Source organism: Mercenaria mercenaria, chromosome 6 (genome assembly GCF_021730395.1).
Source record: "Mercenaria mercenaria strain notata chromosome 6, MADL_Memer_1, whole genome shotgun sequence".
Classification (NCBI taxonomy): Eukaryota; Metazoa; Mollusca; class Bivalvia; order Venerida; family Veneridae; genus Mercenaria; species Mercenaria mercenaria.
This window is the reverse complement of record NC_069366.1, coordinates 3,340,662-3,484,840: the sequence shown is the minus strand read 5'-3', so window position 1 is coordinate 3,484,840 and position 144,179 is coordinate 3,340,662. Positions and strand designations below refer to the sequence as shown.

At 33.9% G+C, this 144,179-nt stretch overlaps 2 protein-coding genes across 2 annotated transcripts; one reads left to right on the top strand and one right to left on the bottom strand.

Annotated features, from left to right (window-relative positions):
* Positions 1-53,109: 53,109 nt before the first annotated feature.
* On the top strand, positions 53,110-66,204 carry LOC123549859 (GDP-D-glycero-alpha-D-manno-heptose dehydrogenase-like). The gene is made up of 2 exons (XM_045338298.2): positions 53,110-53,215; positions 63,799-66,204. Exons 1-2 carry the CDS (start codon positions 53,177-53,179, stop codon positions 64,744-64,746), a joined length of 987 nt encoding a protein of 328 aa, XP_045194233.1. The 5' UTR covers positions 53,110-53,176; the 3' UTR covers positions 64,747-66,204.
* Positions 66,205-102,167: 35,963 nt separating this feature from the next.
* LOC123549850 (carbohydrate sulfotransferase 14-like) lies at positions 102,168-142,127 on the bottom strand. The gene is made up of 3 exons (XM_045338290.2): positions 141,961-142,127; positions 117,997-118,058; positions 102,168-103,431 (listed from the first exon to the last, which is right to left on the bottom strand). The coding sequence occupies exons 1-3, from the start codon at positions 142,019-142,021 to the stop codon at positions 102,307-102,309; spliced, it is 1,248 nt and encodes a 415-aa protein (XP_045194225.2). The 5' UTR covers positions 142,022-142,127; the 3' UTR covers positions 102,168-102,306.
* Between the last annotated feature and the right edge of the window lie 2,052 nt (positions 142,128-144,179).

The following is a 144,179-nucleotide window of genomic DNA, read 5'->3' as shown; positions in this document are numbered from 1 at the left end:
AGTTCACGCAAGTTTTTCTGTAACGTTGACTAAAGCATAAAATATATGGAGCATCTCTGCAATATGGAATATTGGGACAATGTGACGGGTGCACGATGGAAGATAAATTATCGCTTGTTTAATATCAGTAGTACACATTGACTGAACTGCGGGTTAAAGGTATCAAATATGCGATTGAAATGGGTTAGTATATTTTCCCGTTCATGACCATGGTTCTTATAGAATACCTAGGGGTAGGGTATAATATGTACAGAGGCATTTTCTTTCTGATCTGGCAGCAGTGGTTTCAGCATAACAAATCTTGCATGTGATAAAAGTTCTTTCTATAGAGCCTTTCATTTCATTATTTTATTCAAATTGTGTAATTAAGGGTGCTATAGTTACCTGAATACATGTTTTACACTTAAAATGACATTAACCAATACTTGTCGCAGTGATTTAGACTGAACGCCGAACATCATGTCTTTATTGTAGGTATTGGTTCGAATATATACGTACGAACTGAGATATAATTGCTTATACTCTAAAAATCATCATGGGTTCGAACCCACACGTTATGCACAGTGCAGTGTTAACAGATTTTCTAAAGTGAATCATCAGCCAAGATGTTCCGACTACCAGATCAATCTTAGTATATGAACTCGCCCAAAAGGTCATTTTTGAAGGTGAAAATGTATTATACCCCAGTAGAAAATCTTTAAGCGTCAACGATTTGTTTTATTTAGCGAGCCTAAAAAAGGATTAAATTTATAACACTTCCGCTTTTAGACACAATGTCTTTAATCAAATCGTCGTGGAGAAGATGGAATGTATTCCAATGGGAAACGCTTCCCTTGGGAACAGTTTCCTACAGGAAAGTATTCCCATGGGAAACTTTTCCCAAGGGAACAATTTCCTATGGGATTCCCGAAGGAATTCTTTCCCGTGGGAAAACTAAATTATCTTTTATTTAAACAAAAAAACTAGCCAGTGCCATAAAGTATTTTTATAAAACAGCTATTATGTTTTTCTAATAGTTTATATGAAAATAAAAAATAAGGTTTTCCCATGGGAAATTCTGATGGGAAAGATTTCCCAAATGTTTCCCATGGGAAAACACCGTCCCATGGGAAAGCAATTTTCCCATGGGAAATGACCGTTTCCCATAGGAATTCGGTCATTTCCCATGGGAAATAGAATATTATAATAGCAATATTTATTAAAATAATAAGATTAGAATGATTAAAGTTGTTGGCTGCTAAAAGGTAGATATGGGCTATCATTCAGTACGATTTTTAAGTTCAAAGCCTTTGTAGAAGTACTTGACGTTTTTGTCAATTATTGTCCGTGGAAATTAAAATTGGCGGCCATTTATAAACAAAATAACAAAACTACTGGACGTCTCTTAAATAGATTTAATTTTCAAAGTTTGTTTGGATTTGTTCATTTTAACTTGGAATTCAAAAAGGAAGGAGTGACAGAAGATCCTAAGCATATTACATTACACTTACGTTTAAATACACTTCCCACTGCAAGATATCGTTTTTATGCAATTGTATTGTATGAAGAAACAGTTAAAATAAATACTATTGGAAGTGAACTTGTTATTGTGTAAATAAAATATAAACTTAATATATAATGACATCAAATTATATTGAATATAAAGTTAACCTAACAGATGGACAAAAGAAAAATTTAGCACAAGCTTATAATAATAAAATTTCACATACTTTTAGATTAAAATATGAACAATTACGCGGAAACTTTCCTTTACTTTTAACAAAAACACAAATTAATCAAATTGAAAATCTATTAGAAATAATAAGGGATTAGAAATTACAATTTAAAAAAAAACAAATGTCCAGTCATGGTCAAAATGGTGGATTTTTAGGAGCTTTGGCTGGTTTGTTAGGTCGGACAGTACTTCCGATATCTGCAAAAATAGCTCCAAAATTATTAGGACCGTTAGGGGTTGGAGCCCTTTCTGGTCTTGCCAGTACTGGTGTTAGTAAAATACTTGGAAATGGTATGATTTCGGTAGCTAATGATATGAGAAATATAATATCACCATATCTTACACCTAATCAAAGAAAGCAACTAGTAGGATCTGGAGTGATTAAATTAACACAAAAACAAAAACAAGACGGTGGGAACCTGGGTATGTTGGCTGCTAGTCTAGGGATACCTTTGATTACATCTTTGTTAAGTGGTAAGGGACATGGTCAGGGTATACAGATTGATTCTCAGAGGAGACCTTACAGACGAATTCCTATAGTAAAAAAAAGAAAATACAAACAAACCAATTTCTAACTTTGAAATTGAACATTGAACAATGGGTTAAACAACTCGGAATAACAAACTTTAGGGGTGTATTGAGTAGAAATGTACTTTGACCCGTTCGGACTTCCTCCACCAAAAGAAGTAATTAAATATATACCGGGAGTCAAGTATAATAATATACAATATCAAGACAAAACAAGTACGCTCTGTGGATATTATTGTTTATTTTTCATTAAAATGTTACAAGACAAAGTACCGTTGTATGATTTACTGTATAAAATACTAAAAGTTAATAATGTAAAACAAAACGAACAAACAATTATATATTATTTTTCAGTATAAGTTTAAAGACCAGAGGTTTTGCACCTTTACATTTTATCAATAAAAATAATCTGCCAAAAGTTTGTCAAGTTGGCAGAAACGTTTAATTATATTTTACTAAATGTTTTAACAATAATTTGTTAAAATCTGTTTTTTTTAATTGGTCAAACTGAAGGTTTTCGCAGTACCTACTGCGTCGGCTTTGGATTTTTTAAAAGAGGGCGGCTAAATAAAATTGAAAAAAACTGTCCCAATACACTCATTTCTTATACTACTAGTACAATCTCTTAAAAAGCATTATAAAATATTTTACCTTCATCTTATGGTGTCTCTCTTGCATACACTGTTCTATTGTCTGGCTGTCCCCAGTTTGCCGCCCACCCCTTCCAGCTGACCTTGACCTAGATCTTGATGTCCTACTTCGGGACCGTCCTCTTCCTCTATCGGAACCAACAGTTATTGTCCTTGAACCACGTCCCCTGTGGCTGGAACTGGAGCGTACCCGCTGTCCCCTTCGGCCAGAAGCAGATTGACCCTTACATCCACGTGACTGCCCTCTCCCTCTTGGTGTACCGGATGGGCTGTCTAAAAACAGGCTGGCTTCACTTGTCTCAGACTGCAATGAATAAATTTCAAAAAAATGCAATGAATAAATATCACAAAATTTCTATTGATACTGATGAAAAGTATTTCTGGAGGACAAAACCAATAGCTTGTAATTGGATCTAACACACTCTTGATTTGTTTCCAATATAGGGTTTACTGGTCTATTAAACATGAACGTTAGCATAAAGTAAACATGGAGAAGAAAAGTCCATTCCAGGGAATCCAGGGTCTTACAGCCAGACCTCTTTATACGTATATATGCGGTCATTCGACCACCTCTCTAAACACTGCTAAATGGTTACCAAACATGACTATTTCTCTTCTCTCCCTCACTCATACTTACGCTCTATGATAAATACCACAGCTCCTATTTTTTCTAGCATTTCATCGGAACTGTAAAGCCCTTTACAGACGGTAGGTTTTTTTTTACAACACTAATTATTTCAAAGATGAACAATTTTGAAATTGTACATTTTTCACATACAGACAGTATTCAATTTCGATATAAATCACAGAGATTTACGTAGTAAACATAGTGCATCAGGTACTGAAAAGAATGTAAATATTAATAATAAAAATAATATTCACCTTTTTATGTCCCATGAATTTGATTACGCATGACACAAATGAGCCACGCCATGAGAAAACCAACACAGTGGCTTTGCGACCAGCATGGATGCAGACCAGACTGTGTATCCGCGCAGACTGGTCAGGATCAATGATGTTTGCTTTCAAAGTCTATTGCAATTAGAGAAAACCGTTAGCGAATAGCATGGACCAGACTGCGCGGATGCTGGTCGGAAACGCTCTATGTTGGTTCTCCCATGGCACGGCTCAAATCATTTAACTTTTAAGTGTTATCCTTTTTCCATTATGCATTTGACACCATTTTTATATTCAGATTTGTGTATATTTTGGGGGCAGTTTTATTTCTGGAATTTTATTCACTTGCCTCTTATCAACTAATTATTTACCAATTTGTTGCTTATCAACGTGGGTGGCACGTAAGGCAAAACTTACGAAATAGAACATGTCCTAATCTGTAAGTCAAGACTTAAGATTTACGAAATCAAGGAATAGCATATTACACACGATAATATTTGGCTGTACATCTTGAATTTAATTGGTGTTGTACAACAAAAACCTACCGTCTGTAGAGGGCTTTAATGCATAAAATGCTTGTCTGCAATTGGGATGTGAAACAATAATTTATCCTCAAATCTATCATTTACGCAGTCTGTTGCGTTTCAAGTAAAGCATATATTAATTTACCGAAGACATTGTTTTCCTCCTTTTTGCAGTGCCGCTAAAATCTGTAGAAAATTACCGAATACACAAAATAGTATAGTTTGTTTACATACGGGCTTTTGCACATGGACTAGCCTCGTTTTCAACTCACGAAAATACTCGATGATTTCCGGTGGTAATCGTGATCATTCAGATCGGGCCACTTTCGATTTGAAAGCGGAAAACAATACAAAGAACTAGACGCATGTATATTGTAAAGTTCTTTCATTCCTGGTCCATTTGGAAGACAAACGATATATTCTAGGGTTCTATGTCATTAAAAACGTGAAACTAATTTTACAACGATATAGCCATTGGGTCTTAGAAATGGACCTTTAAGTCACCGTTTAAGACTTCGATCTATTAACCATTGCGCTTCCCCTACCCCCTTAAAAATAATGATACCTTAAGATTTTTGTAAAATTTGGGCCAGATCTTCACTGTTCGATATTCACTCAGTAAATGCAACTCTATTAACTTGTCCATTACGATAACTTATTACTGTTAATTCTATGACTGGGTAACAGTTTATACTAATTCCTCCGTCTGTCATAAGATTGATGACATGAGTGTAATAATCATAAACTCTAAATCCCCGAGAGAAAGAAAAAAGACGATATAAAGACAGAAGAAGGAAAGTGATATGTATATTACAACGCAAAAACCATAAAACCATAAAAGTACCTATCACTTGTAGTAAGTGGGGTAACATATTTTTATGACCCAGCTTGAAACAACATTGACCGGATGTTTCTTATCCCCGGGCAATATTGAAATACACAATGAAATATAAAGCGTGATTAAACATTTGACACAATTAAATTATTTCATTTTTAATGTAACTATATCGTCTGTTGAAAACCAGAGGGTGGTATCTACTAAATTTTCTGAAATTTGGGTTTTCACATTTTCAGTTTTTGACATCTGAAATACATACTGTGTCAAAATTTGAGCGCTAGATCTTTATTATTTTTTAAGTTATTGATCAAAGATCAAATGTCTTATCTCAAAATATAGTTCTTTTCTTCGGCCAGAACCAAGCAGATATAGATACTCTGAATTTTCTCAGTTTATGTGGCAAAATATCATGCCAGACTGGCTTTCATTAACATCTAAGTATATGGTATAGACATTTAAATCAGAACATAGCATTTGGTAGTAATATCCTATGGCATTCACATTAAAGGATAATATTTATTTTCTCAATATGCCAGAACCTAGCATCTGGAAATGCAAAATGTTTACTAGTAAAATATTGCCACGTTTCATCTGCCAAACTGTGATATCTAGGGTTAATTGTTTTTGGTTTTGTGAGATAAAGGACAATATCTGCAATTTTTAAATACCAGATTGTCTCAATTGCCAATGATACATTTTAAAAGCTGTCTTTTGAACTCAGAAGGTGCAAATTGGTGTTGATAACATGGTATGTCAACTTTTAGGGGTGTGTGTTTTGTTTTCAAAAATGATATTATCTGGTCATTTTGTGGTTAATAAGGGTGCAAAATGTTGTAAAATATACCAGGGAAAAGAAAAGGTATGTTTTATTTTTCATAAATTTATATTACAAATATACAAGTACATACATATTGTAGATGAAATACTAAAATAAATGAAATCCATTTAAATAAATAGCACAATTTGTAGACGAAGAGATGTTAATTTTATTTACAAAAATGTACTATACAATTAGATTTTAAAAGACATCCACTTAATGCATTTACCGCTCTGTAAATGAGTTGTTTTTGTAATACTTTGACAGTTATTAATAAAAAAATAACCTTAAAATATCATATAATATATAAAAAATTCTAAAATGTTTTATGCTTTATATTATCTGATGTGGACAGACGATGATAATGAATTCCTAAGTTATGCAACACAACTTGAAGTATTAATACAAGAAAATGTCTGTAGCAGTGAAACGCTAGATATTCTAAGCAGGTGGCAATCATAGAAAATGTAACAGAGAACAACATTTTGAAAGTGAAACACAAGATATTTGAAGTGAATATATAGTTATGGATTTTAACAAAGAAACCTGAACACACAGCATGAGTATTTCATGTGTAATGACAATAAGGCAAACATGAATTGAAACTATTAAGGAAATGGCCATTAGGAAACGAAATAATCGAAGCATAAACTAACCAGAAAAAGTTTATAACAAGTTCTGACAAAAGATAATATGTAAGGGCAGACTTCTCGGAAGCACAGGGTATTAAAAACACAGCCCCACAGACATGAATTTGCAAAGTAGGCCCACAACAAAAAGAAACTGTAATGGAAAAATATTTCAGACGGGTTGCTTCAAACATCCAACAAGTACATATTAATTTATGCTAAATTTAGAAGGAGGGGAAGGAAATGGTAAGGGGCAAATTTCTGGGGTTGGTAGGGGAAAGGAACACGAAGGTGATAGTCGAACAAGGGCGCATAATCACAGGAAAATCAAGTTCCTTAATAACAGTCAATACTACAACGTAAAACCACAATAGCACAAACACTCATGTACTAAAGATAAACACACAACCACACCAAACTAAATAACATGTAAAAAAGAACAAGCAACACAAAGAAAACAGTAGGGTACCGTTTTAGACACACAAGCACACAAACGCACCCACACAAGAAGGAAAAAACAGATCGTGTACCATCTTAGGATTCCGGCAGCAAAAACAAAGGGAAGCCACGAAAACACTATACTAAGTATATGTATGCGGGCAGATACTTTCAACACGATAACAGTGACAGAGACAAGACTTATATGTCGAAACCGAAAGATTTAAATTCTAAAGACACAGAATATTATTTCCAGCTGTCAGTTTCAATAAAAAGCGTTCTAAAAAGAAAAGCTGGTGAAGAACACATGAAGGACACTGTGAAGAAATTATTTAATTAACGTCGAAGAAATTGGCACATACAACCAGGAAACAGCGCAAAGAAGTATCAAGTATTCAACATCATTGTTACAGAGAGGCAGACGTATTGCACTTGAAAACGTTGAGCTATAATAAAGAAATAATGATACAAACGTTAATAGCTGCAAACGAAGGATGTTTAGGCCGATTCTTAAATGATGAAGGACTTAAATGGGATAATGCGTCCATAGATTTTTTTTTCCAAACAGCATGCTGTTCAAACCTTATATCAGAATCAGCTAAGAAAATAACTGTGTACCCACTTGGAAGACAATACAGTGGAATATATGGCGTTTCTTATAGACAAGTATGGTTCTGAAAAAAGAAGAAAATATTGTTGCTGAATATTTGTTTGAAGTTGAAAATAATACGAATGATGGATACTCGCCAATCAAAGTAGCGGATCTTGCCATTGGTACTTGCGAACTATGCTAACTGTTCATATATGATATACACCAGCAAACCAGATCAACAAAAGATTATTGTTGAGCCAACTTTAAAGGTAAATGATAATGAAAAAGAATTATCATATATTTCAGTCATCCCAAATATGCTGGACCATTATGATGCATGTATTAGTGTTGTATCGGGGCAGTTTGCAGTTTGTAACCTCACCGTTGCCAACTGCAAGCACTGGCGTACATGATTTCAGTGTTTGCAGTTTTTCTGTCCATTAAACTCGATGACTATCAGCAAGGAAAAAAGCAATTTCCAAGACTGAATGTGACGTAAAGCCAAGATAGAAACAAATGAAGTATATGCGTTTTGTAAAGTCTAAGACAGAGATGTGCTATTTTAAGTGCAATTGTGATGAGGCAGAAAATTTTTAGAAAGTAAAGATTCTTAGAAGGAAGCGTCCAAATGAGCATATTCAACCTTTATACGAAGGGAAGCGCCCAGTATCAAGTTCAAAGAAAAAGAAGGACTAAGCAAGGTGTACTTCCTACTGAATTTTATGATTATTACAAAAGATTATCGGCTAGACAGACTGTTATGGAACGTCTGCCTGAACCAGATACTAAGGAAACGGATGAGAGTACTGACGTGGATTAAGAATAGCGTATGTTTATACATTTGAACTGTGGCACAAAGTGTAATTTGCTTTGAAAGTGTACAAGTATCTTAATACTAACATTATATTTCATGTCGTAACAATAAACTTAAAATATTTACAAACCATGAAAATGCTTGTATTTTACATTATTACCTAGTTCTATCAACAGCTCCAATCTCTTTTTATAACAGTAATATTTTTTTTTGAAAACTGTTACAGAAATAGTTTTGTTGTAACAGAGCCGTGGTTTTTGAAATAAACAAGGTTGCAACTTACCTTGAAAAGTCAGGGAAAATGATTTTTTCAAGATCTGTGAATTGCCAGGGAAATCTTGATAATGGTTAGTGAAAAATTAGATTTTAGAAAAATCAGAGGGAAAGATCGATTTTTAAAATGTTCAGTGACCATGGCAGTCTTCAAGCAGGCAGTATGTATAGGTATTTCCAAACACGTTTTGTGATATTGTGTTTAAACAGAGTTTAAATGTGTTTGAATCAATTTTGTTAAAGAAAGTTTGTTATATCTGAGACAAAATAAATTCTAAATGGTAGATTGAACAGCTGTAGGGGAGGAGACCAAACAATATGATGGTACTGGTTAGTGGAAGTATAGTTTAGTCAGTGGAGTCAGGAAAAGGTCAGGGAATTTCATTTCTCAACTAAGTGGCAACCGTGATAGAACTTAATGAACTCGGAAAAGAAAGCAAGTATGACTTTTTGACTAGATCTACATGTTACGATTTATAACAGCTGGTAATGCCAATAGTATGATAAGATATAGTTCTGTGTAATGATTATGGAGTGCAAGTAGTATGAAATAATAGAAAATTATAATGACTACTGACTGCATAATGTTTGAATTCAATAGTTTCTTTTAAATGACTAATTGCTACGTAAATACTATAAGATCTTCAATAGGTACCATTGTCGTACAATGCTATTGTAACTTGTACAAAAAATGTTTTACCTTTTGACAAGATCTACATGGTAACAGTTTATAATTATTAGTGAAGGCACCAAGTATCATAAAAATATTTCTTTGTAATGACTAAGGAATGCAAGAAGTATGATTTAAATGAAATTTATAATGACAACTGGCTGCAACATTTATACACAATGTCACTATAATAAAATTTACTTATTACTTAATTACTTACTTATATCAATGCAATAGCACATTTTTATGACTATTTGTGTGAATATCATAAGATCTGCATTGGATACCATTGGCGTAAATTACTATAACTGTGTTTCACTTTAAGTAAGATATAAGTTCTCTGACACGTAATGTAATGACACATGCCTATTTACTTATGACAATTTCAAATACAAAATTTAGAAATCTGTTATGAAATGTTTTTAAACTTGTTTGAAGGATTTCGACCAGTATACAGCGAAAATAATATTTTTGTTTCAAGATAAGATGTTTTAGATCAAATTGTTTAAAGTTTAAATTAATATTTATTACAACCAAAAACACTTTACGCCAAGTTACTCTGTTCTGTCCGAAATTCTATGAATTTTTGAAAACAAACTGCAGTGCCAAATCACTGTATGCATAAATACTATTATATAGCACAATGGAAATAATTGTTATGTCATCGTTTCATTAAAACCAAATAATGGCTTTGGTAAATGTAATAGTTTGGCCCGCTCTTTGCAAACAATTTTGCATAAAAATGTAAAACTATAGTATGTTATGACCATATACCAGGTTCTGGCATATTATTCCTTGTGTGATTTTCAAATATCACGAATGCCAAAAACATGCATCATTAACTGCAGTGTTCTGCCTGGAGTGAAACGAAAAAAAAGTTATATCTGCTAAAAGCCAAAACATATTATCTGAAAATGAGATGTTATTCCTATTAGAAAATGCTGATAAATCTCCAAAGTTATAATGCCAAAACAAAATTGTCCAAATTTGCCCTAAGTTTTAAGAGCAAATGAGTAGAGACAGTTACTAATTAATAAAGAATGTAATTGGTCATCAAAGTACTAGAAATGGTACGTAAATAAACATTTTTAAACGTTTGAGAAAGTTTTCTCGAGTTCCTGAAAAATTTCAAAAATATGAGATACCAGGGTCTGGTTTTTAACAGACGATATACAATCTTAGGGCTAAATAAATTTAAAAAATAACGCAATTTTTAAACGAATACTGGCCTCCAGAGCGTCCGACAAGAACAAAAATATATAATATTATATTTTTTTAGATATATGGAAATTAATGGTGTATATACTACGTATACTGACAGACTATAATGTTGCGGAAACACATGAGAATTAGATGTTTTAACTAGTTTTACGATGAAATTTGTATATTTAACGCACATTCTACGATAAACAAAGGTTGACGCACGGACCGGTAAGAGAGCATTATGACGTCAATTTTGACGTCATGTAGCTGCCTGATGTCCGATACTTTACTCCTCACGTAAATGAAATGAAATATTTCAGCGTGCATGTCAGAATGAAAACAATCAATGCCTTCTTGTGATTTATCGTCTAATTTACCACGGTTCATTGTTCATTGTTCAGATGTTTCAGTATTTAACCCCTCGGGCTAACGCCCTCGTGGTTAAATTCTTACGCATCTGAACACTAAACCGTGGTAAATTAGACGCGAACAACGCGAAGGCCTTGATTATTTGTTAATTAAACACTAAACTCTCCATTGCGTTATTGGTAACGACAGCGGAAAACTTCTTTATTGTCGCGGCGGTCAGGTTTCGATTCCTGGTGCGACCGTCTTTTTTTTCTATATACGACATTTTTAAATAGTTTATAGAAACGAAAATTCCTATTTTAAGTTTCATAATGTGACAACTTTAGCTTGAAAGATATCCTTGTTGAACTAATAATTCTGCTTTTTAATCGAGCCTTTTCAATATCTTATTCCGTATTCATAAATAACAGATGTCATTTGTTGAATTTTATCGTCAAGTATATACTGTGCATTTAAGGAATATTAATTAAGGAATATTAAATCCGGTGTGCCTAGGGTCTATATATTTCGATAAACAAAAAACTGTGAGAACAATAAACATCTCGCGGGAAGGTCTATCTTTGCATGTCTACCGTTTTACTGTTGCTCTAGCAAGGCCTGTTCACGTGCAAGTATAGACATGCTCTCGTGCAAAACCAATCATTCTGAAAACATTGTGATCATTTGTTAGAAATGATATCGAGTATGTCTGTAAATTCGATCTTCAAACATTCAATCAAAGTAGTACCATTTCTTTCATTTTACCACAAATTAGTCATGTATACACAGTTACATAATTATAATCGAATATTCGGCAACTCTAATATGAAATAATGTAAATTATATTGATACTCTGATATTATTCATTTTATTTCAATTAGGTTAATCTATGAGATTTGGATAATTTTAAATCCAGATTTACAGTTAGTTTTCTATTTTTATACTTTAATACAGGACTGCTAAATTTAAAACCGAGATACATTATATTTATTTTAACATGAAGAGATGAGACATTTATGATGAATATTTTACTTGTCTAAGAATATTATACTGGAAACTCTTCAGATTGTTTAACTAAAAAATTAAAACATTTAGTGGCAAATTCATCGTTCAGAACTTATTCAGTCACAAAGTTTAAAGAGATGTTTGAAATTAGATTTTAAAAAAAAGGTTAACAACGCGACTGTTATGTCACTCTCATTTATTTTATCAAAACTGTACATCAGAATTATTGTGCATTTTGAATAAGTTCTAACACGGAGGATTGCGTGATGGCGGACAGTTTAAAGAACACTAATTTAGCATAGTTTACGTTAACGCTAGCTTCGGTTTAAATTATACTGTGGATGTAGTTTTGACATTTTGATAAGAATAAAATGGCGAAGTGTGATTTAGATCCCATTCACTTTATGTGCTTTTGAAGTTTTGTGAAAGGTAAAGTTTCTCTTGAAAAAAGTCTCTCCCGTTCTTATGTCATTACTGTATATCAGTTTGAAGACAATCCTTCAAATGAGGTGAGGATTGGCCGGACAAGGTGTGACGGTACTATGAACACCATGCATTTTATATTAAATATAATTTAGGAGATAGATTTTAACGTAATATAACCATTAAATGCAAATAAAACACTGTAGATAACTTGTATTAAATATCAACAGGCACATTTAATGATATCTAATTTCTTTTCGCGGCGAAATGAGAATGGTGCGGTCTGACACTTAAATGATGTCGTCATCCCTGCCCACATGTCATTTTATTCCTCATAATTTTCACATCATCTAATAGATATAATTATCAGTATCTATGAATTGCAAAAATCCATTTTATTACTTTTAAAGCGTCCATTATTTATTCCAGGTTGACACAAGAGTTGTTTATTGGAACCAGAAAAAGGGACGACTACTTATTTGAGAAGTTTCTACTAGTTTGATCAACAGATGCAGGCAGACAGCCCGGTTTGAGCCATTCGTTTTCAGTGACATTCGTAACAACAGATAAATCAGGAAACTGAATATTTCCATGAGGTGCATCATTTGTAACTTGCTTACATATCGAGTTCCAGCACAGAACCAACATGCGTGTTTTTAAAGAGCTCGTGTGAAGATGAATACATCTTCGGACATTAGATGGGGTGTACTGCTCTTCATTGCAGATGGAAAATCGAAAAGCCTATAGCGGTAATCAACATTCATGGGAATAACGAAAACATGTACAGACAGTAGTAAAAAAGTGATACTCAACTGATTTGTTGAGTCAACGGCGCAGAATTAAATGTGCTAATTGCTAGTTTTTTTTTTTTTAATTAGAAATGAACATTAGAAATGCTTGATGTTATTGATTACTGACATTTTCTGCTTATTTCATTTGGACAAGAAATGAAAATGAGTCATAATCGTTCGAAAAACTGTTTTAAAAAGTATTTAAATTGAACAAAATGTTAATTTAATCTGACATGTCTCCAATTAATAACAATAAGACATTTTTTCTCATACACTGTCTTTGTCTTGCTTTTTTTCTAACATACCGTATTCTGCTGTAGGTATGATTGACCTTCATTTTATGTCATCTTTCAGTGTGTGCCTATATACGAAATCAGTTCACATAAAAGAAAAATACGGGATTCGTATACTTCACATAGTGCATATACGGGAACAGTCTGGTAAACGTATCTTTTAGAAATACTGTCCGTGAATTCCCCGAATACGAAAACCAAATTCAGTTTGAATGTGACACAAATATGGGATTTGTATACTACGCATATCTTGCATAAACGGAATAAAACCTGGCCCGTATATCAAAAACTACAGGTCCGTATATCCACGTATATCAGATGCAAATACATTCCGTATATGACACAAGTACGGGATCTGTATGTTGCGTATACCATGCATATACGGGACTAGTCCGTAGCCCTTATATCAAAAAAATGCAGTTTCGTATATTCCCCGTATATGACAAAAGTACGGGATCCGTATACTGCGTATACCATACATATACGGAACTAGTCCGTAGCCCGTATATAAAATAAATACAGTTTTGTATATGCCTCGTATATGACAAAAGTTCGGGATCCGTATACTAAGTATATCATGCGTATACGGAAAAAATCCGAAGCCCGTATATTAGAAAATACAGGTTCCTATATGTCCCGTATATTAGATGCAATCACAGTCCGTATATGACAAAAATACTGGATCCGTATACTACGTATATCCAGAATATACAGGCTCGTATACGTTTTCCGTATATTCTAAAATACGGAAAGTATATGGGAAAAAAAGTCTCAAGACCCTTCGAATACATGAAAATGAAACTTATGTTAAAGCAGGACACGAATAAACACCATTTCTATGGATTTTGTTTTAAAGTTCGAATATTTCATATATACGGGAAATACACATTTATGTATATTTATGTATATTCGGCGTATACGGGATCCCGTATATGCATGACAAATATACGGACTTCCCGTATACTAGATGTTACGAATACGGGATCGTATATTAGGTCCATATATTTGTAATATACATCCCGTATAATCCCATATTTTCGAAATATATGGGACCGTATACTCCCGTATATTGATCCTTTTGTTGCAGTGTATGATTACACAAACATTATTAATTAAAGTAATTTGATCTCCATCACCATAATTATTACTATTACATTATTTCCCAAGACGTATTAAAGCTGTATCTAACTAAATAGGAGTTTGTTCGGATCTGTCACAATACTGTTTAGATATGAACGCGTATATTTTTTTTTTTTATAAATTAACCTATTTTTACGCGTTCTAGAAACTAACAATAATTTATATATTCTTATATCAATATCTTAATTACTTTTATCATTATTCATTTATTTTATAATTCCTTAAGTTAGCAATTAAATTACCAACAGCTTTTTTTTGTGGAACAAAATGTTTTTTGGGGAAGGGTTTTAAATACATTGGTAATTTTACGGGCAGCTTAATTTCAACTTCTTTTCCAATTTTTTGTTCCACTTTCAAGAGCGATTTTTCTTGCAGTTTCCAGGCTTTTTTTCCAATACAAGACGAAACCAATTTATGAAAGTGTCGAAGATGCCAGCGCCAACAGCTTTGTCCACGACCCGAACCGTTTTGAGCATAAATCTCATAGGGAACTTGCGTTCCTGTCCAATCGTCAACATAGATAAATATTCCTTTATTTTTGTAATAAACTTCTTTTGTAGATTTCTTTTTAAATTAATGTAAAACCTGTTTCAACTCCATTGAAATTCAGTATTCTACAAAAACATCTGTAATATGTATTCTAATTGAATTGATAACATTTTTATTAATTTCAGAATATCAAACTATGTTAGGCTCTTTCGTAAATTGATAACCCTTGTTAAATCTGCAAAACTTAAAGTATACAAAACATCACTTAAATTACCATCAACAAGTGAATTATCAATAAGATCACAATAAAAGAAAATGGTATCCTCTGAGTTATTTTTTTTCTCAAAATCGAGCAATGTATGACAATTTGACATTCTCAAATCCAACAAAAATATGGAAAATGCCTAAATCGAATTCCAAACTTACAGTGGCAATGTCTGTTTCATCAAATTCAAAATCATTATTGCCTATTAATGTTTCTTTTATATAATCATTAATGTCTTTATATCCACACTATGTACCCGGATAATCCTAACTGTTCAGCGACCCTAAGTCAGTGCCAACACGGCTGACAGAAAGACAATGTATGTAGTTAATTTCCTTGCCGCTTTTTCATGTTTTGATGTTAGTATGCAATGTTAGCGTAAAACGTTTGATAGCCATAATATCCTGTATTGATTACATGTTTTGTGTACTAAATATTTAATCGACAATGCTCATTATGTGGCTGGATTTCATTAAAATGTACTCAATGAAGTCTTCAAAATCACGGGTACTAAACTGTGACCGCGGCACCGCCTGTCCCGATGAGGAATGAAGGCACTTCGCTTCCGGTACCGCAGGCATTTCGCCAATGTTGACAAATTAAGCGAGATCGGTGAGTGATTTTTTTCGTTCTTGTCATTTTGTTACCGCTTGTAGCATTTTTCAAAAATCGGGGAATGTAGCGGGATGTAGAAGTACCTCATGAACAAGTCCATGCTAATGTCTATGGAAAATAATCAATTTCCTAGAAATGTAAGGACAAATAAGTTGGGAATGAAACGTGTTTTTTCAAATCAGTGACTGTTTAGACTCATTTCTTTCCACTGACCCAAACCATATCGTATCTGCCCTCGTAAAACATATTTATAAATGATATGTGATCTGTAAAACATAATATGTGTCCAGAAAATTCCAAATTTGAACGTTATGCCTATTTAGAAAATGTGCCTCAGGCATTTCGACGGTGCCGCAGCCCCTTTGAGGTGCCGCAGGCACTTTTTAAGGTATCGGGGCATAAATCTGGCCCAAAACTGACCAAATCTCGAATAACTTGCGTTCGTGCGATTATATATAACATATTAATAAACATTTTCAATACATGTGATGAGTTATCAGATCAAATATTTTAGCAATCGGTTTATCTCCACACTCTTTTTATAGATCCGTTTTGATCAGTTTAAACAAACTGTAATTTCCCGAAAACATAGGGAACACTTCTTTGTTGTTTGTGTTTTGCAAACAAGTACACATGTAGCTATAACAGACTAATGCAAATATTGAATTGAAACCTACCACATTTCTCAAGGTTTAACCTTCCACATCTCTCAAGGTTATAGCATAAAATTCCACAGATACCGATTGAAACTTTATAGATATTTTAATATTAAATGTTATATATCTATTCCCGAATTCGAATAGTCGAGGTTTTGCTGTCTTGTGGCTCTTGTTATAAATGTTTTGAAAATAAATTTATGAATAAGATAGCACGCCAAGACAACAGGGGTTATATCTGTCAACTTATTATTGTCTCTTGTTTTTTATAATTTATTTTGAAAAAATAAGTCTGCATTTCTGAAATTCATGTTCATTTTTTCTAATGACAGTCATAAGAAGCATAATGTTTGGGAAATACAGTTTGCTTCAACTAACTAAAGCAATGGTGTAGAGTTTAAGATTACTCTCGAATATAAACCGATTGCTGTTCATATTGTTGTAGGGGCCACATGTGAATAAATCCATATAAACATCGTTTCTGAAGACCCATTCCTTTGCGTTCTCCAAAATTCTTCGTCCGTAGCAATTTCCGTATACATGATGCATTCTTATATTATTATAAATTTATAGTCATCACAATGTCACAACATCATTGATAGCAACTAGCCTTAAATTTTATGGAAAGACGCACCTAGTGTTCATTTAAACGCGTTGATAAAGCACCGTACCCAGCCCTGTTGACGACGCATCCGTATGAAGTGGGAAAGGCTGTGAATAATCGGCATAGGCTAATATAGGAGGATTGGTAAGTTTCTCCTTCAGCTGATCAAATGATGATTGTTGAATGTCTCCCCATTTGAAAGGTGTTCTCTTTGCCGGTTTACGTTTAACAGTTGCTATTTTCTTCTGTTTTCCGGTTGGATGGCCTACCAAAAGATCATTCAACGGTCGAGCAAAGGAGGCAAAGCCTTTGATAAATATCCTGTAATAGCCTATGAACCCTAGGAATTTTCGTGTTTCTTTGACATTTTTCGGAGTTGGCCACTTTTTTTACTGTTTCGATTTTATCTGGATCTGCCTGGATGCCTTCTGATGATACAACATGTCCGAGGTAAATAGTTTTTGTTTTAAAGAATTCGCATTTTGATGGTTTTAGTTTGAGATTGTTCGATGACCAAGGGCTCTTGGATTCCTTTATAGCTCCTATTCGTAGCATTTCTTGTAAGTGTTCTCTAACTTCATTAAAAAGTGCCGGTGGAATACGCCTACAGGGTTCCTTAAAAGGTTCATTGTTTGTAAGATTGATTTTATGCTTTACTTCCGTTGCATGACCTAGATCAGATGTTGACTTAGGAAATATCTTGTCCCACTTCTAAAATAATTCATAAACTTTGCTCTTTTGTTCTGGTGTCAGATCCGAATTGTCAATATCAAGTCCATATTTCTTGTATTTTGTATTATTTTCTTGTGCTTTAATATCTTTGTTTTCTTTTTCAGGTTGTATGGATGCGGAGAAGGCGGTCTTCAGAGGAGCGGTGATGTCGGCTTGGCGAATGACGTTCACTTCCTGCAACTGGCATATGTTTGATTTGGCTCTTATCTTTATAGGTTTTGCAGAGATGTTGCACATTTTGACGGGGATTTTGGCCGTTTTAGTCTGTGATCTTGAAGAGACTACACCTGGACAAATGATTGCGCTTGCGGTAGAGTTGTTATTCTCTATAGGTTCTGTTAAGGCAGCATCAAAGCTCACGGTTTTCCGTAAGAAGCCATTTACTGTTCTTGATTTTCCTGGTTTTAGAAGGATGTCTGTTGTCGCCGTTACTTTGCCTATGTCTGTTGTAACTGACATGAATGCTGACTCCCATTCCTTTGGTATTGAATTGTTTTCATTGGTGCTCTTCTGGATTTCTTTAATAATGTTGGTTCCTATTAAGACCGGTGATTGCGAGTGGAAATCTGTATCTGGTACGACTAGATGTAGAGTCTCCATTGGCTTACTCGATATTTCTGTTTCTACAGTTGCCTCTATATATCTATGTAAGGTATTGATGCTCCATTAGCTCCTTTAATGTCTATATCAAAGTCATCTAGGGTTTTCAACTCGGGCCTTGAGTCTAGACTTTTGTAGAATGTTTCTGACACTGTACTTATCATTGAGCCGCTGTCAATCAAAGCTGTAGCATTGATTCTATTGACTGTTACATTGCCTTTGTTAGAATCGCCAATCAACTTATGAATTATGGCCTTTTTATTAGTGGGGCTACTTTGAAAAGTCATGCTCTGTTCTTGCCCCGTGATCAGAGCGTCCTTTAGTTTAATGACTCCTTAGCATTTGTTTCTTCCTTCTTTGTGTCAGCCTTCGCATTGTCGTATCTTTCGTTATTGTTCTGTATAGGCTTTCTCTCTTGTTGATCTGGTTTTCTCTTTTCTGACCCGCGACTATCGTAGTCTCTGTTTCGTGCAGTATCAAATCTTCTGCTTTCATCTCTGTATCCTCTTCTTCGGTAACCAAATCCTCTTGATCTAAAAGGAGCTCTACCTCTGCCTCTGTATTGGTTCAATGATTCTTGAGTTCCTCTATTAGATGACCTACTTTCAGAACTGGGTCTACTTTGATTTCTCTCTCTTGTTAATTCTTCGAGCTTTGTCTCCATATTTTTCATTTTATCGGTTAACTCCTTCAGTATCATAAGTTGTTCTTTGTAACTTGCTTGCTGACTATTTACTTGTTTTGGAGTATCTGTTACTTTCGCATCTTTCGTCAAACTCATTTCAGACTCTTCTTTCCTGAATTTTCTTTGAACGTCTTCGAAATCTTTGACTGTTTCATATCCAAGTCTAGTCGCTTTCTTGAGATCTTCGTTGTATAAGTATCGCCAAAATCTACTTCTAAGCATTTTATCTTTCTGATTTATGTGTATTTGATTTTTCTCAAGTGCTATCTGTAGCATACTTTCTAATCTAATTCCCCATTCTGCTAGGGTTTCATCTTTTCTTTGTTTGGATTGGTAGAATTCTCCTAAAACTGATTCTCCAGATCTTACATTGCCGCATATAGTTTCTAATTTATCAACAATTTCTCTTGTAGACACATCTGTGCCTAATGTTAGAAGTATTCTTTTTGTATTTCCACTTAAGGAATTTCTAACAGCTAGTCTCAATATATCCTCATGATATAGGCCAGATTTCATCATTACTTCGACCTCTATCTTCCTCTCTTCAAAAGTTTCAACTAACTTCGGCACTGTTGGCTTATATATATGTGATTTAACCTTCTCTCTTTCTGTAATTTGTCTTTCAACCATATCTACTACTTTATCTTCATCGTGAAGTATCGGGCTACGCCACTGATTTCTATGTATAGTTTTCTTGACTGTCGGCTGAATATCTGTGTACTCATAGTCGTTAGTAGTTCTTTCTCAATCACTTTCAAAACGTTTTCCTTTTCAAGCAGACTCCTTTCTAGAGCTCTCTCTTGTTCTTTAAGATCGTTTAATCTCTTTTCTTTAAGACGCCTTTTCTCATGCTTTTCTCTCAGTAACCTTTCAACTTCTATTTCTTTCAGTCTCATCTCTTTTAACACTTATCAAACAGATTAATTCTTCGAGCTTCGTCTCCATATTTTTCATTTTATCGGTTAACTCCTTCGGTATCATATGTTGTTCTTTGTAACTTGCTTGCTGACTATTTACTTGTTTTGGAGTATCTGTTACTTTCGCATCTTTCGTCAAACTTATTTCAGACTCTTCTTTCCTGAATTTTCTTTGAACGTCTTCGAAATCTTTGACTGTTTCATATCCAAGTCCAGTCGCTTTCTTGAGATCTTCGTTGTATAAGTATCGCCAAAATCTACTTCTAAGCATTTTATCTTTCTGATTTATGTGTATTTGATTTTTCTCAAGTGCTATCTGTAGCATACTTTCTAATCTAATTCCCCATTCTGCTAGGGTTTCATCTTTTCTTTGCTTGGATTGGTAGAATTCTCCTAAGACTGATTCTCCAGATCTTACATTGCCGTATATAGTTTCTAATTTATCAACAATTTCTCTTGTAGACACATCTGTGCCTAATGTTAGAAGTATTCTTTTTGTATTTCCACTTTAGGAATTTCTAACAGCTTGTCTCAATATATCCTCATGATATAGGCCAGATTTCATCATTACTTCGACCTCTATCTTCCTCTCTTCAAAAGTTTCAACTAACTTCGGCACTGTTGGCTTATATATATATATGTGATTTAACCTTCTCTCTTTCTGTAATTTGTCTTTCAACCATATCTACTACTTTATCTTCATCGTGAAGTATTGGGCTACGCCACTGATTTCTATGTATAGTTTTCTTGACTGTCGGCTGAATATCTGTGTACTCATAGTCGTAAGTAGTTCTTTCTCAATCACTTTCAAAGCTTTTTTCTTTTCAAGCAGACTCCTTTCTAGAGCTCTCTCTTGTTCTTTTAGATCGTTTAATCTCTTTTCTTTAAGACGCCTTTTCTCATGCTTTTCTCTCAGTAACCTTTCAACTTCTATTTCTTACAGTCTCATCTCTTTTAACACTTATCAAACAGATTAATCAATGAATCGTTGAACACGAATCACAGTTTCTAACCTAACTATAATATATAGGTCAAAAGTGTAGACAGACACAGTTCATATACACATCCAGCGTTGAAAAAAACCCTGATGATGTCTGTAGTTGCGACTTCCTATTATTTTCTAATGGTACAGGGGCCCTGATTAACCAAATGCATGCATTAAAAAGTTCATAACCCGGGTGTCCGTAAACAAGTTCAGCTGAATATAGCTATATGTTTCGTATGTATTGGCCATATGGTACCTTGGATGCTGAGAGTATCTCATACCGATGATTCATCCTGCACGTGCTGTATATCCATCAATCGGTTGAGGCATTGTCAATCACGTTGGGCGCCATTTGTCGCCGGCTGCCAGTTAGGGGTTTGGTCCGGGTTTGGGCTTGACAACAGAAGAGGAACACCTCATAATTGTTCTGACATGTATTGTCTCAAACCAATAGATATCGATCAATCAACCAATCGATCAACCAATCAATCAACTGAAACATATACAAAATACCATAGTAAACAGATAGCTACTGATATAAAATACAAGTACTATATTAGGCAATACATGAAACATATTGATGGTCAAGCAATAACAGGATCGCGATAAATACCGTTTACATAGACAATTGAAATAATGTCAACAATTCATCGGACCATTGCTATAATTACCAATACATCAATCGACAAATAAGTACATATAGTTGTAGATAAAAACTAGCGGTACACGTTTATAATAATTACCTGCAGAAATATGTATATTATCTACAAAATATTGGATTTCTGTTAGCACGGAAAATATGGCGTTATTGATGTTTTGCTAAAATGGCGAGTGCGAATGCTTACTTGTTGTGAATGGTCAGTTTAGGTCATGTGATTTAACTGTCCGAGTAGAGGATCAACAGTACGCATCTGTTTATGGTCAAAGGGAAGCAAGGACTATTTTTACTAAACTATAGTAAAAGCTACTGTTGTAATACTGCTACACTACATTTACGAATCAGAGGTGTTTATTAGATTGCAGTTAAAATGGAAACGAAACAATAGACAATATGTATCATTAATATAGTTTATTTGTTTATTTATTCCCAACCTATGACACATTTACATGAATATGATATATAGTCGCAGGAATGCAAGTAATAGAGATTTGGTCAGTGTTGGGCCAAATTTATGCCCCGATACTTTAAGAAGTGCCTGCGGCACCTCGAATGGGCTGCGGCACTGTCGAAATGCCTGCGGCACATTTTCAAAATAGGCATAGCGTTCAAATTCGGAATTTTCTGGACACATTTTATGTTTTTGCAGATCATATATCATTTATAAATATGTTTTACGAAGACAGAGACGATATGGTTTGGATCAGCGGAAACGAATGAGTCTAAACAGTCGCTGATGTGAAAAAAATCACGTTTCATTCCTAAATTATTTGTCCATACATTTCAAAAAAATTGATTATTTCCCACAAAATTTAGCATGGATATGTTCATGAAGTACTTCTACACCCCGCTACATTCCCCGAATTTTGAAAAAAAAATGCTATATGCAGTAACAAAATGACAAAAACGAAAAAAAATCACTCACAGATCTCGCTTGATCTGTCAATATTGGCGAAATGCCTGCGGTACCGGAGTCGAAATGCCTTCATTTCTCATCGGCACAGGCGGTGCCGCAGACACTGTTTAGTACCCGTGAATTGAACATGTTTTATGTTTCTAACTGTTTTAAAGTACAAGAAATTGCGATAAGACCTTACTTATCGACTGTATTAGTTCAATAAACATCTCTTAGACGGTGCGTAACAGTATCAGAGTTTGAAATTCATTTTTCTAGCTTAAAAACTGTATTGATTATGAGGTGGGTTTAGATTTGTGGATAATTCCTGACTGGTATTGGAAACAGTGCTTGATAAATACGAACTTAGAATGGATAAGCACCTTACCAAACGAAAACATAGCTTCTCGTCTACGCTTTATGTATGAATTATAGATGCTTGAAGTTCTTTGACCCGCCCATCCCTGCAGGGATGTGGGATTCCTATATCCAACTTGTCTTACTCGTGTTTGTTTGCCGGCAGACAAATGCATTTTTCATTCTGTGTGTCCACGGACAGGCAGGATTTTTCAGGTATAAAATGAGAAAGCTAAACATATAATTTAGATTGTGTGTTGCCTCAAGTGTATGAGGGTGATAAAGATAATTAAATGTATGAAATCCGTGGTGTACTTGCTGAGAGTCTCTCGATTGCTGCAGTTTTAGAAAAAAAAAACCATGCATCTGTGTCTTTAAGAATCACTTTCCTTGATCTGATTGGTTCTTTGGCTAGGTCTTGCGCAACACTGTAACTCGGTGACTTTGATAAAAAATCAGAAACGTAAACAACTTAAAAAAGTATTTCGACAAGTTTGTTAGTAGAATTCCTACTACTGAGAGAATAAGTGAATGTCAAAGGAAATATGGGAGCCAGTAGTCAGTCAAATGAAAAGTAAAAGCACACAGACATCGCAAGTATGACTAAAAACAAGTCGAAACGTTTTAACAGTATTTTTTTAAATTCATTTGGCTTTTTACTATTGTGTGGACAGTGTTACGGACATGGCATTAAAAGATCCAGAATCTTGTTTGCGCGATTTCAGGCTTCTATACACTTTAAAAGGCAAAAACGTAAACAGCTTATTTTTTACCACATTTACTGTGATAGGCTTTTCTTTTCATTGTCCTAAATAAAGAAATCTCCAGTCTATTTGCAGTTTCATGAAGTTTAATATTACAAATCCGAGCAAGTGAAATATGACCATGGACAAATGGATTTCTAAGTGTCCTTGGTCAAGTGAAAAATGTATGGATTTCCACACCTCTGCCCACCATGCCCGCCCCCCTCCAAAATACACTCACACTTTTCTTCCCTATTACCGTCTGAAAAATTTCATGTTTAATAATTAATCATAAATGTAATCTCATTTAAACAATATAAAAATATTCCATTAGCACCTGTATAAAATCTCTTACACTATAAGATATACAACAAACGAGAGAGAGAGAGAGAGAGGGAGAGAGTTACAAAACTTCAAACATCGGTGGTAATAAATAATTTCCTATATAATTATATAATAATTTTGACTTTTATATTGAATTATTTTCGAGGGTTTATCCAGATTTTAGCCAACGTTGCTATTTGCATAATATTAAAGTTATGAAATAATATTTGACTGTAGTGGGCATACATATAACATCTTGTAAAGTTAACGACAAAGTTTGAAGACAACATCGCTTATAAAGTAAAGTAATTTGTACAATAATCGGACCATGTACATGTCAGCTCATTCGTTTCTATAGAATACTAGTCAGTTAGGTGTTTATCCTTCCTGCGATTTTGTGTGAGTTAGGTTTTTATCCATTCGTCATGTAAACTGAGTTCGGTTCTTATCAACTCGAAGTTATGTTTTATCCCTTTTCTCGCTGTCAGTACATTTGAACATGTGTTTTGTCAACATGTAGTGGCTTAACAACATAGAGTATATAGGCCTATAAAGCAGTATATTTTTGCTTTCAAACAACAAAATAGTAGAGGCATCAAAAGCATATAAGTATTTTTTTAAGATTCGTTTGTAAAAATTTTCATTGAAAAGTTTGCCTTTTTCATCAGTATTCCAACTAAAAACTCAAGGGTTGATATATTTAACTTGATACATTTTGAAATAAATAGACACTTGATTAATGGAGACAGATATAACAACCGAAACAGTCCTATATACATCGAAATTACACAGAAAACAAAGCTATATCGGCTTTACATCCGCCCTGTTGGCACTGAGTAAGGGTCGCTGAACAGAGTTAAGATTATCCGGGTACATAGTGTAATAACTGTAAGAACGATTTGTAAATCTGATATTTTTCCATTCTTGACCATTATTGTAACGAATTCTTTTATTGTCGTATTCGTCACTAATATTGTGCCAATAGTAGGTCATACTAATTATACTGTCCGAACGAACGGCACAAGTTTCATTTTTTATCTGAAATTAAAGGACGAGTGAATCTGACTTCAATATCACTTGGAGTATTTTTAATATCGTTTTTAACTGTCTCAGAGCTTAACACTATATTCTGTTCCATTTATATTTAAGAAAAATATTTTTTTTTGTATAACATTTTTTGTTGTTCTGGTAACAATTTGTTCATTTTTGCTAATTCGCTAATTATGCTATTACCTTCGATTTTTAGTTTTTTCAATATTATTTCAAGCATTGATTGAACCACAAATTAGTTCAAAGTCATTTAGCAATTTTTCTGGATCGCACGTAAAAAAAAGCCACGAAAACCTTGTCCCCTATTTTTTTTTCAATTTTCATAGATCTTTTATTGATAGGTAATCCTGGTTTTTTCTGTTAACTCTTTAAATAGTTTTCTATAAAATATAAATGTTTTTTTTTATTATTATTGCTGTATCTTTTATTAATCAGATCAATTAAATCATCATCTATCTTTATATATATTACTTCTTTTCCATTGTCTGATCCTTTGCAATCAATGTTTTTTTTTGACCACAAAGTTTATTAAGATCAATAATTAGATTACCATATTGTCCGTTTACCGAACTTTTACATGGATTTCGAGATTTTATTCCCTTTCCCATATACTTTCCTTGCTCAATTATATCATCGAGCACTTTTCTATGTTGTTTTTTTTTAATTACTCGACTTAGCTAAAATTACCTCTCTTCTATTTATATCGTGTTCTATGGGGTTTTCCTTTTACTTATTCCACCAGAATAATTGCCCAATTTTACTATATCCTCTGATACATTTTCTATGATATCCTCTACTTCTTCGCTAGGCATTATTTCATCCTGATTTTCAGATTCGCTGTGTAAAAAACACACACATACATTTCATTTGGAGTGCTATATTGTTTTGTATCTAACAGTTCTAAATCAATTTCTTTTTTTTTTTAAATTGAATTTAAATTGTTTTGGTCTTGGTTGTTTTATCATCATCCTCATATAATGGTAACGGTTTTACATTTATTGCGGTCTTTTCTTTTCCGTTATCTTCTAATCTGTCTTCAGGTATCAATTTATCAGGGTCATTTCCCAAATCTTGTAGTATATATAAAATCGATTCAGCAACTTGTTGTCTTTTGAATTTTCCTGCTTCTTGCCATCCTTCGGTTAATTCAGAAATACCTTGTGTCAAATCTTTTGAAATACGTTTCGGCAGTAACGCAAATTGCTGGTTTGCTTTTAACTGACTTAATAAGTTTTCTTTTTGAAAGTATATTCTTTCTGTAATTGGTTCATAGATTTCTCGGTTGGAAGTATTTTTTTTACTTTTCTCTCATTATTTCATTTCTTGTCCGACTAAGAATTTTCTTTCTCTTACTTTATTGTGTTTTGATTGTTTTTATATAGTAATGTAAGATAATGTAAGATTTTGTGAGATAATGTAAGATATTATAAGATAAATGTTATATTATTATGAAACAGAATTTTCCAATTATGATACAGAAAGTAATAAATTTATTAATATTAAGCAATTTTATCCTTTTATGCCAGTTTATTGTTGACAAATGTTAAAATTTGGATGTTCCGGGTCTGACGAAACAAACAATCTTATGCATATGCTACGAAAACTTCTTATATTATGATAAATAATACCTAGATGCTAACAACTTGGAACAATTTAAATATAGGATTTCATAAACCACTTAAATGAAATTGCAGAAAGAATAGATCCAAATGATATACTTGGATCTTGAAATTATAAAATAATTGATATAAATGATCTTGAAAATGATGCACCAAAAGAAGTTATATTTGATGATTATATATTGAAGAAAAATGTTTCTAAATAAAATAACAAAAACTTTATTCAAGGACGTCAATAAACCTATTCTGATATTTATTTACTTCAGTCTTACTATAAAACACCAAAAGATATCCGGATTAACTTTTTACATTATATTTTATTAATTTTTGAAAGTCCAAGTAAAAGAGAAAAAAACATGATTTGTAATGAACAAAATATAAATCGTGATTCTTTTTAATTACTAATGTTACTAAACAAAAATATGATTTCTTGTGTGAAAACAAACCAAGGAAGTTTTCAAGAAAATACTTTACTGGGATTATATAAAATGGACTGTTTTAATGGTGTAAAACAAATAAGTGAACCAGACAGTATAATAAGGTTAAATTTGATAATAATTGTAAGTGAATATGCCACTATAACACAATTTAAAAAGCTTAAAATGGAAATGGAATCGTTTCTACACAGATACAAAGACTTTCACGATAAAATGAAAAGGAAATGGAATCGTTTCTACACAGATACAAAACAATTAACAATAAAATGTACAAGCCATTAGATATGGTGGTAATGAAGTAATCCATTTAGGAAATTCAGATAAACCTAATGATGCAGCTTCAAGAAGTTTTATTTTTTGGAAAATTCAAAGCGTAATAGCAGACTATATTTTTAAAGACATTATAAGTATTAAACCGACACTCGAAGCAGAAGAGACATATGTAACACAATTAACAAAAGACTTATAAAAGTAACAATTGAGTTACAAGATAAGATTGAAAAAAGAATGAAGATATGTCTGATGAAATGGAAGAACTTGAAAAGATATCTGATTTGACAGTTAAAAGAATTATTTCGAGTCAATTTAATCATATTAAGCTAAGGAATTAAAAGAAAATATGATTAAACATGAAGAACTAAAAGACAAGATTGCTAAAGCCGAGAAAAAGTGACGGATTATGTATTTGTTAGAAATCAAGACAGAAATAAATAAGCTTTAATACTGACATAACAAAAAAAAGAATGTAAATTTGTTAGACACATTTTCAAATAAACTTGCAGAATACAATTCTGAGCTTGAAAAGGTGGCTTCACAAAGAGGTGTTGACCATGACACAACATTAGATAACCATAACAAAGACTTAAATGATAAGTTATAGCTGGGCAGATTAAGTCACTTTTTCGGGAAAATAGTGCATTTTGTGATGCCAGCATGAAATTTGGCATGAGTACTTGTCTGAGCCTTCTTTTTTCAAAAAGCCCGTTAACCACACAAAAATTCAAAATTGCGGCCATTTTTCAAGATGGCCGCCACAGGAAGTTGATATTTGACTTGAACAGACCTATACTGAGTTCTTTTTGTAAATTGTGACGAAAAGATATCTTTTAAGATGTTTTGAGTGTGTAAAACCTATTCTTAATATACAAAAGACTAGTTTCAAAATCCAATATTGCGTAATTTTTTCAAGATGACCGCTGTTTTATGTAAAAAGTACTTATTTGCTGTAAACACTGATTTCCTAGTTAAATTAAAATTATTGTTATTGTCAAATAACATATTTAGAGTGTTGAAGGGCAGTAGTTTTTGTCTCGCCTGCGACATTAGGAACTGACGGCGGATTAAGGCTATTGCTTTTTGTACTTTTAGCATGTATAAATGTTGAGTTCTGCTCAACCCGGGGCTAGAGGGCGTAGACGGTAGAATGCATTTCCACAACCGTCCATGAACAGACTGAATCAAACCGAGCCTGCAACATTTTCGTTTTTGTCGTGTTGAGCGGCCTGTGAAGTTTCAACTTTTCTCTATTTAACCCTGGCTGCGTCAAAGTTAAGTTTATATGTAAAGTGTTTTCTCAGAAACTACTATGTTTATTGGGTTGAAACTTTACATATGCCTTTGTGGTCATTTGTCGCTGTATCAAGCCAAGTTCATTTAATCTGAGATACATTTTAACGAAATTTACCCCCTTTTTAACTAAGAAATTTCAAAGTTAAGTCTTTTGTGTTAAGACTTTTTTTCTCAAAAACTAATTACAAGGTTTATTTGGTTGAAACTTCACACATGCCATTATGGTCATTAGCCACTGTACCAAAATAGAGAAAAGTGGAAACTTCACAGGTCGCTCAAGCCAAGTTACGTAACTCTGACGTGAATTGTAACAAAATTATCCTCCTTTTTAAATCAGAAATTACAACTTAAGGTTTTCATGTATCCACTTGGAATATTGTTAATTATGACCCTTCATGGCCATCACTGCTTGATTGGAACTTGTGGTCAAACTTAATATAAGGCGGAAATTTTAAACATTAACGCAGACATTTCAATTTTGATAAACGAAAGGCCTACTTGTGTCAAAGGTAAACGAATGCAGAGCCACTGTACTGTTTCCTCTGGAAGGCATGTCTTAGTATTTTAGTTGTCACATTTGCCGCTGTATAGATCTGTACACGGGAGTCCAAAATGATAGCATTTATACCTGCCACAACATTCTGTTTTACATGCACATTTGGTTAGTTCGGTTAGTTGAACAGCTGTATGCAGCCTTCCGACAGGGATGGATTCCCATATATTATGTCATTCAATCAACTGACCATGAAAAAACAAAAGGTACTGCTATCTTCCATACGTTTACAGGTTGTGATGTAGTGTCAGGTTTCCGGGGTAAAGGTAAAAATGCTATTTGGTAAACTTGGAATGTTTGTCCGGAGGTGACAGATGTTTTTAATAACCTAGGTGTAGGCCAGTGCTAATAAGGACAAGGGGGTTCTTGAAAAGTTTGTCATCTTTATGTATGACAGGTCAAATCCTATAGCAGATATTTATGGCGTCAGACTGAACATATTTGACCTACATACACTTTAATTTTAAAAATGTCCGCCTTATATAAAGTCTGACCACAAGTTCCAATTACGCACTGATGGTCATAACAATATCCATGTAGAGGCACGAAAACTTAATGTTGAAATTACTAATTTAAAAAGGGAGATATTTTTGTTAAAATGTATGTCAGAGTTATGGAACTTGGTGTGGTAGTGTGCCTAAATACCATATAGACATGTCTGAAGTTTCACCCAATAAACCTAGTAGTTTCTGAGAAAAAGACTTAATACGCAGACTTAATGGTAAAATTTCTATGTTTGAAAGGGGGATAATTTTGTTAACATGTATGTCAGCGTTATGGAACTTGACCTGGTAGAGCGACAAATGACCACAAAGACATGTGTGAAGTTTCAACCCAATAAACGTAGTAGTTTCTGAGAAAAAGACATAACATATAAATTTAACTTTGATGCCACCATCACCGTCGCCATCGCTGCCGCCGCCGGAAAAGCTAAGCCTTAGTCCACCGTCAGTTCCTAAAGTTGCAGGCGAGACAAAAATGTCCCTCAACACTCTAAATATGTTATTTGACTATATCATAATAATTGATTTAACTATGAACGTCAGATTTAATTGCAAATTAGTATTTTTACATGAAGGTTTTAACCAATGACTTTCACCAAACGATTTTTATAATGGACAACATAGTCTTTTTCCTTACAGTTGGAAGTTGGAACCAATGTTTTGACATTGGTTTTTCCTATTTCAATTTTTTTTTCAAGCCATTGATTGGATGTACCGATCTTTTCAGGATCTAAAACTTTAAAGTGACCCATTTAAGAATTCCAGAGGGCAAAGGTTGACATATTGCCAGTCCGTACAGGTTATTGGCGTCGATGTACATAATGTATTTATTGTCTAATTTGGGATTAAAGTTTTTCATATATTTTTGTTTGCCTTGCTGGAACGGTTAGCTATATAACGTATTCCTCCTCTCAGTCTCTTTTCAATAAAAAGATGCATATCAATATTAGATATGATATCCAGATTTACTCAAGTGATTTAAAAAAGCATCCCAAGTTAAACCAGGTCTGCTAAAGTAATGACAAGGGTCAGGTTTATAGTATTCCAAACACAGTTTCCTAACATTTTCGAAAATATCAGCTAAAAGTGAACGTCAGTTTTTAAATACCATGATATTCTCCCATTGTCTTATTTTAAATTTAGTCCAAACATTTTAACATTATCATTGTCACTGATGTAACTTTCATTTAAAATAGAATAAAATTATTCTTTAGTATGTATTATTTTTAACGAGTCCATGTAATCATATGTATAAACACCATTTTTATTAATTTCAATGCTAACGCTATCAAATTCTTGAGAAGTGTGCTTAAATTCTTTTTAAGTTATCCAATGTTGGGGAAATAAATTGAATAAAATCTGTAAAATGATCCTTTGGAAGCAAAGAATGCAACCAAGAGAATAATAGCAGACTCGGTTTGATTAAGTCTGTTCAAGAGAGGTAATGAAATGTGCTATACATCTCAAGCCCCTTAGCACCAGCTTAAACGGAACTCTATTACGCATATGTTGAATGTACTCCATTAATGGACCAGAAAATATAACAACTATGAATCCAAATAAGGGGAAACATTTTACAGCCGCCACACGGCTTAAAGATTGCTGTTGTGATAGTTAATAAAGTCTGTAAAAGGAAACTGTCTATAAAAATCAAATCACCTACTATAAATGACATATATCTTTTCATATTGTTAGGAACAACATCAATTTCTATTTTTAAAAAATTATTCTATTTGTTGCATAATAAAATAACCACCATATTTAAATTATGAAAAATGACAGGAATTTTGTGTGTTAGTCTAAAATTAATATTACATTTTGAATGAGCACTTCCTCTAAATTTTCCTGTTAGATGACAAGGATCTCTCACTGGAATTTTATTTTTATTTTATTCTTTTTACAAGTATGTCAAGATGGTTGTTTCTTTTTAATAAAGCCTCGTCTCTTTCAAATATTTTTAAATCTTTGTTAAATTTCTCATTAAATATTTTCTTACAATATTCCTTTTACTTAAGAATTTTTTTCAATGAATATATAAACTGCTATAGGACCTCTGTAAATTATTGCTGATTTAGTATATTGATCATTATAACAACAAACAACTCTGTAACCTTAACTTCCGAATATGTTTTTGAAAAGAACTTTTAGGAGATGGTAAAGCAGTTAATACGTTCTTAATTATTGAATCAAAATTGGAATGAATTGCAACAGGTGCCATAAGTGTTTGTTGTAAATTTTAAAATATATCTTACTTCCCACTTCTGGTATTTTTACAGCTTGATTACCATTAATAGCTGAACAGTTTGATATATGTTCAATTAATATTATTTATTAAGAAAAGCATTGTAACCATGATTTACAAAAATGTTTCTGAAACTGAAACTGAAACTGGTTTATTTGCTTAAACGCCTATTTCTACATTTAAAACATATTCAATGGCGTTTTACAATACAAGTTGAAATAAAATATTAAATATAAAATATTTTAAATAAGATTAATTAAACTGAATCAAAATAGCAATTATTAATTTAAAGTCAATGATAATACTATATTTTAAAATATTACTAACATACAATTATCACAGACAAACATTAAATTTCTATCACTGTCACCAGCATCATTGTTTAAAACTCAGTCAAAACTTAGAATAATGCAAAGTAGTCTCTGAAGAAATGCGTTTTCAACCTTTTCCTAAAGCAGTCAATTGAAGAACTTTGTCTGATGTTCAACGGCAAATTGTTCCACAACTTTGGCCCTATAGTACTAAAGCTTCTATCACTAAAAGTTTTTCGCTTGTTGAAAGGGACGATGTAACAGTCAACTGATGACTCCGAGGTTTCATTTGCCTTTTATTGTTAAACATTATTCTACTACAGTCTTTTATCCAAACATACCGTGTTATTAATTTTAGCAACAAGTCACATTTATCTTTAATTTGATATTTTGATATGTGCAATGGATAAATATTATTATTTTCATACCTGGATTTATTAAATGAAATATTCTGAATTTCTAATTTAGATTCTTGATTTATTGTAACAGAAAACCTTATCTCAGTATAATCGAGTTTTTGTAAATGCATTTTATATTTTAAAACCCTTTGAGGGCATTTTTCAACAGGACATTTGTAAACTAAATGACATATTCTAAAACAGTTATTATTATTTTTTATTCTTTATATTTGCAATCCTTTCATTGGATGTTGTAATGGATTTGATAATTCCAATTAATTTTTTAGCAGCCTTAATAACGTTTCTTTTTAGTACCTTTTTATATGAATTTTTATCTTCATTTGACATTTCTCCTAAAGTGCAAAATATTTCTGGTACAATCGTTCCATCTACCTTTCTATTAACTATTTATATATTTATGCTTATAGAAGAAAATCTAAAAACAAACACACGTGAAGAAATAAAAATATTTAATACAACTCCGTTAAGTTTAAATTGCTTCGTAAGTACTTCAAGTGGCATTAAACATATTTTTTTCTTTCTGCATTCCTAACAGTATTATGAAAATATCTTCAATAACTTTTGTTTTACCTTTTTTATTTACTTTCCCAATCAGTGCTTTTGATATTAGCTGTTTCATTTTTTGATGAGGATTTTTTAAAATAGTTTTCTTGTCTTCAACATTTAGTCTATTAATAAATACAGTTATTACTATTGGAACAGCGCCAGCAACTGCTACAAATATAGGAATGACAGGAACAAGCGCCAAGGCAGCTGAGCAACCAAAGATACGAGCTGTTAATTGTAATCCGGTATTTACTCTTGCGCAAAACTAATAACTTTTTATCTGTAAGCAGCAGTAAGTTAAGTCAAGTGAATAACGAATTAATCTATTGTTTATTTTCCAGTAGCAGTTACAATTTCACGAAGTTATAAAATATATTTTTCAAAATTAATTAAATTTGTTCAAGGTCACCAAAATATTATATTTTGGAAAGCTTTCATATCGACTAAATTGGCAGACCAAGTATCATTAATATCATTTACTATAACTCAACGTTTGGGAAATTTCGTTTAATTGGTTTATGTAAATCTTCTGCTAATTCATCACTCCATATTATTTTCACTTTTGACTTTTGTCCGAGCCCAAGTTTATATTTCATATTAATTGCTGGTATTACAACTACAGTCTAACCTGTACTAACGGTCACCTCCGGTCAGCGGCCATTTTATGAATCCCCCGACGCATTTTCCTCTATTTTATCACTTAATTCAGCGGCGACCTGCCGTCCGCGGCCAGCGGCCACCGAACTTGCCTCCCGACCGCCGTATTTGACCCCTTTCAGCGGCCATTTTTTTTCCAAAAACAACCATCTTTAGGCAATAATCGCCAAAGATACCCAATTTTTGAGAAGCACGTGATTGCTAAATTTCGCGTGACTTAACCACAAGAACGACAAAATGACATGACCTTCTCAATTAAAACTGATAACCAAAGGTGTAATCCCCTTTTTGTTATGATCAAATGGCAAGTGAGTATCGGCAATTAGCGTGTCACCTCTTGTCAATTTTGTTGTTCACAGTTTGACCTCGGTTAAAGATAATATTCGATAACTAATTAGTAGCACATTTGTGATTTTTTAATACTTCTGTCATCAAAATACTATTAAATTTATAAGAAATTAATTGTGTTTGAAAAAAAACCCACTCTACCTTTAACGGAACGTAACGGCGATCTTAGATTTAGTGTAGACAATAAGCGCGGAGAGTAGCTTCCTTACCAAAAGGAGGAAAATTGTAAACAAAGTTGGAAAATTGTCTGTAAAATCACGCCGGAGTTTTAGATTGCTAAGAAGACCATTCGTATCGCAAAGGCAATTGCACGTCATTGTATCCTAGTAAAATAATAATGGAAAACCCAAAAAGAAATTGGCCTAAAGGTTAAACTGGTCAAAAGTCTGAAAAATACATATACTGGCTGCACCTCCGATCAGGGTCACCTGGCTTAAGCGGCCTAATTATCTGCTTCCCTTGTATGGCTGATTAAGACAGGTTAGACTGTAAGTGTTTGCCATTTCTTCTCCAAATGATTTTTAGTGAGTGATATTTAAATCAAATAACTTTTTTTGTCACATTCACTTTTATTTCATTACTGTCATAGCAATAGTCAAGGCTCATACATGATGCGTCTAGTTAATTACCAGGTAGCCCATTATCAAAAGGATTTCCAGGACCACAACAATTATATCATGCAAGTGTTAACTCTTTCTAAGGTAAAGGTGACAACATAGCTATGTAAATATCTTATTTACCCCCTGTACTTTTAACAAACTTTGATTTCATTCTTCCACAAGTTGAACAAGTAGCCATTATATTTTTTTCACGTTTTCTTTTGCTGTAACATATTGAGAATTTAAGTTATCAGTGAACATTCTTTCTTTCAAACAGTATACTTTATTATGTGAACTCATTTATATAGTATACTTTTTAAAAAAATATATTTAAAGAACACTTTAGCCAAACTTCTGCCAAGTTTCTGCCACGAAGGCAGAACTGTATCCGTATCTGCCACAATTTTTCACTTATTGACCTTTGCTACCAGCCGAGTTCTGTGCATACTTCATTCACTACTAGACTAATGATACAGTTGCTATTTGAAAATGATCACACATTTTAATAAAAAACTTTCGTTACATTTCTTTCATATTTCTCTCATATTTCTGCCACGGAGTCAGAACTGGGTCAGTATCTGCCACAAAGGCTAAACTTGTAAAACTTTAGCAGGTAATCAATAAAGTGTAAACGTATCGGTTTTAAATCACACAATGTAATTTAACTGAGAGCGGTATTGAAAACCGATATGTTTATCTCGATATACACTGTGCGACACAACTTGATAATAGGTTAAAAACTATTATATAGTTAATATAGTTTTTCAGTCCGGGCGTAAAGTTCCCGTTAGGATAAAAAGTTTAAAAGAATAAAGATATTTTTAAATATGTGTTTTTCTTTACTTTGTTGAAAAAGCGGTTTTCACAGTACCAAGAATCAGCAGTGGACACTTTAAGTCAAGGGTTAGGGGTCAAATAATATCAAGTGCGCCTATCCATCATAATATAAATCACTATCAGGACAGCAGAAACGCTTGTTAATTTCATAAACCTGTCAACCTGAGGAAAACATTTTGCTAGGGGCACTTTCATAAGTGAGTGTTGAAATGCATATATATTAGTTCTAACCTCTTCATCAATTTCGAGGATTATGACACAAATGCATATAAACGCAAATGAGACCATCTGGAGGGGACTAAAACGTGTACTCGTGTGAACGGTACTTTTAAAACTTTTTATGACTCCTAGTTCAGTCAGTATTGCATATGGAAATAAGTCCTAGCCGACTGTGAAGATCCCTTTCTTGAATTTCCCGGCCTAGTTAAGTATACTATCCAATTTTTGTGCCTACAAAGGAAGAAATTGAACGTTTTTGTCATGTAAAAAATTTACTAAACCAAGATAGAAGCAGCTAATCCATCCAGGGTGCCTCTTCAACATATACCTATAGCTAATATATCCTTTTTTAAAACTATTTTCATTTGTAATGCTAAGTTATTTAGGATAAATGAGATAGGGGTTATTGCCCCTACACACCGTTTATTTTTAATATAAAAAGGCCGCTTTTATCTCAACAATAGCCCACAATAATGTCTGTATGATACCCCAACAACGGCAGCTTGGGCAATAAAAGCAAAAAAGGCATTCGTTGAAATATAGATATAGTTATCTTAATACATATCTAAAAACGTAACAATACATTTTATTCAATTGTTTCATTTAAAGAAAAAGAACGACAGGAAGCTGAATTAAAATAGCAGCACCTTGCTTGATCGGTTAAATCCGAATGGCTGCTGCCATGTTGTAAGCGACTCGGATCGCAGCAAGGGAAGCGCATGCGCCATTGAGTATTTCCGGGATCTTCCAAAATAATTCTATAAATTGAAAATTGTGTTAACTGTAAAATTGTCATGAACTGTACATGTGAACACAGAAAATCCTTCGTTGTAAGCGGCATGGCCTCTTCTGCTAATAAATATACTCATTTCTTTTTAACTCTATTTACTGTTTTGTTCAACAGTTATCAGTAAGGCTACTTGCATGATTTATCATGGCGATTCTATTACTGGCACAAAAACCTTTACCATCTGAAGAAAGAAAATAACCTACCAGATTTTCTTCTGTTTATTGGTTTCGCAGCAAATTTCGATTCCCTGGGTTAGGCATTGCTATATAAAGTTTTCTTTTGATTTTAGTAAAATTAGTAAAAATTTCACCAACTGGGTAAAGTTGAATTAAAATAAAAACAATCTAAATGGGGATCTTTCATACTAGTTTCGTATTGATTGTGGCTGCAGTTAGGGAGATTCTTTGATTCCTTATATTTCCAAAATATGTTCGAAATTTTTTGCAATTATGATAAAACGAAATCAAAATATTTAATGAAATTAACTTGGATCATACTGAGTTTATGTTGCTACAATATGCGTATGATAAAACAATATTATTAGACAGAACTGAAAGATTTTCAGAAATACCATAACAGCACTAGAGTATTACGCCAAATGCTCAGGACTAAAACAGAAACTGAAAATGAATAATTTGATTAAACGACTATTTCTATTAAATGACATATTCAATGGTGTTGTATTTATAAATAATAATAATAATAATAATAATAATAATAATACCAATATTAATGATAATAACTTTATTTCAACAAACCGTCATTACCGCGCCTTGTGTCCTGAAGCTATTCTAACCTATCGCCGAAAACCAGAGCTCAAAGCATAGCATGGTACACGCAGACCGGTGGCATATAGAAGTATAAACCCCTTGGTTAATGGTGCCATTACTTAAAATTTAAAAGACGAAATACTGCGTACTATCCTACCCGTAAGACCTGTACCAGCAAGTTCTTTCAATTTAGTAAACCTTGTAAATGTTAATGTTTAAATGTTGAAACTATTACAAAAATTAAAAAAAACTACCAAATACTGTTATCACATATAAAACAGTTATCAAACAATTTAAAAGTATGACATTAACTCTCTTAAATACAGTAATTTACCTTTGCGTAGTTCTAACTGCAGTTCATTTCACAGCCTTGGACAAATAGTACAGGAATTTTTATCATTAAATACTTCGCACTTTTTGTATGGAATAACATTACGACATTCCAACTTTTCTGATGGTCTCAAACCTTGTCTACTCTGTAAGCTAATCTGTTAAATACATAGGTGCTCTACCAACGTGACAGCTATTCATGAAAGTAAGTATCTTACCTCAATGTTTGCCTTCACCGGCATCCAACGTAAGTCATACAAAGATTGTTTGGAACTGTCAAGTTTTCACATGTTTTAACACGTTGCATCTGACGCACCTGTGTTAGCTAAACTATACAGTATGATATTGCAGTAATCCAGAATTTAAATAACATTTAAAAAAAAAAAAAATATTTTCAGATATTCCTAATTTGTAGGTCATTCAACATGGCATTACGATATGTGCGATTTACCTGATCTTTGAAGTTCAGAGTTTCGTCAAAAAAAAAACATGCACCAACATATCTAAGTGTGCTTTCAGCAATGTTAATCGAGTTTGTACAACATATGTTTAATTGAGGTCTGCTACCAAACATAATAAACTCAGATTTTGTAGTGTCTATTTTCAGTTTGTTTCTGTGTATCCAGTCATTGATTACAACTGCGCAACGTTCGAGGTCTCAGACCGCTTTTGATCTAAGGAAGCAGATGTGGTACGGAAGATTGTATTTGCTTTATGATCATAAGCGTAACTGTAGACTCATATGGTTTTGGAAATGACATCAAAAAGAAGTCCGGCATATGTGAGATACAGCCACGCATCAAGACAACTGCCTTGGGACAGACAGTTAGATGAATATGCATTGTTGATATTAATCTTACAAGTACGAGGCCATAAGTAGAATTCTATTCATTGAAGAGCTGTTTCACTGACACCACACTGTGCTTTTAGGACATCTAGCAGAATATTGTGGTCGACGGTGTCAAATACCACACTTAAGTCGATTACATGATCGTACTTCCCTTTTCTCCATACCACAAAGGAGACCATTAACCAGCCAAAGCAGCGCAGATTCACAGAAGCGATATTTCCTATATAATTATGCAGACTGGTTCCCGAGGCAAAATACTGTTTTGATTTACATATCTGTTTAATATGTTAATAGTGTCACTTCATTACCTGAAATGCATATTTTGTCAGTTGCACACAGAGCTGTAGCCTACTACAAAATATGATGCACTCGGTTTTGGAAGTGTTCATTTTGAGCTTATTTTCCAGTTCTTGATTGTTATAGCACATCGTTCCAGTTCTTGTATTGCCTGAGATTTCACTATTGAAGATGATAGTTTGAAGCGTTTATTAGCAGTGTGGTCATCAGCAAAGCCGTAAACTGAAATTGATGGCGGAATAACATCAAACAGTGTCCCCGCATATGTCTAATTGAGCCACAGTTCTAAGCAACTGCCTTGTGGAGCGCTACAATGTAATTGGCATGGAAAGGACATGGTCGAATCGACACTTACACGACAACTTCTTGGTCGCAGATAGGAATCAACCCAGCTTATAGCTGTTCCAAAAACGCCATACCGCTTGTTCAACACATCAACGAGAATGTCATAGTCTACAGTATTAAAAGCGGCACTGAGATCGATGTCAATTAGTTCCGTGACTTCTTTCTTTTCCATAGCATCCAGTAAATTATTTACTAGACGTAACAATGCTGATTTGCAAGAATGGCGTTTCCTGTAAGCAGATTCTTTTACATGATCGTTGAGTCAGAACAGAGCTGCCTTTGCAACTAGTTTTGACAAACACGAGAGGTTACTAACAGGCCTGCAATTTACAAATTCAAGTTCGAGTCCAACTTTCTTCGACCAAGGTCTAACAATTGCCTGTTTCCATTTTGATGGAAAGATGCCGTCACGCAATGGCAAATTTACCAATTTTGGAATAACTGGCAATAGTTCATCTAAGTACGATTTTAGCACTTTGTTGGTAGAATATCAAGTTTACATGATTTCGTCTGTAGCTTGTTTATAAGTTTTCTAACTTCTTCCTAACACAGATTTTAAGACTGTCAAAACAAGGAATATCTTTTTCACATGGCTGAAACTTATCGAAATGATTCAACGATTCTCGAATTGTTTCGATTTTGTTCATGAAATGATCTGCAAATTTCTCTGCCAGCATACTGTCATGTCCAGTTGGCATAGGGTTCTCAGACATAGTGCCAGTTGTCTCAGATACAAATTAATAAAAAAAATTCTATGGTCATTTCTCTCAAATCACTTGAAAGTGTGTCCGTATCAATGTCTTTGAAATTTCTAAAAAAGACACCTCACGGGTTATATTTTCCTTCTTTACAGTTAATTGCACAGTGATCTTAACTATGGACCTTGTTCACAACACATTACTTCGACACCATTCACCACTTCCGTAAAGACTAGATCAAGAATGTTACCACCAGTGTGTGTACTAAATTGTACATGCTGTTGCAAACCCATGACGTACAAGGAATTGTTGAATTCTGTTACTGCATTTATGTCATCGTGGATGTGAAGATAAAAGTCGTCACCCATGACCATTACATTTGAATACTGTGGTTGTACTCTCTCCATATATTGGAGGACGGATAGCTCAGTGGTTTGCACACTGGCTTTTTAATCCTGAGGTCGGGGGTTCGATCCCCGGCAGCTACTCGGGAATTTTCAGAAACACTTTTCAGTGTTTCCCACCCAACTAGAGGTGTACTGGACAGGAACCCAGGCAACCCTTGCGTGTATTAGTGCTATACACATTAAAGAACAAGGCTGTCTATTTGCACCGAGCTAGGCTAAGTTAGCCAAGCAAGCCTGTATCTGATTTCTGGTCTCTCTGTCGTGGGGGCTTTTTCTCACTCTGTCCCTCTGGTCAGATCACTTTGTGTCTGTACTAGTAGAGGATGAATTATGCGCTCTGTGTGGCTACATTTGAACTATGTAAAGCTCCTTTGAACGTGTAATTGATCATGAAAAGGGCGCTATATAAATCTGGTATTATAATAATATAATAATGATATTGAAAGAAGCCTGTGACAAACTGGGAACAAGTGGACAAAGATGGAGATCTGTATATCCTAACTACATGCATAGTAATGATCTTGAAAACCAACTGCCAAACACCATATTGAAAACTTTGAGAATTTCCAGCTGATAGTTTGCGCATGTTTACAGCAGATCTACATGTCTGTGCAACACCATCACCCACGCTATTTTGCCTGATTGTAACACCCAGTTTATAGCCATTTTGATTGAGATCAGATGTTTTATACCGATGTTGTTTGTCGTCGGAAAACAAAGTCTCTGTAAGAAGGGCAAAATCTCCCTTTTCGTCACGTAATAATTGACTTTCACTGCCGAGCGACAATTCAGCGTCAGACATGTTAGCTTTCATTTTGACTATTCAATTTATTGCCATTTCTCTAAGGATAAACAAGGTTGCTAAAGTTACTATTGTTCAAGGCTTATACCTCCAGGCGACCAGCTCTTTTTCCTCCGTACTGATTCAATATTATCAAATTTTTTGACCTTGATATCACAATAGGATTAAGTCTACATCTTGTTGATTGTCCAATTTGGTGTAGAAAATTGCTGTCATACATTTCAATATCCATTGTTGAAAATAAAAATGGTGAGCGAAATTCACAAAGTTTTTATCAACAATAAATATATCCAAATTTATTGTATGTGAGGTTGGCATGCCTAAACGCGTTTAAATCCCAATTTTCCTTCATATAGGTTACTGACCATTCCAAGGCGGTGACCCTATTTACAACTGGTTTTCTTTCTGTTTTGTATTGTCTGTTGCGTATGTGGTCTTGTTTGTTGTAAGCTTTATCTCCTCCTCCTAACTCCTCTTATCGCCTCCGCGCTATCCCCTTGCATTTGCGTTCCCTTTTGCATCCAACTCCCCCTTTACTGCTATCTATAACTAGCTGAGTACCTTTTCATTTTATAAAGTTATATACTCTTTATATCTAGGATAGAGTTATATCTATGCATTAAGGTATGAATTGACATCAGTACATAAAACACGCTTGCTAGAGTCGACCTTTTATAAATTACTAACACGTAGTAATCATTTCACATGTATGCAACCTGCCCCTTTAGTTCCTTTTCGCATAAAATTATGATTAAGTTATGCCGACTTTTGTCATTAACATTCACATTTTTCTTCAGAAATAATCATTTAAGGTATTGGACCCGTAATAATGTACCTCCTTTTTGAAGAGTATTCAATTCCTACCATAAACCTACTTTGACTGCAATTACCAGGGGTGTTGGGGGAGTAGGTTTAAGGCCCAATGGAGCCAATTTTTTTTCCATAGTTTCCTATTTTACTAGTAAGTTTTTACTTCTTCTAAGACTTATTATGGATGTATTGTACAAACGTGGAAAACTTTCATTTTATTAGCTATTTCTTGCCTTTCAATGTGAACTTACCTCTGAATCAGGAGTAGTAAAGTTAGAAAATACTGAGTTACGTGCGGTAAAATTATTTTGCCTTCATTCTTTAGATTACATAGTGTGGAAGAAATGCAGGTAGGTTTTACTTCTGCCCCAAGGTTTTTTTTTTCTTCAATGAAGTCAGCAAAATTCAAAACAGACCCACAGTATTCGACCTTAAGTTTTCAATGTTGAGGTTAGAATTCTGTTTTATTAAATCTGTTAACTTCAGGCACCCTAGAAAAAAATGATATTTACAGTTTTGTGTTTTTAAAATTGTTGATGTCTGATGTACCTTTTATCAAAATTAATAATGTAATAAATTATCTTCAAACGTTTTAGATAGTGATCGTCACATTGAAATTTGTCTCTACTTGAGCTTGAGGAAATTCCAAAAATTATACAAAATTTAAAAAGAAAGAAAATGAAAACGGCACGATATAAGTGGCTTAAAATGTGCAACACGGTGCGAAACATGGTCAATTTTAAGAATATACCAAGCAAATGCCATTTTTAAACATTACCATTAGGGTTCCAATACTTTCAATTTTATTTACACAATAATTCAGGCCTCTGGCCCATAACATGTTAAAAAGAAACAATTGAATTATAATGCACCATTTCAGCTAACAACAAAATCTAGACGATTATTTGTTATACAGGAGTACATGTATTAAAACAATATATAACAGCAACATTTTCAATTACGGAACTGTATGTTCATTTGGAGTTCCTTAGGATTTCAGTTATACATAGAAAACATTATTAGACATAAATACATGTTAGATTTCAAACTGCAACCCAGTTTAAATGGTATCAAATATTTTAATACAAACATATCAATAAATATAGCATCCATATCGCTGGTAAAACTTCGGATTTTTTTCTCTATAGCAATTATCAAAGTACGACTATTGGAAAATTACACCTTCAAATATACAGACATACGTTGCCCTAGATTAAATGCCATTCAGTGGCGTGCTACACAACAAAAATTAGCAGAAATATAGTCTACAATTAAACAGCGTCATCTTGGTTGCACTTTAAAACTGTAATGTATGTGATACTTAACTTAACATTTTATTGCTATGACGATTGATGATATTCAAATCTGCTATTAAGCCCTTTAGCTTAAATTTACACAAATAGCAACATGTATATTTATAGTATGATACTGGACTTACCTTAAAAGAAACGAAATTAAAAAGCTAATGCTAAGGCTTGAATAGGCAGACGTGTATTGCATGTTATTATAACAGTGTTAGATATAAATGCATAATTACTTTGAGTTATCATATGAATAAATGTGTTCATAATTGTTGTATTCCCGATTAATAAAAACATAAACAAATTGTACACATTTAACGAGCATTTAACAGATTTAGTAAATAATGCAGTAAATCAAATGTGTATATTTTCTTGTTCTAACAATGACTTTCTTACCGTGAAAGCATAGAATATATAACTGGCAACACTTTTAATCAAATTTTCATTTTTTGTTGCGAGTACAATGTTAACTTTGTGTATGGATGGTCTTTGCCAATATTTAGCAGGTATATATTTAGTTCTGATGCCTTCATACACAGGACATTCCAATAGCCAATGTAGTTCATCTTCAACTGCATTCAAACAGAGTTTACATATCCGTTCTTCTCTCGGCGTGTTGGTATATCTTCCTATTTTTATCTCTAATTCATGTGCGCCAGTTCTAAATTGTGCCAATGAATGACAAAATTTACGTACTGTTATGCAGTCTAGATATGTTTCATGTTCAAAGTATGACTTATAATGCTTGTAGTAAAACAGCTTAGATGAGCTGTTGAGACTTGCTCTCCAGGTTTGCAAATATTGATCTTTCAGTCTGTCCACGAAAGTTCTTATGAACTGGTTTTCATTTGCTACATATTGTTGATCCCAGATGTAACCGAAACCGTTTTCATACAATATATTTTTGACCTTAGATGCCCAATTTACATTACCTATATTATCATATAACGCTGCATCAAATAACACCTTTTAACGTATCTATTTTCGGGCATTTTTAACATTTTTAACCAGTACTTCATAACACGTTTAGTAGATTCTAGTCATAACGGTAAACTTCCGCAAACTCCTAGGACTGCTGCATTACATGAATTTTTATATACGCACATGTAACGTTTGCAAGCATATCTATGCACTAATTCTGTACTTTCTCTAGGTTATAATTCCCATATTTCTGATCCATACATTAAAATTGGTAGTATTTTGGTATCAAAAATTTTACAAAATATGGGTTTTGGCATCTGGCCACCTTTGTATAGTGTTTTTAGTAATGAAATCAGTACTTTTTCCCTTTAGTTGCTAATTCAGATGCCATTTTATTGTAAGAAAGACATCGACTAAACGTTACACCGACATAAGTAAATGAGTTAACACAGCTTAAAGGGTATCCATTGTAGTACCATCTCTCAGAATTTGAAAGTTTTTCTCCTCTTTTAAAAGCCATTATTTTTGTTTTGTTAACATTCACTTTTAAGCAACTACTTAAACAAAATTCGTACAACATGTCTAATTGGCGTTGAAGGCCTATGACCGTGTCCGAAATCAGTGCGACGTCATCAGCAAACATAAGAATAAGGATACTGTAATATCCGGAAATAGTTTTTCTCCTCTTACTTGTTTGTATCATTTCGGCCAGTTCATTGAGGAAAAATGTGAAGAGTATCCGTGAAGCCATACAGCCTTGTTTCAAGCCCAATGGACAGTTGAAGTATTCAGTAAGAGACCCAGAGTTATGTACACATGCTTTCACAGAGTTATACATCCCTATTAAGGACTTAAAAATATTTCTGGAGACTCCAGCTTTCCTCAGTACATGCCATAACTTGTCCCGCCTGACATAATCGATTGCAGTTGTGAAGTCTACAAAGGCTACGTAGAGTTTGCCTTTCTTCTTTGAGAGGTATTTAGTAATAAGTGATTGAAGCATAAATGCATTGTCAATAGAAGAATACGAATTTCTGAAACCAGCTTGTGCTTCATTTATTTTCATATATAAATTTGCATAAAATGTCAGTCTTCAGTTGATAATACTATTATAAATTTTCCCAAAAATATCTAGAAGAGAAATTCCTCTGTCGTTTTCTGGTTTATTGGGGTCGCCTTTCTCCAACAAGGGGACAATTATAGCACTGCTCCATTCTTCTGGAATTCCGCTTTTAAAAACAACCTATTGAGTAGACGATTTAATATGGGCAGAATAATATCTACTGAGTATATAAATATCCCGGGCGATAGTTCATCTGGGTCCGCGGCTTTTTCTTAAATAAGGGCTTTAACACTGTTCAAAACTTCTTCGTCTGTTATTTCAGAATTAAATATAATATTTTGTAACTCGTCTAAATCAGCATCATCATCCATTTCTATGTCATTTTTAATATTTTCATCATTGTCTATGCTAAACAGACTTTCAAAAGTATACGAAAACTCTGGTAAAAACTTCTTTTGGTCGATTAAAAATTCTGGTGAAATCCTGGATAAGTTGAAAATTAATAATTACAAGGTATCTACAGTCAGTACATACGATTTTTCTACTTTGTATACCACTTTACCACATAACTTAATAAATGACAAATTAACTGCCCTAATTCAAAAGACTTTTGCCAGAGAGAATGCTACATTTATTGCTTGCAATTTTGATAAAGCTTTTTTTACTAACAATATTATTAAACATTATACAATGTGGACCTGTGACGAAGTTTGTAAAGCCCTTTCCTTTTTATTGAACAACATTTACATCAGGTTTGGGAATGCAGTTTTTAGACAAGTTGTTGGTATTCCCATGGGAACAAATTGTGCACCCCTTGTCGCAGATTTGTTTTTATATTGTTATGAAAGAGACTTTATGTTGAGCCTCTCTCCAGATACGCAGGCAGATATTATAACGGCATTTAATAATACATCACGCTATCTAGATGATATTCTTAATATGGATAATCCGTTTTATGGTCAGTTGGTGGGTACTATTTATCCTAGGGAGCTTCAGTTAATTAAAACTAACAATTCGGATACTGATGCTTCATTTTTAGATTTACATCTCTCTATTTATGACAATTTTATACATACCAAAATTTATGACAAGAGGGATGATTTTAATTTTAGTATTGTAAATTTTCCCCATTTGGATGGGGATGTACCTCAGGCTACATCTTATGGGGTATATATTTCTCAATTAATTCGGTTTGCCAGAGCGTGTAGACATGTCAAGCATTTCAATGAACGTAATCAATATATTACAGGTAAACTTCTTCAGCAAGGCTACCGTTATTACAAATTGCGTAAATATTTTGCTAAATTTTATTATCGTAAGTCTGATTTAGTTTTAAAATTCAATAGTAATTTAAAGACACTTCTGCGAGAAGGTATTTCTAAACCCGTTTTTTATGGGGATGTGGTTTACAAACTTCGTAAGATCTTGGGTCACGGTAATTTTCCAAATGTATTTGGAAAAATTATCAAACGTTTTATTAAAAGAGGTTACGACCCAACTGTTTTGAGACATACCGCATGTTTAGTGTTCAACCCGTTTACAGTTGGACACTACGCTTCCCTCTTTGATTGTGTCTGACGGAAGAGGGGGAGGACTCTATGATAAGCAGTTTTTAAATCCTACCAGGACTGAACTGTTTTGATATTTGTCTTCTGGCCTGTTTCGTCGGGCCTTTAAGGGTGTTTCTCTTGTTGCTCTGTCTTCTGAAAAGGCATTGAGTACATACGTTTTTGGTTCTTAAGGTTTGTTTTTTATATATTTATACACGAGCATTTTTGTGTTTTACATGCCATGCCTTTTTGTTTCCATTACATGTGTAAGAGATTCACCTGGAGGGGATTACTTTTATTTACACTGTCCCATGTCTTTGGAACAAGGTGGGGGCAAGAGTGAGGTTAGGTGCACCATAAACCGGTTTAAGCTCCCCAGTGGTGTTTTTGCCACTGACCGTTCCAAGGCGGTGCCCCACTGTGTTCCTTTGTTTGTTCGTTTATTCTTATGTGTTGGCTTTGTGTACGTGTGTGTTGTTCGTTTTGTCCTTATGTGTTGGCTTTGGGTGTGTGTGTGTGTGTGTGTGTGTGTGTGTGGTGCACGCGTCTGCGTGCTGGGGGTTTCGTTTTGAGGAGGCTGCGTTTTTGGTGCGTGGCATTCCCTGTTTGATATTTTTCTTTGTTTTTTTCCATTGTTCATTGGGTATATCATTGTTTGTTTGGTGTTTGTTTAAAAAAATGTTTCAGTTTCTTCCAAAATGATTTTTGGTTGTTGATAGATTCTACTAAGTCATTCAGTTTAGTTTTGTAATACGTATTTTTCTTAACTTTGCAAAGAGTTTTAAACGAAGTTCGTGCTGATTTATACTAATTTAAGTTGTCATTAGAACGAATTATTCTGTACTTTCTAAGGTTAGCAAATTTCAATTTTTTTTTTTTTAATTTTTGACACTCTATATCAAACCAAGGTGGCTGTGATGTCGGGTATTCTTTATTCGTTTTAATACAACACTGTGCACTTTGTTTGAAAATGCCTTTTATTTCTGAAAGTATGATACTTGTATCTATACTTTCATTGTCAATTAAACTCAGTATCTCGTGCATTTTATCATTTGACAATTTTTCTTCCAACGTTCTAATAAAATGCTTTTTATTTAAGTCGCTAAAATTATACTTTGTTTTATTTTCCCTTCAATTTATCTTCTTTGTGCTCTGTTTCATTACTCAAGCAAATGTTAAATAAACGTTTGTCTATTCTGAGATCTATACGAAATTTACAACTAGATTGCACTCGCTTAACAAATTTTGATATAGACTTTCTGACAAATACTGAGATACCCGCCATTTGTCTTCCATATTTTTCATACTTAAATGCATCTACAGTAAACCATTGATAATCAGCAAACAATAACTCGATACTGTCCTCTGATTGTGTCCAAGTTTCGAGTAAACCAAATATATCAATACCTTAAATGTATTATCCCTGTCCTATATTGTTTCTCACCCATTTTTATTTTCTCTTTCTATTGCCGTTTTTTATAATTATATAGATTGTATTACTGTTTAATGTACAACGGCTCTTCAAAAATAACGTAGACTTTTCATCTAGCTAAGAAATATACCATCATGATTTGCAGTCTTTCTACTAACTGCACTGCAAATTTGACGTGATTATGATCATGCATTCAGGAGTTTCATTTATTTTATAAATTTTCATGAGAAATGCTTAAGTCAATACTTAAGTTGTTTGGTTAGAATACTAAATATGTATGAATAATTACGGCATGCATCTCAGACAGGGTACTCAACGTGAGTACTTGGTCTTCATCTACGACGTCATACATTGGCGTTAACGCACATTTGCAGTTTTTCCGTTTTCTCCCTAGATCGCCGCTGTTTTAAGCAATTCTAGACCATCTGAGAATCGTTTATACCATTTTAAGGGGTTAGGGTTAGGGTTACAGATGACTGAACATTACTGTTGCGTCTGCGTCATTGAAATATGATTTGCATTTGCAGTTCGCCATAACTAAGAAACATATCCTCCATGTTAGTCGATGACGACATTACATGCATTATAAACAGTAATACTCACTTAGTGCAAACATTGTTTTTTTTCCGTCTCCCACGTAGGAATGACGCCATTCACTAAGTACATGTCGCCCTGGCGTGTTGCTGCACTTTGGCATTTTTTGGGGGCAAAATGTATACTTTTAGCTGCGAGCATTAGCGATCGACAGATCAAAAAGCGTCTGCGCCGGTTATGCGTAGCTATGGTAATAAAAACGTTCGACGCGCTTCGCCTATCAGCAAAAATGTTACAAAAAATATATGACCAAATTCCAGAGAGATTTCGAATTACAACGATATATTTCACATTATTATTTACACAATAAGCAACATTTGACATCAAAAGTCCTCGTATATGTAGAATTTAAACGTTTCGTGTGCCGTTTTAGCGCGTTAGCCAACACGACAAAATTGAACTTACACCACAGCATTACAAAATATAGAACGAGACAAAACGAAGTTGGCGGTCTATTTATAAAGCATTCGTTTAAGTGTGTAAGCGCGATCGCCACAAGGAAATTCAATGTCTTGCTGTTTCGCTTTGCACAAGCACTAGGCTATGAACATGTAAGTGTATGGTGCAGCGAGAAAAAATAAGAGGTCTATTTTTATATCTTCATCCTACCAACTCTTAGTAATACGAAAATGTTGTTATTGATAATTATAGTCAGCATGCTACCACTTACTTAAAGTCTAACTTCTTGCACAACTAAATAAATAACCCTACATTATACAACAAAATACAGCAAGTTGATTTTAATATACAGTTGTCATGTTCGTCCGTACTTTTCCCTTTCGTGTTGATTTTTTTCGCCTTAAAGATTCGTATCTATTAAAGTATGTGGTTTGGATATTTTACACCTCGTTTGTCTGCTTTATTTTGCTTGTGAAGTTTCTACTTTTCTCTATTTTTAAACATAATATGAACATTTATTTTAAATCAAAATACGTTGTCTTTAAGGTGAAGAAGGTGTAATGAGTGGGATTTTCAAAAACAAGTTACATCCTAGATAACATACGTAGATAACAGCAAAAGATGATCTTCACCCGATATACAATTATTGCAAAGATTAAATGCACACTTTTTACGCAAATGAAATTTCACCTTTAAGCCTAGTCGGAAATAGTTGTGACGTTGCCGTTTTCATGGCGATAAATTTAGTCTCGGGGCATTCATTTGATTTTAAAAGTATTTTTTTTTCCATTTTATATAATATGCCAGTCGAAACCTACACGGTGATGTAATTTTCAAAAACATACTCCCGCTTTTCGCTCAAGGAATGCTTATTGTAAGCAAAAATCATGCCGAAATTTTTCTATGAAATTATTGTTTTCGTGCGGAATGACTAAGTAGTGTGCAAAAACTGGTCCATAGAATTTAAAAAAAAACTAATATCTTATAAATTTATTTTACTGTAAAATGAGCAAATAAAAATCAGGGGTCACCGACTTCGGTTTCGCAGTATTGTCATAAATTTTACACTACCCCCATTTTCTCGTGCATTTTTCAAACATAAAAAATCATAAGAAAATCATTTGATAGATGAATGAAATACACTTCTACTAGATAAATGTTAGTCCACAGCGACAATGACTGCATGCGAGTTTGTTAAGTGATAAGTTTGAGGCTGACTCTTTCCGATTAATTAAGTTGTAACCATAAATCTTAGCATGTGTTGTTCCAGAATCTGATCTCTACGGAAATGACGTTTCTTGTATAAATTGGGAACATGCATTTACTGGTCCATAGATTTTTTTTAAAATTTACACAATTATTTTAAAGGCATTTTTCAGCAAAATAACGAGAAAAAAGTCCTTGACAACCGACTTCGTTTTCGAGCTACGAAGTCGCAAAAAATGATAAAGTCTCAAATGGCGCTATGGGCGGCGTTTGACGTTGCGCATTTTCCCGCTTTTTTTCTGACTTTTTTTTGTGTGTCTTATTACTAAAACTGTGTATGCTGTTTGCAAATAGATATTTAGCCATTCCGGTTTAAAAAATCTAATATTTTATAAAACATACTTTTAGTCTTGTATTTCCAAATCATTATATTTCATCGTTGTCTTTATCACGTGAATATATGTGGTAATTATCAAGTTACCTACTTAGATTGTACAATAGCGAGACAAAACACAATTAAGCAAGTGCATATACACGTACATATACAAATATTCGGTCGGAAATAATCTGAATTTTCATTGTATTCTGTGGTGAAAAGAAAGCCGTACATTTTTGTGTCGCATGAAATGTTAGGACATATTTCAAGATGTGTTTTTAAGTATAATATACGGTGCAACTGGTGGTAAATGATTTCTTTGCAAAGAGAATGTAACAATATGAAAAATATCTTTTTATGTGCCGTATCTACGTTATGTTTGGTCGGGGCAATTAGTGTTCCCTTCGCCCGTCCGTCCGTCAGTCCGAAATAGTGTCGGACATATCTAAGAAAGTATTGACCTAGAGTAATCCCACAGAATTGTTATCAGTATTTCCGTTTGAGTATATTATATTTTAATTTGATCTCACACAGTCAGACCGGTGTTATGGCCCTTGACGTAGTCGAAAATATACATAAAATTGTGTCGCATGTATCTTATTAAGTGCTTTAAGATTTTTGTTACATTTATTTTAAAAAATGATAGAGACATGAAACCATGCAGGAAAAATATGCAGCATGTAAAGTTGTAACATATTCGGGACTGAGCGATCGCCAAATACTTGCTTTTGCTATAATTTATCTTTTGGAACTACAGCATCTAAACAAACTAAAGATACCGTTAGGGAGTTCGGAAACAATAAAAGTTAAATTGTCGGTAAATCATTACTACCTACAATACGAAACAAAACACAAACCTCAAAACTTGTTCATAATTTTTCATTTTTATTATGACAGTTCGTTTGATAACTGCTATGGTTGTATGTTGTACAGCAATGATATAAAATGTCTGATTGATAAATAAAATTTATACACATCAGCAGTCTTCAAAATATATATGAATTTTGACGTGCCTTTCATAATTCTCAAGTGTACCCATTATCATATAGAAAAGACCTGCACATTTTTAAGTATGTTTTCCGACTGCTTGCGAACCCGTCGCGCATCTTCGGGTTTTTCTTCCGGAAGAATGCTCCGAAACGAGGCTATAACTTATGAATAGATGCAAACATCAACAATAATGTTTACAAACATAGGGAATTCAAATTTTTTGTAACTCACAAAAACTTCATGAAAATAATTCTTATAATACAGGTAATAAACAGCTATACTTCAAGTTTTTTTTTTTTTTTTTTTTTTGGGGGGGGGGGGGGGGGGGGGGGGGGGGGGGGGGGGGGGGGGGGGGGGGGCAATTATGGCCCTTTCGAAATAAATGTGTTTTCAAAACTTTATACGTAAATGTATTCAGTCAATCTTTTTTCAGCATAGTTTTAAGAATATAGACCTTATATATGACACTGTCAATTTGAAACTAAAAATCTTGTATATCTCATATTTTTCATGCAAGTATAATTACCATCAAGAAAATACAAAAAAAGGTACAGTTATTTTGTGCAAGTGGTGCGTCTTTAAACGGGAAATTCGTTTGAATGAATTTTGAAATCACGTGATCCCGATTACAGAAAAGCGATAAACACGAAAGTAGGACAAAATAACCACCCATGTCAGCCAAGGAAAATACAAAAAAAAAAAAAAAAAGAAAAAAAAAAACATTCGTTTTTCTGCACATGTTTTGACTTCAAACGAATTTTGCACGGCTATTGCAATGTTTAGTAGTATATTTCAAAATGTGTAGTCTTTTTAAAAGATTTTTTATTCGTTTTTATTTGGCGCCTTTAACCACCAGGATTATCCAGCCGAGAATGGAAAAAAACAAAAAAAACAACAAAAAACGTCCGGTGTATCGCCCTCCCGCATCGCTCGGCGCCATTTTGTTTCTTAATAGAACGTAATGACGCGACGTTGCGAAGCGTAACGTTTTGTGGTCCGCCAGACGTCGCTGAATTACACCTTCTTCACCTTAATCACAGCGTAAAAAGGACGGGAAGTATTCATTTCTATCAATTAGTTTACATCATCATACAAAATGGAATAATTGCATATTAAGCAGAGCCTACAATAGTTTTTTTATACTTATTGACGACTCACTGAGAGTTGCTTAAGCATAAAATCGATTCGCTGATAGTGACAGAGAATATATAACAGTTTGCATTAATGTTGTTCCGTCCAGACTTGACTCGGATTTATATACAGGTACTTCAAAATATTTCATAGAATAGAAATTAGTAGTTTTACATATACCTACTTTATCATAAACTATGCCAGTTAAAACGATAATAAGGGTATGGCATCATGTAAGTTATTAATGCATGGCAAAAATAAGTACATGACAAAACTAAAATTGTCATTCGAGTATGCGAACCAAAATCTGAAACAATGATTTTCATAAAAAGATCAAATATTATTTTTAGATCTTAAGTGTATAATATAATTGGTACAAAGAACTTAATAGAACTCCAGATACACATTTGCATTTCTTCGAACGTTTCTTGGATGATCTAAAACTGTAATGGATATTTTTGATATATATACATACATTATACATACTTTTTTTAATAAACATCATTTCTGTTCTCTCACGCACCATCCATGCTGGATAGACCGATCTGACATCCCTGTTGTCATTTGAATGTTTTCTGTTAATGTCAAATAACGATTCATGGATTGATTACATATTTTCTATGTGACATTCTTTATGTGACATTCGATTGAAATCACAGACCTTTGTTGTTGCTCCTTTTTTATTACACTATAGAATAAAATCAAAAGACATCAATTTACAGAATAAACAAAACGAAACGCCGAACTGAAACATTGTTATTGTTGCCTTTGAATGGCCATTGCGTCTTCTCTTTATTGAGAATTTTATAAGCAAGACACCATGAAAAAAGATCGTAATAAAGGGAATATTTCGTATTGTTTTATTGATTCTGTCATAATTATAGTATACAAGAAAAATAATCTAACACAGTCTGTAGATGAATATCCGGCTTTCGGTATATAGCGGTAAACAGTTATCATAGAATCAGATATTCCAATCTTCATCTATAACCAATGACAGATCATCATAAAGCCGTAAAAATGGCTAAAATCATTAAAACGAGAAAAAAGACTAGTTCATTTTTAACTGAAAAGTATAGATTATTAATTCTGATTTAAGCTCATGTTAATAAAACAGAATATATCGGAATATAGATAGATAGATAGATAATGTCTTTATTTGTAATAAGCCATTTATGGCCCATGCACAAAGCATCAATAATCATATCAAATAAAGTCATGTAAATAAGACTAACATTATACAAGTAAGCAAACATGGGAGAGACAAATTTCAAACATACTTGTAAACTAACATATAAGCATAAACAGTAAAAATAATTGTCAGTGTATCGTTAAATAACCGTTGTTAACATATTTTCATTTTCAGCCTTAGAACAACCAAATATTTGAAAATAGTTTTCTTCTTTCAAAAGCCTTAAAACGTATTATCCTTTTACTCGTAAACAACGGTTTCGTGTTGAATAAAATACTAGTGCCTCTAAGAATATATGCGGAAACTTGTAACGGTGTCCGATCTTATAGAAGAAAACACAACATTGAATTAACTTGTTTAAATAATAACTTAAACATATCAGTCATTCAAATATTTGGAGCACCAACAGTGAATGACATCGCTAAGGCAATCCAGAAACATATTTGTAAAGTCAAGAAGAATTTGGATCAGCAAATCATCCTTGAAAATAAGTATCCTCAACTTAGTATTTTTGCATATGAAATGTTTGTGTTTGATTGTGAAAAACAATAAACAAATATACCAAGACGAATATTATACGAATATATAATTTTGATACTCTGCAATATAGCCAACCAACTATTTTCATTATGTTTGTGAGCCTTTAATACGATAGTATGTGTGTACGTCAATGTACATAAATTAATATCATGTAATATTGTGTAATTTTGATAAAAGTTTTCAACGTAACTATACTGTAATAACTTATGATGAAATCATTTAAAGTAGTACACATATTTATATTCAAGGTAGATTTACATCACGAACTTGTGTGTTTAATTGGCCTTTTATTGCTATTGCGATAAAATACAATCTTTTATGTCAATTCCTTATGTATATGTAATATATGTAACAGATCCTAATATGAGAAAACATTCGTTATTCATCATCAATCAAATAAAATTAATTAACATTAAAAAATGACTTGTCATTATCATTCTGCATACAAGTTTATTAATATTAAAAAAAATGCATTTCTTTTCTTAAAGTACATTTCGTTATATTTCCCTCTATTTTACATCCGAAATTAGTACAAACACTTTGCTAATTTCAATCAAATTGAAATATTCCTTGCTTTCAGTACGTAAAGTAATAAAGATGTTTCGGTGGCCATATTGGCGGCCATCTAGAATTAGAATTTTTCACTACAAACGTATTTTATTTTACCTACTTTTATTGATTGTTGGGTTAAGTATCACTGTTTAAGTCATATTTTGGCTTTTTCAGGTTTTGGTGGTAGGTAAAATCCCAGATGCCCCCATTCCTAACATTATTTCATGCATAGGTAGGCATCTCTGTATAACCTTCTGTTGACCAGCGAGACGGCATCCTCACAGGATTAATTTTACCCCCATGTGAGGTTTTGAAACAACATAGGTGAGAAGCAAATGATTTAAAGTCAACGAACTCATCCATTTGGCCACGGATTGCCCTTAAAATAATAATTAGAATTATCACTAAATATGGTTAATTACTGTTTTACATGAACAGCATATCAGAATCGAAATAATTCATAGCTAAACTGTAATCAAACAATATTTATATACTCGGCAGGTAATACGTGGTACAAATAATTTCATGTTATTACGCCATAGGTTAACTGCCCGACGTGCATAAATAGTGTTAGAACACTCTTTTGCTACAGATTATTTCTTAAGTAATGTCAAAGATATTCTTTTAATATCTAAAAAGGTGCAGCAAGTGAGATAACGTAATCATTGTAAAGGGCAGTGTTATGGTTCGGTGCTTTTCAGTCCCTCTTCACAATGAATTATTAAAGACACTTGCCCCCAAATCGTTCGGGAACAATAAAAAAGAGAAAAAATAGGTAAATTAGGAAAATAATGCTATAGTTCTTAAGTATGCCTTAAAGCGTAATTACTGACAGACTATATGTTATGAAATTGAAAAGCAGTTGTAGCGCTTACTCTTGTTAAACTGCCTTTACTATTATCACTATATCATCTATATTTTGTTATTTTAACAGTTAAAAATGGATATAGTTCTGTCCGAACAAGTCAGAGTTATGTGTGGATATGTGAATTAGTATCATGATTTTTCAGCTTCAAGTTTAAAGTCAAAATTTCAAATTGTTTTAGAGATGCTCAAATAAAACATCACCTTTTAAAATGAAAAGAATGTTTTGACAAAGGTTTAATACCTACTGTGTAAACTTACATATTGAATGTTTCCATAAACTTTCAGTTAAATGCATAAGAAATTGAAAACTACTGAAAGAAATGTCATTATTTTTAAGAGAAAATGGCAGAAAATTTTGCCAAACAAAGTCTGAGTTACTTGAACTATTATATGAACTTGTCTTGATCTGACTCTCACGACGTTTGGGGAGTAACAAAAAAAAGATAGGATAGAACTTTTTGATGGAAATTCCCAAGTGCCCGAGGCGGAATTTAATCCGGAGCACTCGGTTGTAAGTCCAGTGCTGTAACAACTGAGCCAAAGAGTCGAAAGATTAGTTTTTAAAAACTGAAACTGCTTTATTTAATTAAACGCCTGTTTTTACATAAAACATATTTATTTGCGTTTTACAAATACATAAAAATACGTCTAAAAGTTAAGACACTCTAAATGACATATGAAATAAAAGAGAATAAATATCATTGTGATTAAACTAAAACAAGCGTTAAACAAAAGATCGGGCATCAGATAAGATTAATAGAAATATTACACTATTAAGATACAGTAAGATGGCTTTTTAGTTATTAAGTAAGTAGAAGTGGGTTATTGCGACATGCCCATAAGTTATTACAAACTACTGTTTTTGTTTTTGTATTTGCGATAAAATAGTTCAGATTCGAATGTATTTACATAATAAAATCAGCCAGTTCATTCTACTTCAATATCTTAAAAATCACAGTCACTGTCTCTAAAAGAGCGCAAAGTAATTACAAAATAATGAGTTTTCAACTTCTTTTTGAAAACATCTATTGTGTCTATGTTCCTTATTTCGAGAAGCAATTCATTCCAGAGTTTAGGTCCAACAGTACCAAAACTTCTGTCGCTGAATGTTTAGCGCTTGTTGAAAGGAAAGACGAAACACCACCCAGTAATGTAAATTGAAGAACGCAAGTTCCTTGTCTGTGTTTGTTTTATGAGAACTTCTGAAAGACATTCTGGAGAGTTTCCAACTGAACAATTATACATGTAGGTGAGCATTTTGAATGTGATTCTGGCTTTGATGGGTAGCCAGTGAAAATCATAGAGCGCTTGCTTGGAACTGTCATACTTTCTTCGATTTAGGACAAGTTTTGCACACATGTTCTGAATTTGTTGCGTTTGTTTACCTCGCTTTGAGCAATACCATACATAATGACATAATATATCTAAACTATTTAAACTAACAAGGTATACGTAAACATTCGTAAAACTTCCGCTCTTTAAAATTGGCATCATTTTTGTCGACGTTTAAACCATTTTGGCATAGAAACTCCTTTTTTCGGCAGGGGATAATCCCGGACGAGCCCCATCTTACCACTTTTGGACGGAACAGAAATTGAAGAGGATAAAATTTCATGACGGAAAATCCCAAGTACCTGAGGCGGGATTTGAAACCGGGTCGCTCTAGTAGAGGTCCAATGCTCATGAGCCAAAGAATCGACTCCATGACACAGTTGTTAGAGAAAATGTTTTAAACTTAAATACAAATACAAATACATGGCATTTATATAGCGCAAAAATTGTAAAATATTCTATTGCCCTTTACAATTACATAAGACACATTTAACATATATACATACAAAATATGAACAGGATTCTAGAACTTAGATTTAAAGATATGGACATGTATCAATACTATTTTACCCGTCCGCTTAGCTCAGTAGATAGAGAGTCGGTCTACGGATCGCGGGCTCGTGAGTTCGATCCTCGGGCTGGGCCTATGTTCTCCGTGACTATTTGATAAACGACATTGTGTCTGAAATCATTAGTCATCCACCCCTGATTCATGTGGCGAAGTTGGCAGTTACTTGTGGAGAACAGGTTTGTAATGGTACAGAATCCAGCAACACTGGTTAGGTTAACTGTCCGCCGTTACATGACTGAAATAGTGTTGAAAAACGGCGTTATACCCAAAACAAACAAACAAACAAGAAAATTCTATTTTACACCGTTTCTGATAGGTTGTATTTTAACAAGACTGCACTCATTGTTCATGAAACTGCCCAAATAAATGTGTTTTCAGTTTTGATCCAAAGCTTGCTTCAGACTGAATGTTTTTCAGATAGCTAGGCAGATCGTTCCACCATTTGGGACCAAGGACTGCCATAGATCTGTCTGCTAATTTTGTTCGCCGTCTAGGGATGTTAAAGTTAGTGTCACTTTGTGAGCGAAGTCTGTATCGTTGTCGAGTAGGTACAAGCATTTCCCTCAGATATACTGGAGCTGTACCATTGATGACACGGAAGACTATTACTAAAACTTTTAATATGACACTAGCCTTAACTGGAAGCCAGTGTAATTCTTTCAGAAGTTCGGTACTTGGTTTCTCATAGGAAGTATTCTTGACTACTCTAGCGGCGTGATTTTGGACTCGCTGTAGTATATTGATTTGGTAGGCTGGAATTTCTGTAAATAGACTGTTGCAGAAGTCAATGTGAGAATGAATCAATCCATGCACTAATGATTCAGTTGAATTTTGTGTGAGATGTTTCCGTATAGCTCTAAGGTTTCGTTATTGCACATGTGCTATCTGACTCTTTTTCTGAATGTGATGGTCAAAGTTGAGTGTATTGGTCATAGTTACACCAAGGTCTCTGACATGATCGATGCATTTTACGTCACACCCACCAACGTTTACACTTGTGATGTTCAATTTCGCTAACTGTTGTCTTGTTCCATACATAATAATTTCAGTTTTAGACTGATTCATTTTCAGTTTGAAGGTTGTCATCCATTTTATGATTTCATTGAGACAACTGTCGAGTTGTTGAAGAACAGTTGTTTCATTCTGAAAATTTCCCGCTTGAATTTGCAATCTTGTGTTCGTCCGTTTATCCATAGAGATCAGCTGGATATTTCTGCACCACTCGGTTGAGAGCCGATATATACAGGGTAAAGATCTGCGGTCCGGCACAAGAACCCTGCGGGACACCAAACCTCAGTGGCTCCGTGTCAGATGCTGACTGTTCGACTAAAACTTTCATTGTTCTGTCCTTGAGATTCTATCCATTTCAAGGGAGTGCATTGTATGCCAAACTCACCTTGACGGATTTGAATCAGTATCGGGATATCGATGGTATCAAACGCTGCACTCAAGTCGATCACGACCACGATTGTTATTTGATTTTCATCTATGGTTTCCAAAAGAACATTATACATTTTGATCATCGCTGTTTCAACCCCATGATATTTTCTATAGGTACTTTGGTAAGCTGGGAAGAGATTGTTAGCTTCGATATGCATATTGATTTGATTTATTGCAGCTTTTTCAAGAATGTTGGAGAGGAATGTTAAATTCGACACTAGGCGTTAGTTTTGCAGTTCAAGTGGGAGACCTTTCTTCTTCAACAAAGGTTTTATCACAGCACTTTTCCATTCCTGTGGGAACACACCAGATAGCAGTGATCGGTTTACAATTTCTGTCACAATGGGAGCAAGTTGTGAAAAATGCTCCTTTAATTTCTTAGTTAGTATCACAATTCACAAGTTGTAGATTTTGATGCTTATACATTTTTCAAAATATCGTTTCAGGAAAGTGGTTTGAACGCAGTAAAGGTATTCAGAATCACAGGTGGATTTGAGTAGGAAGAATTACCATTGAGTGTTTCAGTTGATATGTTGTCAAGATCATTTCTCAACTTTATTATTTTATCAGCAAATTATCGTAGAAAGTCATTTGCCAAAGATATTGCACTTGTGTGTAATGGGAGCGGATTGTCCTTCGACCTTCCCAGTAAATCTGATGTTACAGCATATAGGTTTTTGATGTTTCCTTCTGCTTCTCCAATCTTGCTCTGATAGTGCTCATCATTGGCCCTAGAAAATTCAGCACTATATACATTTCTTACACCACTATATACTTTCTTTGAAAGGTCAGATTTGTTATTCATAAAGATTTTTTCTATTGATGTTTGTATTCTTTCAGCTGTTTTAGGTATCCAGAGTACCAAGGAACTGTTGGTCTACAGAGAATAGTTCTTTTGTTTAGAGGGGCATGTTTTTGAACAATGTCCAACGTGATTCTAGTGAACTCAGACACAAGATCATTGACCTTGGACGAGTTAACTACAATTTATTTAACTGACCGAATTCTGCTTGTAATATGTCACTGGATATGGATTTCCAATTGCGAGATTTGATTTCTTTCCTGATCAAGGGAGGGCGACACTTTTAAATGATACAACTAACAAAGCAGTGGTCAGAGATGTAATAGTCTGGCAAAGGTTCTAAGACATTCACACGTTTGTCTTCTAGCTTTGTGATCATCAGGTCAAGAACATGACCACCAGAATGAGTAGGAGCATTGACATGTTGAACCAGTCCAAAAGATCTCAAACACTGCTGAAATTGTTTTGTGTAGCAGTCTGACTTATTATTCATGTGGATGTTAAAGTCACCTAAAAGCACCAGAGACAGACTCGAATCTTGTCGTTATTTGTTCAAGAAATCAGTGAATTCTGACATAAACATAGCCTGAGTTACTGGGTGTCTCTCCGAATATGGCGGTCTATATATACCAAAGATGTAGAGGATGAATGATTGACTACGTACTTTCCATTCAGCACATTCAAAGGACTGAAAGGTTTTTTGCTGGGCATCTTCACTGCGGAAAATGGTTCCGTATACGGGAGTGTACGCATTCCGTATACTCCTAATATACGGGCGTATACGGAAACATTTTTCCCGTATATGGAACATTCCATATACGGGAATCCCGTATTCTTTAATTGGACATTCATGTTTTTCTCACATGGATCCATTCATTCATACTTAGCATAAATACGTTTCAACAGTTTATGTCAGTATTCAAAGTTAGGGATTGTCAAGGTCCAAAAGTATGTTTAAGGCGTAGGTTTTGATAATACTTTAGGAAAGATACTTTTTATATGATATTCGTATATTAGACATATACTTGACACTTTGAGATTGTTTCTGTATAATAGGGCAAGTCCTCCACTTTTACGGTCGGGTCCCGTGACATCATCAAAACATTAACCATTCTGAGACAATTCCCTCCTGACAACGCCATCACCATCCGGCTGTAGCCAAGTTTCAGTGATTATACAGAGGTCTATACCCTCCTCTAATATGTGCTGGAGAAGGTCAGCATACTTTCCTCGCACATACCTTATGTTTACAGTTGAAATATAATCTGGAAAGTTGATCCCTCGAAAGCACCGAGAACAAAGCAAACAGTGAAAGTTGCAGACTCGGTTTGATTGAGTCTGTTCATGAGCAGTAATTGAAAGTGCAACACTGCCCACGCCCCCTAGCACCGGCTTAAGCAGTATTCAATTTTCAAATCTAAATGAGTTGAAATCAATGATTCCGAAGGTTTCAGTTGTTTCTTTCTTTGGGCATTTAATAAAAATGAGTGATCTAGTTTAATTTGGATCAAATTTGAATGTTCCTGTTGTTTCTTTCTGTGTGCAGTTGATATAAATGTATGATCTAGTTTAATCTGGGTCGAATTTGTCAAGTGAATATCAGCTTTAGATTTTATCCTCGGGCGACCAGCCCATTTACCTCTGTATTTCAAAAGATTATACTTTTTTCAATATAGCTAATGTTTCTTTATTCGATATTGTATACCACCTAGGCACATGTCTATAATCGAGTAATTGGTATCTACTGTATTGTGTATCTGTACACGGATTAGCCATAATTTCGAATGAGATGTTGTTCACCAAAACTGACTGAAATTATTGAAACGTTACTCCAATATTTGTCATATTACGATTTTTTTACATCAAAGTTATTCGTAAATCCAATGATAATTCCGCAAAATAGATTATGTATGTTGGTCACTAATTTATTAAAAACTGAGCCAAAAATCCAATATCTAAAATCACTGGTTTTTGCAAAATAATCCAATTTTGCAGAGCAGAAAAAAATGCAGCCTACACTTGGCGCAAGACTACAATATAATCTTGCAAGCTAGGTATAGGCGACCGTTACACGACAAAATATATTAGGAGTCTGGATCCCTGTGCTGCTTTCCCAAATGGGAAAGGGCGGGCAGGGAGGGTAGGAACGGGAATACTGATTCCTAAATAGTCGTCCAGCACTCAAACAAAGTATGATGAGATGTCATAATGGTTATTATCACTGAGGTAAGAACTGATGCCTTTCAGAATGTTCACATTCAAAATAGAAGCACTGACTACTTTTTTAAGCCAGTGCGCCAAACAAAAGGCATATAAACCGGAATAAAGAAGCGCATCTTGACTGAAATAGCGCTGTTGCATTGCAACTGATATGTTTTTACTATTTATTATAGAATAATTTTAAAGTTTAAATCATTATACAGTTTTTCTTTCATGAAAACAACAAAATGTTCCGCCCATTTATGCCCGCCACAGAAAATCAAACAAGTTACTAAAATTATATTCCTGTGTATACTTTCTGGTCGCGACTTCTATTAGCTCCACATTTCATTTGGATAGCCATTGAACACCGACATAAATTGATAAACAATAAGAATAAACAGTAACAGCTATACACTTCAATTTATTTACTTTTTGTCTATTTATCAAAGTAAAAACATTATAAACTTAGTGATGTAACCAATTCTGTTTTTAATTGGTAGACTTTATATAAATCCCAAAGACAAAATAGGTAGGTTACAGACCAGCAACTGCGCTGAAGGTTTCACAGTAACAACCGAAGGAAATGCCCTTGAAATATGAGTGCTACAGGTTGTATGACTTGATATTACATTCGTATATATGAATACATGCCTACGTCAAAATATTTTTAAGGAAATTGGATATAGCAATTTTGTATCATCATCATGTTTGTTCAGACACACTTATCCCTTTAATGTTTTTGGTAGGCAGTTATAGGTCTCATGTCAGGATTCAGTAAAATAATGAACATGCAAGAAAGACGTAGCCTCACAGTGGACGTTAGGCTTACCTCTGTAAAGATGCAATTGATATATGATATCAGATCTGGAATATATACGGATATTCAGTAGCGGACAAAATTAAGTATGTTGCATGAAAAGTCATACTTTACAGAAACGTTTTACAACGACGTCAGTCATTTTTATTCGTTAGAATATTAGACGTCATTTATTTAAGAGTGACGTCCTTTATTTCTATTGGCGACGTCAAATGACGCCATATTGTTTGTAACCGTCCTGGTGTTAATTTTTGAACCCGGTCGAGAATAAATCAAATATACATGTTCGAAATGATTGGGCTATTTCCTTAAAACCATTATTTTAATATTAACAAACGTACATTGGTCGTTTTCATGAATTAATATATATGTATGTGTGTGTTTTTTATCTTTGTTGCAGCAGTTCATAGAAGGAATGAAAGTGCTAGTCACAGGAGGTGCTGGATATCTTGGTTCAATTTTAGTACCAATGCTGTTAAAGAAAGGGCATGATGTAACAGTATATGATACGTTACGCTGGGGAGTCAATTCATTAATACACGTCGCAAATAACTCTAGACTTAGGATAGTTAAGGGAGATATAAAGGATAGGAAACATATTGCCGATGAAATATCATTACAAGACGCAATCATACATCTTGCAGCTATAGTTGGATATCCTGCTTGTGATGCAAATCCAGATTCTGCATTGGATACTAATATATCTGGCACAAGGAATATCGCTGAGTTTAAATCAAGTAATCAAATATTGATATACGCTTGCACAGGATCTTGTTACGGTGCTATCGATGGCAACTGTACGGAAAACACAAAGTTAAATCCCTTGACATTGTATGGAAAAAGTAAAGCAAGTGGTGAAGAAATAATACGATCCGTAGGTGGTATCTCTCTTAGACTCGCTACATTGTTTGGCTTATCTACAAGAATGCGACTTGATTTACTGGTAAACGATTTGACATATAAAGCCTTTGAATGCAAAAATATTGAATTATATGAAGGTGATTTCAGAAGGACATTCCTGCATGTAAGAGATGCTGCAGAAGCATTCATTTTTGCACTTGAAAATGAACAAAATATGTCCGGCGAAGCATATAATGTCGGGGACGAAAATCTTAACATGACAAAATACAATGTTGCGCAGATTATTCAAAAGCTAATACCAGACTGCAGTATTACTCAAACTTATTCAACGCATGACAAAGACAAACGTGATTATGAAGTCTCATATAAAAAGATAAATGATTTAGGGTATCGAAATAAGATATCAATTGAAGAAGGAATTAGAGAAATGCTCAGGGTTTTTCCATTCTTATCTGTCGGGGAACCATTGCAGTATTGTAATATATAAGATACGCAGTTTCATTGCCCATGATACGCAAAATGATTTGAATTATTTGTGTGCCTGTCTAAGGTAGGCCACTTTGATATGTAGTATGTATCTTAAACAATAGAAGTGTGTACAACTTAACAGAAATTAATCATCTACTGTAGCATGTTAACAGGGCTCGACACTAAGAGGCCCTTGGTGCTCAAAAAATCTTTAATATTTGGAAGAGCTCTCCGACGAATCGCGATTCCGTCGGAATCTTTTATTGTGGCGTAACTTTTCTATTGAAAGTAATGGTTATAATGGTGTTATTAAAAATGAAAATGTTTCGAATGAAGCGCATTGTTAGTTTAGGAATTGTGAGAATTCAAGCAGCTTTGTTATAGAAAATCGTTATAAAATGTACAGGAAACCCTGCCATCCTATTCCATAACAACGTATTGAATACTTGAACAGTTATATGCAGTAATAGCCTATTCTATTATTTCATATAGTATAACACTATACTATTAAGTTTTTATTATTCTAACCTGAGTAGAAAAAGTATATCTGAAATGCTAGTCATTTGTTGTCTTAATGTGTAAACCTAAATATGTCATCTGAGAATGTGTTCACACATGTTCGTCGTTCATTTAAGTGGATCTAATCATGCATAAGACCCATGAGTTGTAGTCAAGTAATGATAGATGGGTTATAGCACACTAATATTTCAATGAGTCGGATTTTGTTCAAATTTCCTTCTGACATGTTTGACATTTTGATACTAAATATAGCGCATTTGTATTTGCACAACATAAAAACATTCATTAGTAGTAGAACCATTTCAGAGCTTCATTTAGATCTGGATGTAATTATGTAGTGATCAAAGGTGATTGATATATCTCCCTTAGAAGATATATCATCGTACGCTTTCTGGTCATTTCGTTTCTGTGGTTAGATCATTCTTCACACTTAGATAAAGATGTGTATACTATAGGTTAGAGACAACCAATTAAAAAGGGTACAGGGGACTTACTTTTGGAAAAATGTTAGCTGTATATCGGTCAATAGGGTTATGTTTGTCCGTTCTGACTGGTCAGTCATATAAACAACCCATGACGTGATTAGGTTTTCAAAATTGACTTTTATTTTACTGCATTCACAGTATTTTGTAATATATTTAGACAAAATGTGCTACATTTATGTGTATATTATTTTTGCAAACAGTATTCGTCCAATATTTTCCTATATTTTGAAAAAACATAAAAATATACATGTTACGATTTATGGAATGCCGTTCACGTAATGTTTTATTGGATTTCTGAGAAAAAAATCGGTAGTCTCCGACCTGTAATGATTCAAGTTATGCACAAGTCAAATGGTTTATCGCGGCCAGAAATTTGTACAAACCGGACAGAAGTTGCGAAATTGTCATTTGTGCAGGAAAGAAGCGTTTACCATAATGTCCAGTACTGGACAGGTATGGTGACATACGTTTAAGATATCATGCTTTGTGTTTATGCAGGTAAACTTGTGTTTGGTTAAATTTCAACAGAGCACAATTGTCTGAACAGTGTACAAACTCATTACTGTTTTTTCAGGCAAGGGTGGAAAAAAAGTGGTAGACAATGAAAGCAGTAACATTTTTATTAAAAAAAAATAAACAATGAGACAAACATTTCCAACATCTTTGGACGGTTAAAAAATCCCATGTTAAACATACGATTAAGCCAGAAACGCGTGAAAATGTTCCGAATGTAAATCGGGTGAAGTAGGCGCTCTATGTATAGAGTTAGATTATGCGTTTTGATACTGTACCAAAGGGGTCGGTCAATTATGGGTTATTGATTACACTGGGCGAGTCTACTTACTTATTACTTGAGGATGAAAAAAACGTGTTTTTTAAATGTTTCTCTTAAAGAAGGGTGGCTGTTGAACTACAAAAAGTACAACAACAGTTAATTCACAACAAATCGTACGGTATGTTTTATAATCAGTAGAAGCTAGTCGTATTTACGCTTATGAGACCTGTTACACCCATAAGTAAAGAATTCATAGGTCCATCATGAAATATTTTCCCCAGCGCGCACATACTTCACCTATTCAATATGATCCAGGCCGCGATCAATTAATGGTTTTTCTATGTTTTTGCATCCAGCCACAAGGATATCGTATTTGTAGTACATGCACTCTCTGATATTTACTATGTTAATATGCTCCACGAAATCAATGTATCTGATACTCTGATACATATTTTTTTTTTTTTTTGTTTTACATAATTACTCAGTACAGTGTTCTGAAACTTTTTATGTCAGTATGTAATAAATTTGCATCATCATCCTTCTATTTCTAAGGAAATCTAGCATTTACATGTAACTTTTTGAGTACTTAAGTGAAATCAGGCGGCAGTTTCTATTTTATGTATACTCGCAAAAACAACTCCATTACATATCCGAAAATGAAACAAAAACAAGCAAACTGACAGGCGATAATTTGTTGTGCCTTACTTAAATACTTGTTCAAAACTGGACTAAGTTAAAGAATATAAACTGTAGGAGATCATAAATTTGTTATCTAAAGTATAATAACGGTAAATGTTTACTATCTAAACAAAGTAAAACAGTGATTGAATTTTGATACTCTATTTGTTGTCTTTTAATGACAATTTTAACATTTTAGGTGTTTCATTTAAGAACGAGGTATGAGAAATACCCCATCTATAGCTATTGGTTTAAAACTATTTACTTATACTTAAATTTTTATCTGTATAAAAGAGATGCTTAGAAATATTCTGCTTGACACCAGGTCCAGCTAATGTTCCAACTTTTTGTTTCTCTCATTATTTAACCGCTTTTTTATTTGAAGAACACAAGATAAGGCGCTCATCTCTAGGCAACCGAGCCGGCGTTTTGTTTAAACCATGAGGAAGATCATTAAAAACTGAAAACCCTTATCAAGTCACAATGCAATTATATTACCTTCAGAATATTCAAATGTTTTACACTTTTATTTTATTCTTGAGCTTACAACCTATGTTCGGCTGAAAATCAATTATGATAACGTCCGTTGGAAGACGTGGAAGTAATGAAAGACGGATATGAAATGAAAGGGGTAATTACGTAACACGTTTGACTAATCAGCAGGTAAAGACATTGCTATCTGCGTAGGAATCTGACGTCATATGTCAACATGCGTATGATCAAACTTTATCAAAAAGTGAAAACGAATTACACGAGAATACAATACATTATCAATTTTACGTTAAAATATATGTATGTAAAGATTCTGTAAGACAGGTTTCTCCCAAAACGAAGGGACAAGGTGGATGGAACACCGAATGCTAACTAATATCTTGTTTTTGCATACCATTAAAAGTATTCACCATTACTTCATAATATGACGTCAAACTCAGCGATGTTAGTGATAAAGCGCTGCCGATCCCAAAAATAATTTATCTTGGATTACACTGGATAACCAGCTATCCTGACGCCCGCTGGAAATGTAACCCATGCATTTTCACATGCAAAAGTCTTCACAATCATCTGAGTTAATAGACCATGCCTATTTAACGGCTAATATACCTTTTCAGGAATAATGTAGAAATCGGAAACTTTACACAGGTGTTCCGAAAGGACACATCTGTTAAACCAGATGATGAAAATTTTCACAGGTTGTTCAAAAACAAAACAATTTGCGCAAATCCCGGGATTTTTGCTCGATTTTTCAAACTGAAGAAATTGTAAGCGAATATCTTAAAATGTAAAGATCGTATTTGGTCCAGAAATTGTAAATGTGAGCCATGGTCATTTCTTGACAAAATTGTCAAGTTGATTTGCAAGAATTGTCTTTAGTTTATACATAATTTTATTTTAGGTCGATTGTGAAGGAAGTTCTACAACTTATATTAGAGAGTTTGAGATTTCAAACTTCGCCTTCCCCTTCAACGTCTCTCATTTATATTTTGGGTAAACGTCACCGATATGCGTGTATTTTATTAATATCACACGTTGCTACTAAAGTTTTCCATGTAATATCACGTAGGCCTAAGACTTCTCTTTATTACTATGCGAAATAAAAAGCTTAGTTTCAGGATTTCTGCTTATTAAGTTATTTGATTATCCATATATATAATTAGACTAAATTTGATGCGAAACACTATCAATAGGTATAAGAATAATAAAGTTTTGTATGGCTAATGATTTTAACTAAATACATTGAATTGAACCTGGAAGTATGAAGTTATCAACTGATTTTGAGAAACTTTGAGATTTTGTTCAAACTTTAACTTCTACGGCATATTTGTGTCCCCAGGCGGTATTAATCATACCAGATAGGCCTTTTTGTCGTATAAAGTGAAGTTTTGAACGTCCGAAGGTGTGATATCACGAAAGTCGAAACTTCATTCTTTTTACATCTACTCTGTCCACATACTCGGCATCAAAGACTGAAATCTGGGTGGAGGCACATGACATGACAGTCATTTTACTTGAAAAATAAATAATTACGCGCGATTATCATTTGGTGGAACATTTTATTTTCACATCCAAATAAAATCAATCTGTTTCTGTCGGACACTTAATACGACAATTGCGTTTTAATCATAAACATAAAATGGTACTAGTAAGACGGAAATTCTTCTGAAGTATCGGACAATGTCAGATCTATGATATCATGATGCGAGAAGTTTCCTGTTAGCCGTATGGGATAACTCCATTCTTTAAATGCACGGAACCAGAGCCTGGCAGAGGGACATTGTGGGTTAATTCCCCCTTTGTTTCTTACATTTTACAAAGAAAGTCGGTCTTGAAACTCGGTGTGACTCTACCCTCCCCCCCCCCCCCCCCCCCCCCCCCCCCCCCCCCCCCCCCCCCCTACACACACACTTAAATTTGGTGACCCCCTCTTTAATGTTGGCGTCCCTCTAACCAAAATTCCTGGATCCGCAGATGCTTTACTTATAAAATAGTATATTAAAATCATATTGTGCTGTCTGAGAGGTTGGGATTATACAGAGTCATACAGAGTGTCATTATCACTTAGATACGATCACTATAGGTTATAAACTTTGTATGCGGATATATGCACGAGTTCTGCAGCGGTAATATTGCGCGAATTTAGGAGCGCAATATTGTCTGCGAAAGAACGAGTGCATATATCCACATACAAAGTTGATAACCTTTTTATTATATATCCACTATCAAATGATTGATTTATATTTAAATTATCGTTCTGTCACGAAAGACAGGAACAAATACGGAAATAAATTCTCCGAAAACGCAATTAACAAATCAAACTGACGCGCATTAATATTTTCCGCGAAAATGACGTCAACTTGTTGTCGCAACGTGCGCGTGGACGCCAAGGACATCAATCGATTCTTTCCATTACAACGTTAAGAAACCATTCCACGTCCTATATTAGTCCAACTCATGACGTAATTATAACTTTCATTTCATTTCAGTCTGATAAGTTACTACATGCTAGTATCTAATAGGTCAGATTAATCAAAGTGTAAAAGTAAACAAAATGTTGCATAAATTACAAATTAAACAAACACACAATAGCAACAAAAAATCTAAAGAAACGAGATCCGCAATGGACGCACCGTCAGGGGAGGTAACTAGAGTCACGGATTGGGACTAGTCCGATATGAAAGCGTTCAACGTCATGATATGGAAAAATATTGCACGGTCGCGGTACATTGAAACCCAATGGAAAATAATTTTAGGTATGTAATAATCATTTTTATTTCCTCTCATGTATGATTTACAATCGTGCATTTTATACTGACTATACTGACATAATTTTATATAAAACCTAAATGTTTGGAGCAAAACTAACGATCTTTTACATTGTTCACATTGTTTTATAGTCTGATTTTTTTTTTTTTTTTTTGGTAATCGCTCTAATATCCATGATTATATTAATTGAAATGTTTTTTATTTAATTTTCATTTTTTTCATTTCTAAAGCCGCTTGTAAAATTCCTGCCCTTTCGGACAATTGGTATCAAAATGCACGAAAAAAAAACGATCATAATTACGGACAAATTGAATGGGCGGATTAAAAGAAGTAAGGTTCATTCTAATGTTTGAAATCTCAAGGAATTTTAATTGAACTTCAACTTTATACGTTAACTTCGCAAGAGACGTTGAAGGGGAAGGCAAAGGTTGAAATCTCAAACTCTCTATTAATCACTCTCGAAACCTCATTCCTGATGGAATCCATCGCCACGAGGGTATGAGAGAAGAGGCCAGTTTCTGCCCTTTTAACGCTGAGCGCCAAGCAAGGGAGCCACTGGTACCATTTTTACGTCTTTGGTTTGACGCGGCCGGGGATCGAACCCACGACCTCCCGCACTCGAAGCGGACGCTCTACCACTAGGCTATCGAGGCGGTTTAAGAATTGGCTTTGTTTTAATGGAAATGAATAAAAACTTTTACCTACCAATTTACAGCTGGGTTACATTTCCAGGGGGGGCGTCAGGATAGCTGGTTATCCAGTGTGTGGATTTAGATTAGACGCACCATAAACCGGTTAAATGCCACTGACCGTTGCAAGGCGGTGCCCCACTGTGTTTAATTGTTTGTTCGTTTTGTCCTTATGTGTTGGCTTTGTGTGTGTGTGTGTGTGTGTGTGTGTGTGTGTGTGTGTGTTTGTGGTGCACGCGTCTGCGTGCTGGGGGTTTCGTTTTGAGGAGGCTGCGTTTTTGGTGCGTGGCATTCCCTGTTTGGTATTTGTCTTTTTTGTTACTACACAGACAAATTTATAATTCTGAAAATGATGGAAACTATTATTATACAATTTTACCGTAGTTCCTAACTGTAACCCTAACTCTAAACCCTTGCCCTTTTCAAATAAATAAAATTCTAATTAATTATCACTCATGTTGCAATCGCTGATCGAACGAAACTTTGCTTAAAAATATACCACGAGTTTGGATGTTTTTGATATCGCTCTGTTACATATATCGAAATAACATTTTTTGATTATATATAAAATTCATATTTTTATTTAAAACATAAAACACATGTACTTCTAATTTCACTTCGCCTTTCTCTGAAAACAATATCGCCTAACCCTTCCCTCTCACGCGAGCATTTAACTGTAGTTAACACCGTTTCTAATAAGTTAACCTAACCATTCCGTACCAGTGCTAACTTGTTCTCCACACCAACTGATAAATTTCCAACGTTATGACACCTGTCCAATAGTCATGGAAAACATTCGAATCGTTCAGATATTGAACTCGAACTCGAAACTTCTTGTTCCTCAGCGCTTTGTTCCACTTACTGCGTTATGAACAGTTACATTTTTACAATTATTTTGTTGTCAAAAGGTTTATTTCTGTCTCTGAATACCCACTGTCATTTCGTAGTCAGAAAGGTCGCGTTTTCTTACCTTTAAAGATAGTTATATGTCTTATTTCGATATATCGATGCACAATTTTCGCACACTTATGGCGTAAATGTTCATAGCTTTTTCTTTGCGGATAGCGCATACCCTGAAATCCCGAAAATAAGCCGGTTTCGATAATAAGCCGGTCTCGAAAATAAGCCATCATTTCACTACACTCAACTACACTCAACAGGGACTCATAAATAAGCCTTACTAAAAAATAAGCCGTTCACCTTTTTGTATCCTTTCCACGGGATTTGAATCACCAAGCTTTTGTTTTTAGTCCTTCTTGTCTAATTTCAAGAAATTCTTGATGTAACTGAGATTCCATGAGATTCCGTCCCGAACCGGTACTTTTACAGCCCTTTATATAGGGAGTTTTTATGTCCGCCTGAGCCTTCAGCCAACGTTTAACATTAGTTTCTTCTATGTTAAAATGTCGGGCTGTGTCTATTACTTTATTTTTAACATTTCCAATTGGCAACGTTTTGTAATGAGACACAACTTTCAGTTTAAATTCCCTCGTCTACGATTTTGTTTTGGTGTTTCCATTAGCCTATAAAACTGTTAAATTGATAGCACAATGTGGTGTTTGTCACGTATTGTGTAAGTTATTCATACCTGTTCACGGTTTGGCGATTGAAACATAGGTGTATTTGTTTGTTAGGCCATCAATGGGTAATTTTGTCAGAAGTATAAGTATTTACCGACATCAATGATTTTACTAAAAGTCAAATATCGGTATAAAAAATGGCATGCGAAAATACGCCGGTTTTTAAATAGTTTCCGGATATATGTACTCGAAAGTTCGCCGGACTCAAAAATAAGCCGGTCTCGAAAATAAGCCACCAAATCTTTACGAAAATTTAAAATAAGCCGTGGCTTATTTTCGGGATTTCAGGGTATCTCAGTTAAACAGCAATATTAACATATTAGAGTGGTTGAGACTTCATACAAGTCTGAGAACACGTACTAAACGGCTGATGTGTAACAATTCAGAACAAGTTCAATACGTACTGGTAAAATTACATTTAAAGCTAAAACGTGTACATAGTGATATACGTGTACAGATACCTGAGGTAAATCTACTGATACCGAAACTAATGAACAATATGAATAAGAAACAATGCTAAATTTATAGTATTCTACATTTAAGCGTAATAGTCAACGACAATGCTTATTTTAAATGTTTTTGTTAAATAAAGGAACATTTATTTCCTCCAGAAACAGTACTTTAAGCAGAATTTGATTATCTGTTTAAGTCCGAACTAAGCTAGACGGACACCCTGATTTCAAGCAAGAGGTCCTTTGTTGAAATCCAGGACGAGGGATATGTTTCTCGCGATGACCTAGTAAAAATACGTCCTTATCATTTCAAGGTTAGCTATTTGGGAGGGGCTGCTTAATGATGTTAAGTAATTCATGTATTGTGGACAAGTTCAATAAATGACTTCAAGTCAAACAGAACGAACATGAATATTACTGGTAGTGTCATTTATTATATCACAATTGACATTCCCATTCAATTCTTAAATGCATCATACATATTCATACATCTATATATTTATGGTATGTAAATGTATTTATAATATGTAAATATTTCATAATTTATATTGTTAGATTTAAACGATATAATGTCCATGCTTGGTCACACATTTTACATTCTCTTGACCGTCAAGGACATTGATCCGACTGGCACTGTGTGCTCATGATAAACCCAAAATGGACTATCAGACTTAAGTCATTGGTAATAATGATGCCTTTTCCATCGGTTATAAAAAGTCAAATCTATAATCTCTCTAAATAAATATAGATATTTTATCATCGTCGTGGACAGTTGCCACACTATATTCCAATGAGTTTTTACATGGCCAGCCAACTCTGTCGGCATATATGTGTATATTGTGCATGCAGTTAAACATTAAGAATGGTTATCACAAGTACAAATGCATTTGATTCGTATCTCCTTGCTTTAAACGGTGCCGTCCTTTGGGCTTACATGTCGAACTTCAAACTCCAAATTAATCATTTTTTGTAAATTACACGGAGACTGTATACTTTGGTCTGAAATAAAATTAAAGCAATGTGCAATGCAAATACATCCTATATAAAACAAAATGAAAGATTTGGAAAATACGTTCAAAATTTTTAAAGTCAGCAAAGACATGTCAATTGTTGGCAAAATTGTAAATTTAACATATTCTAAGTACTTTAACTCAGTTACTTTACTTATTTTTTCATAGACTCCAGACTCCTTGTTAAATATCACGAACGTAAAAACAAAAACAGTATTTACATAGCGACGGATCATAGTTTAAATGACTGTTAAAGAAGAAGCATTGTATCGTATATGACACAAACAATTGCTGGGATTGCGCGAAAACATTAAAAAAAACAACATAACTGAAGCTGCTGTTGTGCAGACCAGGTCAAAATAGCTAATTTTGGTCCTTTCAGGGGCCATAACTCTAAAACCCATTATGGGACTTGGCTGGTTCAAGAAAGGAACCAAGATCTTATAGTGACACTATTTTCTGCATGATTGATTAAATTCAATTAATAAATGAAGCTGCTATTGTGCAGACAAGGTCAAAATAGTTAATTCTGGCCCTTTCACTCTTGAACCTAGAACGGAATCTAGCCAGTTCAAGAAAGGAATCAAGATCTTATGGTGATACAAGTTGTGTGCAAATCTTGTTAAAATAATTACCTAAACGAAGCTGCTATTGTGCAGACAAGGTCAAAACAGCTAATTCTGACCTTTTCAGGGGCCATAACTCTAGAACTTATGATAAAATCTAGCCAGTCCAAGGAAAGAACTAAGATCGTATGGTGATACAAGTTGTGTACAGGTTTGGTAAAAATCAAATCATAAATGGAGCGATATTGTGCAGACATATCAAAATAGCTAATTCTGGCCATTTCTGGGGCCATGACTTTTGAATTTATGATGAAATCTGGCCAGTTTAAGAAAGTAACCAAGATATTATAGTGATACAAGTCTTGTGCGAGTTTGATTAAAATAAAATTATAAATGAAACCACTATCGTGCAGACAAAAAATTGTTGACGAAAGCACAATAGCAAACTTTGGCCCATGAAGTGGCAATAACTCAAGGACCCATAATGGAAATAAAAGTTTGATCAAAATTGCTTGCAAAATATGGTCTGTATCGTGTTCACATGAAATTGTGGACGGACTGACGGACGACGGACATACGTGACAGGTGAGCTGAAAGAAAAACCCAGTCAATTATTGGTCTTGTGCAGTAATATCTGTCGTTCGGTGTATAAAAAGAAATAGCTGCAACAATGATACTATTTGTAGAATCCAGAGTTATTTACTTGTTTCCGGCCCGCCCCCTTAGCTTAAGGATAGCGCCGATCTACGCATCGAGGGGTCGTGTGTTCGATTCCCAGGCGAGGCGTATATTCTGCGTGACGACTTGATTAGACACTGTGCCTAATATCATTATCATCCAACTCTGATTCATGTAGGGAAGTTGGCAGTTACTCGCAGAGAACAAGTTTGTATAGGTACAAAATAAATGAACACCGGTTAGGTTATGTTATCGCATCGGTGTCCATCTGTCTGTCTGTCTGTTGGTTAGCAATTTAGCTTCCGCTCTGTAACTCATGAACCCCTTGAAGGATTTACAAATGTTCACCTCATCAAAACGACAGGCAGAGCGCATGTTTAGGATGGCTCACTTCAAGGTCAAGGTAACGCTTAGAGGTCAAAAGTCATATGACTTTGTTTTCTGTGTATATTGCATTTGCGTTGCATTGCAATGCTCTTGTTTTTATTATGGTAGATCCTTCTTTTGTTCACTTGTAGTAATTTGTCTTTAATTACTTCCCTTTTCTGTTACTATAAATAGCTTATTTAATAACGTTTTTATTATTGGCCGTAGGGATAAACCGACACCACTTTTCTGTGGTACAACATGGATGATACCTCCAATTTTTTGTGTATTTTGACATATCAGTACCTTGTAAGAACTTTTTGTTTCTTTTCGGTTAAATTTCTTCCCTTTGTTTCTGTCCTTAAAAGAGAAAAAATAAATTATAAACAAATATTGAAGAATATGAATATGTTGCGTAACTATTTTACATCTAACACATTAATTTACGATCAGTGTAAATCATGATCAGTCTGCACATTCGAACAGACTGATCATGATCTGTACTGTTTGCCATTCATCCAGTAACATTTTGGTATGCACCCCTTTTTATAATTAAAAGTACTGTCCAAATTAAAAGATAGACAAGTTTATAATAAAAATTTAGCATGGTAAGGATTAAGTTCCTTATACAGTGCTCACATAGAATATCATATTTGCGTGATTTGAATAAGTACTGCTGACAAATACTACTACCATAGTATACTTTAAATATATTGTTCTAGGAATAATTCAACATTGAATAGTAATAACTTAATCAATAGCTCAATTTTCGAATAGCAACCTTAAATAAGTAATTACTTTAGATTTTTCATGAACTTTGGGCCAGGATCTGTACTCAGTAAATATTAACGGAACAACTCTGTTAACGATTCATGGTATAATCTAAGTTCATAGATGGACAATTATAATACATTACTGTGAATTCTAAGGGTAAAAATAATAAAAACAAAATTCCCGAGAGAAAGGGAAAAGACTAAATAAAGACAGAAGAAAGTCATATATATATATATATATATATATATATATATATATATATATATATATATTACAACGCAAAAAACATAAAGATACCTATCACTTATAATAAGTGGGATAACATATTTTTATGACCCGGCTTGAAACAACACTGACCGGATATGGTTTACTCCTAGCCAATATTGTAATACACAGTAAAAGTCAAAGGGTAATTTTAAAACATTAATTACAATTAAATTAATTTGTGCTTAATGTGTGCAGTCCTGGGACTAAAACAAATAACTCCAAATGAATACACTGTTCCGTGCCGAATAGTTTGTTAAAAAATGAACTGTTGATAAGAGGTTAATGACTAAATGAGTGAATCTAACCCTTTAGTAAATTCTTTTTGAAATTCAGGAGGAAAACATTTAGGAATAGTAATATTAATGCACCTATTTTAACAAGATATAATGATAATCGGCTAAGAGCTGAATGTTTAATAATCAATTAACCGACATTAAACGAAACAGTGTGTGACCTTGTAAAACGTCTCTTGTATCTTTTAACGGCTACCAAAATGTATGGTAAGCATAAATACCCTAAGGGTTTATTATCATTAAAAATAGTTTTCCCCCAACATTTTTAACGTTATTTTGTTAAATCGTTATATCTTTTCTCTGCCAGTTCGAATCCTTATGATTTATCTGGTATTCCTCGGTTATTTACGTTTCAAAAGAAAATGTAACAGATCGGGTGAATTCTGAACAAGTCTTATTTGTTATTTTATTTTCAAAATTTAAAATGTAAATTACCCTTAATCTCTAGAAAAACGGAGGTCCGTACCTCTAGATAACCATAAACAGGCTTGTCTAGAGGTACGGATCCGTACCCCTAGACACTTCCGCTTGGACATTTTAAAATCGCACTGTCCGTCCGTGCGTGTGTGCGTCCGTGCGTGGGTCTGGTAATTTTGTGTCAGGGCTGTAACTTTGCCAACCATAAAGGGATTTTAATATAACTTGGCATAAATATTTACCATAATGAGGCCAAGTATTATGGGCAAGATCCAGACCCCTACCTCCAATGTCAAGGCCACACTTACAGGTCAAAAATAGTCTGTTTCTAGTCCGGTTTATAACTCTGCCTCCATGAAGGGATTTCGAAAAGAACTTGGCATAAATATTTACCATAATGAGACGACGTGTCGTGCGCAATACCCCTAGCTCCTAGGTCAAGGTCAAGTTGAATGTTAACAGGTTATGTTTCGTCTCCGGTCCATAACTCTGCCATTGATGAAGGGATTTTGAAATTGTTTGGATAAATGTTCCTTTTAATGGGATGAGGTGTGATATGGAAGACCCAGACCCCTAGCTATAAGGTTAAGGTCACACATAGAAGTCAATGATGTTTCTTGTCTGGTCCATAACTCCTCCATTTATCAAAGGATTTGAAAATAATTTGACCCAAATGTTAAGCATATTGAGAAGATTTGTCACACTTATGACCGAGGCCTCTTAGGTCAAGGTAACAAAATGGTATGTGTTGCGAATACAACTGTGGCATTCTTAGGCATATTTCGGGGGCATTTTTCACCATTAGTGACAGCTCTTGTTTAAAAAAGAAATATTCATTACAGCCGGAATAATTAAACTTTAATTTGTGGGGTTTATATAGGCAAATTTATCGATTTTCCGATATATCAATGCTACTTAAAATTCGTAATGTACAGCCGATATTTCATTAAAACTTGAAATGCTCATAGATATCTTTGAGACGAAGTCCATCTTGCAAGAACCCAATGTCTGTGTTGAATAGTATTCAAATGATTTCCATTTGTGACAAGCCATACAAAATGGTCCCAAATTATATTTTTATGGAAACTGAGTTTTTCACATATTCTGAATTGTAGATGTGTCCTAAACATAATCAAAAATTTAGACCTGCATGTTTTAAAATAACAAAATTACAGCATTTGTGTACACTAACTCTCCATCACAAACTTGCATTTTCTTTTTAATAAATCCTAATTGCTATAAATATGCTATTTCATATTAAAAAAAATTGTCATAATTCAGGTTTTCATAGCAACAAAATACAACAATTGCTTTAAATGTCAATTCAACAGACAGTTTAGCCTACATTTGATGCAAAGAAATGTAAATTTACAAAATATATATTATTTCTCTAGAAGAACAAGAATTTGTCGTTTTTCCGATTTATATTGGTCTCAAAAATATCTGAAAGCAATTCTATAACTATCTAATATTTGTAATGAGTCATTCAACTTCAAATGTAAGATGCAATGCTCAATGATAATGTCAATCAGTGATGATTATATAACATTAAATTGTTTACATAATTATAATTAAAAAATAGAGAAAAGTGGAAACTTCACAGGTCGCTCAACACAACAAAAACGAAAATGTTGCAGGCTCGGTTTGATTGAACCTGTTCATGGGCGGTAGTGGAAATGCATGCTACCGTCTACGCCCTCTAGCCCCGGGTTGAGCAGAACTCAACATTTAGACATGTTAATAGAACAAAAGCAATTTTAGAGACATCCGCAGATGTATTCAAAAGTCATATTACTCTGGTATAAAAGCAGATGTATTTAATACTCAAGTTCTGTTTCCATGGTTAGAACATTTTTTTTTTATAAAATAAAGGATTTATTAACATCTATTTCTTTTATTTTTTACATAAATTTTCAAGTAAAAGTATCATTTCAAAATATTCTTCATGGAGGGTAGCTTTTTTCAACTTATATAGTTGCATAAAATATATCTTCATTAAAATATTTAATATTTAGGTAATTACTTCAAATGTAGAAAATCATCAATAATTATATTTAACTTTGCTTAATGTATAAATCAACTGTGTATGTAGAGCTACATTTATAATTTTATGTCTTTCGTATAAGCTTTAGCTTACTAATATAATTTTAAAATTGATTTGATTCGAATCTTACGGCTTACAAAGCCTTTAAGCATTAAATAAGTTAAGCTTTCTGCCTCCCGTGATAGCCCTAGTTACATGATGTAGGTATTATCAAATATGAAATTTTGACAAAATTACGTTTCATACATAGAGGACATTTGTTTGTTTTGCTGAAAGATCGAAATATATATATCATCGAGTCAAAAGCACATAAGATAGTTTCACGAATGGCACAGTCTAAAGTTAAAATATAAATTATAGTCTTCATGACTAAAATGTTTTGATCTTAGGGAATTCCGGAATTAATTTTATAGGGATGGGGGTGTCGGAATGCACTATTTTGAAAGCTATCAACCATGAGTTTTTAATTTCTTTCTATGGAATTGATAGGTCTACAGCCAAAATTGCATAAAACTTAATGAAGTAAAACAATAAATGCTTTGAGCTTGTTCAACATTATATCCTGTTGATATTTTTGTTATAGAGGAAATTCCATTTATATATGTCATGCCTAAGAAACAATTACGGTGTATCATTCGGTAATAATAATCATTTATCCGATGAAATTTTAATGGCCGTGAGTTTGTTTGGCTTGGTTACTTGTTTACTTGTTCCAGTGATTGAGGTGAATTTAAATTTACAATGTCAGTTTGCTTCATTTCACTTTCAGATAATCGATGTAGTTGATGAGGAAACATATGTTAACATTTTAGACGACACATGTATTACAAATACCTATAAGAAAAGACTTACAGAGGATGAAGCTCTAATGGCACCATCTAAGATTAAAAAGACATTTAAATATACTACAAGAAATAACTAAGGGACAGGCAATTATACTACATTCTAAAGATCATCTCATTTTAGCGGATAGCCAGAACTAAAAATATGAAAACCCTTGGACCGTTTCTCAAGATCAGACATACGGATCTTTATCAACTTTTGTCTTTATCATCATTATATTGGTCCCTTTGAAGGGAAACTCAAGGTAGAAATAGCTTTTTTTCAGGAAGTTTGTTGTAACGAATATATATATTTACTATTACAGCAAAGTATACACAATATCCGTAAGTTGTATTCTAATTTTAAATACATATCTGGAGTTAGTTCTTCGCTTTATCTGTTATTATTTAAACACATTCAAATTTACTGTGATTTAAAAGCATGGATAATATGCAGAGCTATAAATGTCATGTACAGAACTGCAAGTGTTAGGTTTACGTGGCAACAAATAGGCTGAAAATATGATGCGGGATCATGTGATTAAAAATAGTACAAGAAAACTCTGTATAAAATTTGGTCGTCAATTTTAAAGTTATGTATATCATATTATATGGCAAAGAAAAGTCTTTAATGTGAGAAAAGGTTGACTTATTAGTAGAATTCTTTTTAGATTTTTACTTAGTAGAAAAATGATTAACATGAATCCTGCTCTGCAAATGTGTAAATAACCCGGCTCAAAAGTTAGCAATACCTGGCTATTAAGATTACTTGTTTCAGGAACAGGTGATCTAAAGTTCAGGGCATAAAATTGGCCCAATTTGGTGACACACTTTGCATTTGTTACAAGAATAACATCAAGTAACAAGATGTAACATTAAGTAACATGTAAAGACGTTTAAGTAGTGTTCAGTAGCATGCAAATAGTCGCCTACAAAAAAAAACGTCTCTTCTCAAACACACGTAACATAAGAAACATCCATGTAACATCCTTGTTATATCATTGTTACATCTGTATTACACTACTAAAGACGTTTTTCGGTCAAATGTAAGTAATAAGGTGTAACATGTGTAACATTTATACTACAAAAAGACATAACTTCTTAGAAACATGTAACATAAGTAACATCCATGTAACATCAATGTAACATTCATGTAACCTTTATATAACACAACTAAAGACGTATTTATGCCAAATGTAAGAAATGAGATGTAACATGTGTAACATTTTGACTACAAAAAGACGCCTCTTCTTAAACACACGTAACTTCAATGTAACATCCTTGTAACATCCTTGTTACCTCTATATAACACTACTAAAGACGTTTTTCGGCCAAATTTAAGACATGAGGTGTAACATGTGTAATATTTAGACTACAAAATCACGCCACTTCTCAGACACATGTAACATAAGTAACATCCATGTAACATCCTTGTAACATCCTTGTTTCATGTTTTTCTGTATTTCATAACATAAATTTCCATGTAAATTTCATTAAATTCTGTTCAGTAATAAGAAAGTTGATATTTTATAAACTTCAGTAATTCGTGTTTTTATCCCCAAAACCACTATAATGGGCCTGAAATTGTCAATTTCAATCCGCGCCAAAGTAGTTAGATTCCCCGGCTATATCGTGAATCCCGTGGAAATAGAAATAGCCAGAGTCCACGGCTTAGCCGTGAATCCCATGAAATTTAGTATTTGGCGGGACATTATCCTTTAAATAGACTGGACTAGATATGCATTGCGCACACCACTTTCCGACATTATAGACGAATCTATGTCTGAATTATTTTCTTGCTAGAAATTTATGCTCGATCGAGGTAAGAAATTTATTTGTTAGATTTTTGTATGATTTTTGCATTACGATTTTTATTTGGTAAATTTTTGTTCATTCTACAGAATTCTGTAACATTTACTTTTCGGCTTATGATTTTTAGCTAGTTTCGGTATGTTAGGATAATTTATTAAATTTTTCAGACTTTTGTAAATTATTTAGAAAGAGGAGTCTAAACGTTTCGTTTATATAAGATGTTAGATTTATACTGAAATTTGTATCGTGATAATTGTAAAGCACTGTTTCAAAAACGTATGTCAAACATTTTTGTTAATTATGGAACGCCATTACTGCATTGTATTGTTATGTATAAATCTATATGGCAAGTCTAGTACAATGTATGTAATATATTATTGTAATTTGTAATTGTGTGCCAGTCTATAGCACATCTAATTAATGTCCGTTTTGTTGTATGACATTAGACATTATATTGATACAAATTATTGTATAACGTTTGATTTACATTGAATTTTGTTAATTTGTAGTTGTAAATAATAGCTGCAGTTTATCATTTCCGTATCTATAATGTTTCATCATATACTTTTCATATCTTTTCATACTTTGACTTTAGTCTTTTAAGTAAGTAATCTTTGTAATAATGGAAGTAATTAGTGACGTATTTTAATCACGTGACGTCTGAACTTAGTAGCACATATGTTTTGTATAAGTAGCACGTATTATTTATGGGAGCCTACGGAGGTATGGTGTACCAAAAGGAGCAGTTTTATGCCCTGACTTATTTGTTTTGCTATGGTGCTTACCATTTGTTATATATTTTAGCTTCTCCCGCCAGACGATTTTCCTGGTGATGTCATAACCCGGAAGTACAATGCCCGAGGTTCACTTGTCTTCACTCGCCTGGATGTGATATTCCCAGCGCAGAGCTTTCGTCCCATGGTTGTGCCGTAAACCGCAAAGACGATGATTTTTGTTATCCTATGAAGTCAGCTCAGGGATGCAATCACCTACCACCATAGGGAGCCAACACGGAATCAACGTATTCACGGTTTAAAGGGACTGGATTTAGAGATACGTTTTGTTTGTGCTATTTAAAGTTCGCAATTAAATTAAAGAACTGTACCACGTCACATTAGAATGGAACTATACGAACTTTGTATCTGGTGATACTGAACTTTTATTTTTTTTTCTTATAATCAGTTTTTTTCTTCATATCATCTATTCATTGTAAATAATCATCTTATGTTAATAAATTTGTAAATATTGTAAAGGGTGTTGATTTGTTCTGATGGTTACTGTCGCCGGTACGGCCATTCCTGCCACAAAGACTCTTCTTCTTAAACACGCGTAACATAAGTAACATACATGTAACATCCTTGTAGCATCTATATAACATTACGGAAGACGTATCTCGGCCAAATTTATGAAATGAGGTGTAACATGTGTAACATTTTGACTACAAAAAGACGCCTCTTCTCAAACACATGTAACATAAGTAACATCCATGTAACATCCTTGTAACATCCTTGTTACATCTATATAACACTACTAAAGACATTTTTCGGCCAAATCTAAGAAATGAGGTGTAACATGTGTAACATTTAGACTTCAAAAACACGCCGCTTCTCAGACACATGTAACATAAGTAACATCCATATAACATCCTTGTAACATCCTTGTTACATCTATATAACAATACTAAAGACGTTTTTCGGCCAAATTTAAAATATGAGTGAAACATGTGTAACATTTTGACTACAAAAAGACGCCACTTCTGAGACACATGTAACATAAGTAACATCCATGTAACATCCTTGTAACATCCTTGTTACATCTATAAAACACTACTAAAGACGTTTTTTGGCTAAATTTAAGAAGTGAGGTGTAACATGTGTAACATTTTGACTACAAAAAGACTTCTCTTCTCAGACAAACGTAACATAAGTAACATTCATGTAACATCCATGTAACATCCTTGTAACATCCTTGTTACATGTATATAACACTACTGAAAACGTATTTCGTCCAAATGTAAGAAATGAGGTGTAACATGTGTAACATTTTGACTACAAAAACAGGCCACTTCTCAGACACATGTAACATTAGTAACATCCATGTAACATCAATGTAACATCCTTGTAGCATCTACATAACACTACTCAAGATGTTTTTCGTCCAAATTTTAAATATGAGGTGTAACATGTATAACATTTTGACTACAAAAAGACGCCACTTCTCAGACACATGTAACATAAGTAACATCCATGTAACATCCTTGTTACATCTATATAACACTACTAAAGACGTTTTATTTTGGCCAAATCTAAGAAATGAGGTGATACATATGTACCATTTTGACTACAAAAAGACTCCTCTTCTCAGACATACGTAGCATAAGTAACATCCATGTAACATCCTTGTAACATCCTTGTTACATCTATATAACACTACTAAAGACGTTTTTAGCCTAAATTTAAAATATGAGGTGTTACATGTGTAACATTTAGACTACAAAATGACTCCTATTCTCAGACACACTTTATATAAGTAACATTCATGTAACATCTTTGTAACATCCTTGTTACATCTATGTAACACTACTTAAGACGTTTTTCGGCCAAATTTAAACAATTAGGTGTAACATGTGTAACATTTTGACTACAAAAAGGCTCCTCTTCTCAGACACATGCAACATAAGTAACATCTATGTAACATCCTTGTAACATCCTTGTTACATCTATATAACACTACTAAAGATGTTTTTCGGCCAAATTTAAGAAATGAGGTGTAACATGTGTAACATTTTGACTACAAAAAGACTCCTCTTCTTAGACACACGTAACATAAGTAAAATACATGTAACATCCTTGAAACATCCTTGTTACATCTATATAACACTACGGAAGACGTATTTCGGCCAAATTTAAGAAATGAGGTGCAACATGGGTAACAGTTTGACTACAAAAAGACTCCTCTTCTCAGACACACGTAACATAAGTAACATTCAAGTAACATCCTTGTAATATCCTTGTTACATTTATATAATACTACTGAAGACGTATTTCGGCCAAATGTAAGAAATGAGGTGTAACATGCGTAACATTTTGACTATAAAATGACTCCTCTTCTCAGACACACGTAACATAAGTAACATCCATGTAACATCCTTGTAACATCTTTGTTACATCTATATAACACTACCAAAGACGTTTTTTTTGGCCATATTTAAGAAATGAGGTGTAACATGTGTACCATTTTGACTACAAAAAGTTATTTATTTATTTATTTTATTTATTTTGTTGGGTTTAACGTCGCACCGACACAATTTTAGGTCATATGGCGACTTTCCAGCTTTAATGGTGGAGGAAGACCCCAGGTGCCCCTCCGTGCACTATTTCATCACGAGCGGGCACCTGGGTAGAACCACCGACCTTCCGTAAGCCAGCTGGATGGCTTCCTCACGTGAAGAATTCTACTCCCCAAATGAGGTTTCGAACCCACATCGATGAGGGGCAAATGGTTTGAAGTCAACGACTCTAACCACTCGGCCACGGAGGCCCCGACTACAAAAAGACTCCTCTTCTCAGACACATGTAACATAAGTAACATTCATGTAACGTCCTTGTAACGTCCTTGTAACACCCTTGTTACATCTATGTAACACTACTAAAGACGTTTTTCGGCCAATTTTAAGAAATGATGTGTAACATATGTAACATTTTGACTACAAAAAGACGCCTCTTCTCAAACACATGTAACATAAGTAACATCCATGTAACATCGTTGTAACGTTTTTGAATCTCTTTGTGACTGTCTTTGCATAATTTGTAATAATATTATTTACTTATCTGTATCATTTTCTAAATAAATGTGTCATAAAATCACCTTTTAAATATAATTATACCTTCAGATATATGTTTGTGTATGTGTCCAGGTATAGTCCAATTCTAGCCTTTTATAAAGTTCATGTCTTAATAAAATAAGGTTATTATAACAGTAGCTTGATTTGGGATGCAGTATTCGGCTCGAGTGGATTTTGCCAGATCGGATCTCACGAGGCGCGCAAGCGCCGAGTGTGATCCGACCTTGCAAATCCACGAGAGCCGAATACAAAGTTCTAGATCCAGCTACTGTTATAATGACCCTTTTATTATATACCTTTACCATTTTGATTCTTGTTTTGTTCTTGAAAGAAATCTTCAATGTTTATCAATATCAAATGGAACTTAGTGAAGTTTTTATGTGCGCTATTTATAAAACTGTGTAAGGTTATTCACGATATCGACATTATAGGATAAATCCCGTTTTCCGGTATTAACCACCAATAAACACCCGTTACCGTTTTCACGGTGAGGGGGGTATCGGCCATTACGCCATATAGCGGTAGTGTTTAGATTATCCTTTTTTCAAGTTTTCAACAAAGAAAATGAATAAAAATGTATTGCACATAACCATTAAACATTGTTGTAAATAGATGTAGCAAAATATCCTAAAAGTTTACTTTCTTTTTGAAATTTTATCTTTTTTTCTACACTGCCGCTTCCGTGGCTCGATACCGAAGGTGTGAAATTATCTACATTTTTTAAGGTAAACAGATTATTTTTGCAACAAAAATGTTGCCGAGGTCGTAGAATAGTATTTCCATTGTGAGAAAGTAAGAACTTTCCTAAATTCTTATCTCCTGGCAAATATGATCGCTAATATTGTACACAGTCTTTATATCGGTTAATCTCGCCAACCCCCATGACCTTATTTACGGAAATACCGGAAAACGGGATTTATCCTTTATGTCGATATCGTCAATGCATATTAATAAAAAAAGTCCGGCATCATACAATACAGAAGGTACACTACGGAATTTAAAAGGTACAATACGGAATTTTTATCTGTCTGTTCATATTTAATTGTGAAATACAAGCCGAATTTTTACAGAATTTATGTAGGTATATAATAATTTTATTTTTCGTTTCTTTTTTAAGCCAATATACCCCACAACTAGGCCTACATCAGAATCTTTTCCGAACGATACTGAAGAAAACAGTTTTACGGTAATTTTTTGTTATTACTGTATTTTATGTCTTTGCGTATGATACGTGCCTCTGTTAAGATTCAGCATAATTTATAACAATTTTGTTTATTGTTATTACTTTTTAGATAAAGATCCCCTAAAATCACCGTTCAAATATAAATATGCATGACTGCCTTCAAATGTATGTCTTTGTATCCATCTTTGTGTGTCATTGCATGTTTCGAAAAATGTCGAAGTCTAGACGAAGTCTTTATATTTTAATAATTCTATTTATTGTTTTTAAAACCAATACACACCACAACATTACACTAGAATCATGCATTTCCGAACGATACTTAAAACATTTTACCGTAGACATTTTGCTATATTTTGTGTCTTTGTGTACGATACATGTCTCTGTTAAGTTCAACATAGTTTGTTACAATTTCATTTATTTTTATTATTTTTTTTTTTAGATAAAGATCCCTTAAAATAACCGTTCAAACATAAATAAACATGTCTGCCTTCAAGTGTATGTTTTGTGTCTGCCTTTTTATGTTTTGTCGAAGTCTAGTTCAATTCTAGCCGTTTATAAAGTTTATAATAAAATTAACAAATGGGCCGCGCCATGAGAAAACCCTCATAGTGCGTTTGCGAATGCATGAATCTCAAAGCCTATTGCAGTTAGAGAAACTGTAAACGAACAGCATGAATCTTATCCAGACCAGCCTGTGCATCCGCGCAGTCTTGTTAAGTCTGGTCTGCTGATGCGCAGGCTAGTCTAGACCCATGCTGGTCGTAAAGCCACTATGTTGGTTTTCTCAATGCACGGCTCAAATGTTTAGCTAAAACTTATAAAAATTCTTATGGTTTCCTGACATTAAGTTTCTTGCTGATTATTCCAAAAGACTCATGCGCTTAGAGAGTAAACACGGGAGGGAAATACATATGTTGGATCCCCTCCCTTGGTAAAGAACCAGACAACGATGCAATGCACAAATTTATACCAGTGCCGTATTACTTTTTCGAAGTATTATATTAAAAAAGGTTTGTTATAATAAAAATTCATATTATGTAGAATTTGATTATTAATCTGAAAGTGTTAAGAATTTTATATTAACCTAAAGATACGGAAAAATACATACAAATTATAGATCTTTTGCATTATCAACTTTCAGTAACATCTTTAAAACCGATAAAGCGGGACAGCTTTACCTACCATAAAAGACAATAGAACAAATAATTCGTCGATTTCCGTACTAAATGTTGTTGTCGTAACAGGGGGTGGAGGCTGGGGAATCAAGTCAAATATGTATATAATACTTTATTTATTGTCAAATAAAAGTAATACTTAGTAATATGAATATGAATATGGTATCTAACATATTTAAAAAGCGTTACATATTATACATATAACACAAACATTTACTTTCAGGACCATACATGTAAAAAATATAAGTAATTGCTAAGTCAGCTATTTTAGATATGCGCCACCGATCGATTTTCAACGGACCAATATGAAATTTTCCCAAATTAAAGTTGACGATATTTCCGATTGATTGACATTTTTTCAACTCTCGGCTTTTCTCCATTTTACAGCTGTAAAATCTTCAAAAATGACCACAAACATTTTTTTTTAAACAGAGCGCAAAATGATGTACTTAACAGGTTTTCTAAGTAGCGTTTTTATATACAACAAAAATACGGCAAAATTGGTTGTGTTAAAATTATCTCTCCAATGATATTATTATTATTATTATTATTATATACCACATTTATATAGCACTCTTTTCATATAAAAATACGTTCAAAAGTGCTTTACATAAAAACATTTATATAATGTTCAATAAAAAATGGGAATTGAACTATTATAGAAGAAATTAAAATTACATTACGGTAATAAGATACCAAGCATTTTAAATTGGAAGGTAGGCAGATCAAAACATGAAACAAAATACAATATCATAAAACATTAACTGACCTATCAAAGACACAGGTCAGAGCAGAATAGAACAGAAGATATCTTACATTTTGAACAGACAGAATTAAACGGTATGATGTCTGCGACATGCATCACAGCATGCAAACCGTCCCGGATGATTGGGCCAATCCCTACCTAAACGGTCCGGAGAACATCCACGATACATCCCACAGAAAAAAACACCGCCAATATTATTCTGTCACACTGGAGTTCTTAATTAAAGTAATTAATTGGCCGGCAAAGTACCTACATTATAAATCAGGTAATCAGTGAGATGTTAGTTGCCAAAGAATTGTATGAATAATGCGTCTTTAGCGCTTTTTTGAAACTTTGCACGGTCTTGCACTCTCTTATGCCAGATGGGAGGGCATTCCATAACCTCGCAGCAGCTGTTTGAAAGCTCCTGTCACCAAATCGTATTGTTACATTTGGGCACCACTAGTTTTAATGCATTATTCTGCGATCTCAGATTTCTGGATGGTGTATATATTTCTAGCATGTTCGCTACATAAGCTGGTGATTGATCTTTGAGTGCCTTATATGTATGTGTTATAATTTTGTATTCTACCCTACATTGCACAGGAAGCCAATGGAGTTCACGCAGAACGGGCGTTATATGGTCGTATCTGGATGTTCTGGTTACGATTCTAGCTGCCGTGTTTTGGACATATTGCAGTTTGTTCATTGACCGTTTTGGAATTCCATATAGAAGAGAGTTGCAATAATCCAAACGTGATGTAACAAGAGAGTTGATTAGAGATTTGGTTGCGTTTGCGGTTATATATTGTCTGATGTGACTAATTTGCCGCAACTGTGCATAGGAATTCCTACACACACTATTCACATGTTGCTCCATCCTCATGTTCGAATCCAGGAAAGCACCGAGGTTCCTGACACTGCCTGATTGTTTGATTTCAGAGCCGTCCACTTTCACAGATATGTTTGAAACAGATTGTGTCTTGTGTTCAGATGAAAATATGATTAATTCTGTTTTTTCAGCATTGAGTTTCAACATGTTAGTATTCATCCAACTTACTATATCCTTTAAACAACTTTCAACGCGATGAATGGTCTCTTCAATAGACATTGTATTTATTGGTTTGAAGGATTGATATAACTGCGAATCGTCCGCATAGAAATGATTGTTCAGTCCGTGCTTTCTGCAGATAGCTCCGACTGGTTTTGTGTACATTGTGTAGTTCTTTGGCCCCAGGACAGACCCTTGGGGTACACTGTACTTCATTAGCACTGGTTGTGATAGCTCGCCATCTATGCATACGGTCTGGTAGCGGTCACTAAGGTATGACATCATCCATGCGAGTGGCTTGCCTGTAACACCAAAGTGACGTTCAAGGCGATGAATCAACGTCCCGTGGTCAATAGTGTCAAATGCTGCAGAGAGATCAAGCATCACAAGAATAGTCACATTGTTCTTATCCAACGATTGAAGAATGTCATTTTGAACTTTTAATAGGGCGGTTTCGGTTGAGTGGAATTTTTTATAAGCAGATTGATTAACTTCATGAAGTTCGTTGTTCCTCAGATGATTTTCAATTCGAACATCTACCACTTTTTCTAAGATTTTAGACAGAAACGGCAAGTTTGACACAGGTCTATAGTTTTTTAGGACATTAGAATCTAGGCTTGGCTTTTTTAGAAGAGGTCTTATTCGTGAATGTTTGAACGCTTTGGGCACATACGCAGCATCTAGAGATGCATTCATAATTGTTGTTATCACTGGTGTTAGTTCGTCAAGACATTCTTTAATAACCATGTTGGGATAGGATCTAGTTCGCATGATTTGTTCTCTGACTTTTTGATAATTGATTTCACTTCGTCTTCTGAGGCTTGAGTAAACTCTACATAATTGACACCTGTGTATTCAGTTTCTATGTCATCTAAATCAGATACAGATTGTGTTTGCGATGCTATATCGTTTCTGATTGTTTCGATCTTTCCAATAAAGAAGTCACTGAAATCTTGTGCGAGATGCTGTGGAGATGATTGTGATGGTAAAATCACCTGATTTGTATCGCCAAGAAGATTTTTGGTAATCTTTGATAAACTCTTATGATCACTGCCACATGAGTCAATTTTGCCTGTATAGTATTCAACACGAGCTTGTTTTAGCATCTTATTCACTTCAGCACACTGTGTTCGGTAAATTTGGTGATCGATTGTGAGCTTACTTTCACGCCATTTCCGTTCTAATTTTCGTTTCAGATGTTTTGCTTTGTGGAGTTGCTCGGTATACCAAGGACATGAAGGTCTTAACACAATAGTCTTGGTAGTCAAAGGGGCGTGTTTGTCTACTATAGAAATTAACTGATCTGAATATTCCTCCACAAATTCATCGATATCAGTATCAGATGGAGTGCATTGTGTGTTAAAGAAATCTATTCTTCGTATGTCTTCTCGAAATGAGTCAATGTCGATCGAACGTAATTTCCTGTACGACACAGTTTTTCGTACTGGGGGTGGTTTGGAAGCTTTAGCGTCAAATATCACAGCAAAATGATCACGTGACATCTTTCCATTTGAATCAGAGAGTCCAGGATCTATGACCTCGATATTTGAAACCGTGACATTATTATCTCTGGTTATCACTACATCCAACGTATGCCCAGCTACATGTGTTGGTTCTTGTACATGTTGACGCATGCCACATGCATCTAGACTGCTTGTAAACTTTTTTGTGTCACTATTTTCCGGTAAATCAAGATGGAAGTTAAGGTCCCCTACAATGATGGTGGTCTTGTCAATTGTAGCATATTTAGTTAAGAAATTGGGCCATTCTTGCTCCAGGAAAATATTTGTGTTTAAACCGTTTTCTTTAGAAGGGGGTGGCCGGTATATAATGGCAAGCCGTAGGCCTATGGAGTGTCCGCCTGTAACTACATTGCAATCCATATACTCAAACTGGGAAAATTCGTTGTCTTTGCTTGATGTGACAATGTTCACTTGTATGGCTCTCTTGTGAATAATTGCTACGCCCCCGCCGCGCCTACCACTACGAGGGACATGTTTCATTTTGTAACAGTCGGGCACGAGTTCGCCGATGCACACTTTGTCAACAGAGCTACCGAGCCATGTTTCAGTTATGGCACAAATGTCGAATTCATTTGTAAGGATGAAGTCACATATGGAGAGTGTTTTATTTTTCACTGATCGTGTATTGACGGAGCAAATTTTGATGTTTTTTCTGCCCCTGAACTAATGTACAGTTTTCAGGTTTTATCCGTATCAAGTTGTTATTATTTACCCCATTGTTAGTGTCCCATGCTCGTCTAATCTGGTTTTTCCCACCTCGAGTCCCTCTATATTGAATTAATCGAAACTCTTTCAATCTTTTGATAATCATGGGATTAGGTCTCTTTTGTGCACTTGGTAATTGTCCAATATTGTGCAACTCTGATCTTTTATAAATAATCCTCGGTGACATTCGCTCACTGAAACACATTATTGCTGCAGGCTATGCTGATATATGAAAGTTTGGCAATTTAATTGCAATAATGATTTTTTTAAAAATCAAAATAACTTCGAAATCACAATTATGATTCACCTTAAATTTAAAACACTCCAACCACGACTAGATGATATCCAATATATCCAATTTTCAGAATTCTGAACAAAGTATAAATGTCAGAAAACTATCAATATTTGAGAGCACTGAAAAATGCAGCCTACACCTGGCGCATAAAACTACACTCAGTTATGTAATTTGCCAAGTTTAATTAGACGTCACACCGGGAGCAAACGATTTTGAACGCAAAACACGTAAAACTGACGTCGAGTTTCACCCAAAATTTTGTGTAAAGACGCCTTTTTTTTATTGAAACTGCCCGACAGATTTTGAAAAAGCGTACATAATTTCATTCACTATCGATTCCAAAAATAAAAAAGAAGAAAAATGGGGGGTGGGGGGGGGGGCGTTTAAGATTTCGTTCTATTTACCATTGCGCTTCCCCTACCCCAGTAAAAAATAATGATACCTGCAGTTTTTCGTGAATTTTGGGCTAAGATCTTACTGTTCATTATTCACTCAGTATATGCAACTCTATTAACATGTCCATTACGATAACTTATTACTGTTAATTCTAAGGCTGGGTAATAGTTTGTACCGATTCCTCCGTCGGTCATAAGATTTATGACATGAGTGTAAAAATCACAAAAACTAAATTCCCGAGAGAAAGCATAAAGACGATATAAAGACAGAAGAAGGAAAGTGATTTGTATAAATTACAACGCAAAAACCTTAAAACCATAAAAGTACCTATCACTTGTAGTAAGTGGGGTAACATATTTTTATGACCCAGCTTGAAACAACACTGACCGGATATTTCTTATCCCCAGGCAATATTGAAATACACAATGAAATTTAAAAGGATGATTAAACATTTGACACAATTAAGTTATTTTATTTTTAATGTAACTATATGCAATCTTGGGGATTAAATAAATAAAAAAATACGCAGTTTTTAAACGAATACTTAAAAAGGCACTGGCCTCCAGATCATCCGACAAGAACAAATGTATATATATATATATATTTAGATATATGGACATTAATTGTGTTTATGCTACGTATGCTGACAGACTATAATTTTGCGGATACACATAGGAATTAGGTGTTTCAATTTATGTTCACGGTGACATTTGTATATTAAACGCGCACCAAACACTAAACCCTCCATAGCGTTATTGGTAACGACAACAGAAATCTTCTTTATTGCCGCGGCGGTAGGGGTTCGATTCCCGGCGCGACCATCTTTTAATACTTTATATAAAACGAAAATTCCTATTCTAATTTTCATAATGTGACCAAACTTCAGCTTGAAAGATATCCTTGATGAACTGATAATTCTGCTTTTTAATTGAACATCCTTTCAATATTTTATTCCGTATTCATAAATAACAGCTGCCATTTGTAGATTTGTATCGTCAAGTATATCCTGTGCATTTAAGGAATATTAATTAAGGAATATCAAAGCCGGTTTGCCTAGGGTCTATATATTTCGAAAAAAAAAAAACAACTGTGAGAACAATTAACAGCTCGCGGCAAGGTCTATCTTTGCATGTCCACCGTTTTTCTGTTACTCTAGCCAGGCCTCTTCACGTGCACGAATAGACATTCGCTCGTGCAAAACCAATCATTCTGAAAACAAAGTGGTCATTTGTTAGGAATGAAATAGAGTATGTCTGTAAATTCGATCTTCAAACATTCAATCAAACTAGTACCATTTCTTTCATTTTACTACAGATTAGACATGTATACTGTGACAGGAAAGGCCGTACCGGCGACAGCAACCATCAGAACAAATCAACACCCTTTACAATATTTACAAATTTATTTACATAAGATGATTATTTACAATGAATAGATATGAAAAGAAAAAAAAACTGATTATAAGAAAGAAAAAAAAAGTTCAGTATCTCTAGATACAAAAGTTCTTATAGTCCATTCTAATCTGACGTGACACAGGTCTTTAATGTAATTGTGAACTTTAAGTAGCACAAACAAAACATAGCTTCTAAATTCAAAATACAGTCCCTTTAAACCGTGAATACGTTGATTCCGTGTTGGCTCCCTATGGTGGTAGGTGATTGCATCCCTGAGCTGACTTCAGAGGATAACAAAAATCATCGTCTTTGCGGTTTACGGCACAACCATGGGACGTAAGCTCTGCGCTGGGAATATCACATCCAGGCGAGTGAAGACAAGTGAACCTCGGGCATTGTACTTCCGGGTTATGACATCACCAGGAAAAATCGTCTGGCGGAAGAAGCTAAAATATATAACATATGGTAAGCACCATAGCAAAACAAATAAATCAGGGCATAAAACTGCTCCTTTGGGTACACCATACCTCCGTAGGCTCCCATAAATACGTGCTACTTATACAAAACATATGTGCTACTAAGTTCATACGTCACATGATTAAAATACGTCACTTATTACTTCCATATTACAAAGATTACTTACTTAAAAGACTAAAGTTAAAGTATGAAATGATATGAAAAGTATATGATGAAACATTATAGATACGGACATGATAAACTGCAGCTATTATTTACAACTACAAATTAACAAAATTCAATGTAAATCAAACGTTATATGATAGTTGGCATCCATATAATATCTAATGCCATACACTACAACGGACATTAATTAGATGTGCTATAGACTGGCACACAATTACAAATTACAATAATATATTACAAACATGGTATTAGACTTGCCATATAGATTTATACATAACAATACAATGCAGTAATGGCGTTCCATAATTAACAAAATGTTTGACATAAGTTTTTGAAACAAAGTACTTTATAAATATCATGTTACAAATTTCAGTATAAATCTAACATCTTATATAAATGAAACATTTTAGATTCCTCTTTCGAAATAATTTACAAAAGTCTGAAAAATTTAATAAATCATCCTGACATACCGAAACTAGCCAAAATCATGTGCCAAAAAGTAAATGTTACAGAATTCTGTAGAATGAACAAAAATTTATCAAATAAAAATCGTAATGCAAAAATCATACAAAAATCTAACAAATAAATTTCTTACCTCGATCGAGCATAAATTTCTAGCAAGAAAATAATTCAGACATAGATTCGTCTATAAAGTCGGAAAGTGGTGTGCGCAAGGCATATCTAGTCCAGTCTTACTCTATTTAAAGGATAATGTCCCGCCAAATACTAAATTTCATGGGATTCACGGGTAAGCCGTGAGCTCCGACTATTTGTGTTTCCACGGGATTCACGATATAGCCGGGGAATCTAACTACTTTGGCGCGAATTTAAATTGACAATTTGAGGCCCATTATAGTGGTTTTGGGGATAAAAACACGAATTACTGAAGTTTATAAAATATCAACTTTCTTATTACTGAACAGAATTCAATGAAATTTACATGGAAATTTAAGTTATGAAATACAGAAAAACATGAGAGGTATTTCATGCGTGAAATCTGACATTTACCTCAATAACTCAAAAATTTACAAAAAGATGATGCAATACCTGCATTTACAATACATATAAAATAAGGCCCGTATGTCAATTTGTGACATATACACACTTAAATAATTATTATCGAATATTTGGCAACTCTAATACGAAATAATTTAAATTATATTGATACTCTGATATTATTTATTATATTTCAGTTAGGTAAATCCATGAGATTTGGATAATCTTAAATCCAGATTTCCAATTAGTTTTCTATTTTCATACTTTAATACATGACTACTAAATTAAAAACCGAGATGTATTATATTTATTTTAACATGAAGAGAACGTTTAGTGACGAATATATCGTTCAGAACATGTTCAGGCACAAAGTTTAAAGAGATGCTTGAAATTAAATTAAAAAAGGCTTAACAACGCGACTGTTATGTCACTTTCATATATTTGATCAAAACTGTACAAAAGAATTATTGTACATTTTGAATAAGTTCTAACACGGAGGATTGCATAATGGCGGACAGGTTATAGAACACTAATTTAGCATAATAACGGCGAACAGGTTAGGAAACACTAGGTTTTCAAAATAAATGGCTACGGAGGTTTACGTTAACGCTAGCTTTGGTTCAAATTATACTGTAGATGTAGTTTTGACATTTTGGTAGAAATAAAATGTTTAAGTGTTATTTAGATCACATTACCGCACTTTATGTGCTTTTGAAGTTGTAAGACAGGTAAAATCTCTCTTGAAAAAAGTCTCTCCCGTACTTATGTCATTACTGTATGTCAGTTTGAAGACAATCCTTCAAAATAGGGTGAGGATTGGCCTGACAACGTGTGACGGCACTATGAACACCATGCATTTTATATTAAATAAAATTAAGAGACAGATTTTAACGCAATATAACCATAGAATGCAAATGAAACACTGTAGATAATTTGTATTAAATATCAGCAGGCATATTTAATGATATCTAATTTCTTTTCGCGACGAAACAAGTATGGTGCGTTCTGACATTTAAATGATGTCGTCATCCCTGCCCAAATGTCATTTTTTTTTCGTCATAATTTTCACATGATTTAATAGATATAATTATCAGTATCTGTGAATTGCAAGAGTCCATTTTTATAACTTCTAATGGATGCATTATTTATTCCAGGTTGACAGAAAAGTTGTGTGTATGACACAAGAGTTTTTTTTTTAATTAACTCCAACTGGAATCAGAAAACGGGGCGACTATTTATTTTTACGATAGAGAATATGCTTATGTGAGAAGTTTCTACTTGTTTGATCAACAGACATAGACAGACAACCCGGATGAGCCATTCGTTCTCAGTGACATTCGTAACAACAGATAAAGCTTATACTTATTGAGATCAGGAAACTGAATATTTCAATGGGGTTCATCATTTGTAACCTAACATATATCGAATTCCAACACAGAACCTACATGCGTCTTTTCAAAGCACTCATTTTGAATGCATCTTAGGACATTAAAAGGGGTGTAGTGCTCTTCTTAGCAGACGGCAAATCGAAAAGCCTATGTTCAACATTCATGGGAATAACGAAAACACGTACAGACAGTAGTAAAAGAAGTGATACTCAATTGATTTGTTGAGTCAATGGTGCAGAATTAATGTGCGAATTGCTAGTTTTTCAATTAGAAATGAACATAAGAAATGCTTGATGCTATTGATTACTCACATTTTCTGCTTAATTCATTTAGACATGGAATGAAAAAGATTCATAATCGCTTGAAAATCTGTTTTAAAAAGTATTTAAGTTGAATAAAATGTTAATTTAATCTGACATGTCTCTAATTAATAACAATATGACATTTTTTCTCATACACTGTCTTTGTCTTGCTTTTCTTTCTAACATACCGTATTCTGCTTAGGTATGATTGACCTCCATTTTATGTCATCTTTCAGTGCGTGCCCATATACGAAATCAGTTTACATAAAATAAAAATACGGGATTCGTATACTACACATAGTGCATATATGGGAAACGTCTGATAAACGAATCTTTTAGAAATACTGGTCCGTGAATTCCCCGAATACGAAAAACAAATTCAGTCTGAATGTGACACAAATATGGGATCTGTATACTATGCATATCTTGCATAAACGGGAACAAACTTGGTCCGTATATAAAAAACTACAGGTCCGTATATCCCCGTATATCAGATGCAAATACATTCCGTATATGACACAAGTACGGGATCTGTATATTGCGTATACCATGCATATACGGGACTAGTAAGTAGCCCGTATATAAAAAAAAAATGCAGTTTCTTATATTCTCCGTATATGACAAAAGTACGGGACCCGTATACTAAGTATATCATGCGTATACGGAAAAAACCCGAGACCCGTATATTAGAAAATACAGATCCGTATATGCCCCGTGTATTAGACGCAATCACAGTCCGTATATGACAAAAATACGGGATCCGTATACTACATATGTTCGGAATATACAGGCTCGTATACGTGTTCCGTATATTCTAAAATACGGAAAGTATACAGGGAAAAAGTCTCAAGACCGTTCGAATACATGAAAATGAAACTTACGTTAAAGCAGGACACGAATAAACACCATTTTTTTAAAATTCGTATATTTCATATAAACGGGAAATATACATATATGTATATTCGGCGTAGACCGGATCCCGTATATGCATGACAAATATACGGACTTCCCGTATACTAGATGTTCCGAATACGGGATCGTATATTAGGTCCGTGTATTTGTAATATACATCCCGTTTACTTCCGTATTTTCGAAATATAAGGGACCGTATGCTCCCGTATATTGACCCTTTTTTCGCAGTGTACCAGCCTCTTAATCGATTTGCCTCAACGAAGAAACAGGCAAGGAAGTTAAATATGATAGCATAGCATGTCTACCAATTTTGTCGAACACCATGAGAACGAGTTTAGCATCTATTTATATCAGTTCTGGTGGATTCTTTTGATATATTTCTCTATGATAAATGTTATCATTTAAAACTAATGAAATGGGTGTTCGTAGCATTTAAGTACAGAGACATGTATAAGTTTAGCTTTGAAACCAGAAGTCATGTTAACTTCATATTTTAATTGATCAACAGCCTGAACCGAAAGTCTTTAACCGTATGTTCAGTTTTACGAAAATGCATGTACAAGAAATTTCGAAATTTATTATTATTACGTATTTTATAACAGTGTTCCAAAATCTGGTTTTAAGAGTTCGTTTCGTTTGCCAAACATATTGTATACTACAATTATTGGCATTTTATGTAAGAACATAGATTTCATCAGAGGAATTTCAAGAAATGTCTGAATGATATTTATATTGAAATTTCTATTATTAACAGTACAGCGTATTGTCGAATTACAATTAAAATGAAAACAGCATATGCACCCATTAGAATGGCATTTAGAGACTGAAAGAAATTTCATGTGTTCAGTAGCACCTGTTAATATGTTGTATCTTCTAAGAATGTGTGATTTAATTGGTGAAATCTGTATTTTTAAATTATTGTTGTAAAGTGCAGTGTTTTTATAGTTCTTCTAGAATTATCTGAATGTAATGGAAAATGACCACCGACCGCCACATTATAGCCAGTAAATATGGGAGATAAGTATTTACTGGACCTGTTCAAACAAACTACATTTATCTATGAAGAGCGAGAAAAAAACAAACCAGAGCTTAAATTAAGGGAAGTTGTTCTTCACAAATACCTGCAAGGCAGGTACCAAGTATACTGTATACTTCATATGGCTCTATCAGAAAAATCTGTTTACAGGTTGATAACGTAAACTTAAGTATAGTCAGACAGACCTACAAGACAGCAAATTTCCTGACAGATCCAAAAGCAGCAGTGACGTCAAAAAACATCGCTGTTGTAAGACATCAGATAAACGAAGACAACAGGAAAGTGGTGTCGGAGATAGCGTTTTGTTTTCTTGGCATGTAAACGGGGAGAACTCAGATATTCGCACCAAGCACTTGTGTTAAAAAAGAGGCCAACTTGGTTGCAAAGGATCAAAAGGCTAATAGGGTCAGATGCGCTATAGGAAAGCTTAAAACGTTCTCAAATGTAGATGATCGTAACATGTCACATCTCAATAATAATAATAATAATAATAATTATAATAATAATAATAATAATTATTATTATTATACCAGATTTATATAGCGCCCTTATCATGATAAACACGTTCATAGGCGCTTTACATATAGCAAACGCAGCCACACAGGGCGCGAAAATCATCCCCTACCAGTACACACAGAACGATCTGACCAAGTGGACAGAGTGAGATAAAGCCCCCCCCCCACCCCGAACAGATGGAGAGAAACCAGTTTTAGATACAGATTTGTCCGGCTTACGTAGCCTAGCTCTTTGCGAATAGACTGGTTCTTTAACAGGCCCGGTGTATAGCACCGATACACGCGAAGCCGTCTTTCATGGGAAGAACCAGTACGGGCTTCTAAGTTAGATGAGAGACACCCAAGAGCATTTCAGAAATTTCCAGTGCCTTGACTAGGATTCAATCCCCGGACCTCTGGATTGACAGTCAAGCGTATTACCACTAGACCACCGGCCATCATTTTGTGAGGCACAGCGTTGCTTTGACATCAGACATTTGATGCCAAAAGGTAATCGTAGACTAGTAGGTGCAAAAAAAGAGAAGTTTTGGTATTCTATCTTTTTGACACTGAAGGAAACAACACAGAGACAAAGTACTAAGATCTGTTAAACGATAATCAATAACTGTGTCGTCCAAGGACTGGCCATTGTGGTTTCAAGTTTATCTATGGCAAAGCGACGGCTCACAAAAGTACCATCGTTCAAAAGTTTCTTAAGGATGAAAAATTATTTATTGAGGGCTTGGGATTGTTTCCTCTTTTTAAGGCTGAAGAAGATGCCGGCTGGGCCCAACAATTTCTCAGATAATGCTCTGGAGCCAAGGGCAAGAGAATGAACTATGTTTATACACAGTACACAAATTGTGTACCACATTCCATTATTGGCATTAATTTTAGAATTGCCCTCGTAGGTGGGAAGCAATCTTTCCTGGAAGAATAGAGCAAGAGCATCTCAGAAATGTCCAGTGTTTGTGCCTGTTTGCAAGGAACTTTTAAATTCTGTTTTTCCCACTACAGACTTTTCGGTCAATTCTCAAATTAAGATCAAATGTTGTAAATCTAAGCCACGCCTATTCCTTAACAGAACTTTTAATTTGCTAGAATTTGCAAAGAAATTAATGAGAAATAAATCTACCCGTTCACATCGGGCTACATTTTTCAATCGGACTTATTTATTATTCTAGCGCCAGGATAGCCAATTATCGTTGTGTACAGGTGACAGTTAATTTGTCAACATTTTAATGCCGTTTTAATGAAAATAAGTTTGGCTCTAACGTAACACTGATTGAAGTGAACACAATTCCTAAACTCAATAGGACAATAAGTGATTATTTTTATGATTTTGCAGGCAAATATGTATGTAATAAATGCAACTTATATTGGTAAATTTTGGGGTATATTCAACGACTTGAATTGACCTGGAACAATAAACTAATTAGTGAGTTATAATTAGAATATTATAACATAATATTAAATGACCTGAAACAATAACCTCATTAGTAAACTATAATTAGAAGTTCTCTGTATACAGTGTATTACAGTTAAACTATAATGTCATTTTTTTCTGATCAAGAAACGTTTGGGGGCCTCCGTGGCCGAGTGGTTAGAGTCGTTGACTTCAAACCATTTGCCCCTCATCGATGTGGGTTCGAAACCTCATTTGGGGCGTAGAATTCTTCACGTGAGGAAGCCATCCAGCTGGCTTACGGAAGGTCGGTGGTTCTACCCAGGTGCCCGCTCGTGATGAAATAGTGCACGGAGGGGCACCTGGGGTCTTCCTCCACCATTAAAGCTGGAAAGTCGCCATATGACCTAAAATTGTGTCGGTGCGACGTTAAACCCAACAAAATAAATGAATAAACAAGAAACGTGTGGTCAGTTCTGCGACATTTATAGAAAAAAAATACTTGAAATATAAGGTTTATGAATATGCAGTGTCGTGTAATTGCTTTATTGCTCTTGCACAAAGTCGGAGGGAATCAATATTTAGCCCTATTGTTTGTTGTATCATCTAAAGACCTTTGAAAAAGTTAAATGTATTAAAGTCTTTATTTGATGACAATTTACTTCTGTTAAATATGAAATCTAGTCTCTCTTGATAACCGAACAAAAAACAGTCAGTTGCTACTACTTTTCGCAATCTTTCCATGTATTCAGGAGAGACTGTAGAATATGCTTGAAGCATGGCCTCATGTCTCTGTTTGTTTAGATCGTTACCTTCTCTTCTAGACGACTCAATAGCAGTTTTTAATGCTCGAATAAATTCGTCTTTCGTAATTAATTTGAAATTGTCCTTGCTATACGGAAAAGCTATGGTTTTTGAAATTTGTCCTGTTATTTGATAATAACTCCATGCTCTAAGGAATATGCTGTATTGTGAAATACTAGATCCTTTTACAAGCAATATAGTTCGAAATAAATGCTTAACAGGTCCGTAAAGAGTCCATTCTCTAAGAGATGACACAATGTCTCCGGGGTAGTTTTGAATTATCTTTCTATTGTACATGGTCTTTAAAATATATTCAAAGTCTTTATTAAGTGTTTCTAAGTGCGCGATGTAATCAAAATGGAATAAACACGGATTGCATGATTTATGGTGCATCGGTCTGACATGTTCATCTAAACGAAGACCGTTCTCAAATGATTCAACAATATACTTTATTAACTCTGAAAAAGTTAAGTCGTGTCCAAAGTTAAGACTATCTGACGAAATATTCGACCTTGATAATTTTATAATCTTAGTTCCCCTGTAAATCCAATCTTCTTTAGGAAAATAAAATATATTACAGTAGGTTGAAAACAACCGCCCGTACGGCTCACGAACCACCATGAATGAAAAAGCATCTTTCATTATTTTACTTGCATTCACATTTGACCTAACTATAGATGCCATTTTGACCAAACAGTCGGTATCACAGTTAAAAATTTGTCTCATTATTTCAAGAGTCGTGGTAGAAGCGCACTTGTTTACACGACAATAAAGACATTTGTAATCTGGAGACATATGTGCACGAATAGCTATTGTATAATTATCGTCTGTATACCCTAAATTTCTGCATGCTTTTTCAAGAGATTTCATTCGTCTGGCGTTTGTCTCAACTGCATCGTTCGAATTACTTTTAGATGACATTTCGTTCTGAAAATGGAAATAAATCAACACAAAATACTATTTCTCTCAATGTCATACTAAATGGCAGGTTGTAAGGATATGGTCTGCAATACCTGGAAATGCGGTATCATATAACAACTAGTCGAGTTAGAACTAACTATCTAGCTGAATACACTTTAAATATTAAAACTTTACTGAACAATTCTGAAATACGGTCTGAAGTTCTACAGACACGCCCTGTAAGGAGAGGATGTCTAACATTTCACACATTATATTAGCTGATATAACAATATGCCAATTTATTTCCCATGTTGCTATTTAAAAGTGCATTATTCCTATTTATATGTAAATTGTGATATTTTAATTTTATCACTACTTTAAATGTTGTAACCAATGAAAATTAAAATGATTCTTATAAATCAGTCATAAGAATGCATATGCAGATATTCTAATAATAATCAAGTATTCAATTTGCTAACTATGCCATCAATATGAAAACCATTGAGTCAAAATTAATTTCAAGGACTTTATATGCAATTATTTTTATCATTGTTAAGAATTTATTTTGCTGCTTTGTCATTTTAAGTATTCTTAAAATGGCATTGATACAACCTCATTCCTATTTTCAATTTTGTTTTGATTTGGTCATATGAATGACATTTGAGTCATTTCAAGCTGTCAAGCAAAATTCGTTTCTTTGCTCTAAAATGGGCCCTTCTAGTAAAAGGGAATAACTGGTAAAACAGTAAAATCTAAGAAGCGCTCTCCGTACCGGTGTCACATCTTAAACAGGTCAAAGATGATGTGTATTTTTTATCAACTTGGAAAGTGTACCCGGTCGGGATATTCCGACAGAGTTTGGTTGTTGGCCCCAAGTAGATCTACAAAACGCTTGGTCTTAACTCGACCCCTAGCCCTGACCTGAAAAAAAACCCGCAAAATATCCGAAAATTCCAAGTTCCCAGAATAATGCACATTTTTAGATTTTCACTTTTTAGCGTCTCATTTTTGAGCTCTTGGACTACCAAATAAGATTTTTGCTAAAGGGCTTAATCATTAACACACTTAGGCAAAACCAACAGGGGTGACGCAGTCGATATGCAAAAGATTAAGGTCAGATTCGAACATTTTTCCTCTCACCTTAAGGTCCCAGGTGTCGGACAGTGTCAAAACCTGTATCTTTCTCGTAAGGGTTGACAATTTTTAGCTTGATATCATTAAAACATACAATAAAAGACATTCAGAACCGCATTGGTTGGGTCTCTAGAGGAGTTCGGGTCCCGTGCCTGAGATCAATTTGTAAAAAAGTCATTTTTAATCAAATATTACAACAGATTTACTCAAAATATCTTAATAAAGTTGCGTGCATTTGTAGAATTTTCCAATAACCATTTCATAAATGTATAGAACAAGGTTGAAACCCGATCTTAAGGGTCACCCGGGCTCGAACATCCATGCCAGGTCCAAACATAAAAAGAGAAACATCTTATTTACTTAAAAAGTAATATTTTAACAATTAAAGTATCACAACTAAAGTAACACAGTCTGGTAAATATCTAATATTCCTATGGAAAGAAATAGATTTTAGTAAGTTTGGTTGGTCTATACGATCTGTAGACTTGCAATAGAGACCGTTTAACGGTATTTTTTTTTTCGCATTTTTTTCGAAAATTTTATCAATTTCATTTTATTATAAAAAGCGTTAGGAACAAGATATCGAATTTAAATTTCTTTTAACAAAAAAAAAAAAAAAAAAAAATTGGAACTATCACTTTTCACTGACGGATACGCCGCCGGGAAAATTTGCTGAGCTTTGCCATTTTTGGCTTGTAATATTTTAGCCGTAAAATAAGGAAAACATGCTTATATAATATATTTGTTTTGCATTAATAACTATAAATAGAAACTAACTTTTTTATAAAGAATATAATATCTGAAGGTTGTGAGTGAGTGATTGTGTTGGGTTTTACGGCAAATCGACACAAAATGGTCATATATCGCCGAGAAGAAGTCATATTGACTGCAGGGGTGTAAAATTCCACTCGCCCGCTCGCATTGGCGAGTTAAAGTCTGGATAGGACGAGTGGATCTCGCTGTATACTCGACCGATCGGGCGAGTGGTTTTTACGTCGTAGCTTTAATGAAATTCAGAAATTACATCTTGAACGTCAACAAATTTTGAGATAGTTCAGTTGCTACTTTGATTGACTGGAATTTACCCGCGAATCGTAAAGATATCAAAACGTCATGCCGGTAATTTTCCATTCCGAGAGCACGTGCAACCTATCGTAATATCAAATTTACATCTCCGTCACTTTTGTTTATCGACACGTACACAAAAAAACGCGCGTAGTGCATTCATTTTTTAACATTATCGCTTCAGTTTTTCAACATCGCTTGAGAAGTAATACAATATGAATTCTACTAAGATTTTTAAAAAAAATCGACGGAAACGTAAGCAAATTTGTATGAAAACGGTCGAATTTTCATATAATCATTTGTTAAATTTCAAACAGCGCGATCTTAATTACTGATTTCTTTCTAAGAGAAAATAAGTAAAACATACTATGGGCATAAAATTCGGACTTCTGACAAGAAAGAACAAAAAACAGAATTAAAAAATCTTAAATAATGAAAAAGCGGCAGTAATTTAAATACATTGAGTAAAACGATTTTTTTTTTTTTGGTAAAAAGGTTTCTATTTGTGCGGCGGAATAGGGTACGTGACCTCGTAGACGTAAATAGAAATGTGGTTTTAAAATAAAACAAAATGATGTTGTTGCGGTTTTTAATAAGTTTTAAATGAATCTTTGTACATGTATTTTTTTATAAAATATTCTTCTCAAACGATAATGTAAATTCCTTGAGGGCAAACTGTAATATGACGTAATGCCATGACAATCTCGTGCAACAATACCGCTTTGATCTCCACTTCAGAGGTCATGATACCGACACACTTCTTTTAGCTCTTTGAGAGGATGTTAATTGATGATGAAAACAGGCCAATTACTTAGTTTATCAACAGAATAATTACCGATGATCGTCAACTTTTTTTTCGCTTTCAAGACGGGTAGGTGGATGATGATTATTGTGTCCATATTTTTAGGGCACTTTTCAAAATAATTATTTTTTGGGAAATAAGTTTTGAGAAAATGAAAATAACTAATGTTTAATACTTTCCTGACACTTTGGGAAACTACGGTAGGGGTTAGACTGTGATTATTTTTACTATCGATGCAGTTATGGAGAGCAACTTGATGGTGGAGTTGACAAAATTAGTGAAAGGAAATGTCTGGTGTGAAAAGGAAATTTAAGCGTAACAAAAATGAATAATCAAAAAGGAAACGTTGTGTACGAGCTATGTGGTTATGTTTGAAATTTGCTTGTGTTGTACATAATACTCCTTCCATAAAACGTGACAGTATTAAAAATGTCAATTATTAGGGCGAGTGACTGTCCACTAAGGGCGAGTAGATTTTACTAGCTACTAGTCCTGCAGGGCGAGTGGTGTGAAAAAGAATTTTACACCCCTGAATTGTAAAAGCCAACTGTAAAGCAGAAACATTGATGTAAAATGTAAAGTATACCCAAAAACATCCATGTAAAAATGTAAAGAACACTATGAGTAATGTAAAACATATCTAAAAATATACACGTAAAAATGTAAAGCATATCTTAAAACAGTTATGTAAAAATGTATATACATGTGTGTTAAAATATCCGCTGCAAACATAATAATATTGCAAGATGTAAACAAAAATATGAAATGTTAAATTTTTTGGTGTATTCCTATCTGCTTTTAAAACGATAAAATATTTCCGACTGAAACGTTTTCAAATAACTCTTTCAAAGATTGAACGTCATAATATGTACCGCGCTGTGTAGCAAAGTCCACAGAGTTGATTAGAATATGTTTAGTAGTTAGCGGTGTTTGACATGGTACACATTCGGGTTGATCTTCTTAATTCAAAAGATAAGAATGAGTCAAACGGCTATGTCCTATTCGACAGCGAGAAAGAACAACTTCCTCCCTGCGAACAGATCTGTTCCCTTGGTGCCATTCCCCTAGAGTAGGTTTGATATCATGAAATTTATTGAATGAAGCACTGTTCCATAACGATTGCCATTTAGATAAAATGTACTTTTTATACTGGGCCTAAAATCGGTATGTGGTAATTTCAAATTAAATGTATAGATTATCTCCTGCTTCAGATTAACATGTTTTAAAGGTAAAGGTGGGGGGGCTTTACAAAAACTCAAGATTTGCTGGTTTCCACGGCTATCTGTCAGTGGCAAATGACAAAGTTCTTAGCAATTCTGCTGGAGCTGCTAATACATTCAAAATAGAAAAAAAGTGGAAACTTCACAGGTGCATATTGACATAAGTTTGGGGCTGAAGGTTAAAAATCTAAAGTCATGGTATGCGCGTGATTTAATTAAACTTAGAAAAGCTAGCACAGAAACAAATATCCGGTCTGATAAAATATCTTGATTTTTTTTCCAAGACAAAGTTAAATGCGATTTGGGACTAATTCAGGTGCAAGAGTTGCCGGGACCTTGTCAATTTTGGAAATAAAACCGTCAACGAGGTTCAATACAAATATCTGTGTTTCAGTTGTTTCCCTAAGTCTTTACTACCTCTAGTTTTTACAAGCCAACGAACCTATTTTACACATAGACGGGTTTATCTCAGGGGCATCAGGTCTATGGAAGGGGATATCCGCCATTTCACACATTTCAATAGTTGATATTTCAGTATGCCAATTCATTTCCCATTTTGGTTTTTTTAAGTGCATTATCCCTATTTGAATTTACATTAGCATTATATCATTGTAATAATGACACTAGTTGGTATCTTTAATGGAATATTAAAATGTTATAAATTAATCATGAAACTTCAAATGCAAATATTTTAATTTAAATTGAGTTGATTGTTTTACAATTGTAAAATTTAATTTCTTGATAATTTTTTGTTGTTAACAAAACATTGTTTCTATTTAGATACATCAACAGACTTTAAAAAAAACCCCCAGAGATATAGATATGATCTTATCTATGTTTCTGATAAAAAACGAACATCATTCGCACAATATAATGTTGCTTATCAAACATACTTGTCCTCATAATAATAACTGCAACAAAATAAGACGGTTCTCATAATAATTTTGACGTTATAAAACGAAGTCGAGAACCAGTCCTCATTATTACGTCAGAGACGCAGTATAATAATTAACTTCTCCCACTCCGGTGCAACTTCTATTTCCACCTCGTGAATAAACACAGCGCCGAAGTGTTCAAACTTGCAAAATGTGATAATTTTGACTGTCTGAAAGGGTTAAGACCCAGCTCGAGCCCCTATGACCATGATATATACACATTTGATACATGGTCTTGTAGGTATGTGTCTTAGCTAAAGATTGATAGCCTGTTCGGTTACATAGGATAATCCATGGGGTCAGGGCAGGTCGTACAAGGTCACAAGGTAGTGTTCAAACTTAGAAAGTCTGCCCAATTTGACCTAATCGGAAAGAATTTCAATAAAGTTTGACCCTGTATCAACAACACATATACCCGTATCATACATTGTTGTGAAGTGATGGCTTCTGGCTATCGAATAACATCAAGTTCGAGTACACTGGATAGCCCTAGGGGTCGACACGGATCGTATAAGGACACTATTTGGTATTCTGAATTTGTATTTGACCATGTCTAAAAAGTTATCGACTGGGTTCGACCTTCTATACCAAAGAAATACACATATATTATACATGGTCATATAGGCATGAGTCCTGGCTATCGAAAGAGACCAAGTTTGAGTATCTGACGTACCCATAAGGGTCAAGGAAGACCATTTTAAGTCACCGACAAGTGTTCAAATTTAGAAAATATGTAAATTATTGTGTCTGAACGGCTTTAAACCCGTTTCGAATCCTGTGACCATGATATATACATGTGCCATATATGGCCGTGTAGGTATGTAGAGTCGAATAAGGATACCGTGTTGTGTCTTCTAGCTTCGTATATGACCATGCCTTTCGACCGGATTCGTACGTTTATGCCAAAGAAATATACATATCTCTTACATGGTTGTATAGTTTAAGTCCTGGCTATCGATTGCGACCATGTTTTAGTACCTTGGATGACCTTAGACGTCAGAGCATGTCAGAGCATGTCATATATGGCTACAAGTTATGCTTCCAACATAGAAAATACGACATTTTACCATGAACGACTTTGAACCCGGTTGAATTCCGTTTAGCCAAAATATGTACCAGTATTATGCATCGTCGACTAGGTAGGGGTCCTGGCTACAAAGTAACACGATGCTCGAGTAGCTGAGTTGGCTACTAATGTCAGGAGAGGTCATAAAAGTAAAGAATTTCGGTTGATATTGACACTAAGTTAGACTTTGATTTTTGCTCGAGTCTCTACATCCCGGGTACCTACCTATACCACATATGGATATGTTTGTAGAATGTTTTACATTCAAACTATTTAAAAGTCCATTTAATATCATCACGGCTTAGGAAAGGTCTCAGAATGCGACCAAACTAGTTTTATGTGATAGGGTGCTGACCCAGACTAAGCTGACCCGAACTGGAGAGCCGTGAGAATTGCTCAAATGGTGTCACATGACTGCCTTATTATTATTATTATTATATACCACATTTATATAGCACCCTTTTCATATAAAAATACGTTCAAAAGTGCTTTACATAAAAACATTTACATAACGTTCAATAAAAATGGCATTTGAACTATTATAGAAGAAATTAAAATTACATTACGGTAATAAGATACCAAACATTTTATATTGGAAGGTAGGCAGATCAAAACATGAAACAAAAATACAATATCATAAAACATTAACTGACCTATCAAAGACACAGGTCAGAGCAGAATAGAACAGAGGATATCTTACATTTTGAACATACAGAATTAAGCGATATGATGTCTGCGAAATGCATCATGGCATGCAAACCGCCCCGGATGATTGGGTAAATCCCCACCTAAACGGCCCGGAGAACATCCGTGATACATTCCACAGAAAAAAAAAACACCGCCAACATTATTCTGTCACACTGGAGTTCCTAATTAAAGTAATTAATTGGTGACAAAGTACCTACATTATAAATCAGGTAATCTGTGAGACGTTAGTTGCCAAAGAAATGTATAAAATAATGCGTCTTTAGCGCTTTTTTGCACGGTCTTGCACTCTCTTATGCCAGTTGGGAGGACATTCCATAACCTCGCATCAGCTGTCTGAAAGCTCCTGTCACAAAAACGTATTGTTCGACATTTGGGCACCACTAGTTTTAATGCATTATTCTGCGATCTCAGATTTCTGGATGGTGTATATGATTCTAGCATGTTCGCTACATAAGCTGGTGATTGATCTTTGAGTGCCTTATATGTATGTGTTATAATTTTGTATTCCACCCTACATTGCACAGGAAGCCAATAGAGTTCACGCAGAGCAGGCGTTATATGGTCGTATCTGGATGTTCTGGTTACGATTCTAGCTGCCGTGTTTTGGACATATTGCAGTTTGTTCATTGACTGTTTTGGAATTCCATATAGAAGAGAGTTGCAATAATCCAAATGGATTATATGGGATGTAACAAGAGAGTTGATTAGTGATTTGGTTGCGTTTGCGGTTATATATTGTCTGATGTGACTAATTTGCCGCAACTGTGCATATGAATTTCTACACACACTATTCACATGTTGCTCCATTCTCATGCTCGAATCCAGGAAAGCACCAAGGTTCCTGACACTGCCTGATTGTTTGATTTCAGAGCCGTCCACTTTCACAGATATGTTTGAAACAGATTGTGTCTTGTGTTCAGATTAAAATATGATTAATTCTGTTTTTTTTTCAGCATTGAGTTTCAACATGTTAGTATTCATCCAACTTACTATATCCTTTAAACAACTTTCAACGCGATGAATGGTCTCTTCAATAGACATTTTGTTTATTGGTTTGAAGGATTGATATAACTGCGAATCGTCCGCATAGAAATGATTGTTCAGTCCGTGCTTTCTGCAGATAGCTCCGACTGGTTTTGTGTACATTGTGTAGTTCTTTGGCCCCAGGACAGACCCTTGGGGTACACTGTATTTCATTAGCACTGGTTGTGATAGCTCGACATCTATGCATACGGTCTGGTAGTGGTCACTAAGGTATGACATCATCCATGCGAGTGGTTTGCCTTTAACACCAAAGTGACGTTCAAGGCGATGAACCAACGTCCCGTGGTTTAACTGCTTTTAAAGGTCCATTTTTGTGAAATTTTAACCTATGTCCTTGACCTCTAGTCGACTGGGTTCGAACCCAGCTTGCCTGCTCTCTGTAGCTACTAACTTAGCCTTTGCGACAAGGTATCATTTATTAAAACTGGACATAAGGTTATGAAGATATGACACTTCCGACAAGGTCCATCCCTAAATTTAACATATGAAGTATTTTTTACAAAATTACGTTTGCCAAATAATGCAACAATATTTTCAGCCGAGGCCAAAGCTTTTGATTTAGCTCTAAATTTTATATGAAAAAATAGTGAAGAAAAATTTATTATCTTTTCCGACTCGCTTTCTGTTTTACAGTCAATTCATAACCGAAATATGGAAACTCCATTTATTCTTCTCAGGTTTCATGAACTATCTTTTAAAAAGTTTATTATATTTTTTGGTTTCCTAGTCATGTGGTATTCATGGAAACGAGGATGCTGATATTGCAGCAAAGAAATCCTTTTTACATTAAATTCACACATCCTATCTTATCACGGCTGGTAACGTTCATGTAATTGTGTCTATTTCCTAATAATTATTTCCCCAAACGTTGAACAATGAAAATGAAGATCCACTTATAAATCCCCAAAGCAAACAGACCCGGACGACGAGCATAATTATGTTGTATCGATAGCGTAATGCGGCTTCAAGTTGCAAATACATCGCTAATACATCGCTACTGTAGACCCTAGACGGTAGAGGAATGGCAAGTTACAATGTTCAAAAGTAGCTATACTCTCTTCTGGAGAGATTGCAGTGTTCGTGAGTGACGAGACCAAACTGATTATGCAATCCAATCAAATTACCAAAACGAATCAATTAAAACCTCAAAAAAAAAAAAAAAAAAAAAAAAAAAAAAACCTGCCTATGGAAGAAACCCAACAAACAATTATGCAATGACCATCTTGGGTATCTCCCAACTGGTCTATTAAGAGTCAGACAAGCTCATTTTTGTGTTCGCAACGGGACACAAAAACTGCACTGTCGGATGAGCATTAATGACGGACTGATAATCATAACCATGGAATTTCGTTAGTTATACTGCAATAAAAGAAATGAATGTACTCAGTACTCAAAGACTGGATCTCTATTAATTATGTTATCGCTGTGTAAGCCAGTAGGCAGGATGTAATTATTATATAGACCTTTTGCGGTACAAAGTCCTGGAGTATTCACTGCCAAGCTTAACATTTTAAAAGGGAAAATACTTATAATATTGATGTATGTCAGTCAAAAATAAATGAGAACACAGACACCCTTTAAAACAACCAAAAGAGCAAACTCACTGCTTTTGAGGGTAACTCACCAGTCTTCAAGCACACATTTTACTTTAAGTCCATAGAAGTTTGAAATCAAACTCCTGGAAAGCATCACAATTAGATAGGCGAGAAAGTTAAAATAAATGAATTGCGCTATTGAAACATAAGCTTTACCTTATTTACCAACTAGATGTCACATAAATCAGCAGTACGATCATGAAATGTGTGAGTTTAAACGGCAGATGATGCTGTACGAATATTTTACGAACCCATTCCGATTGCTTAGTGTTAATAAATTAGTTGCGAGAACGGGGCATTCCAAGATCTTGGAAAGTTGGACTGAGCTGAGCTAGTTTGTTAAATTCCTCAACGCTATAATGATCAAAGCCATAGTGTTCTTCTCAAGAACGAAAATACAAGCTTTTTACCACCCCTGAAGTAACAAAATTTCTTGTCACAAAAAGTCAGATTAAGATGACTAATCCACACTTTTTTTCAGATGTTAGTTAAACTGTACCTATTCATCTGCGGTAAGTTTATACTACCGCTCGAATTGAAGGTTGTGCCCAATCATTCTTCTGTAAAAACATGACGAAAATATAAGATAAACACATCAATGGCAATCTCATATGATATCTTTAGAGTGTTGCTGGAACGTCCGTGCTTGATCGTGCACCTGGGACTTGGTATACAACCAATAAGAAAATCAAGTGTTCATTTTTTATCTAATAGCAGCTTCATTAGAAACAAATAGAAACTAATAATATAATTGAAAAACGTATCAACCACTATAAATTTACTGTAACTTATTTTCGTGAGCATTTTTAAATGTACACATTTCAAATTGCAAAAATCAATATGTAGTATTCGAAATAAGACTGAAAAAAGACGCTAAACCCTTACAACTAAAACAATCAAAACAAATGATATAAATTTGAAATGTCAGTTGATGTAATGTAAATTCTGCTTAAAAGTATATGCTATAAGTCCTTTGTAAACTTGATATTAAATGACAAATTACATTTTATATAAATGCTTTTAACTGCTGAAAGTTACCTTTGGTGAGTAATGCATTAACAATTTCACCTACTGAAAAATTACACTTAAACGATCTGCTTAGTTCACATGTGCCTTGTATAGTGGTTAGGTTAAATAAATTTTGCAGAAACAAATTTATTATTTTGATAAAAAAATGCCATTGAATATTTCCTAAATAACTGATTTAATAAAACAAAACACATTTTTTTTGTAATTTTTAGGTCACATAGGGTTGAGAAGTGAGCACACCAAGGACCGAAAAAATAATTTCACTATAAGGGCTGGCTTTTTTCACAGAATTTATAGTCATTTTCTTTTTTTTGGTCGTCATATACTGAAAATATTATATTTATTCAAAACTTGAAGGTTTTACATACCTTTCATATTAAAAATATCTTCATGTACTTTGTAAAATAGTTTAAGCAGTTTGATAAAATAGTTCTTCTTTGTGAAAGAAAACTTGTTCTTTACTCCATTTTGATACTTTCAAATTAGACTAGTTGGGCCAAAATTGAACATTCTCCTTTGTATAATTTTGTTTACTTATTTCCTACTTCAAAGATGGCTCAACTTTAAAGGTCCTAATTCTGCTATTATCTCGCATCACTCGGTCACGTTTGGAGGAGTTTGGAATAATTTAAACAGTAGGGAAAATATTAAATATTTTTCAAAGATATCTCGAAAATGTTTTGAAATATATACAATAAATGTGAAGTAACAGTAGAAATTGTGCTCAGTTTATTTCTGTATCGCGAGCATATCTAAACATATATTTAAATACACAATACACAAAACGATTCTGAAAATAAATACTGAAAGTAATCAAAGTCTTGAAATGACTATTAGCCTGTGCTTATTGAGTGACATTTCAACCAACACACCTGAAAAAATAATCAACAATAATTATTAATTTTGCATAGACCGGCCAAAATTTGAACAGTAGAAGTCCACTATACAATGTTCTATGCCAAATACTAAGCTCTTTGCAATGTTGTTCAAAAAGATTTTTAAAGTCTTTTTCCTATACAATGTGAATATAAAATTTATAAATATTCTACAAACCGTTGCAGCTTGTGTTTGTTGTTTAAAACAGTAGTCCTCAGTTTTTCACACACTCGCACAATAATAAGATTATAAAACATAAATATGGGACCATTCTTCATGTTCAGAATATCTGTGTGATGCGGTCACATATAAATAGAAGGAAAACTCAAACGAGCGAGGTTAAAAGTTGGTAGTTGATTTAGAGCTATAGCCTTGCTAAAGCGTGCATAACACAGGCGTTTTCAGTAACATAATCTTATTAATTAAGCAATTTCATATAGGCCTTGTTATTTATCCAATGGTTGTTGTATTTGCCCAAGTAGTCCATACTAAAAAACGTCTGTTAAAGACAAGTCTCACCCTTTTAATTAATCCGAATTTCGCATATTTTCTCATTATTTTTCTTGAAAATTGTCCGAATTTCTGACAGAAAACACTTGTTTGTTTACAACATCGAATAAGCAAAAGTATCGTTGTAATCTATAAAGACGTGTATCGTACGTTCGCTCAGTCATACTTGGTTATTAGATAATATTTTGGTCAAAAATGTGAAAAATATTTTGATGTATAACTTTGATGTAAAACAAAATGGCGTCATTTAAAAAATCTAACGGAAGTGACTTCACAGTATTGGCTTTCTCTTTTGAACTAATCAAACGCTCGAATTCCATATTGGCCCTGTTGTTCTAATATTGGCTCAGTTATGTTTTATAATAGCTCAATCTGTTTCATATGATGTGCGCAATTGATCTAATACCGTGTAAAATATTGTAAAGTTGAATAATACTAATTCCAGTTATTGCTGTAGGCATGCATTTTGATGCGGACAACTGTACATTATACACTATCCTTACGTCAAATAGATTTTACCTGTACACTTAAGAGTTTGAAATATATATCAATTACAGCATGTAACCCAATATCATGTTTTTGTCTTAGAAAAGTAGTGCCGCCGTAGTTTATCAACAAGAATTGGGAAAAAACCACAAAAGAATCTCAGATTATTTTAGCAATTATATTATAATCATTAATTTGCTAATAACATACGAAACATTACAAAAATAGTCAAAAATATAGATATTTTATGCATTATGTAAGACTATGCTCATACCAAATTTTAAAAAAGTATTTTATTTGTTTTTGAAAGAGAAATTTTGCGTAAAGTTTTCTAACATTATTTATCAAGTTGCAAGTGCTAACTTAAGAATGTTTCAAGCATATTGTTTAGTAGCGTTACGCAAACCGCTCACTTTATCTTTTTAAGTTTAGAATGTTTTGCATTTTGTTCAAAGCAATAAAGCAACATTGTAATGTCTGGATTTAAAGCCGTTACCACATTTTATTTATTTATTTATTCAAAATTGAAGTTCTATTTATTTATATACATGTTGTATACAATTTATGACTCTATACTGCAGAATCATTTGCATTTTAATCAATGATCAAAATGAAGTGTTCTTAATGTGTTAGAGAGTCTATTTAGCTCTTATCAATACTTCAGATTAAAATAGAAAAAGTGGAATCTTAACTACAGTTTCCATATGTTCCATTAGTTACACTTAGCTGCATACTGTGGGAGTTCCGTAAACTATCGAAGCGTGTTCCAAAACTGTCAGAAAAAGTGTAAAACACAAATCGAAGTTTTTGCACTACTTTTCTTCCTTATTGAAGAGTGAAATTACTTCAGGATAAGTTAAAATTGTACCAAAACATTGGTACAGTGTTATAAAACATTTTTCAAAGAAATAGATGATTTGTATGTGTATGCAGGTTCTTTTATACATAAAGGAAGTGAAGAACTTCAAACACTTCACTAGGTTGTGAATTTTTGTTCTGAGAACAAGACGAAAACACATCAAATGAACTGTATTCTTAGGCCAGTCCTTCATCAAATACTGACATTCTTCCACTACTTTATTGTACAAATCCATGTAGTTGGAACATTATTGACCCATATTTACAAATAATATATTCTCTTGACAAAGACAGCCATCGAAATTCGTTATACTTACCTGTAGTTAATAACCTATGTAATTAGGGATACACTGACGCAATAACAAAACATAAAATTAACGCTCCCTCAAGAGATTACCGAACATACGGAAACTGTAGATGAAATATAACACACAGACTGAATGTGTTCTGTTCATCATACAGTCAAATGTGAAATCTTTATCTCGAAAAAGGATACAATAAATTTTATGGGCTTTTTTAAAATAAATTTTTCGACATCTTATAGAGAACCTTATAATGAGTTTATGTAAAGGAAAAAGATATGTCAAACATGATATTAGTTCTCTCCCCAAAGTGTCCTTTAAGATGTTGGTTTTACGCTCACAATAAACAGTTTTGGTTTGGATTAAGTTATATGTTTCATATGTTCATCTCTTGTACCAACTATACGTAGTAAAGACCTAAATGCCTTTTATGCTAAACATAGTCTTTTTGGTCCTATTGATAAAATGACTTCAGGTTTATTTGAGTTAAATAGGATTAACCATTGTTAGCAAAATAATAAATGCCTGACGAAGCTACTGGAAGAAAGCTTTCATCAACAGCATGTTTAGCGACACGTTTGCAGCATTATCGATAACGTACACGAAAAAGAGCAAATTGCAAATTATTGGCCCTTGCCGAAAGCAAGCGTTAATGAACATAGACTTCTTAAAATCTTTGTTAAAGATAACCAATCATTTAAAGCTTAAAACTTAACTTGTGTCAAAGTGCATTAACATCTAACAAACAAATACAACATCCAATTTCAATGAATCAGGTTCAGTTCATAGTCATGTAGTTGGAAAGGAATGATGCATAGGTCTGAATATGGACCAATTTCACTATACTTTTATTGTAATTTCTTGAACGTTGAATCCCTTTTAAACCCCTAAAATAGAAAGTTGTCGCTTCATGTTGTTGGAAAGGTGAAAGATTACAGATAAATACCTGTCATTGGTTTTACCTTTATAGTAGTTCCAGTCCATGTTTCTCGTTTTAAATCATCAGTAGATTTTGATTTTGTTCCTGCATAAAAGTAAAATTCTTGTAAGTTAAATTTGATTAGTTATATGTTATTATAAACAATGGGAATAGACCACATATTATAATACCTACTTATTCTAAAAGAGTTAAGTGATTATACAATTGGACGAACATAAATTATATGTCATCCTCCTGGTAACAAAAATTATAATATGCAAGATATATGTATTGTCGATAGATTTGAAGAACATTTTCTACATATAATTTTGAATGTTCAACTAGCTCTATATTGATCCTAGACAATGTGTTTAAATCAATTCAGAAAATTCTGTTGAATTCTGTTCTATACACAGAGAACGAAAATGTATGCGCTCCAGTTTAAAATATGACCATGTGTTCAGTTGATCGGAAGAACTTGGATAAATTTGACAACCATCAAATAAAGAATGCCGCATAATCGGTTTAGTGGTGAGTCATCAAATATTCATCGAAAGAACGTTGCATCTATTGGAAGAAGTGACAATCTAAGAATCGTTGAAGAACATATGATATGTCTTTGTGAAAATGCCTGAGAAAAGTAATATGTCGCTGTAAGAAATGTAAATATAACATAAGCATCTATTTTACTAATATTTCTATTCCATTACATGATACCAAGACACTTGTGAAAATATTTTCTCTATTTATTTTTTAATGAAATTCCGCATATTTCGTTGATATGTCTAGCCAAAGGACCTCATTCTATGCAGACCAAATTCAAGTAGACGAATGGCGTTTTATACAAAAGAGAATGTTTTCTACTTTGTGAAGCTGAAAAACAATGCTTTCTTAATTGTAAAAAAAAGAAAAGCACAAGTAATCGCGCTCGTTTATATTTCATAGGACCTTATCTTGTCCAATTGTTTGAAAAATTCTGAGCATATTATATCCTAGTTACCATTATACGGATTTCAGGTCTTACAGGTTACTATCAATACACGATGCTATCAATATAATGTCAGTATATATTTAACAAAATTTCCTACGTTTAATTGATGTTGATTGATGCATCAATAACATATGCATACGCTTCAAAATTGAACGAAACATGCTTGGTTAACCGTGCATCTAAAAGATATATAGAGTGTTCCGTCAAAGGGTAACCATGTCTACTTACTTAAAATACTTACGGTTACAGAAAAGAAACCAGGAACTATCAATAATAACAAAGTTTATTATGAAAAGCAACAATTGAAATACCTTAAAAATGTTAACTAGCCGTAAAGTTCAATCTTAAATTAAAAGATAATCAAAATCCTAAATCCTGTCCTGGTCATAATTTTAACGAAATCAGTATTTCATTCAATGTCTATAAATACTCTCTATATAGATTAATTTTTTATAAATCCACAATGTTAGTGAAACTCATTTATATGTTAAAGAAGCTATATTCATAAATAAAGTTATACCAGGTCCTCAGATCCTGTCTAAAGCATCATGGAAGGTTCCAGTAACTTATAGGAGTACATTGTGCCATTAAAACTTGGACAGGATTTACAGTAAACAATAAGTAAGATATACGTGTATTAAGAAATAAAATCAAGCATGATGAAGAGTAAATGACAGGTACATAACACCTCCAAAACTTAACGGAGATACCTTCTTTTAAATTTCAATATTTAATATGAAATAGAAACTGAATGCTTCAAGATATAACATATACAATTATTAAACATACACTAAATATCATTCAAAGTTATGAAATATAGAGCACTTCGTTCACATCCTAGATAAGGCATCTGGTAAAGCTTTATCTTTATCCTGTATATGTTGAAAATCACAGTTATATTCATGAAGCAAAATACTTTCATTTTGTTTATGAAAGTGAGAGGATTATGTACATTGAAGACAACAGTAGGGAACACGGTTGTCCTTTACTATTCTTCGAAGTGCTGAATTGCCAAGATAAGAGCCAAACATAAGAGCCAACAGTATTTTGCAATAGCAGAGTAATTTCTCTGATTCTTGATTAAAATTTGAGATTATTAATTCCAGAATTCTTTTTGTGTAGCAATATTCCATTAGTATATGTATTGTGGCGAGATGTCCCCATCAGAATTTATATGTTGATATGATTAAGTTGCCGCATATATTATAATTCATTCTAAGAATACTTAGACCAAATCTTATTTGCACCACTGTTTCGAACCACCAATGATCCGTCATAATTCAATGTTTTAGACGAAGAAACAAACATGAATCTCTAACAAAATATTAGAAAAGAAGGTTATATTTATTGGTATATTAACGCTTCTATTATGAAAAATACCCAAATTAAGGACAAATTACGCACTTCTATAATCATAGTACTAAGGAACTTGATTTTGTCTATCATTGAGCGCTCATTAATTACAGTTAGATGAAGCTTATAAATACCAGCTCCGCGAAGCAATCAGAACCTCCCTGGCTGCTGAGGAATCAACAACCTCGAAATAAATATATAGAATCTGCCAAGCTGCCGAGTGATTAACCGCTAAAATAAGTAGTACACAATATTACCAAATACTATTAGGTTATAAACTGAGCTAACGTGATTGCTACATTATCATTATCGCTAGCATCTACTGCTAACTTAAATATTTTATTTCTTCAGTATTGGTACCAAAAGAACCGGTTCTCTCTTGAGTATTGCTTTCACTTTCTCAAACGATTTTTGCACTGTATTTCATGCCCAACATTATTTATACAATCATCAGCATAGAATATCGATTAGTTTAAGAGACACTGTTAACGTTCCTGTAATCTTTACATAACCAGTAAGATTTGTCAGGTTTGGGAACAAAAATATATAAAAATAACTCCATTTACGTTTGCATCGTAAAAGATATCATTATCCAATAATGTTTTATTTCTACATTTAAATAGTTATCTTTTGTCATGTCATTGTGTATTGATGTTTTCGATTAGATAGAATATGTACATTCAGTGTCATAAACAATTTTATAAGTTCTAATTTGGAAATAAATGTTCTTTTCCATGGACAAGTTTAAGCTTATCTTTGTACTGAAGTTCCAAATGGAAAGTTTTTTCATCCAGGTATTGTAGAATGTCTAAAGTCTGAAGTTATTGTTTTGACCACGAACAGAGCTTTTATCATTTTCAATGTCAATTTAAGGTAATGGATCCGTAATATCTCCTTTTGAAGATTATTCAATTCCTACCATAAACCTACTTTGACTATTTTTAGGAGGGCGTAGGCTCAAGCCCATTAAGACCAACTCTTTTTTCTTGATATTTCCTTTTTCAAATAAATCAAACTGTTTTTCCAGACATATTATTGATTTATTGTACCAAAGCGGATTTCTTTTTATTTAATAAGCCCTCTCTTGTTGTTTAAAATGAATTTTATCTCCGATATTAAAGCATGTAGGGTTAGACATCTTTGAAAATACTTAGTTACATACGGCGAAAGTTTTTTTTATTTTGCCTTCACCTTTTACTATATATTGTGGGAGAAATGTAGACAGGTATTATCTCTGCCCCATGTCATTTTTTAATGCAGTGAGCAACATTTAAAACAGTCTCACAGAACTTGGCCATAACGTTTTAGTGCAATAGCTAAATTTCTATCCGATTAAACCCTTCTACCTGAGGCTCCCTGGAAAAAAAAAAACATATTATCATCAGCTCCATTCTGTGTTAACAAATACATTGAGGTTTCTTTTATTTAGGTTATTCTCATCGATGGCAATGTACAGTGGTTATCGCTTTGAATGTTGTCTCTATTTGGGCTGGAGCAAATATCATAAATTATATAGAATTTGCAAAAATAAAAAAAAGTAAAACACGGTAAAAGTTGTTTAAAAATTGCAACAAAGTGTTAAACAATGCTGACTTTATCAAATTTATGCAATTTTAAACATTGCTGTTACGGGTTTACTACCTTAAGAAGAATTTTCAGTTTCCTCTATAACAGAGCTATGTCTATCATAATTCATTTAACATATTTATATGACAAACCTGCTTTTGCTTGTGCCTAACAAAACTGTTAATAATATTATTCAGTTCACTTGACTCCGTTTCAACGGAATAAGGAACATAGCTTCTTTTTCTTTTCCTCTTCAGGCCTCATATGAGTAACTCCATTTATTTTCCCGGTAATTGGCATAATCGGGGTCGGGGAAAATCAACCTAACAGTCTTACAATTTTTATAAAATTAATTATTATTAAAAAATAATTAGAATCACATATCAAAGTCACAGTGAAACTTATATAATTACATGCCTTGCCTTCTTCAATTATGCTTTTAACACGCACTAGTTCAAAAGGACTGAGGCCATGTGATTCTTGTACAGTATCTCTGCTGGCAAATACCAATACATGGATGCCATCATTCCGGTCCGCTATCAAACACGCTATTTAGGTTTAAATAATAACAAATAAAATTTCATTATCAAACTCAGTTGAGCTTGAAAATGTTTCGTCAACCCGGGGCCTGATTTGAGATGCGAAATTAAATATAACCATTGATTTGTCCTTAATGTTTCTTAAAGGAATAGGAGATTTTGCTGAAGCTCACATAATTGTCCAAAGATACTGGTTCCTTGATTTAATAAGAGTAGGAAGTTATATAATATCAAACAGTGAGCTTACAACGGATAATTGCGACTGGCTTGTGTGTCTTTTGTCCAAAATACAGGTAATATATTTTTTGTGACTTGCCTCTTTAAAAATTGTTATGTCTGTAGTATATCTGTAAGTAACTGTTCTCTTTATTGTGTAAATATATACGCAAGCAAACATATTTAAGCAAAAACTATTACTCGATGAGTTCATATCCACTTCTAGATTGTATCGAAGTAAAGCTATTTTTTAAAATATAATCGTATTATATATATCCGAAGATCCTTTCTCAGCATAAACGCGATTAAGCAAAAAAACAAATAATAATAATAATTGCAGATTCGGTTTGATTGCATTTGTTTATTAGAGGCAACGGGAGTGCTAAAAGGTATTCTATCACAGGTGTATTGAAGGGATTCCTTTAATGGCCCTTAAAAACCAGAACTATTAATTATCATGAAAACTAGTACTTGAGGTTTTTTGCAACAGTAAAATATTTTCGTCTCAAGTTGCTATATGTGGCGGCATTGGTTAATATGCCTATATCCACCCTTGTTATAAGGACAATACGAAATGATGTGATAATTCAAAAATGCTACAAACTGGCGGAAATGTCAAACTGGGTATGGGCATTGTTTTGGTCAATATTTTCTTATTACTCATTCTGATTATTTAAAGTATTATAACTGACTCTGTTTAGAAGCTGTACCATTTGCACTAAACAATTTGAATATGGGACATATTGTTCAGTATGGAGAGCCCAAACAATGTGTACATTTTGCTTTGAATGAGTTTAGCTATTCAAACCGTTGTCAACCTCATTAAATGGACTTTCGGTAAAGAATATTATTTTGTATTATTCAGTTATTATATAAACAATGATATGAAAATGTTCAAAAGTTTTTATTTTAGATCAAATGACCCGCATTTACAAATATATAAGCATATGTAGTAGTAGATGGATACTGACCCAAGTGTTCATAGAAATTCCGAGGATAAAGCCCGAAATGCTATGAAGATAATAGTCAATATTGTAGTTTGAAATTTTGCATATGCTGTTCTAAAGGTAGCGCTTGTTGCATATTGAGAAGTATACTCCATAAAATGTGGTAAACAATAGCTGTAGCATGCCAAAAGTAATGTTTTTATACACATGATCAGTACCAGATGTTCCTGTTTTATCAAAGGTGTAAATATCTATATCTTTGTAACAAAATTCTGTTTAAAAGCTCAAGTCCGCTGTCAGAAGGTTCTAAAGATTACACGCCTGCATCTTTTCTGCTTCATTTTGGTAAAATATTAAACAAGCAAGAATAGGTCAATTTAACACCTGAATCTAAATGTGCTGAGATTCCGCAGGGGAAGGGGATACACCCATATTTAGAAATTAAGTATGCTAAGGGTCTATTAGCATTTTAAGAGTGTGAAAATAATGACACTTTAACAGATCAGTTTTGCTGAAATATGCTGAATACTGCTGTGAATTCATAGAAGTACATTCCCTCTTCTTCCGTAAGTTCAAAGTAGAGAAAAGGGGAAACTTCACTGGTCGCTCAACACCACAAAAACGAAAATGTTGCAGGCTCGGTTTGATTGAGCCTGTTCATGGACGGTAGTGGAAATGCAGGCTACCGTCCACGCCCCGGGTTGAGCAGAACTCAGCATTTAAACATGCTAAAAGTACAAAAAGCAATTTAGAGACATCCGCAGATGTATTCAAACAGCGGTGAACATGGAACCTTCAATGATACATTAAGTTGGTGATATGAATTGTAATTAAGATAATTTGTTTGCTTTGTTCTTTGGGCTATAATAACCATGGTATTTTGACCGCTGTTCAGAATCTTTGGTATGTTTTGTGATGTTGAAAATCCTGGGTATTTTTGAAGACAGTGTTGTACAGATTGAAGATAACCCCCAGCAAAACTCTAAAAGCCATTTCTAAGGGAGCCAAAGATCAGTATAGGTTGACTGCCGGGTACCTCAACCAGCACTGAAATAAGCGCCAATATATGGCCATATAATTTTTTGGGATTTTTTTTATAGGGTCTTTATCCAAAGTCATCATTCGGACTATCTCTGTAATTGTAAGAATTACATTTATGAAAAGAGAGTGTTAAAATTTCTTTCCGATAACATATGGGGCAAAATCATAATCCGCGGTGGGTTTCATATGCTCTACTTATTAGGTTGCTGTGCCTGTTACCAGGACAACAAAAGCTGTCGGAGGACAGCAACGCTCGACTATTCAAGAGCCTTGTCAACTGAATAAATACAAAAGGGGCATAATTTTGTTAAAATGGAGAAAAGGGTTATGGAACCTTCAAAGTGCTTATCAGCTCATGACTGATACTCATGACTGAGTGTGTGAGGTTTGAAGTGATGGGACCTGCACAGTGCATGTCAAATCATGACGGTGAACAAGTGTGTGAAGTTTTAATCCATTCAAATTAGTGAGAACTAAGATACTAGCTTACATACAAAACCTTAAGCAAGAATTTCTAAGTCGAAAGAGAGACATTATTTTGTAAAAAAGCAAAATAAAGTTATAAAACCTGTGCAATGTAGGTCAGTTTCTCACAGTGAATAAGTGTGTGGAGTTTCAATCCATTCCCACACGTGGTTACTGAGACAAAGCTTACATACAAAACGTTAACCAAGAATTTCTAAGTCGAAAAAGGAACATAATTTTGTAAAGAAAAGCAAAATAGAGTTTTGGAACCTGTTTATTATAGGTCAATTTTTCACAGTGAATAAGCGTGTGTAGTTTCAATCTATTCCCATGAGTGATTACTGAGATACCGGCTTACATACAAAACCTTAACCAAATTGGGATGCCGATGCCGACGCATGGGTGAGTCTAATAGCTTTACTATTCTTTGAATAGTCGAGCTAAAATCGTTAAAACCCACTACGACCTAGTGGCCTACTTTTCACTCACATAACCTTCATGAAAATCATTCTTGAAATACAGGTGATATACAGTTATACTACAAGTTTTCAGGTGGACAATTTCGGCCAATCCTGAATAAATGTGTTTTTACAACTTCATCTTTAAACTTATTTAGTCAATTTCTTTTCAGCATAGTTTCAAGAACAAACATGAATAACCATCTTACATTGTAGAAACAAAATGTGATTGAGATTTCGATAAATACACTGATTGCTGTATATTTTGCTAAAGTTATTCAATACAATGTTAAGACATTACACACATTGCCTTTCCCTAATATATGTCACTGTCATGTACATGTTATTTCTCATTTTCTTCATGCAAAGCATGTATAATTAAGGTCAAGAAAACACAAAAGAATACAGTTATTTTGTGGCGCTTCTTTAACAAGCTGATATCATCATGTTAGATGTGTAATGGTATGTAAATGAAAGAAGTCAATGACAGCTATTATCCACTTTCAAAGACAACACATGTAGAGCATTATCAATTGTCACTTTCGGCTATTATGCATTTTTCACACAAGGATCAATATAAATGGTTTTGACATAAAAACGGCAAACGTAAACAACTTCCTCTAAATTATGTCAGATAGTGAAATCGTAGAGCTGTATTAATAGTGAAATACAAGCATAAAAATCAATTCTTTATTTTATGAATTATTACTATTAATATTTTTTTATGAATTTTCAAACTGGTGTTATTTTAAATATTTTTCAAAATTTCTGTAATCCTACAATTTTTCAGTAATCAGTTGATTTTCAGCATCAATTTGAATATCTAAGCATTTCTATAACGGAAAACAATATATCTATTTGAAACATGCTCAGAAAAATCAAAAGAACATGATTTAGTAAAGAAAGGAATACTTTTTCAGCAGACCCAAGGGCTATTTTTGCAAATTTTTGTCAGTTTTAAGTTGGTACTTCTGCTATTTTATCGACTTTCACATAATAGAATTTAATCAAACTGCACATACCTTTGGTTATGTCTACCTAATCTAATAGAACGATGAAAAATTCCGCCATTTTTTACAAAACCTATAGTTTACGAATGTACGGTACGGGAGTAGAAACAGCTGTGACTTAATGCAGAGTTGGAGCGCTTGTATAAATAACAGGCTCCAGTATATGTCGAATTGAAGCAATTTGAACTAAAAGTATTTTAAATGTATATATTTTGTAACCATGGTGATACTTACCCTAATCTTTAGTCAGTATATTATACATTTTGTACATTAAATGCATGCGAACATACAATAATTTGCGAATTTTTGCCGTACGTGACATTAGATAATCACTTCCGGGCATGCGCAGAAGACCGCACCAGCTCTACAGTGAGCTACATCGATTACCAATTGGCACGGTGTTGGGGTAAATATCGACCCGTCCGGAAAAACTGTAGCGAGTGCCTTAAACACCATTTGCATTTAAGTGGCGGGAAGTGCTGATTAACGAATGGAACAGCCACTGGTCCTAGTTAATATATTCGGCTGCATTAAGATTGCCATTAACATTGACCAAATCAGTTTTTCCAGTTTCCCAAAGCTATAGCACTGTCCCTTTTTCTCTACAACACAGGCGTCAGCAAATTGTTCCCCTCTTCTTATAAATATCCTCAACCTCTGATCATGATGACTCGGGTCAAACCTTGATTCATCGGAAAAGACAATCCTATCCCACTGACGTCTTTCTAACGTAGCCATGCCCAGTTCAAACGAGCAACGCGATGACGTTGTACGACCACATTACCAATGTAAGCTCGTCTTGGTCTGACTGGCCGAACACCATGACGCCGATGCCTCAGAACCCTGCTAATACTGTACTGCCTCTCATAGCGGTAGCGCTTTGAAAACGACGCCTGGTGTGCCTCAGTTCAAAATGATGGTCTAATGTGATGTTAGTTACACGAGGCCTGCCGGTTCGAGGACAATTGATAACTTTTCCTGTTTGCTGGAACCTGGCACGGGCTTTACTTACTGTGTTTGTAAGGTAATTAAATAAAACTAAAACTGAAACTGTTTTATTTGATTAAACGCCTATTTTTACGCAAATTCAATGACGTTTTACAAATGCATTTTAAAAATGCGACAAAAATTAAGATATTTTAAATGACATTTGACATAAATGAGCATAATATCATTGTGAATAAACTATTTAGTAAGCACTAAAAAAGATCAGGCATCAAATAAGATTAATAACATATTAGAATATTAAGATACAGTAAGACAGCTGTTTGTTATTAAGTAAGAATAAGTGGGTTATTGCGACATGTCCAAGTTATTACAAACAACTGTATTTTGTATTTGTTATAATATAGTTCATTTTCGAATGTATTTACACAATAAAATCATCCAGTTCACGTTACTTTAATCTCTTAAAAATTAAAATCACAGTCCCTGAAAGAGTGCAAAGTAATTTTCTAAATAATGAGTTTTCAACTTCTTTTTTGAAAACATCAATTGTGTCGGAATTTCTTATTTCGAGAGGCAATTCATTCTAGAATTTAGGTCCTACAGTACCAAAACCTATCGCTGAACGTTTTGCGCTTGTTGAACGGAACAACGAAACACCCAGTAACGGAATTTGAAGAACGCAAGTTTCTTGTCTGTGTTTGTTTTATGTGAAGTTCAGAAAGATATTCTGGATAGTTTCAAACTGAAAAATTATACATGTAGGTTAACATTTTGAATGAGATTCTGGCTTTGATTGGTAGCCATTGAAGGTCTTACAGCGCTTGCTTGGCATTGTCATATTTTCTTCGATTTAGGATAAGTTTTGCACACATGTTCTGAATTCGTAGCATTTTGTTTACTTCGCTTTGAGCAAAACCATACAGAATGGCATTACAATAATCTACATGGGATATCACCAATGACAGGACAAGGGTTTCGGTAGCCTTTTTTGTAAGATATTTCCTGATACATTTTATTCTGAAGTAGTTGAGCATTGCTGTTCTACACTTTCGTTTTACATGCTCTTTTAGATTCAAGTTTTTCACCCAGGAATGCACTTAGGTATCGAATAAAGCTCACTGATTTCACTTCATCACCTTCAATGCATATTTTGTCAGTTGAACACTTAGAGAGCTGTTGCCTACTAACAAACATGATGAACTCGGTTTTGAAAGTGTTCATTTTAAGCTTATTTTCGTTCATCCAGTTGTTGATTGTTTTAGCACATTGTTCAAGTTCTTGTATTGCCTGTGATTCTACTGTTGGAGATGATGGTTTAAAGCGTTTATTAGCAGTGTATTCATCCGCAAAGCCGTGAACTGAAATCGACGGCGGAATAACATCAAACAGTGTCCCCGCATATGTCAAATATAGCACGGTCCTAAGCAGCTCCCTTGTGGAACGCTACAATTTAATTGGCGTGGAAATGACATGGCTGAATTGACACTTACACGACAACTTCTGGGGCGCAGATAGGAATCAACCCAGCTCAGTGCTGTTCCACGAACGCCATACTGCTTGTTTAACACATAAACAAGAATGTCATGATCTACAGTATCAAAGGCGGCACTGAGATCAACGGCAATTAGCGCCGTAGCTTCTTTCTTCTCCATAACATCCAGCAAATCATTTACAAGACGGAACAATGCTGATTCGCAAGAATGGTTTTTCCTGTAAGCATATTGTTTTTTTTTCGCAGAAGATTGTGTTTGTTTACATGATCACTGAGCTTGAACAGAGCTGCTTTTTCAAATAATTTTGACAGAAACGATAAATTACTAACAGGCCTGTAGTTTGCGAATTCAAGTTCCAGTCCCATTTTCTTAAACAAAAGTCTTACAATTGCCTATTTCTATTTTGTTGGAAAGATACCGTCGCGCAACGACAAATTAACCAATTTGTTAATAACAGGCAACAGCTCATCTAAGTATGTTTTAGCACATTTGTTGGTAGAATATCAAGTTCACATGATTTTGTCTGTAGTTGGTTTATAAGTTTTCTAACTTCTTCCTCGCTCAGATCTTTAAAACTGTCAAAACAAGGAATATCTTTTTCGCATGGTTGAAAATTATCGAAATGTTTCAACAATTCTCGATTTCTTTCAGTTTTATATATGAAATGATCTGCAAATTTCTCAGCCAGTGCACTGCCATGTCCAGTTGGTATAGGGTTCTCAGACCTAGTGCCTGTGGCCTCAGATACAAATCTATAAAGCTTTTTCGAGTCACCTTTTGCATTATGAACTTTTTCACTCAGAGATGATTTGTTCTCATGTTTGAGTTCTTTTTCGTAGTGTTTACGTGCTGTTTTGAAGGCTTCATGCATATGCGATTGTCTATGTTTCTTCCACAAACGTTCAGATTTGCGAGCCACTCTTTTAAGGTATTGGACCCGTAAACGAGTACCTCCTTTTTGAAGAGTATTCAAATGCTACTATAAACCTACGTTGAATGCAATTTTCAGGGGGCGTAGGTTCAAGCCCTACTGGGACCATAATAATTTTTTTTCTCCATATTTTCCTTTTTCTAGTAAGTTTTTACTTCTTTCAATAAAAAAGTGGAAACTCCACAGGTCGCTCAACACAACAGAAAAACGAAAATGTTGCAGGCTCGGTTTGATTGAACCTGTTCATGGACGTTAGACTTATTATGGCTTTATTGTACAAAAGTGGAAAATTTTCATTTTATAAGCGATTTATTGCTGTTCAAAGTGAATTTATCTCTGAATCAGGAGAGGGGAGAGTTAGACTTCTTTAAAAATATTGAGTAACACGCGATAAAAGTTCTCCATTTTGCCTTCATTCCTTAGACTACATATTGTGGAAGAAATGCAGGCAGAATTTACTTCTGTCCCATAGGTCTTTTTTTTTTTAATGAAGTGAGCGAAGTTCAAAACATACCCGCAGGATTCGACCTTAATATATCAATGTTAGAATTCTGTCTCATTAAATCTGTTTACTTGAGGCACCCTAGAAAAAAAAAGATATTTACTTTTATATTTTGTATTTTATAATTGTTTTACAATAGTTTTTTTATCAAAATTAATGCTGTAATGAGTTCTCTGCAAACGTTTTAGATAGTGGCCATCACATTGAAATTTGTCTCTACTCGAGCTTGAGGACATACCATAAATTATACAAGATTTACAAGAAAACGGAACGGTAAAAAATGTTTAAAATTTGCAGTACAGTACGAAACATGGTCAACTTTAAGAATATATCAAGCAAATGCAAACATGATTTTTACGGGTCCAATACCTTGAGGTGAAGAGATTTTTCTGTGAACAAGGGTTTTGGAGCACGACGGATGATTGTTTTTTTTTTCATAAATGGTGCGTGTGAGTTCATAATATTTTCTACTGCTTCCGAAATTCTTCAACAAAAAGGTCGACATTATCACTTTCGATCGTCAATTCTCTCAGATCGCTTGAAAATGTGTTCGTATCCATGTCTTTGAATTTTTTAAAGAGCACCACCTCACTGGTAATATTTTCTTTTCTAACATTTGTCACAATTTTGAAAGCACAGTGATCAGAAATATATGTACCCTATTCACAAGAAACTACTTCAACACCATTTACGAATTCCGTAAAGACCAAATCAAGAATGTTACCACTAGTGTGTGTACTTAATTGTACATGTTGTTGTAAACCCATGGTGTACAAAGAATTATTGAATTCTGTTACTGCATTTGTGTCATCGTGGATGTGAAGATTAAAGTCACCCATGACCATTATTGTGATAGTACTCCCTCCATATATTGAAAGAAATCTGTGACGAACTGGGAACAAGTGGATAAAGATGGAGGTCTGTAAATCCAAACTACATGCATAGTAATGTTCTTGAAAATCAACTGCCAAATACCATATTCAAAACTGAGAATTTCCTGCCGAAAGTTTGCGCATGTTTACATTAGATCTACATGTCAGTGCAACACCACCACCCATCCTGTTTTGCCTGTTCGTAACACTCAGTTTGTAGCCATTTAGATTGGGATCAGACGTTTCATATTGGTGTTGTTTGTCGTCCGAATACCAAGTCTTTTCCTCGCGTAATAACTGACCAATAAGAACATCATTGTTTACTACCGAGCGACAATTTAGCGTCAAACATGTAAGCTAATCATTTTGTCTTTTCAATGCATTTCCATTTTCCTTAGGGTATATAAGGTTACTTAAGTTTACACCTCTGAAAACCACTGGTTTACCGAAACGACTTTTATGTAAGGAATTGCTGTCATACATAATAAAATCCATGATTAAAAACTACAATGGTGAACGAAAGTTCACAAAGTGTTTATCAATAATAAATATTTTAAGTGTATATAATTATGTGATTGTTTCAGATGCTGATTTTGGATCAACACATGCAGCAATCCAAAATATAATGACACAAGCACATCAAGCACACATTCACAAAACTATACCTCAACAATCACGTCTCTACTCCCACTATTAACGATAACAAAATTAAATCAAATCAGAACTCAAAAAGTGCACGAGCAACTCATGGGCAAAGCTTGTATATGGACGTTACGTAACAATTAACCCAATATAGCCATACAGGCGTGCTTCACATGATACTATTTGTATAACCTATATTATTATAGTTATCATAAAAAGAACCATGCAAACTTTCTTTAACATTTGAGTATACATGTATATAATTCTGCTGGGCTAAAAGTAATCTTATTAAATATATAACGCGTGTAAGAAGTCTTTTATTTCCTTAAATTGTAATGTTGAAGTATAATACAACGACTGCAACTTGTAAATGCTATGAGCTATGATCACGCCTAGCTGCTGTACAGTTATGAATATGTAAGTACAATTAAGGGTCGAGTATATAAGATTCTGTGACGAGTTGCTAACTCGACATGTTCAATTTATCGCTCTCGCTTTCCGCATCAGGACCCAGAATCAACAAACGCAGAAAACGTGCAATGAAATAGGTATGCAGACTTCCCAAGAAAGAATTTAGCTGTAGAGGAAAGCCTTTCCGTCCAAGAATTGATTTGTTATGTCTTTGTTTCGCCGACAATTACTCTATTTCTGAAGACTGTATGCTTGTCAAGTTATTTAACAACCGGTTTTACGATATCGATCTTATCTTAACTGGCATATTTTGTGGTAATTTCCAAATTTATACGTATTTGAAATATTATGATTGTAAGATATTTTGGGTTGCCGCTTGTAATTTTTCACCCACAGAGCATTAGTCTCTTTGAACAAATACTATTTGCGATTGCCTTTCTTGACAAAAAACAAACAGGCTATTTTTCTAAAAGGATCACTATAACTTCAAGTTAGTACCAGAGTCGTTTGTTTATTTTCAGTCTCACTTGACTATTTTGCTTTATCAACAATAATATACGTTTCGTATCTGATCTTAGCGCAACACATTTTGTACTTTCTTGTCGTGGCACTATCACAATCTGTTTACCAGTCTGTGTTCATCATATTAAATGTAGAGAACATCTTTGTATAAGTTCTAGGACTCATTTAACCATTGTACGTTGAACATATCATACATCGTTTCCATAACGTGCAAGCCTTGCTTCTGAGACTCTGTGTGTTCAGATATTTTGATAATTTTTTACAGGTATAAAACAATAATTTTTAAGATGTTATTTACAACAGATTTTAAACCTTTTACAATAAAATGGTAGAAAAATATTTATTGATGTGTTTCATTCAGAGGCTAAACAAAAATCTAAAACGATTTTATATCCTCCATAGACATCATGTCAGTTCTCATTATGTTATGTATTACAGATTAGCGATATATCATGTATTCAGTGTTGTTATATTTTCTAGTCCTTTTTGATCACGGAGTCCATTCAACATATGCGTAATAAATAAAATCTGGAAATTAGATCCCTCGGAAGCATCGAGAACAAGGCAAACAGTGAAAATTGCAGACTCGGTTTGATTGAGTCTGCTCATGGGCAGTAATGGAAAATGCAATACTGCCCACGCCCCCTAGCACCGGCTTAAGCAGTATTCAGTCTTCTAATCTAAATGAGTTGAAATCAAAGATCCCGAAGGACCAGCAAATATAACAACACTGAGATGAAGTCGGGGCGACTTTTTGGCGGCCGCCACACAGCACTTAACACCCGCTGTTGTGAAGTAAATAAAATCTGGAAATTAGATCCCTAGGAAGCATCGAGAACAAGGCAAAGAGCGAAAAGTTCCACTTAAGCAGGTGCTAGCGGCCATGACAGGTGTTGCACATTACATTACCTCTCATGAACAGACTCAATCAAACCGAGTCTGCTATTATTCTTCTTGGTTGCATTCTTTGCTTACAAAGGATCTTTTTACAGATTTTATAAAGGGTTTCGCGACACATTAATTTGAATGGGCAAATAGCGTCGATATACGAATGATACAAAAATAGTAACGGGTGTAGAAAGTAACTAAGCTAAATGTGAAAGTGAAATTAGATATAGTAATACGTCTTACTAGTACGAATTATGTCCATTTATTTTATATAGAAAGACAAGAGTTCTCTCAAGAGCAAATCACTAATTTATTCAAAAATTTGTAAAATATTCCACATTTAGAGTTATACTAAAGTTTAATAATAATACAGTTTTTGAAGGGTTGTGAATTAAAGCCCCAGAGGTGTAATGGTGTTTTTGGTTTTAATCTAGGAATATTGTTTTCAGTTATAAAATAATTATATCATTATCTATCAACAAGATTTTATATTTTATTTAGATTTAATTACGAGGCAGCATAAGAATGACTTTATCAAAACAGTTGTTTTCATTTCACATTCCATCAAAGTTATACTGTGCACATCTTTAACGTACATATCAATTTTAATCATTACATATTGATTTAAATCTAGACAATCCCCATCAAACATCTGTATGTTTATGTGCATTTGTGTTAAATAGAAAAACACAAGAAGTATACTAGAAAGAAACAAGTTCATCCATTCAGAAAGATTCGTGAAATAGTCCAAATGTAAAGTTATATTGCTGTACATTAAAGTAATATTTCTTGAAGGTCCGACGAGGTGACGGTGATTTTGGTTTTAAATTAGATTTTTTAATGTACTATTGTTTTCTGTTATGTTAAATTATTATCACTTGATATCAACTGGATTTTGTATTTGAGGTGCACTTAATTACGATGCAGTATGGACATGTCTTCATTAAAGCATTTGTTATATTCCATTTTCCTTTAGAGATTTACTTGCCTTCATAAAACCGAAAATATTTCATCATTGCATATTTCGGGGATTTGACAGTAAAATGAATATATGTCTGAATAAGAGACCTACTTCAAAAGGAAGATACACCAAGGGGCATAATTCCATCAAATACACAAATCTGAGTTATTAGGATTGTTACAACACATGTAGATGATGATGATAAAGACATATTTTGAGTTTCAAGTCATTATTTATCCCCCCGCCAAAGGCGAAGGGGATATTACAAATGCTCTCCGTCCGTGCGTGCGTCCGTCCGTCCGTCTGTGAGTCCGCAACGATCTTTGTCCGGAGCATAACTCCAAAACTACTGGAGGGATTTTCTTCAAACTTCATACACTGATAGAACACATTGGGAGGAAGTGCAATGTGCAAAAACAATAACTCTACCTTGCCTATTATTTGAGTTATTCCCCTTTATCATATTTTCTTAAAAAATTTTGTCCGGAGCATAACTCCAAAAGTACTGGAGGGATTTTCTTCAAACTTCATACACTGATAGAATTCATTGGGAGGAAGTGCAGTGTGCAAGAACAATAACTCTACCTTGACTATTTTTTGAGTTATTTCCCTTTATCATATTTTCTTAAAACATTTTGTCCGGAGCATAACCCCAAAAGTACTGGAGGGATTTTCTTCAAACTTCATACACTGATAGAACACATTGGGAGGAAGTGCAGTGTGCAAGAACAATAACTCTACCTTGCCTATTTTTTTAGTTATTCTCCTTTATCATATTTTCTTAAAAAAAAATGTCCGGAGCATATCTTCTTCATGCATGGAGGGATTTTGATATATCTTGGCACAAATGTTTACCACCACGAGGCGGAGTGTCATGCGCAAGAACCAGGTCCCTAGGTCTAAGGTCAAGGTCACACTTAGAGGTCAAAGAATACAAGAATGAAAACCTTGTCCGGAGCATTTCTTCTTCATGCATAGAGGGATTTTGATATATCTTGGCACAAATGTTCACCACCACGAGACGGAGTGTCATGCGCAAGATCCAGGTCACTAGGCCTAAGGTCAAGGTCACACTTAGAGGCCAAATGTCAGATACAAGAATGTCTTTGTCCGAAGCATTTCTTCTTCATGCATGGAGGGATTTTGATGTAACTTGGCACAATTATACACCATCATGAGACGAAGTGTCATGCGCAGTTCCCTTTTTTAGAGTTACTTCCCTTTGTTGTTACTTTAAATAGCTTTTATTGTAACCTTTTCATTACTAGTCGTAGGGAAAAATCGAGACTACTTTTCTGTAGTAGAACAAGCATGCTAAATCCAATTTTGAGGTGTATTTTGACCAATCTCTACCTGATAAAGATTTTTGTGTGGACTTGCAATGTTTTTTTTTTTTTTTTCTTTTTTTTTTTTTTAAAGATTAACTTCCCTTAGTTGTTACTATAAATAACTTATATTGTAACATTTTTATAATTGACCCTAGGGAAAAAATAAGACCACTTTTCTGTGGTACAACATAGATGTTACTCTCCAATTTTAGGTGTATTTTATTACATATAAGGTATCTCTACCTGGTAAGGATTTTTTTTGTGGACTTTAAAAAACAAAAGACTTACAATGATTACTAAACAACCACAAAATTAACATTCCATTTGCAAATACAGCTGCTAGAGTAAAGAAATTTGCTGTGACGGGCATATATTGTGACATTCTGGCACTCTTGTTCCCTGTTAGCTTTCCATTCCTTCTTTTTACAGTAGCCATATAGAAAAACATCATAGCTATACTGTTCATGAAAATTAATAAAATTTAGTAGTAAACAGCCTCCTTTGACTTATTCTTTCTTCCACATCTTAAAACCCCTGATGCGGACCACAACTAAACAGTTCTTCAAAGCTTTCCCAAAAATTAATACTTTCAGACACTAACTTGCCAGGAACTTTAGCCTTCAATTATAATATGCCCGGCGGGGAGATTAGCCATGTGTAACATGGCTCTTGTCTTATATAGTACCAAAGTTATGTCCAGAAAACGAAGTTTGTAAAAAATTTAAGTGTAAAAGGGGCATAATTAGGTCAAAAATACAAATCAGAGTTATGGGGATTGATACCACACATGCAGATGATGATGATAAAGATACATTTTAAGTTTCAAGTTTTTATCTTATATTGCATTAAAGTTATATCCAGAAAGCGAAGATTGCAAAAAAGTTTAAGTGCAAAAGGGGCATTATTCTGTAATTCTGTCAAAACACAATTAGAGTTATTGGGTATCTAGCCACACATGCAGATAATTATAAACAAATATTTTTGATTTCAAGTCATTATATTTTAAAGTACAAAAGATATGTCTATAAACGAAGCTCTCGAAAAAAAAATAACAAGAAAACAATTCAAAGTATAACTTCTTGGTAACCTTGACCTTAGGTATAATGGGCCCAGCCCATGTACATACTTTGTTTGTATGCTGGACAATGTGTATGTGAACTACCAGTATGATATAAGCAAAAGTAACAAAGATATGACAGAAAAACAAAGGTTGCCGAAAAACTTTAACCTTAAAAATAACCTAAGTATAAGACCTTGGTGACCTTGACCTTAGGTATAATGGGCCTAGTCCCTGAACATACTTTGTTTGTATACTGGACAATGTTTATGTAAAGTTACAGTAAGATATAAGCAATAGTAACAAAGATATGACAGAAAAACAAAGGTTGCCGAAAAACTTTAACCTTAGAAATAACCTAAGTATAAGACCTTGGTGACTTTTACCTTAAGCATAATGGGCTCAGACCCTACACATACATTGTCTGTATACTGGACAATGTTTATGTGAAGTTACAGTAAGATATAAGCAATAGCAACAAAGATATGACAGAAAAACAAAGGTTGACGAAAAACTTTAACCTTAAAAATAACCTAAGTATAAGACCTGGGTGACCTTGACCTTGGGTATAATAGGCTCAGCCCCTACACATATCTTGTTTGTATACTGGACAATGTTTATGTTAACATACAATAAGATATAAGCAATAGTAACAAAGTTATGACAGAAAAACAAAGGTTGCCGAAAAGCTTTAACCTTAAAAATAAACTAAGTATAACAGCCTGGTGACCTTGACCTTGGGTATAATGGACTCAGCCCCTGCACATATTTGATTGTATACTGGACAATGTTTATGTGCAGTTACAGTAAGAAATAAGCGGTAGTAACAAAGATATGACAGAAAAACAAAGATTGCCGTAAAACTTTAACCAAGAAGGGTCACGCCGACGCCGACGCCGGGGCGAGTAGTATAGCCCCCTATTCTCCGAATAGTGGAGCTAAAAATGTACCTGTATATGCACCAATAACAATAACATGTCTACTTAGTAACAACCATTTGTTCCGAACAAACTTTCAGAATTTTAGTAACGTAACATATTCATGTTGTAAATTACTCATGTATTAGTATATTCTACTGCCAATTTCAGAATAGCTCGCCGTTTCAGTGTTTGCATCATACACATTTAGTCACTGACTAAATGTGTATGATTTGCTTATCGTGAGTGGCTAATTTAGTAACCATCATTTACATAAACTCCGCCCAAGACGCGAGTGAAGTTAAACTGAAAAGTCTGTAATAAATGTTTTTGTGGTTTTTAAAATGGATGATATTACAGTTTTTAGCCGTATCTCAGACTCAGTTTCAAAACAAACATCGCCGATTTTACGTGCACTCGGACTGATTACATTATGTCTGTAAAACTGAACTTGATTAACCTCGCATTCTCCCGATCATTTCACGTATACATTGTAAGTTTTGTTTCCTGTCACCGGTGTACATCGATTTCCTTGTGACAAGTCGATAAAAAATAATGTGTATTTTTATCGCTTGGTCAGGGATCTAAGTTTACAATAGTAAATCATAGCCAGATGGGCATCACTTTTCACATTAAAAATGATATATTTAGTTTAAACATAAATGTCCTATTTACATACATCACTCAAGTTATAAAGGTAATAGCTCTAAGAATTTATGTGTGTTTGGTAATCCAGCAACATGCGATTCTGAAGACGTGCTTGAACTAAGTGGAATCTTTTTTTTTTCGTACATTGAACATGCATTTAGGTCCTACTTATCAATGACTAAACTTCCGGTCATGTAGCCGCTGTACATGAAATTAAAAACCTTAAGTGCTGGGTTCCTTCATTTGGCTTTAATAGCAAATTGAAACTTGATTCGGGATTCATGACTAAGTAAGTCTCCTTGCCAAGAGACTTACTCACGACGGAAATTTATTTTATTGGGTTTAACGCCAGATTTCAACAGTTCTTCTTTGATGTCGGGTGGTTAGTTTACTTAATTAAGCATCGCTCCTGGGAAAAAAAAGTACTAGACTTTCGTCTCCGTAAGAAACTGCCAACTTTCTCACATAAAGAAATATGGTCGGAAGGAAGGCTCGAACCCGTGCCCCCACCCCAATCAGTGAGAGGTTACAGTGATTTCAAGACAACGACTAACCACTCGACTACGGGAGCAGTCAAATGATGAAGGGGTACTACTATTCGGATTCTACAAATCACACGACAGAAGTCGACATAGAACTCTCAAGTTGATTAAGGACGATGGGATCGACTGACATCTTAGTTTTATTTCTATTTTTTTTACGTTTGACATATAAGTATTCATGACATCGCATACCACATGTCTTCTGCATTCAGTAATAATTTGACGGATTTCTATGAACTAATGTATATTTCTTCACATTAAAAACTTTTCCAATGAAATTCTAATCGATGTCGATCCTTTCCTTTGGTATTTTACAGATTATTTCGTAAATACCAAAAAGATTCTATAGAACTTACGTGTCTCAAAAGATCTTTTTTTATTTAAAACTGTGATAGTAAAATTGCACCTCTATGTTCACAGCGTTTGTAAAAGGCGATCTTGCTTATAATTTGCCTGTCACAAATACTAGTTTTTAACGATCGTGCCATCTGACCATGATATGCATTTAATCAGAATCACATGTACTTTTGTTTGTTTAAAATCATAACTATAATTTTCCTATCGTAAGCTTGTCTGACTTCGACAATTCTCGGCGTCAAACTTGGAAAATTCAAGGCAACCTAAATTAACCTACTTGAAACCTGGAAGACTGGATGTGGTAATCTGACTCAGATGGAGGTACAATTATAGTGACCACATCACTTTGTACTTTTTACCAACAATCGGATTACATCGCATCGTAGGAAAGGAAATGCGTATTAGTTTTATAAAAAATGGCTGCGTGTTTATCTGCACCATTTAGTAATTTTTGAAGCAAAAATGAAAATAAAATAAAAATGACAAGACTGCACGCAATTTAATCGGTCGCACTCAGCGAACGTTGCGCTCTTTATAGAATTGTCCGATACACATGTGTAGAAGAAAGGAATTACTGAACAAGACTTAGTGCTATAATATAACAGTGACCTGAAAGCATGTTCAATAGAGTGAAATCAGTCATAATTGGTGCGCTAAAATAGCAATCTACATGACATGTACACTGAACAATAAAGCTTTTTATTACAAAATTTAGTGCATGATCTTAAGTTTCTATTCTCAGTTCAGATCTATAAAGTAAATAGTTTTAAGTGTATAACTGCGTATGTGTACATGCACATGTATGATTATGCAGGATTATCCTGAAATAAACTCCCGTAATATTTCAGTTTTGTAACTAACACTTTACGAGGTTATTTTCCACAGCTACCGATAGAAATATACGTTTGGACGGAGTAAACTACAAGCGTCATCAAATTACTCTCTCACCGATCACTAGAGTGACAGCTACGTCATTTACTACCTGCGTTTCATGTTAACGCCCATTCGGCAAGCTTTTCTGAAATTAGCAGTATTTAAACCGTACACTCATAAACACGTTTATTTTATCATTCCATGTATAATACGCGGTAATTGTTTATATATATATTGGCATAATATATCTTAAATGTTGTATAATTTTTTATCCAAAATAACATAAAGCAACATAATTATTAATGTGTATGATATAAACTACAAAAAACGTGCATTTAACACCAAAACAAACGACTCCGATCAATCATTTTGACGATGATGACAGATTTAATGTTAACAAATGGCCGCTATTTTGATGATGTCAAAACTCGATTCAGTCGAAGAATTCAGACTGGCGACATGGTTTAGAATAAACTTCAGTCATAACGGAACAGATTGGTATATGTCGCCATTAATCTTTTTTTTTTTCTAATTGAGCTGCAAGATGTCAAAAAGTTACAAATATGTACTGCAATGGAAAGATTAACTCTAAATCTGACATCGATCCGAAGAAAAGGCAATTACCAACAAAATATAATCCACACGGATTTGAATGGTTATATTTCATACATAAATTTACACAGGGGCGTGAGAGGTGTTACACATTTCACTACCCCACATTAACAGACTCAGTCAATTCGAATCTGCTAGTATTCTTTGTGATTGCATTCTTTGCTTCCAAAGGATCATTTTACAAGTTTTAATGAAGTGAATACAATCTCAATATGAAATTTTCTTTGACGATGGAGCATTGCGGGATGTATTTTGTAAGGTTATGGTCCCGCTTGTATCTTGCAAAATGGTAATCAGTTGTAGTGTTATCTATAAATACATATGTCTTAAATAAATAAATGTCTTTATAAAAATGAAGTATTGAAAGTTTGTCCCTATTTAAAAAAAAAAATGCATTGAGGGATTTTATCGAGGTCCTTTAGTCTATTTGTCTTTCAGATAGATAGATCCTTATCATACCTGTATTTGGAATTCAATATATTCCGTAAACTATCTTTAGATATACCTGGTATCTGGGAACTTTCTTTTGTTGGCATGTTAGAATGATCATACATATATCAAATCGCAACAAAAGTTTAAAGAAATTTTAATGTTTATTCTTAAACGTCACTATCGGACTCGCAGAATAGCAGACAATTGTACTCTGAAATAAATCGCTAAAACCTAATCCTTAAACGTTATACTGAAAAACGATATTTGATTCTTTAAACAGTTTATGTGGAAAAAAAAACAATTGACTTATCTCAACAAATGCTTTTTATTGAACCGTTATGACCATAACATTGACTCTGAAATAATTTGTACCTTTCAAATAAAATTCTTCTATGTTAATTTAATTATATTATATTTGAGCCATCAAAATCATGTTAAAGCCGAAAACAGTATTTGCTTTTCAACATGCTGCAATCTTTACTTACCTAAAAGCAATTTTAACGTTACTACAGCGAAATATAAAATCATTAATTTCCTTCTACGCATTTCCCAAACAAAACTTTTAGATGTTTATAATTCCAAATATATCTACATTTAGTAACAGAAACTTACACTGATACATTATTCTCATCTAACGTAGATAAAACATTATTTTCCGATGAAAAGTATAGCACTTCAGTCTAGACTTCTATCAACTACGTTTATAAAATAAATAAACATAAAAAAAATGTTTCATTTAAAGATGCAAGAGGTATGCAAAATGTTATCAGGTTATCAGGATATCAGGTTTTGTTCAGAAATACAAATAAAAAAACTCATTTTCAAATTTATTAACGTCAGAAATATTTTACACTCGATGATATTATGATACCATTTACATTAACTATCTGCATCCGTAAGAATCATATTGACTTGAAACTTGTAGAGCGGTTCCAAATATCGCAAATTCTAACCTTCAAGACCAGCACGAATCCCACACTATTTTTTATATCGGGGTTGTTGTACTCGTCAGTAATTCTCGTTAGCTTTTCTTAGATTACTTGATTACTTATTTCAAAGAATATGTGCAGCAAGATTATACAATGTATGATGACTAATTGTTTCTGTTAATCGAAGCAATATATAAATAGAGACAATTTATACGATCGAATCACCACCACATTGCAACGACCCAATCGTGACAAAACCCGTATCAGCACAAAAGGGCGTGCGTTCCGCACTCAAAAAGGTTGGTTTCAGTCCTGTTTTCTATACCAAAATTCACAACATGTTGAAACTGGTTCAACGATTTCACGAATACTTCAATTTGTGTAATCATATCTCACAGTGCAACTGTGGTTGTTTTGTCTTTTTAACTAATTGGAACTGAGAAACATTGACTGTATTCTATTTCTCTTAAAGTAATTTGGGTAACGGTAATACAAAAAAAAAAAAATAGTGTGGATTACTGGTATTGATCAAATTCAAAACAATAAACTCTTAAATCATAACATGTTACTTTTAGTCTATTTTTATAAATGAAGATAAGGTTTTGGAGAATATAAATTATTGAACTTCTATCAATATTTAGTAGGCTTATGTCAGAAAGTGTCTGCCACAGGGTTTTATCATATTTAAGATTTAAGAAAAAAAAACAGATTTAACTCGAAAGTTGACGATATAATAAAGTATTCTTGCATTATTTGATTATGCTTGTCTAGCATTTCTTCTACATATAAACGTATATTTTATATGTGAAGACAGAGGGATAGATGGGAGAAAGCAAAGAAGGCTTAAGCCGGTGCTAGGGGGCGTGGGCAGTGTTGCATTTTCCATTACTGCTCATGAACAGACTCAATCAAACCGAGTCTGCAATTTTCACTGTTTGCCTTGTTTTCGGTGCTTCCGAGGGATCTACTTTGCAGATTTTATTAAGGTTCCTATGAAATAAACATATTGTCAGGGATTTGGTTAAGACACTGTATGATGAACATTTACTGTGAAATAATTGTTGAGAATTTGAGATTTGTGCTCTTGCGTGATTTTACAATTGCTTTTTGGTGCCGTGGCCAGGATCGGATTCTACAAATGGGTTGTAATGACTATAGCGACGTACTTTCACCAGGAACAACATGCCAGGGAAAAGACACTGCTTACTGTTAGACCTTTTTTTTCTCATAATTCAGACAGAACGCTATGCAACATTTAGAAAGACAATAATATTTTTTTCAGTTTGTAGTATCTTCAAAACCTTCTTCACGTTTTGTCGCATTTCGTTATCGCATGCGCGAACGAATTGTTTTCCTTATACAAAAGAACGGTATGAAAATTGGATGAAATGTTATGCTGCCAACAACAGTCTTCGGCAAAGTGCAAAGGCAGAATTTACTGCCCTGGTTTGGAAAAAATATTAGTTTAAACACTACTAATATTTTGAAGTCAATCTTGTAGCCTCATACTTCCTGCAGGGTTAAATGAACAATTTCATCAAATGTGCTCTGCATCGTTATGAGTGCTTCTCCGAAAGGTACATACACTCAGATATCTCAGGTATATATATCTTTAACTAAATAAGAAGACCTCAAACGCTCGCTTAGGCTTTCCTTAGTTTTCATAAAAATATCACACTGGATCAAATGACTCAAGTAATAACGCAGATTTCAGAAAATGTCAATGTGTCAACAAAACTCTAGAAAATGTAGAAAAAGTTCAAATAAAACATCAT

Excerpts from the sequence above, each read along its gene's own strand:
- LOC123549850 (XM_045338290.2), bottom strand. The coding sequence starts at position 142,021 with ATGCGTAGAAGGAAATTAATGATTTTATATTTCGCTGTAGTAACGTTA. Across the intron at positions 118,059-141,960 it reads AACGTTAAAATTGCTTTTAG|GAACAAAATCAAAATCTACT; the intron begins GTAAGTAAAGAT and ends ACTTTTATGCAG. Across the intron at positions 103,432-117,996 it reads GGACTGGAACTACTATAAAG|AACGAAATGTCATCTAAAAG; the intron begins GTAAAACCAATG and ends TTCCATTTTCAG.
- LOC123549859 (XM_045338298.2), top strand. The coding sequence starts at position 53,177 with ATGTTGTTCCGTCCAGACTTGACTCGGATTTATATACAG. Across the intron at positions 53,216-63,798 it reads TGACTCGGATTTATATACAG|CAGTTCATAGAAGGAATGAA; the intron begins GTACTTCAAAAT and ends TCTTTGTTGCAG.